General features: G+C 42.2%; 1 protein-coding gene and 2 long non-coding RNA genes across 7 annotated transcripts; 2 read left to right on the top strand and 1 right to left on the bottom strand.

Moving 5' to 3' along the window:
* The first annotated feature begins 26,244 nt into the window (after positions 1–26,244).
* PIK3CG (phosphatidylinositol-4,5-bisphosphate 3-kinase catalytic subunit gamma) lies at positions 26,245–59,590 on the top strand. 3 transcript variants are annotated; one of them, XM_060633769.3, is made up of 11 exons: positions 26,245–26,389; positions 28,544–30,550; positions 34,186–34,251; positions 34,357–34,582; positions 36,351–36,454; positions 40,414–40,560; positions 42,113–42,203; positions 43,453–43,583; positions 44,574–44,685; positions 46,404–46,561; positions 58,328–59,590. In XM_060633769.3, exons 2-11 carry the CDS (start codon positions 28,556–28,558, stop codon positions 58,604–58,606), a joined length of 3,309 nt encoding a protein of 1,102 aa, XP_060489752.1. In that variant the 5' UTR covers positions 26,245–26,389; positions 28,544–28,555; the 3' UTR covers positions 58,607–59,590. The 3 variants fall into 3 exon arrangements, with proteins under 3 accessions (XP_060489752.1, XP_060489751.1, XP_060489753.1); XM_060633768.3 differs by lacking the exon at positions 26,245–26,389 and adding an exon at positions 26,420–26,583; XM_060633770.3 differs by lacking the exon at positions 26,245–26,389 and adding an exon at positions 26,603–26,766.
* Positions 43,802–72,393, bottom strand: LOC132679853 (uncharacterized). Of its 2 annotated transcripts, XR_013554027.2 has the most exons (5): positions 72,203–72,393; positions 53,780–53,992; positions 49,324–49,447; positions 47,110–47,262; positions 43,802–44,394 (listed from the first exon to the last, which is right to left on the bottom strand). It is a non-coding gene; the product is annotated as an uncharacterized LOC132679853 (long non-coding RNA). The 2 variants fall into 2 exon arrangements; XR_013554028.2 differs by lacking the exon at positions 47,110–47,262 and having other exon boundaries at positions 72,203–72,380.
* A 631-nt stretch (positions 72,394–73,024) lies between these two features.
* Positions 73,025–97,021, top strand: LOC132679855 (uncharacterized). Of its 2 annotated transcripts, none has more exons than XR_009610355.3 (3): positions 73,025–73,111; positions 78,608–78,745; positions 96,711–97,021. It is a non-coding gene; the product is annotated as an uncharacterized LOC132679855 (long non-coding RNA). The 2 variants fall into 2 exon arrangements; XR_009610354.3 differs by lacking the exon at positions 96,711–97,021 and adding an exon at positions 83,644–83,845.
* The last annotated feature ends 29,541 nt before the right edge of the window (positions 97,022–126,562 follow it).

The raw sequence follows: 126,562 nt of genomic DNA, 5'->3' as shown, positions 1-126,562 counted from the left end.
CATTCTTATTTTTCTTGTATGTGTACCATCGAATGGCGCTCTCATTGTGTGCCTGTGACCTCTTCAGAGTTCCAAAACCCTTTGTGGAGACCCACAACATCAAATTTATTTTCATAATATATTAAAATATTGTCCTAATTACTATACTAATATTTGCACAGATGATGCAAGAGCAGTGATGGATATAACTGCTGGTGCTTTAGCACAAATCAACCAATGGCATGAAATCTAGTAGTAATCACTGTTCTTCACTACTGTCCACTCACATTAAAAAAAAAGAGAGAGAGAGAGAGGTGTCTGGCTGACTCAGTCGATGCAGCGTGTGATTCTTGATCTCAGGGTTATAAGTTCGAGTCCTACACTGGGTGTAAAGATTCCTTAAAAATAAAATCTTTAAAGAAAGGGCATACCTCAGACCACCACAATAAAGAAAATATCATAATAAAGTGAGTCAAATGAATTTTTTGGTTTGCTAGTGCATATAAAAGTTATGTTTATGCTATACGATAGCCTATTAAGTGTGCAATAGTATTACGTCTAAAAAAACAATGTATACACTATAATATAAAAATTCTTTATCACTAAGAAATGCTATACATCATCTGAGCTTTCAGCAAGTCATAATGTTTTTGCTGGTGGAGGGTCTTGCCTCAATGTCTTTGGCTGCTGACCGAGCAAGGTGGCAGTTGCTGAGGTGGGGTGGCTGTGGCAATTTCTTAAAATAAGACAACAATGAAGTTTGCCACATGGATCAACTCTTCCTTTCATGAACAATTTCTCTGTAGCACGCAATGCTGTTTGATAGGATTTTACCCACAATAGAACTGCTTTCAAAATTGGAGTCAGTCCTCTCAAACCCTGGTGCTGCCTTTTCCACTAAGTTTATGTAATATTCTAACTCCTTTGTGGTCATTTCAACAATCTTCACAGCATCTTCCTCAGGAGTAGATTCCATTTCAAGAAACCACTTTTCCCTGTTCATGCATCAGAAGCAACTCCTCATCCGCTAAAGTTCCATCATGAGATTGTGGCCATGCAGCCCCATCCTCAGGCTCCATCTTCTCATCCTAGTCCTCCTGCTGTTTCCACCCCATCTTCAGGTCCTTCCTCCACTAAAGTCTCCAACCCCTCAAAGTCATCCATGAGGTTTGGAATCAGCTTCTTCCAAACACCCGTGAATGTTGTGGATGGAGCTACAGTGTATTATGCTAAGAGAAACAAGTCAGTCAGAGAAAGACAAATACCACATGATTTCACTCATATGTGGAATAAGAAACAAAACAGATGAATATATGGGAGGGGGTGTAAAAAGAGAAGAGAGGGAAACAAAAGTCTCATTACGAAAGTCCTAGATGATATCTTCCAATAGAAGCCTGTTTCATCTACACTGAAAATCTGTTGTTTAGCCACCTTCATAATGATCTCAGCTAGATCTTCCGGAGAGTTACTCCAGCTTCTACATCAGCACCTTCTGTTTCACCCTGCACCTTTATGTTATGGAGGTTCCTTAAACCTCATGAACCAACCTCTGCTAGCTTCAAACGTTTCTTCTGCAGCTTCCTCACCTCTCTCAGCCTTCACAGAATTGAAGAGAATTAAGGTCTTGCCTTGGATTAGGCTTTGGCTCAAGGAAATGCTGTGGCTGGTGTGCTCTTCTACCCAGACCACTCAAACTTTCCCCAGGTCAGCAATAAGGCTCTTTCTCTTTTTTATTATCCATGTACTCACAGGAGTAGTACTGTTAATGCCCTTCAAGAACTTTTCCTTTGCGTTCACAACTTGGCTAACTCTTTGGAGCGAGACACCTAGCTTTTGGCCTATCTTGGCTTTCTAGCTTCCCGACTGGGCTTAATCATTTCTAGCTTTTGATTTAAAGCAAGAGATGTGCAACCCTTTCTTTCACTTGAGCACTCAGAGTCCATTGCAGGGTTATTAACTGACCTAAATTCAGTATTGTTGTGTCTCAGGGAATAGGGAGACCCAAGGAGAGGGAAAGAGATGAAGAACAGTCAGTGGAGAAGTCAGAACACATACATTTATCAGTTAAGATCTCCATCTCATGTGGGCGCAATCCGTGGCACCCCAAAACAATTCCAATGGGCGCAATTCGTGGCACCCCCAAACAATTACAGTAGTAACATCAAATATCGCGGATCATGGATCACCACAGCAAATATAATATTAATGAAGACGTTTGAAATATTATGAGAATTACCAAAATGTAATACAGAGACACAAAGTAAGCAAATGCTGTTGGAAAAATGGCGCCAATAGACTTGCTCCATGCAGGGTTGCCACACTTATCAGAACAAATTTTACCTCAGCTCTATTAAAGAATATCAAGAACTGTGTCTGTTCTGAAATGGTAGTGAAAATATTAAGCCCTGGCGCCATTAAAAATTTTTTTAATATCATATTATTCCTCAATTCTCTATTAGTAGTAAAGAAACAAACAGTAACAATTCCTAATTCTTTTTTCTAACACACTGCAGAGAAAAGAAGTCCCATGCTGTGGGACTGCACCAAACCTTACCTGCCCATGCTGACAGCAAAGATGGCCTAGCTTATAAACAGATAGAGTGGTCTTCAAAGACCCAGGAGGGCCATTTTAACCGTGTTTCCCTTGCCACACTGTCAGGCCCAAAATTCCAAGACTAGAGACTCATTGGCTTAACATTAAAATAAAAATCTCCCTGAGAGGGGTGAAACATTTGAGGTCTTCTGCCATTTATAACTAGTGGAATTGAGTTTATCAGCTGCTCCCCAAAGATGTGGACTCAGGAACCTTCAAGAGAGTGCTTTTGCTCCTTCTGTCTGGATATCCTGAGAAATTTCACTTGGGGGTCCTCTTGCCTCCCTGGGCACTTCCAGGAAGCTGAGTCTAGGCCCCGTACTCTGTGCACCCACCTCTCTCTTCCCATCAAGCACTGAGGCTGGGGAAGAAATGGGAGGCTGTATGTTTAGTATAGGGTAAAATATTTTCTGCAATTATTTCTGACCTGGACAAGTTGTCTTTTTCACAATGCACTTCATAATCTATTCATTAAGTTATAGGAACAAAATGAATTTTTGTTCTCTTGTCATCTATATCCCTTCCCTGAAGCAATGAGCACAAAACAAAAATTCATGATAACATTCTCTCCAATATCATAATTCACCCATAACATGACTACCATGAACTCCAGTCCTCCATCCAGCCTGCATTCTCAAATAAGGATAGGTTAATTATGGTAACTTCCTAGGAGGAGTGGAGGAATGACATGGAAGGAGGAGCAAGGCTGAACGGGAAGATGGCAGGCAACCCCAGATGAGAAAGCAGGAAGGAAGGTAGACTTCCACCAACAAATCTGGAAATTTCTGCAATCACCATTATAGTCCTGGAAGTCCTAGCCAGGCACAGGACTCATGACGGCCCCCACTGATATGTCAGCTGTAGTGAACCAATATTATCAGGATGGTACTCACAGACCCATGGAATTCTTGGTCAGCTAACCAGGCACTCTCACCCCAGGCATTTCACTGCTCATGAAATAACCCAACCCCATGGTTTGTTACTAATGTTTTTTAGATCATGCTCTTCCTATTCTTTGTGGTAGATATCCACTGTAGATATTACTCATCATGTTTAACTGGAGAAAAGAGAAAGGAAAGATATAGGAATAAAATACATATATGTCTTTAATCTCAAATAATTTCCTACTACAGAGGACATAGGAGGTCAGGTAGCATTAGGTCACCGAGATTTCACACTGGACACCTTGGACTATGGTTGTGGCAGTGTCCAGGAGACAGAACCTGAGGTTGGTTGGATACAGTTTATGAGAAGCAGGAAGGGTCAAAGAGAACCCCCAGGTTGCTGATTTGTGCATCTGGGCAGATGGTGGTGTCATTTAGTAAAACAGGGAGCACAGGAAAAGAGGGGGTTTCCTCTGGGAGAATGATGTATTCAGCTTTGGACCATTGGTTTTGAGATGCCTGTGGGACATCTTAGCAGATTTTGAGGACACAGCTGCGAATCAGAAGCAGCAGCAGCCACCAGCTGTGCCAGGAGTGGCAAAAACGGCCATTCTTTGTTCTCCGCAGCCAGGGGGAGGCCTGTTCAAGATGGGCCGGCTGATTGGTAATTAAGTACAGCAGAGTGGAGGCATACATCTCCATTTGAGCGGCTGCAGGCCATTAACACACTGTGCAATTCTCTTTACTTAACACTGCACTCAAACAAATAGTACATCTGGAAAGTTAATGCCCATTCCAGAGCCATTAGGGTCTGCAAATCAAAACTTGTCTTTCAGTAACATGCAGAGTGAAACAAAATGGTGTTCAAAGGGGCTAAGTGATTATTCCATGCTACGTGATGCTATTCATGAAACTCATAAGGTGTCTGCTTGTCATTGTTCATTAACCAACCCTCTTTGCTCAATCCATAATCCTAAACCCAGGGTGAGGTTATGCCAGCATCACCTTTCAGGGGAAATCACAGAGGCAATTTAGCATGATGCTGATTAATAAACTCATAGCAATATAGTGTCTATCACATCATCAACAGCAATTGCCCCCATGTGACACATTGCCTGACAAAAAGGATCTCCTTTTTCCAGAAACTGAAACCCAATGTCAGCTGGAAAATATTTTTGTCCCCTTGATAAGACAGGGATACCCGTACTTCTGTGTTGCAAACCAAACCTAAGCTAATTTGCTCAATCAACAAATTGTCAGATTAGAAGTAAGTCAGGCTATCACTCTACAAACTTGTATCATCATGCATGATGCAGTAGAAATCTCATACTAAATGTTGCCATATATACGAATTTATTAGTAATCAGGAATAAAACCTGGTTACCCTAAGAGTAGTCCCTGCTCTCTGTCCTAGGCAATATAGTCCAACAGAAACCTTGCAAAAAGAGTTCCCTCTGAGGCAGATGCATTGATGTTCTGACAGCAGAATCAGCAAGCCTTCTAGGTGGCATGGTTCTTCACTAAGCAGGGAATGCAGGACCACATGGATTTCTAGACCTTGGGTCCTAACACCAAATATGTATTGTTGTTGGGCCTGCTATTCGTGATGGTTTATTTATCCAAGGGCCCATCAAATCTAGCTCACCACATATTTTTTAAACTATTAATTTTACCAAGGAAATTATTCCTAACATCTCTTATGCTAATTAACAAGCCCTGTGGTGTAGACTTAGATGTATATATGTATGTATGTATGTATGTATGTATTTTTTTTAATATGAAATTTATTGTCAAATTGGTTTCCATACAACACCCAGTGCTCATCCCAGCAGGTGCTCTCCTCAATGCCCATCACCCACTTTCCCCCCTTCCCCACCCCCCATCAACCCTCAGTTTATTTTCAGTATTTAAGAGTCTCTTATGGTTTGCCTCCTTCCCTCTCTGTAACTAGATGCCTATATTTAAAACTCTAGTGCTAACCTCCTTAGAATGTGGATTCCCAGGTAGAGGGCTCCAAGTACTAATTAAGCAATCTTGCCTAAAAGGTATATTCTTGATTAAAGCCTCTCCAAATGTTAGCTTAAGGCCCTAGGATTTAATGTTAACTTATACCCATATATATCACACACTGAGATATTTTAGAGTAAAAATCACACAGAGACAGTATGACATTCGGGTTTTTATTTTTGTCCTTGCTCTGATGTTAAAAATAAAACCAAAATTCATAGCATGGGCTATGTTCCAATATCTTTTACCATGTAACAAACTATCTCAAAATGTAGTAGCATCTAATGTACAGTGTGGTGATTATGGTTAATAATACCATATTACATACTTGAAAGTTGCCAAGGGAGTAGATCTTAACTGTTCTCACCACAAGAAAAGGAATGGTAATTATGCGGTGTGATAGATGTGTTAGCTAACAGCTCTGGTGGTAATCATTTAGCAGGACATAAGTGTACCAAATCAACAGGCTGTACACCTTAGACCTACACCATATTATATGTCAATTATATCTCAGGAAATTATATCTCAAGGGGAAAAAAAAAACCTTAATGGAGTAAAACAACACTAATTACCATTTATTTTGTTCACAAATCTACAGTTTTGTCATGGCTAATTGGGAGTAACTTCACTCTGTGCCACAGTATCTGGGGCCTCAGCTGAAGGACTTGGGAGAACAGCATGAGGAGTCAGGGCTGGAATCATAGGAAGGCTTTCTGGCTCACCTATCTGGTACCTGGACTGGGAAGATTTGGATACAGGCTCAGCTGGCACTGTCGATGTGAGCATCTGTAAGTGGCCTCTCCACTTACAGATGTTTTGGGCTTCTCACAAAAAGGTGGCTGGGTTCCCAGAGGGTGCTCCCCAGAGCGAGTATCACAAGAGAACCAGAGCATGGCCTTTGCAGGCCTCAGTGCAGAAATCACACAGCCTCACTTCCACGATGTTCTATGGTGACAAACCACCCCAGATTCAAGGGAGTGGAATTAGACCCTGCCTCTAGAAGGGCAGTGGTTGATTGCTGCACAAGATTGTGGGGGATGGGAGGTGTTGGTGTGGTCAACCATTCGAAAAAACAATCTGCTAAAGGCTAGGACTAAAAATGAATAATACATGGTCACTGGTCCTTTATCCTAAAAAAACCCTCATATCTTAATTGTGGAAACAGAAAAATAAACTAATAATTCTAATATAAGACGGTGATAGATCAGAAATCAGCAAACTGTGACTTGCCTCCTGTTTTGTAAATAAATGTATTGGAACATAACCATGCTTATTCATTTACATATGGTCTCTGGCTGCTTTCATGCTACAATGGCAGAGCTGAGTAGTTACAACAGAGGACATATGGCCCACAAAGCCTAAAATACATACTTTCTGGTCCATTAGAGAAAAATCTTGCTAACCCCTGCAGTAGATTCTAGTAAAAAAAAGCTTTGGCAGTGTTGAGGAAGGAAAAATTAAATTTTTATAGGAACTTCAAAGATGTAAAAAAGGTAAAATTTGGGCTAAATTTTATTCAATGATTTATCCCTATTTGCCTTGTCTGAGAACAGATTTAGGGAAGTTTAGAAGGATGTGGAAAGAATAACTAAGGGTTCATCCACTAGTGGTGCTGGGGAAGGGACATTCCAGGCAAAAGGAGCGACATGTATATAACATGTCTAAGGAAATGAAAGGGTGGTATATGTTCAGAGAACTATAAAGAATTCAGTGCACTGGGCCACGTAGTGGACACTCCAGGGCCAGCAAGGAACGAGAAGTCATATGAGACCAAGAAGTATGAAATCTGAAGCATGGAGCCTGAAAACTCTCAGGAGAACAGTGATGAAGACTGGATCCAGGCAGAGCCAGTAAGAATGCAGAAACAGGGTTGTGTCATCATTCCCTCACTTACTCAGCCGTCTCTTCATTTGTGACCTCATCAGAGATGTCTTCTCTAATCAGTGCATCTAAAATGGCAAATCCCTTCTATTACTCTGTGTTCCCTTACCTTGCTTTATTTTTTTCCCTAGCAATTAATACCAGCTACCATTATGTATTTATTTCTCTATGGCCTATTTCCCCCGTTAGATATAAGTTCCAGGAGGATGGACTTTATCTGTTTTGTTTGTTGCCATCACCCCAGTGCCCAGCACTTGTACGATAGACTCATCTGTTGAATGAATGAGTGAATGAATGAACAGGGAAACGTCAAGGAGCAGAGTGTCCATAATTCAGGAACACCCTGGATGTGGGAGGTAGGAAGGGGAAAGCATGAGGGTCATTCCAAGATTCCTAGTTCAGGGGCTCCTGGGTGGCTCAGCTGGCTGAGCATCTGCCTCTTGATTTTGGCTCAGGTCATGATCTCGGTGTCATGGGATTGAGCCACATTTGGGGCTCTGTGCTAAGAGTGGAGCATGCTTAAGATTCTCTCTCTCTCCCTCTGCCCCTCTCCCCTTCCTCTCTCTCTCTCTCTCTCTCTCTCTCTCTCTCTCTCTCTCTCACACACACACACACACACACACACTCACACACACACACATGCGCACGCACACACACACACACAATTTTAAACAAGCTTTCTGGTTTAGTTAGATGGGTAGATGTTGATGTCATCAGGTAAGGAAGTAGAGCAGGTGTGGTGGAGACTGAGGCATTGGGTAAGGAGACTGCAAGTTTGGTGTTTAGACTGTTGAGTTCAAGGTGCCTCATAAAACCTTTCAGAGTAGCTATTCAGTAGGGATCTAGGAATATGGATATTAAAGGAACTGAGTTTGAAGATTTGAGATCACCTCAGTTTAAATGACAGGTGATACCATGGCAGGATATGAGATTTTGAATAGAAAAACAAAAGGCATAAAGGAAGAAGAGAGCTGGTGACTGTACCTAGGAAGAGAAAACATCCTTTAAGAGGCTGGCAGAGAAAAGGGAACTAAAGAGACTTAGGGGACAGTCAGAGAAGAAGAAAACCAGAGAAGAGCTAGTGCTAGGTGAGCCAAGAGAGCACATTTTCAAGAGAGACAATGGCCAACCAATTCAGATGCAGCAGAAGGTTTGTGATAGAAGGACTGGTGAGGCATTCCCAAGGAGATCTAGAATGTTCCCATGTGACTCTCACTGTTGAGCATTGTTTATCTCTTAGAGAATTTGCTGTAACTCTTATGACTTGCTTCTTTTTAAAAGATTTTTTCTGGGATCCCTGGGTGGCTCAGTTGGTTGAGCATCTGACTTCAACTCAGAGTCATGAGTTCGAGCACCGCATCAGGCTCTGTGCTGATAGCTCAGAGCCTGGATCCTGCTTCAGATTCTGTGTGTGTCTCTCTCTCTGCCCCTCCCCTGTTCACTCTCTGTCCCTCTCTCTCAAAAATAAATAAACATTTAAAAATTTTTTTAAAAAAAGATTTTTTTCTGCCAGCCTCAGAGAAATAAGATTCATAAATCTAAAGACCAAAATGCTACTTCTGCAGCTGACAGCCTATGTTGTCTCTGTGACTAGGCAAATCCATGGTAAAGAGAATGTTAATCCAAATGATGTTAATAATACGACAACTGCAAGTACGTGGGCTAATCATTAGGGTGTCCACTCAATGACTAATGAACTCCCTGTCTTGGGTAATTAATGAAAACAATATGGAGTCATCATTTTGAGTATGAATCACAGCCACGAATAGATTTGCTTCAGTCGTTAATTGAAGTAAACACAGCATTTCAAGGGAGCCAGCACTGAACTCTTGGCTAAAGGTGGTAAATTTTTCTCTGAATCTCAGCCTATGTTTTTATTCCCTCTCTTTTGTTCTCTCAATATCCACTCTCACCTCGATATGACATCTATTCTCTTCACCCACTGAAACTATTCTCTCCACGTCATGACCAAACACTACCTGATGGAATCCAATGATCTGTCCAGCATCTTTATCTGCTGTTTCTTACCTGGTTGGTTATTAGTCACCTTCACCCTCTCTGGGAAGGCTCTTTTCCTTTGGTTTCGCTGATATCAGGTTCTCCTATTTCTCTGTGTATTTCCTCTTATTTCTTTGAATGGCTGGATTTTCTTCTTCCGCCCCTAAACCATAGTTGTCTCCTAAAATCCAGTTGTCATTCTTCCAGCTTTCTACTACACTCATCCTTGTCTCTTCCACTTCTCTGCCCTCCTACTGTGTTCTAGCTGGTCTTATAGTTTATATTTCCTGTGAATGTCATCGTTATATGTTGATATATATATCAACAGGTGTAGTTATATACAGATTACCTACAATGTATTGGTAAGGATGCTGCCTATTTAAGTCAGTGGCCAGTTTAGATCATCTTTTTATATTAAAGTGAAAGTTGATATTCTGACTTATTATATACACAAAGCATTTTGAGATAGAATATCTGATAATATCCTCTCATCTAAGGATGAGATTGGGCAGAATTTAATTCAGACTGGGGACTAGACTAGTTCAATTAAGAAAACACTAAGTCAGAGGGAAAATTCTATTAAAATCAAATAACTTTAGGGCACAATCTAGGTGCTAATTTACATATATTAGAAAGGCAATTGTATGAAGCCAGTTAAAGCTGCTTCTACAATAGAATTCACTACAGAGGTTAAAAGTTCATTACTGCACACATTTTCTTTAAGAAGAATTTAATTCATTAAATACTACATAAGTTTATTTTGTTACGTATTTAAAGTTTATCTTTTGTCTGTACCCTTTAAGACTCTAAACTTTTTAAAATAAGTCTTTTCAAATCTCATGTGTAAATTATACATTTACATCATGTATAGCATCACCAAACCCTCAGTCATTCCTATCAGACACTAGGTTTATCCTGGCAAATCCTCGAGCCAAAGTAAAACATATAATTGTTTAAAGAAATAGAAGGAAGGGTGAAGTCAGTCAGTCCCAGTTTAAAATACAATAAGCCCCAAATACAATAAGTGATGTTCAAGATGTTAACCCTTCAAATGAGATCTTTTTCTAGCTTTCCCATTTCTGTCAAAAGTAACATTATTCCCCTCGTGCACAGGCTCCACATCTTAGGGATTCCTTTGCCTCTGCCCACTCCTTTCTTACTTATCTACAGCTTGTCTGCAACTATTACTCATTCTTCTTATCTCAGGGCTACTATGTGGTCTAGGCCATGAGTCTTTCAACAAAGGGAGTGAAATGCCTTCTCAATGGTTCTCCTGATCCCAACCCCTCACTAGTTTGGTTATTTCTTGTCAGGTAACTCTTTCATATGATTCCATGACAGCCCAAGTTTAAGAGAGCTCAAGGAATTGTTTTAAATAATTTTGAGATAGACTTTTTAAATCATCTGAGACACAACTTTTATGCCTTTATATATGTGCAAGTAAATATACATCAACGTTGTGTTCTTTTGATCAGTTATATATAATTGGAGATAAAATTTGTTTCCATTTTTGCCTGCATCTTTGTGACATCTGGATTTTTAATTTCTGAACACTTCTATTATTGTATTGAAAATTCAATCTTAAGTTGAAGATGGAAAGCAGGTGATATCAGCCACAGAATGGACTATTCGATATACTTCTAGTAATAGAGGCATGAAGATAACTGTCTGGAGAGGTGGAAAAGTAAAAAATATAAGTAGACTCAAGAAGGAGTTAGATACATTTGAGAATTAGGGATCAGTAATGAGTTATCAACACATATTCGGAATTTTATCCACTCTCACCTCATATTATTATGAGGATATTATAGGATATTATCATATGCAGCATAACAAAAGATGCCATAAAAGTTTGCTCTCATGAACTACTGATTGTTTCCTGGACAGTGTGTTTCAAAGTCTCTCTACTGCCTGTCATATAAAAACCAAACTAAGAATCTGGGCTTCAGTTTCTTCAATTATGAAATGGCCATGCTGGTCTTGAAGAGTGGTCTTCAAAATTTTAAGCAGCCCAAATCATAAACCAGATTAAAGTAGAGCCATCAGATGAAAGCATCCACAGGAACCAGATTCTACCACTTCTTCCATGCCCAGAACCCCTGCCCAGTAGCCTCCACAGATAAATAATTGACCTGGAAGATCTCTAAGTTTCTTCCTTGTTGCTAGGATTCACTCCTGAACTTAGATTTCAACATCTTCCATCAAATGGTCTTGCCTTCCTTTACCAGACTCAGATTTCCCCATTCCCCCTCAGGGTTCAGGATACAAGTCCAAATGGCCATGGACAAGATAGAAATTGAGGCAATCCAGAAACCCATCCCTCATCTAAAGGGCTTACATCCAGACTTGCCAGATATTTCCATTTGTCCAAAGAATCTAGAAATCTGGCTCTTCCTTTTAAAATCTAGAGATTTTGGGGGTGCCTGGGTAGCTCAGTCAGTTGGGCATCTGACTTTGGCTCAGGTCATGATCTCACAGTTTGTGATTTTAAGCCCCACATCGGGCTCTGTGCTGGCAGCTCGCCTGGAGCCTGCTTCAAATTCTGTGTCTCTGTCTCTCTCTGCGCCCCCCCTTCTCAAGAATAAATAGACATTAAGAAAATAAATAAGTAAAATCTAGAGTTTCTTTTTAATGTTGGTAACTATGATGGTTAGTTTATGTGTCAATTTGCTAGGCTGTGGTGCCCTGTTGTTTAGTCAAACACTAGTCTAGGTATTGCTGTGAAGGTATTTTGTAGTCAACAATCTATTGACTTTAAGCAAAAGAGAATACCCTTGATAATATGAAAGGGACTCATTCAATCAGTTGAAGACCTTACGAGCAAAAAACTGAAGTTTCCTGGAGAAGAAAGAGTAAGGAATTCTGTCTCAAAAATGTAACATGGCAATTTTACCTGAATTTCCAGTCAGCCAGCCTGCCACACAGATTTTGGGCTTGTCACACACACACACACACACACACACACACACACACACACACACACGCATGCACGCATGCACATACACGCACACACACGCACACACACACACACACACATTCTTGGTTCTGGTTTTGTGAAGAACCCTGACAGCCAACTCAAACTTTTGTGAAACTGAGGCAAAACAAAAGACATGCATGAACCCAGACTATATTTGCAATTTACCAGTATGTGACCCAGTGCCCTACAATCCAGCCCATCTTCTTGGGAGCCCTTGTTTTACCCACTCCTGGTCATGGTTACCACCATGTCCTTTCCCCACCAAGAAAGCCTTTCCCATTTTATATTCCCAGCCAAATCCAATGTTCCCCAAAGGCACTAGGCTCAAGGCTCTTCTCTTTCAGGAAGCTTCCATGATGATCTCCGTGAATTAGTTTTAATTCCATCTACATTTAATGTTCATAGATAGAATGTGCTATGCAATGCCATATTTATGATTTTTTAAATTGTTCTCAAAACATTATTCACCTTGTCTCTCAAATGCTAATAAAGATCTCATCTTTAAAGATTGTCTGCCATTATTCACCAACTTGTACCAAAACCAAATTGCTCTAGAAATTGGGAGACATGATGAGTTCCAGTCTCAGATCTGACCCAAGTTAAGGGCATTACCTTGGAAATGTCTCCAAGCATCTCTGTAAAACAGAATAAAGCTAATTAATGGCTAACATTTACCTACTGCTCACCATGATCCAAGTACTATGATCTTCACATACTTTCATTCATTTAATCTTTAAAATTTTATGAGGTAGGTACTATTGTGTAGGATAAACTAAGACAAAGAAATATAAAGTAAGTTGCCCAGGGCCAGCTTACAGGCAATGGAACCAGGATTTGGATCCAAGCAGCCTGATTTCTCAGCCTACATTCCCAACCACTACACTAAGGAGACTCAAAATACGTATTGCATAATTCCCAGCAGCTCTAAAATTCTATGATTTTACTTCTTTTTTTAAGTGTTTATTTATTTTTGAGAGAGAGAGAGTGTGTGTGTGAGCAGGGGAGGTACAGAGAGGAGGCAGGGGACAGAGGATCCAAAGCAGGCTCCGCATTGACAGAAGAGAGCCTGATGTGGGCCTCAAACCGATTAACTGTAAGATCATGACCCGAGCTGAAGTTGGATGCTCAACCGACTGAGCTATCCAGGCGCCCCTCTATGATTTTACTTCTAAAATCACCTTCACTCAGTATGTCTTTATTATAAGACACAGTTAGGACTCACTAAATGTTTGTTAAAATGAGTCAACTACTTTTCAGTTAATTTCAATTTCATTACCCTGATGATGGGTCAGTTGATGTGAGTGTGGTGGACTAGGTTTGACTGAGCTCACAAGTCACTAGTGATAGGTTCTGTTCACAAGGACTGACTTAGCCATCAAATGCCCTGTTTCTACTTCATCCTATTCTTAGACTTACAAGTCCCATTAGGTTCAATTATACTGACTATTATTTATTTCCTGCAAAGTAAGATGAACAAATATCTCCAGAATTAGTTTGTAAAGCTAGACTTTAACTGAAGAAAATGAAAACACTAATTCAAAAAGATACATGCACTTCTATGTTCATTGCAGCATTATTTACAATAGACAAGATATGGAAACAACCTAAGTGTCCACCAATAGATAAATGGACAAAGAAGATGTGGTATATTAGCACATTACTCAGCCATAAAAAAGGATGAGATCTTGCCATTTGCAATAATATGGATGGACCTATAGGGTATAATGCTAAGGGAAATAAGTCAGGCAAAGACAAATACAATATGATTTCACTCATATGTGCAATTTAAGAAACAAAGCAAACAAACAAAAAAGAGACCAAAAAACAGACTTTTAAATACAGAGAACAAACTGGTGGTTGCCAGAGGGGATGTGGGTGAGCAGTTGGGTGAAACAGATAAGGGAGATTAAGAGTATACTTATGCTGAGCATTGAGTAATATATATAATTACTGAATCATTATATTGTACACCCAAAACTAATATAACATTGCTTGTTAGTTATACTTCAATTTTTAAAAATAAATAAAAAATTTTAAATCCTTAATCAGCAAAAACAAACAAACAAACAAACAATATATCACATACTACGAATGACTGATCATATGGTTGAGGTCAAAATAGGCAGTTCCAGCTGGTGGTAAAACCACAGAACAAGAGGTGACTGTTTGCCAACAGGAGCAGAAACAATGACCTTGTAAGGTAGAAGTCAACCTAGTTATAGCAGATGCTGTCAATAACCCACTGGTATCCACTTGGCCCGCCCCCAAAGTCTTCAGGAAATGCTTCTCACAATACCAATATCTTTCAGCCTCAGGTACCTGTGTCTCTCTGCCAAAGGGCATGCTCAGCCCAAGCATAACACAGTCCAGAAGTGCCAAAGGATTTATGTGGCCAGGAGCAACCCCCAACCAATGAAGGATAATCAATTTCTTCCCCTATCAGTAGGATGTTTCCAGGGCATGTTTCCTATTTTTTGGTAGGGGGAGCATCCCAAGTGACTGAGCCCTTGTGCCCAGAGGGGTCATGAAAACATCCATTTTTTTCAAGTTTATTTATTTATTTTTGAGAGGGAGAAAGAGAGAGGGAGAGAGAGAGAGAGAGAGAGCGCGCGCAGAGGGAGGGGCAGAGAGAGAGGAGAGAGGGAATCCCAAGCAGGCTCTGCACCACCAGTGTGAGCCTGACACAGGGCTCAGTCTCACAAACCATGAGATCCATGAGATCATGACCTGAGCCAAAATCAAGAGTCAGCCACTTAACCGACTGCGCCACCAAGGTGCCCCGAAATAGCCTTTACTGACATTTCCCCATTCTCTGTCTCTCCATCTAATTCTATCACTATGCTTATGGGGATCATTTCCCAAACAAACTTCTGGCACCCAAATCCTGGTCTCAGTCTGGAGGCTTTTGTTCAAATCAACATGGTATCACACCCCCGATAGCAGCCATATAATAGTGCTTTGAGTTTGCCATTTGGGAAATCCACCAAAATGTGCAAGGCAATGCTTTGTAAGATTGTGTAAGTACACATGTATACACATGCACACAGAGAAGAAGCAAAATAATGTGGGTCAACATTTCCCAAAATATATTCCAGGGGATAGTATTTTAATAAATTTTGCTTAAAAAATCATGTAATGTCGAATAAATTTTGCACTGGGTTTCTCAAAGGGTAGAGGAGCATATTGTCCATACCATGATTCTGTTGTGCAAAGACAAAAGTGTATCTATTTGCTATAACTGACTTCTCTTGTTCTTGAGCCTCTGCTGTCAGTAACAGGGAAGAATTAAACTTGCCAATTAAAAGTCCTCCAGTCATGTCAATTTCAAAAAAAAAAAAAAGTCTCTTGGGTAAATATTTAGTTAACTCAAAGTTCAAACTTTCTATCAGAAGTTTCTTCCCTTCAAAGGATCTCACCAGCTCAATGTCCCAAGGTGGTTCAGGGGCATGGAGGCAAGTGCACATTTCCTCATGGCCAAGAAAGTATGGGGAGGGCATGCTGCCCTGTGTTCTACCCTCTGGAGGGTCCCCTATGGCCATGGCTGAGGTGGACACAGCTGTCCAGCAGACCCAACTGGAGAGATTGTGAAAATGCAGATTCCCAGTTCCTTTCTCTGGATGTTTTGATTCAGGGAGAATGGAATAAAACCAGGAGCCTATACATTTAACAAGTTTTCCAGAGGGTTCTGATGTAGCCAGAACAATGTCTGGCATTTGGGAAACACTAGGGTAGCCTGTTCTGTTGCTTACCAAGTTTTGAGCTTCCCGCCATACTGTAAGATAGGGGACTCACAACTTATTGTCTCATACTGAGGCATATGATTTAGCACTCTCATCATCTTTACTCATCACGAGGCATACTGGGGCAGAGGATATAAGGTTTCCAAGTAAATGTTGGCACTGGTGGTAAATATACTGATACTGTAGTTTACGTACGGTAATCAGAATTTTTAAAGCAGAACTGAGGAAATAAAAGGAGGAAAAGATCCTCTGATATTAATTCCTGTTATTTCAATACCAATAAGGAGAAAGTTCTAAGAAAAGCCACACAAAATCCCTGAGAGGAAAGAGGAACAGCTGTATAAAGAAAGACCAAAAAATTACATTATCATTTACTTAATAAAATCTACATCTAAAACTCTGAAAATTATATCTCATTTAAAGACTGCCAGGAAAAGAGATTAGATGTTATTTTTTCTTTAATTTTGTACTTTAAAAAGAGATAAAATTTTATTTCTGTGGTATTTTTATAAGAAGGACATTTATAGCATCACTTTTGAAGTATAGTTAAGTTGAATGTTGTAACTTAATGAATACATAGGATTGGTTTATACCACTTAAAGTTGATAACAACAAAATCTTCCACCCAAAGCAGCTTTACATTCAAACTCCCTAGAATGAAATTTAATCTTTTAAAATATGTTCCAGAATATTATGTCAGCTTGTTTTCTCAGGGGGGAACCTTCACCTGGTGTAGCAGTCAGAACATGTTTGGTTGGATTTTAGTTACAAGCAACTATGAGATTTCAGTAGCTTGACACACCCATGGTACATTTCTTCCTTCCTTCCTTCCTTCCTTCCTTCCTTCCTTCCTTCCTTCCTTCCTTCCTTAAGTTTATTTATTTATTTTGAGAGAGAAAGAGCACATAAGTGTATGCAGGAGGGGCAGAGAGAGAGGGACAGAGAGGGGATCTCAAGCAGGCTCCACACTGTCAGCACGGAGCCTGATGTGGGGTTTGAAACAAACCCTGAGATCATGACCTGAGCCAAGATCAATTGGCGGACGCATAGCCAACTGAGCCACCCAGGCACCACCCCCCAACAGTACGTTTCTTGCCCATATAAATGCTCAACATGAGTGAATTGGGGAGCATTGCTGACCCCAGCCTTTCAGGGGCCAGGTTGCCAACGCTGCATCTCAACATGTGTACATGTGCTTCCAAACTCTCCACAGCAGAGAGAAGGAAACACCACAATTTATGACGTACTTGTGCCCACATTTCATTGGTCAAGCAAACCAGTGATCATCGTAACTTCAAAGGGGATGGGAGAAAATTGTCTTACCACTTGTCTCCTAGGAGAACTAGAAAATTTGTCACCAGCTCTACTGACTATCATTTCTGCTTTGCTTCTTACCTCCCCTGGACGTTGGCACCAGATAACAACCCATACTGTCTATCCCTCTGTTTGCGACTCATACTATCAATCCAACAAACTTATATTATCAATCCAACAGCAACAGAATATTTCACTCTTTTACATCCCTAGTGTATCACATTAGGGTAAAGCCAGAGTATGTATGTAAGTTTTTTTTAAAAAATAGTTGGTAGCCCCACTGTGGCAGACATGACTAGCGATTCACCAAAGACAGATGACCTTCCCCATCATTACCCCTGGGTAGAGCCATTGCTGAGTTGCAACTAGGCAACAGAGGCTATAGTTCTCAGACCCTTGCAATAGGTGACTGTGTTCTGGCTGATGAAATGCAGATGGAAATGTCATTTTCCACTTTCAGGCCCAGCCCATAAGTCTCCTGTGCCTCTTACCTTTTGGCTGGATGTTGATGCCTGCGGCAATCTAGAAAACGACACGTTGAAGATGCCAGAGCCTCTGTCAACCTGGTCTCCAAATGACTACATGACCCAGACCTTCCATCAATCCCCTACCTTGCTGATGATACATATAAACGTTTTACTAAAAATCGTTTTATTTTTAAAGTTTATAAAAATAAATGTGGATTATGATAGAGAAACTTTAATTCTGATGGGGCGGGATAATACTTGACAGAATACTCTAGAAGTGTGAATTTCAAAAAAATGTTTTGGTTGGCCTTGATGACAAGATCAACTAATGTAATTCCCTGGCTATTTACCAATCTCTCCATTCTCTGACGCGTATTCTCTGGATCACTGCACCACCTGATTAGAAGTGAATTCCCCAGTAAGTGCAGAAAGAACTGCATTATTCTAGAGGGTCTGGAGAAGGCAACAGGGAAGACTGCCAGGTTCTGGTTTTGTAAAGGCCTTTACTTATCACTGACCACTCAACATAGGCGATATAATCACATCATCAATGGCTGCCTAACGCTTATGGGCCACATTCTAGGTGTCTCACTACAGAAATAATTCATAACATGTGAAGTTAGATATTTGATATTACTTAAATTTATCATGCTCATCAAAGCCCTGTCACCTCCACTATGTTGCAGCAAACCTAACCGCTATGCACTAAGATAGACTGCAGTCTCCCGCCAGCCACCCTTGGTGGCGACGTGGGTCACGTAACAGAGTTCTGACCAATGAAATGATGGCACAAGAAATGGGAGCAGTTCTCAGATCCAGTGGAGGCCTCATAGCCCAAAGGGAGGGCAGAACCACTAGCTGCAGGGGGCTGGTCCCTGAGTGAATGCTTAGACAGCGCCCTACCCACCCAACCAGTTTGGGACTCTGAGGAGAGAAAGCAATAAACCCGCCGAGATTTTGTTATGCAATTAGCACGGTTAGCGTACCCTAATGAATACATTAAGACTGTTGCATTTGCCTCAGAGAACCACGTGAAAGGTTAAAACTAAAGGGAATGGTATGTAAAGTATACATCGGTAAAGCTGTTAATTTAAAAAAGCAAGTCCAGGGGTCCCTAGAGATGCATTCCAATCTCGCTCCCTACTCCCAACCCCAAACTGTTCTGTTTCGTCCGTCCTGCTTGTTTCACAGCTTCTACAGAATGCTGCTTGCTGGGGTGGGGGCTGGGGGGTGCTGTCGGGAATGCCATGACTTGGCCCCGCAGACCACCCTCTCTTGGCCTCTTCGTACATTCCAGGCTACTTAAGGAAATGTCAGCCTTCTGAACTTTGACCGCCTATACCGTGCCCTCTGCCAGAATGCTCTTCCCCCTCACCTCTACCTGCCCAGTGCTACCTGTTCTCCCTGCCACTCTTACTGAGACCTTCCTTCTGGAAGGCTCAGGTGGGACAGACAGCATCCCGCTCTGGAACTCCTACAACCCTTCCTCTGGACAGTTCTGAGGGTTCATCTATGTCCCCCACTGTGTGATGACAATAGGTGGACATCTCTGCCTTGCTAGAATGCAAGCTGGCTGCAGACAGGGACTCCCGTCTGCCAGCACACAGATGATATTCAATAATAAATGTTGGATGAATGCATGCCCTGTGAGAGGCAGACATGATGGGCCAGCACTGGCCTCCACCTGGAACACCAAGATTCACATGGAGGCAAGGAGTCTGCCAAGAAAGTGGAGAAAAAAGAAGAGAAATCCAGTTAATTAAGAAAGCATGAGAAGTAGCTCGAATTTTAGACACTTTTTAAGTAAAAATAACTTTAGGTAAATACTACTTTTGAACTATATTGATATATAACACACAGAAAAGTGACCGTCGATAACATGATTTGATGAATATTCAACAAACTAGTCAGCACGTCATCAAGAAACAGAATGTTATCGGCCATCCAAAAGCCCTTCCCGTCAAGTCAGTAAATACTATTTTAAAAGAAAAGGAAGGAAGAGAGAGGGAGGCGTGCCCAGGCATCCACTTAAAAAGAAAAAGAGAAACCCTGAGACAGTCAGCAGATGGGAGGAGGGGCAGGGTAACTCACGCCCTCATTGAGCCACACCCATCGAGGCTTTTCCAGACCCATAGAAAATTCTCCTGGGATTAAACGGACGCACAAAACGGGTAACTGCAGAGCAAGAGGGCCGAGCTTTGGAGGCGAAGAACATTCCTCCTAGGCACCCACACGGCGCGATGCCGTCCGGTTCGCCCACCCTGGGCGCCTGGCAGAGATCGCAGCGCTGGGCCCCGGGTAGCCGGGCAGGTGGCGCCGCGCGGACAGGTCCCGTCCGCCTCCTGGGCGACGCAGGGCGGTGACCTCGCTGCGTCCCCAGCCAGAAAAGGGCCCGGCATGGGGGTCAGCGCCCTCGCCCCACTTCCCATTCGCAGTCCGCATTCCTGCGCCCTTTTTCTGAACCTGGAGAGGCAGGGAATCCGCCAGGCAGCCTGCCTTCCAACGGAATGTGCCTCCGCCAGACCCCAAGCCGAGAACTCAGAGCTTTAGAAGCAACAAAGTCCCATATCAAGGCCAGAGAAGCAGCTTCCAGTAAAATGTCACTCCAGTCCACAGGACCATTGCTCTGAGAGCTGGCTCCACTCAAGCCGGTCTACTAAGTCTCTGCTAGGCCCTTGAAAAGGAAAAATCTTATGAAGGAAGGAACCATCTTTAGTTTGGAAGCTTCACTCCTTATTGCAGTTTTGTCTCTGTCAGGATCGGTTTGTGTGTAAAGAGGTAGAAAGACAGAGGCATGTGATTAGGTAACAGGTGTGTAGGTAGTTAGATAAAAATTCTAGACAGTCTGCAAGTAATTCTGAAGGTAGGGTCCCAGGGATGGGTCTGGGCATCCATTATATGGGAGGATTTCTTGCTCACAAGGATGTGTGGTACAGGCAGTTTGGGGGGGGGGGCGGCGGTCCTTATATTTCAAGTTCTTTTTATTAAGAGAACAACAAAGAGAACTAATAAGCCGGATCAGGCAGAGGGACTATAAAGGGGATGTTTCTAAAGCATTATGGTTCTTTATAATGTTAAACTGGGCTTCATCTCCACTCCACATGCTGCACACCATCTTCCTCCCAAATTTCCTGTTCCGAGGTTTCCAGAAGAGGCCATTGTAGGGTGTTGGGTTAGGTGGTTAGAAGGGAGGGAGGGGATGCCTGGGTCTTGGTTGATCTGGGAGGCTTCAGGAGTATCACCCAATATTCCTGTTGCTAACTGTAAATGCAAGGGAATCCACTGATTTTGAAAAAAGAACTATTCCATACAAACCATCCATTCTATAAATATTTATCAAGGCCCTTGCTTATATGTGCCAAGCACTGTGTTGGGCCCTGGGGAATCTGGTGAAGAGCAGAGCAGTCACTGTCCCCAAAAACTCTCAGTCTGGTGGAGGAGGCAACCTAGTAAAACAACTATCCTCTCCTGGGAGAAGCACTATGACAGCTGCCACTGCCCAGCTGTGGGACCTGGGGCAAGGCACTTAACTTCTCTGTGCATTATTTTCATGATCTGTGAATGAGGATAATAGTAGTGCCCCTCCTTGGGATGTTGTGAGGATTAAGTGAATTATACACTATTCACTAATTAAAGTGCTTGCGGGGGGGGGGGGGGGGAGCACCTGGGTGGCTCAGTCTGTTGAGCATCCGACTTAGGCTCAGGTCATGATCTCACTGTGTGTTTGAGCCCCACATCAGGCTCTGTGCTGACAGCTCAGAGCCTGGAGCCTGCTTCAGATTCTGTGTCTCCCTCTCTCTCTGTCCCTGCCCTGCTTATGCTCTCTCTCTCTCTCTCTCTCTCTCTCTCTTTCGCTCTCTCTCTCTCGCTCTCTCTCAAAAATGAAGAAACATTAAAAAAAATTAAAGTGCTTGGGACAGTTTAAGTCACATAGAAAGTGCTATGGAAAGGTTTGTTCTTGTTGGTGGTGACAGTATTGTTATTCTTGGGGTGGTTACTGATAGAGAGAAAAGCTTCCCTCACCATGTGCTCTCCTAAAACCAGAAAGCCTTCCCTAAGGAGGTTAGGCAAATGGAGTATTAAAAAAGAGGAATTGGTCAAATGGCTCAGGGGACGAGGGAATGGGGGAAGGAGACGGGAGGAAAGCCTAAGCAGAGGAGACTGAGCAGAGGGAGGAGCATGGGGAGGCACAGAGGCGGGGAGACAGCACCACAAATGCGAGAGCAGAAAGCAGTTTAATTCAAATGGAGAGGTGATTGGGAAGATAAGGCATCCTGTTAAAGTTAGACCACAAGGGGTAGATCACAAAGGATCATGCTTAGCATTATGCTAAGGAGTTGGGATTGTTAAAAATTAATTTACAAAAAAAATCTTCTCTAGAAATTTGTGTAGTCCTTCCTAAGCTGTATCAGCAAAAAAGTGCCCTCGATGGCCAATTTCTGATAATAAGAATGGAAAATGTGTGGAATGTCCCACAGGCACATGGCTCTGCCTGTCGGGTAGATGTTGACTGTGATGATTTCCCATAGATTCTTTTCTCTAAACCTGGAGTGGCTCCCCTCTACCCACATGGCATGATAATACCCTACCTCCCTAATGGCAGTCAAGGTTCTGACAAACTCTCCTGGTGTCCTCCCCAGCGCCCCTTTGTCTTTACTGTCAGAGCCCTGACATTCTGTTTGGGTAGCCACAGTTATCTGCCATCCAGGAACTCAGCAGAGAAAATCCTGATTAGTTTAATCCACTCGTGTAATTCTATCCCCTTTCTTAGTGATTGGCTGAGGGACAGGTAAGCATTTGCCATAATTCCGACCAGAGATAAGAGAGAACCCGGGAGGCTTCTGGGAACGTTCTCTCTCTGAAATAGAAACACACAAGCGGCATGCCTCTTCTTCCTCTGTGTGTCGTGTTGGTTGAGTGATACCAAGAATTGTATGTCCTCTAGAACATCCAACACAATGTCTTGCATAGTATAGTTAGATAACTTTACGTTCCGTTGAAACATGAAGGTTTACAACAACTTCCTCTGAGATAATTAGGGTGGTTGCTTTCCCTTTGGTAGATTAGAGAGCTGAGAGAGATGAATTAGCATATATTAGGCCCAGAGAATAAGCAGAAATAAACCTAGGTCTCACGATTGCTAGTGTTTCTACAATACCGGGATATTTCTCTTTCAACTTACCAGATACGGAACAAAAGCTTCACGAAGGTTGGTATTTGTGCCCAGACAACAAATCAAGGTATGAAAGTAAATTGTTAGACTAAAATGATTTTTTGCATTTTTGTTCACATTGTATAAGCCCTCTGAGGCTGAACTAAAACATATGAAAAGATGGATTCTAGTGCTTTTTGAAGCCAAGAGATACCCACAGGTCTGCATCAGATAGCTGCCCCACCTAGGAGCAATAACCCAAACCGAGCTTCTCAAACAGTGTGCCCCAGAAGCGTTGGGGGAGGCAGACATTATCTCATCCTTTGAGGAGCCTTTTTGCTTGACCTCAGTGTCAGTCTGTTGGAGCTGCTGTAACAAAGAACTATAGACTGGGTGGCTTATAAACAACCAAAAAGTATTTCCCACTATTCTGAAGGCTAGAAGTCCAAGATCAGTGTACCCTCATGGTCAGGTTCTAGTGAAGGCCCCCTTCCAGGTTGCCATATTCTCACTGTATCCTCACATGGCAGAAAGAGGGCAAGAGAGCTCTCTGGGATTCCTTTTACAAAGGCATGAATCCCCAAAGGCCCCACCTAATACCACTACATTGGGGGGTAGGATTTCAGTATTTGAATTTGCAGGGGGACACAAACATTCAGCCCATTGCACCCAGTGTGCCATACAAATGTTGTTACTATTGACATGTGCCAAGACATGAAATGAATTTGGAAGGCACATGCCAGTCTTCCCACGTCTTTACCGTATCTCCGTATTTCCCACGACTGTTTTCAATAACCCTCTATTTCAGCAAAATGATCTGTTCACTGTCCCCCAAATACTTTAGGCTTGGGAAATTTCCCTTATGATTCCTCTTACCTTAAATCCTAGGCATCCCTCTGCATGTTGAACTGTTTTTTTTTTTTAAGTCCCACCCAAAGTGACCTCCTCCATCAAAATATTATATTTTATAATGAACATTACATAATCTGTTTATTGACTATTGACAGATATTACTGTCTTCTTCTTTTTTCATCTGTTCTATCTTATTCCTGTGATGGTCAGAGTGATATAGAAGGTCAACCTGTTTGATTTTTTTTTTTCCCAGTCAAAATGCAATGTATGTCTACCATATGTAAAACACGTGCTAGATGCATGGAGATTCACAGAAGGGGAGAAAAAAGAAGAAAAGAGAAACATATCAATAAAGCAGGTGAATGATGAAGCCTACAAGTCTTCTAACCTAAAAAAATCTGGGGACGAAAGAGGCCCCAACAAGAGGACTCCTCTGCAAGGAGGAAGTATCCACTGAAAGGGTGATATTGGCCATGACTTCTGTCTTGGAACGCTTATGACATATAGTCAAATTTTAGTGGCTATATTAGGATTTGGGGAAGGGCAGGGTATTTTTAATCTCAAACCACCAATAAAGCCTGAACCATTTACAAGTTTAGTCATAGAACAGAAAATATTTGCATAATTGGACTTAGCTGAGTAGTTCCTTCAGCAGCAAGGAGACCCAAGAGTCAGCTGGAATAACTAGTGTGTGTATATGGGAAGTGGTTGGGGAGGTGGGTAATCGGGCTGGGATTTGGCCCCCTGGGTGTGACTGAGTCAGGGTGAGGAAGGTATCTGTTGCATGGTCTGGGGAACAAGGCTGGCCAAGCTTGTGGTCAATCTGTGGTCAGCCCACCTACCCCCATAACAGCTTGGCAAACTCCTTTAGCATGACTCCTTGGTCCCTCATTCAGAATCAACAAAGAGGGCCAGCTCTTAGGCTTCTAAATCTGCCAGCCTCCCAAGGGAGTATTCCTAAGTAGGAATATACTTTGGAAAGCTGATAAGCTCCCTCCAAATATTTGGGAGGCAGTCTTTGAATTAAATGGTTTTCCTGCTTGATGTCAACTATTATAGGTACTCTTTGACTATGTGTAGAAACTGTTTGCAGAAAGCTAAGACCCCAAGGGGTCTGTGTGAAAGGAGACAGATTGGATCAACAATAATTTATTCTGATGTCAAAGGAACTCGGAGAACCTCTCAATTATATACCTCCAAGAAAGCACCATCCTACTGGCTGTTCCTGGGACTCAGCTGGAGTCCATGAGAACACAGACTAGAGGATGAACTCAAGTATAGAAAACCCTGGGAGAGAGGAGACGGAACACTGGTTCAGGATCTGAGTGGGCTTGGGGGTTCTAGAGGAAATTGAGGTCACCTGAAAATACAGAGCTGCTCTAAAAATGATTTAAGATGATTTTTTCTTTTCTTTTTCTTTTTTGAGTTTTTTTTTTTTTTTTTTTTTTAATGTTCGTTTATTTTGAGAGGCAGGGAGAGGGGACAGAGGATCTGATGCAGACTATGTGCTGACTGCAGGGAGCCCAACATGGGCTGAAACTCACGAACCATGAAATAATGATCTGAGCTGAAGTCAAACACTTAACCTACTAGACCACACAGGTGCCCCTAGTATGGCTTTTCTATGTATTCTGTACTCCCATGGGACTCAGGAGCCATCTCTTAGTGACTGTCTATCTGATGGGATTACAGTGCTCAACTCCCCAATTTTCCCATGACACCAAAAAACCTTTTATTTTGTCTGCAGCCAATCATGGCTCATAGTAAGTCTCCCTCTACAACACACATGGACACATGCATGCACACGCGCACACACACAACAGTGATATTTTGGACCCTGAATGCTCTGAAAATATACAGAAATGTCTCACCAAGGTAAGGAGGCAAGCTCCCAGACCTTGTCTTTGAAAATATTCAGCTTGTGTAACTCAGGCCCCTGGATCACTAGGTTTCTCTCCCCCATTCCTCAGTTACAGCATATCAACAAGAGTTCATTTGAGTTCCTGCAAAGAAAATTTAATTAAGTGAGCTTTGCAGGACTAATGAGTTTAATTTAACTCTTAAAAATCTGCCTACCAGGCTGTTTCTCTAATATTGTAGCTGTTAGGCCTTTTCTTCTAAGAACTATCTAGAAAGAGTATTTATGTCTCATGTGTTTATGTCTTGTGAATGTGTATTTTAATTTGTTTCAGTCTCTCCTATTTAAAAAAAATTAGTTCAAAGAATAGAATATGTGTGTGTGTGTGTGTGTGTGTGTGTGTGTGTGTGTGTGTGTGTATGGTAAACATTTTTCACTCCTGTGTTTCACTCTGTGCTATAACAGGAAATGCATTTCTGACACTTTTAAAATGAGCAATCACACGTATAATCAACTTGGTTAAAACTTCCTTCCTGGTAACTGCAACACTTCCTCTGCATCTGGATACGAAGGGAGACCCAGAAAAGCGGAAGAGTTTAGAGGCACACTGGGTAGATTCGAATTTGCTTTGTTTTCAAAAATTAAACAAATGATCCTTCAGCATCATCACCTCCGCTGCTTTATCAGGTATTACTTCCTTCTATTTTTTGCCCTTTGTTGGGTCTGACTCGGAATAGTGACACTTCCGTCTGGGGTAGAATATTTTTATCTGGAACGGTTGTCGGTTCTTGAGATGATACTACCACTGAATGCCTCCGTTTCATTGTCTGGCCAGACCTATACGTGTGGATATCCATAAGGTTCTGGCCATAGCTTTGCAGGTGCATCTGTCCTTTTTGTTTGTTTGTTTTTGTTTGGGAGGAAGAGGGAGGGCACAGGAGCTTGTGCCAGCCGGGTTTTACGTTCTCACAAGTGCATGCTTAGCGATTATTGTGCTTAACAGTGTTTCTGATGTCTTCTCATAAGAGGAGAAAGCTTCATAGCCTCAGCCATGAAGGAAAGCAGTGAGTATTTAGCCAGCCTTTTTTTCCTCTGTGTCTTGTATCTTGTAAGACTGTTTGGTAGCACTGAGGCAGAAGTTATTGCTGTGTATTTGTATTTTGCCTCAATATGGAACTATTTTGTTTCAGTTTGTTGTCAATATAAATATATCTTGTGGTTCTCTTCTTTGGTAGTTATTCTACAATGTAGCAACAGACCAAACAGTGAATTAAAAGCTACAAGAGATAGTCCTCTGGAACAGTTGCTTTCTGTATTTGCTGAAGATAACTTCATAATATTTTAAGAGAGGGACTATTGACTTTATAAGTCAGCTTAAAAGTCAAGATTTGAAACTTGTCTTTCTTATCTTTGAATCAAACTCTCCTTTTTGGTATATATCAAATGGTCCACTATGAAGGAAATAAGTAGTTATGAGTCTCACTAACATTAGTCATTTAAGAGAGTAAATGACAATTTTGGAAACAATTTTTGTTTCAGTATTTGATTCTTATGTGGAACATATCTTACAACCTGGGGATACTAGATATTAAAATCAAAACACCTTGTTTGTATTTCAATTTTAATATTTTTAATATTTCAATCATTATTTGAAGTGTTTCCTATTGCATTCTGTCACACTTATACTGAAATGCTTTGTGCGGAGTAGGTACTCACTAAAGACTTGAGGAAAGTGAATTGATGAGAATCAGTTTGTGAATTCTCATTATAGAGATGAAAATATGAGAGCAAAAAGGAAGTTAAGTGATCGATTGGGGTCCAAATAGCAGGTCACTGGAGTCCAGAAATCCACCCTCCCATCTGGTGGCTTCTCCACTATCTAATGCAGGGGCAGATGGAATGAATTGGTACAAAGTTAAAAATATCTGATTGTTCATGCTAGAAGAGTACAGCCTTGGGTGACTCCCCTAAGATACTGCTTTAATGTAGCAATGACAGCCAGAATGTCTACACATTTCGTGATTCAAAAATTCAAGTATCTGCAAAAGTTCTTGCTTGCGACTTCACCAATTCTGATGTTTTTGAATATTATCAATGAAATTACTAACTTTCCTAACTAGAAAGAAAAAAAAGAAAGAAAGAAAGAAAAGAAAAAGACAGACAGGAAGTTGACTAGGGAGGAGATACCTGATCCAGACAGTTTGAAAGTCGAGAATGTGAAGCGTGGTTGGGCGAGGTATCTTGGTCCCAGAGAGAAGTGTAAGAATGAACAAAGATGAAACAAGTTGAGGGTGTGTTGTCACAGTGTGGGGTTTCAGCATCTCACTCTGCACCTTGAAAATTAGAAGTTGATCATTTAACTGGATGATTTTATTCATCTATCCATTTCAGTATGCTTAAGAACAACGCTTACCACCTTGAGCCATTATAAAGTGTCAGGGACTGTGATGGATGAGTGCTTCACATCTCTCTCTCTCTCTCTCTCTCTCTCTCTCTCCTTAATTAAAGTTTCAAACATAAGGTACCTGATTGATGAACCCCCATGTACCTATCGCCCATGCCGAACAAGCATATTACCTTTTTTAATCCTCACCTCCACCTTCTGAGGTATCATTAAACCCATCTTACAGGTGGGAAACAGGCGCAGAGATTCTCTAACTAGCTCAAGTCACCCTGATACTAAGTGGTGGGACCAGCATTCCTGGGCCCCACTTCCAAAACCCCTGTATCTTCGGGCGCACATCACTGCCTTCCTCTACCTTCTCCTTCTGCCACCTCGTCGAAGAGTGTTAACAGAAAGTGCCTGTCCCGTGACCAAGCCCTCTGTGTCTCCACTCCCAGGTCGCGCAGGGCATGGAGCTGGACAACTATGAACAGCCCGTGGTTCTGAGAGAGGACAACCGCCGCCGGCGCCGGAGGATGAAGCCGCGCAGCACCACGGCCAGCCTGTCCTCCATGGAGCTCATCCCCATCGAGTTCGTGCTGCCCACCAGCCAGCGCAACAGCAAGACCCCCGAGACGGCGCTGCTGCACGTGGCCGGCCACGGCAACGTGGAGCAGATGAAGGCCCAGGTGTGGCTGCGCGCGCTGGAGACTAGCGTGGCGACTGACTTCTACCGCCGGCTCGGCCCGGACCACTTCCTCCTGCTCTACCAGAAGAAGGGCCAGTGGTACGAGATCTACGACAAGTACCAGGTGGTGCAGACCCTGGACTGCCTGCGATACTGGCAGGTGCTGCACAGGAGCCCGGGCCAGATCCACGTGGTGCAGCGGCACGCGCCCTCGGACGAGACGCTGGCCTTCCAGCGCCAGCTCACCGCCCTGATCGGCTACGACGTCACCGACGTCAGCAACGTGCACGATAATGAGCTCGAGTTCACGCGCCGCCGCCTGGTCACCCCGCGCATGGTCGAGGTGGCCGGCCGCGACCCTAAGCTCTACGCCATGCACCCGTGGGTGACATCGAAGCCCCTCCCGGAGTATCTGTTGAAGAAGATCACCAACAACTGCATCTTCATCGTCATTCACCGCAGCACCACCAGCCAGACCATCAAGGTCTCGGCCGATGACACCCCAGGCGCCATCCTCCAGAGCTTCTTCACCAAGATGGCCAAGAAGAAGTCTCTGATGGATATCCCCGAAAGCCAGAGCGAACAGGATTTTGTGCTGCGCGTCTGCGGCCGGGATGAGTACCTAGTGGGTGAAACGCCCATCAAAAACTTTCAGTGGGTGAGGCAATGCCTCAAGAATGGAGAAGAGATTCACCTGGTGCTTGACACACCTCCAGACCCAGCCCTGGACGAGGTGAGGAAAGAAGAGTGGCCACTGGTGGATGACTGCACGGGAGTCACTGGCTACCATGAGCAGCTGACCATCCACGGGAAGGACCACGAGAGTGTGTTCACCGTGTCCCTGTGGGACTGTGACCGGAAGTTCAGGGTCAAAATCAGAGGCATTGATATCCCTGTCCTGCCCCGGAATGCTGACCTCACAGTTTTTGTGGAGGCAAACATCCAGCATGGGCAGCAAGTCCTTTGCCAAAGGAGAACCAGCCCCAAACCCTTCACAGAGGAGGTGCTCTGGAATGTGTGGCTCGAGTTCAGTATCAAAATAAAAGACTTACCCAGAGGGGCTCTACTCAACCTCCAGATCTACTGCAGCAAAGCTCCAGTGCTGGCTGGCAAGACCTCTGCAGAGACTCCCAGTTCCGAGTCTAAAGGCAAAACTCAGCTCCTCTATTACGTGAACCTGCTGCTGATAGACCACCGATTCCTCCTGCGCCACGGGGAGTATGTGCTCCACATGTGGCAGATATCTGGAAAGGGAGAAGACCAAGGGAGCTTCAATGCTGACAAGCTCACGTCTGCGACAAACCCAGACAAGGAGAACTCAATGTCCATCTCCATTCTTCTGGACAATTACTGTCACCCAATAGCCTTGCCTAAGCATCGCCCCACCCCTGACCCCGAAGGGGACCGGGTTCGAGCAGAAATGCCCAACCAGCTTCGGAAGCAACTGGAAGCAATCATAGCCACTGATCCACTTAACCCTCTCACAGCAGAGGACAAAGAATTGCTCTGGCATTTTAGATATGAAAGCCTTAAGCATCCAAAGGCATATCCTAAGCTGTTTAGCTCCGTAAAATGGGGACAGCAAGAAATTGTAGCCAAAACGTACCAATTGTTAGCCAGACGGGAGGTCTGGGATCAAAGTGCTTTGGATGTGGGGTTAACAATGCAACTCCTGGACTGCAATTTTTCGGATGAAAATGTAAGAGCCATTGCAGTGCAGAAACTGGAGAGCTTGGAGGACGATGATGTTCTGCATTACCTCCTACAGCTGGTCCAGGTAGGGATTCTGGTGTTCTCAAGGGAGCACTCTTCTCAAAGAGTTTATTTGCATGTGCACAGGCACCCCATTCAGTTGTCACCAAATGCCCTTTGCCCATATAGTGTCATAGTCAGTCAATGGAGATCTGATGAAGCCACTTCAAACAGTAGTAAACTGTTCCATTTACTTTTTTTACTGTCTTTGAGGGGTTGCCAACAATCATTTTGAGGACATAGTATTTTGCTTTTTAGGAAAACTGGCTCTATAGGAGTAGCTTGTTCTCATTTACTATATTAGTGACAGATGCGATTAGTGGAATGCTCCCTTGTACCAAGGCTCTGAGGCTGCAAGTGATTTGCATGAGTTTCATTTATTATCACACTGAACTCTCCAAACAACTATGATGGAGGTCAAATTAACATTTGCATTATATATATATGGAAACCGAGGCTTAGAGAGTCTAAGTAATGTGCTCAAGGTCACATTTAAAAAATCAGACCAGAAATCAAACCCAGGCAGATTGCCTCCAGGCCCTGCTCTTTTCTCTGCCTCCAATTTCCTGCATCAATCCAGGGTGAGGGGGGTACCTGGGTGTATCAGTTGGTTAAGCGTCCGAATTTGGCTCAGGTCATGATCTCGGGGTTCGTGAGTTTAAGCCCTGTGTCTGTCTCTCTGCTGACAGCTCGGAGCCAGGAGCCTGCTTCGGATTCTGTGTCTCCCTCTCTCTCTGTTCCTCCTCTGCTCTCTCACACACACTCTCTGTCTCTCTCTCAAAAATAAATAAACATTAAAAATTAAAAAAAAAAAATCCGGGGTCAGGATAGTGTGTCCCAGAGAGAAAAGCTCACCCTCTTTGATCACGCTTATCATAATTCATAGAATAACATCTCCTATCTGGGTGGGACCTCAAAAGCCCCTCTCTTCAGACAGGTCTGGTATAGGATTTCCACTCCTGTTCTCACACCTTTCCAAGTAGTCCAGAAGGACTAAGTGATTTGCCTAAGGTTTACCTAGGAAGTTGAAGAAAAAAGGAGGCACAGTTCTGCACACCAGAGCACTTCTGAGACCGTATTGTGCTGTTTAACAAGGAAGAGGAAGTAAAGGAATTGGAACAGAATGCTATTTTAGAGTGCAGACATGTCCCTCTATTAATTCAACAACATGTACTGTGCACTTCTGGATGCTAGAGAGATCAGTGATCACAACAGAGCCTGTCTCTGTCCCCCTATAGCTTGTGATGCTGTGGGGAAGACTGACATTAAATGCATTAAATGCATACACATACAAACAGATATTTCATAACAAATTGTGCAAGTGCTCTGGGGGAGATCTGCAGGGTATTATGAGAAAATAGGCAGGGGTCCTGGAGATACTTAATTTAGATTGAGGAAACCAGGGACAGTTCTAAGTAAGTGATGTTTGACCTTCTCTTTATTTATTTATTTTTTAATTTTTTTAAATGCTTATTTATTTTTGAGCGGGAGAGAGACAGAGCATGAGCATGGGAGGGACAGAGACACACACACAGAATCAGAAGCAGGCTCCAGGCTCCAAGCTGTCAGCACAGAGCCTGATGCGGGGCTCAAACTCACGAACCATGAGGTCATGACCTGAGCCAAAGTCGGATGCTTAACTCACTGGGCCACCTAGGCACCCCTGACCTGAGCTCTTGAGGATTAGCCACTTTTAGTGTTAGACACTAAACTCTGTAATCATTATTTGTAGTTAGAGGAAGGCCCTGGAGTTTTCTGAGCATTTTGAATATTCTCAACTTTAACTCTGAATCTTTGCCTTCTCATTAAGCAGATACTTGAAACATTACACTTGACCTTTGCCTTCATCTGTTAAATGTATCTAATAGTTTTCTCTGCCCACTAGTTCAGATAGTGACATAAGACAAATGAAAATGACAATGAAAATTAATTCACTAATGAATTATTTTTCATTGTCATTTTCACAAGTAAATTTTGCAGAATCGGAAAATGAATCGTGTTCTTCTTGGAAATGTTTTAAATGAAAGAGGTCAATAAGTAATATTAACATTGAATTTGTGGTCATAAATTTGAAAAAGGGTAGTCATTTGTAAAACTATTTGAGACATTTTCAGATATGGCTGAATGACTCATTCCTGATTAAAATGGTCTCCTAGTTGAGATCTGCATTGTGTTTACAGAAGTGAAACACGAATAAGGTTGAAACGACTCACGTTTGAGCTGGAAACTTAGAAAAACAATTCTGAAGTCTGTACCAGTGGCCAAATAAACTACATTCTCAAAATTCAGACCTTAACGGCAGCTACAGACACCTACCAGCCCACAGCCATGAAAAGCATCTTTGAGGAGCGCCTGGGTGGCTCAGTCAGTTGAGCGTCCAACTTTGGCTCAGGTCATGATCTCATAATCATGGGTTCAAGCCCCACATCGGGCTCTGTGCTGACAGCTCAGAACCTGGAGCCTGCTTCAGATTCTGTGTCTTCCTCTCTCTCTCTGCCCCTCTCCTGCTCACACTCTGTCTCTCTCTCTCTCTCTCCCCCAAGAATGAATAAACATTAAAAAAAATGTTTTTTTAAAAGAAAAGAAAAGCATCTTTGGAAGCATGTCAATATTGATCATTTCCAAACTGGAAAACCAGAGTAAGAACTGGAAATTGTCCCAAGAACCACACAGGCCCTAAAAGATAAAGTGGAATGGGAATTTCTCTTGTTCCTTGGGGAAAAAAAAAAAGGTAGACCATTTCTATCTGTAAAGAAAATACTGAGATATTTCATTTTAAGCCTCTCTTTATGCACACACACGGTATCAGCCTATAAATCTATCTACACATCTGTTAACAATTTAAACTATATTTGTTAGTCTTGCCATAAAATTGTAAACTATTGCAGACTTACTGTAAATACTAAGAATGTTATAACAAATGTTCCTATACCACCATTCTAAATTATTTTTTTATATTTTATTGGTGCTTTTTCTTCAGTCATAGAGCTGTCTGCCACGCAGGTCAATACCTCTATAACAGCCAAGTGATACAAAAACTACAAACCCTAGGAAGCACATAAAATCAGAGACTTTTCAGAAAAAACTCTCTGTATACACTGCCGCATGGCAGAGGGTAGTGATCACTCTGTGTGGGTGGATCCAGGCCTGCTGTTTACTTGGAGTAAGAGCCCATGAGGTAGCGTGGTGACCTGCCAGTGAGATGTGAAACACACATCTTGAGCTGAAGGGAAGCTATAGAATTTTTACGATCTTCACCTCTAACATATTTTTCTTGTTATATGTTGTGTCTCCACTGTGCGTTTTCTTTCCAACAACCTCTTTTACGGATGTGTTACAGTCATCCCCATATTTCCCCTCTATCGTTCCAATAAGTCAAGTAAGCCCTTAATGGGAGCCAAAGCCTAACCTTTGAAGGTAGCAAAAGAACATAACTGGAGTCAAGAGTTCTGGTTTCTAATCCCAGTCCCTAAGCAAGTGGCTCACTCTGACCCAAAGTGTCCTCAAAAAGAAAGGGTTGAGTGAAGTGACTGGTAAGATTGTCATCGCCTAGCCAGAAAAGACCCAGTAAGGTAGAGCGCTTTTCCTCCATTTCCTTTCTCCCCTGATTAACCAACACAGAAATGCAGTCCTACAAATGCCCCTGTGTTCTTCCTTTAGGCTGTGAAATTTGAACCCTATCATGACAGCGCCCTCGCCAGATTTCTGCTGAAGCGTGGCTTACGAGTAAGTACTTCCACTTTGAGAATAGCGTGACCTTTTAAAAGTTAGCGAGAACTGACTGATAGAGCATTAGTCACAACTGTTCACCCTTCTTGTTCCCACCTTCAGAACAAAAGAATTGGTCACTTCTTGTTTTGGTTCTTGAGAAGCGAGATAGCGCAGTCCAGACACTACCAGCAGAGGTTTGCAGTGATCCTAGAAGCCTACCTGAGGGGCTGTGGCACAGCCATGCTGCATGACTTCACCGACCAAGTGCAAGTGATCGAGATGCTACAGAAGGTCACCCTTGATATTAAATCGCTCTCTGCTGAAAAGTATGATGTCAGTTCCCAAGGTATGGTGCCTCTATTTTCAATGCCATTATCCCTGCGATTCTCCTTCCTTTGGGGAGGCGGGCTGTACCTTCCTAAAGGAAGCCAAGAACACATTTTTCAATCTTCCATCTTTGTGGAGTAAGCAAATTTAAAGTCCTCCTTTTACAAGTTCGTATTTTTTAAAACTATGGATATATGCTAATGATGTATTTATAATAGATGTTGAACTCTTTGAAAAATTTAAAAAGCATGCAGATGTAAGGTGTATAGTTAAGAACAATTGAAGGCCTGAAACTAATATTACACTGTATGCTAACTCACTGGAATCTCAATTAAAAACTTGAAATTAAAAAAACAAAAACAAAAACAAACAGAAAAAACAGAACAGTTGCACGCACAGGAATATTAGTTATTTGCAAATATTTACTTTTTTCCTTCCTTTCAATATATGTGTATAATTTTCAAATTTTCAGTCTTTTAAAGAAATGAATTGGGGTGCCAGGGTGGCTCAGTTGGTTAAGTGTCCAACTTCAGCTCAGGTCATGATCTCACATCACAGTTCGTGAGTTTGAGGCCCATGTCGGGCTCTGTGCTGACAGCTCAGAGCTTGGAGCCTGCTTCAGATTCTGTGTCTCCCTCTCTCTCTGCCCCTCCCCCACTCACACTCTGTCTCACTCTCTCTCAGAAAATAAGTAAACATTAAAAAAATTTTAAAAAAAGAAATGAATTATTGAGAAGCTATTTAAATTTGTGTATATATATTTATATATGTCAGTATACTTCTATTTTTTATATATATTTATATAGAGATCAGCATAATTATACACAGACATATATACCTCCTCTCTGATGTCATTTCCAATATGATCTTATCCCTAATAAATCCTGTCCCTGCCCCTAGGAAAATTAATCACTCTTTCTCTGTATTCCCCTAGGCTTTGGTTGATACTATATTAAAATATAGTCATTGACACATCTTTCTGGTCTGGTAAACTGCATGAGCCTTGAACTAGGGGATATTTTTTATTCATTTTTATATACATAGACCCAGCACTATGGCTCATAATGGACACATATACTAACATAGTCAGCTAGTATTTTGAATATTCTGAATTTCCACTTTTCCCCTTGAATTCTTTTCCAATACACCAATAATGTTCTCTCCAAAAAAACAATCATGGTCATAATCATCTTACTTTTATTTTCATTGTAAGTAAGAAAGGGAAACACTTGTACTGGCCTCTAGTATGTTATCCAGGAAGAAATTTTTAACCTATATATTTTGTCTTAGAATTTAGAATTCTAAAGACCTCTTGAGTTTGAGGCTATCACACTGTCTCCACATAACCTGACTTCTTCTTTTGAAAAGAATTTATAGAACCTTAACTGAATTGCATTTAATATGGTCTTTGAATGTCTGTTCCCCAAACCAAATGGCAGTTCAAAGTTTCACATCTTGGGAAGAGAACAACAGTATATATTCCTTAGCATTGCCTTCAAAATATCCTTCCCTACCTGATTGTCTTGGCCTCCCATATCTTTACTCGCATGCTTCTATCCACTGCTGTAGTATTGTGTACATGGTTGTATTGCTCACAGTAAACCTGACTTATCTCGCCACGTCTTATGGTTAGTTCCTCAAAGACAGAAACCTACACCCTTTGCTCCCACTCCACACCAGACCAAATGTATAGAATGTTATGAATAGACGTGGCCTCAGGAAATGCTATAGATAATGTTGGTGATTATTTGAACTCATGTAACTTTGTGCACTTCTGACAATTACAGTTATTTCACAACTTAAGCAAAAACTTGAAAACCTGCAGAATTCGAATCTCCCAAAAAGCTTTAGAGTCCCATATGATCCTGGACTGAAGGCCGGAGCACTAGTGGTAGGTATCACCTCGATGTCCCCAAGTGGTCTTTATGTCTTGTAACTGTCTGTGCACACTTCACAGGGCGTTGTGGGTAAAAGCTAATGTTTCTGTAGAGACAGAGAAGCTGGAAAGTCCCTGGACGGGCTTCTGTCAAGCCTTTCTCTAACCACTAGCTCCTCAAAGCCTCAAAACCAGGCAGTCTCCCATCCATTTTGTTTTAAATCAGCTTTCTTAAGGAATCATTTACATACAATAAATTTTGTTCGTTTTAAGTGTGCAGTGCAATGAGTTTTGACAAACGTATGCAATCACATAACCACCGCCATTGTAACCAGGATACAGAACACTTCCATAGAGACATTATAGGAAAGGTTCTTTCATGTTCCCTTGCAGAGTTAGTCCTTTCCTCCTTCCATCCCCTATCCTGAACAACTGATCTGCTTCTGTCATGTCATTTTCTAGAATTTCATCAAGTGGAATCATACAGTATGTAGTTTTTGTTTCTGGATCCTTTTACTTAGCGTGGTACTTTTAAGATCCATCCACATTGCTGTGTGTGCCATCTGTTCCTTTTTATGACTGAGTAGTAGTCCCCTGTGTGGATATACTATGATTTATTTTCCATTCACCTTTTGAGTAAATATTTAACAGTGAGATAGTTGAGTCATGGTACATGTGTGTTTAATTTTATAAGATACTGCTGAACTATTTTTCCAAAGTGTGTAACATTGTATATTCCCACCATCAATGTACATGAGTTCCCACTGTTCCACATCCTTGCCAATACTAATTATCACCAATCTTTTTAATTTTAGCCATTCCAATGGTGAAGTGGCATCTCAATGTTGCATTTCTGTAATGATGTTGAGTATCTTCTCATGTGCTTATTTTCCATCTTCTATTGAGAAGTTTCTGTTCACATCTTTCATTCATGTTTAATATGGGTTGCCTTCTTATTTTTGAGTTGTTTATATATTCTAGATACAAATCCTTTATCAGGTATACATTTTACAAATTCCAGTCTGTGGCTTACCTTTTCATTTTCTTAGCAGTATATTTCAGAGAGCAGAAGGGTTTTTAACTTTTTATTAAGTCCAATTCATCACCTTTTGTATAGTTTGCTTTCGTGTATCCTAAGAAACATTTGTGGGGCGCCTAGCCTAGGTGGCTCAGTTGGTTGGGCGTCCAACTTTGCTCAGATGATCTCACAGCTCATGGGTTCAAGCCCCATGTCGGGCTCTGTGCTGACAGCTCAGAGCCTGGAGCCTGCCTCAGATTCTGTGTCTCCCTCTCTCTCTGCCTTTCCCCCACTCACACTCTGTCTCTCTCTTTCTCTGTCTCAAAAATAAATAAACATTAAAAAAAATTTTTTTAAAGAAACATTTGCCTAATCCAATAATACTCAACCTGGAGAGACACCCCCAACACACACACACACACACACACACACACACACACACACACACACACGGGAACATTTGGTAATGTCTAGAGGTATTTTTTACTGTTACAATTGGGAAAATTCTGCTGGCATCTAGTGAGTAGAGACCAGGGATGCTGCTAAACATCCTACATTGCACAGGACAGCCCCCCAACAACAATGAATAATCTAGCCCAAAATGTCAACAGTGCCAATGTTGAGAAAGACTGCCTAATTCAATGTGACAAATATTTTTTCCTGGAAGTTTCATAGTTTTCACTCTTACATTTCAGTCTTTGATCCAGCTTGGAGTTAATTTTTGTGTATGATGGAAAGTAAAGATCAGGTGTGGTTTTTTTGGTATTGAATATCCAACTTTCCTGGCACCATCTGTTGAAATACCTCGGTGCTTTTGTCAAATATCAACTGCCCGTATATGTGTGGGTCCATATCTAGATTCTCTAGTTCACTTCATTGATCTAAATATCTGTTACCTCATGCTCTTGGTTACACTCAGATAATACACCACTTCACGTGTGCATAAGAATCTTACAACAGTATACTTCTATTAACTTCTTCCTGACCTTTATGCTATTTTTGTCATGCTTTTACCTCCTACATATGTCATAAACCCAATAGTAATTATTATTATTGCCTTAAATAGTTAAAAATATTTAGCAGACTTAATAGATTAAACTTACATATATAAATGTATATATATAATATATATAAATATAAATATATATATTTATATAAATATGTCATATATATATATATTTACCCACACATTTGCCACATTTGGGGACTCTTTATTTCTTTGTAAAGGTTTGTGTTTCCATCTGGCATCATTTTCCTTCAGCCTTAAAAATTTCTTATAGTGCAAGTCTTCTGGCAAGAAATTCTTCCAGCTTTTGTTTGTCTGAAAACCTCTTTATTCCACCTTCATTTTTGAAAGATGTTTTCCCTGAATATAGAATTCTAGGTTGGCTTTTTTTCCTCCCTTTCAGCAGCTTTTTCTTCGGGCTTGCATATTTTCTGTAAGTTTCCTGTCATTCTTACCTCTGATTTCTGTATGTGTCTTTCTTCCCCAGGCTACTTTTAAGATTTTCTTTTTGGTACCATGGTCCTCAGCAATTTGATTAGGATCAGCCTTGGTATAGTTTTCTTTATGTTTCATCTCCTAGGGTATGTTGAGCTTAGGTAAACAGCATAGTTGCTCTGTAGTAATGGGCACATGGGAGTACCAGAGCCCTGTAGGAGTGAGGCATGCAGAGGACAGGACCTATCATTGCCTCTTGAACACCTCCACAGACTCATAGGGTTCCTCGGAACACAGTTTGAGAATCCTTGCTTTTAGGTGTTATAACTTGCTCTCCCATAACATTTGCAGATATGGTAAGAACGCTTGCTGTACTTTTGCCCAAATCATTGAACATCATCTTCCAACTAGGACTTTGTTTTTTGTTTTTTCAATTTAAATCCAAGTTAATTAACATATGTGTAATAATGGTTTCAGGAATAGAATTTAGTGATTCATCACTTACATATAACACCCCGTGCTCATCCCAACAAGTGCCCTCCTTAATGCCCATCATGCATTTAGCCCATCCCCCCACCCACCTCCCCTCCAGCAACCCTGTTTATTCTCCGTATTTAAGAGTCTCTTGCAGTTTCCCTCCCTCTCTGTTTTTATCTTATTTTTCCTTCCCTTCTCCTATGTTCATCCACTGTGTTTCTTAAATTCCACATATGAGTGAAATCATATGATATTTGTCTTTCTCTGACTTCTTTCCCTTAGCATAATGCATTCTAGTTCCATCCACATTGTGGCAAATGGCAAGATTTCATTCTTTTTGATTACCAAGTAATATTCCATTATATATAAATCCCACATCTTCTTTATCCATTCAAAAGTCAATGGCTCTTTGTATACTGTGGCTATTGTCAACAGTGCTGCTACAAACATTGGGGTGCATGTGCCCCTACAAATCAGCAATTTTTTATCCCTTGGATAAATACCTAATAGTGTAATTGCTGAGTCATAGGGTAGCTCTATTTTTAGTTTTTTGAGGAAACTTCATCCTATTTTCCAGAGTGGCTATACCAGTTTCCATTCCTATCAACAATGCAAAGTGTTTCCCTTTCTCCACATCCTTGCCAACATCTGTTGTTTCTTGAGTTGTTCATTTTAGCCATTCTGACAGGGGTGTGAGGTGGTATCTCATTGTGGTTTTGATTTGCATTTCCCTAATGATGAGTGATGTTGAGCATCTTTTCATGTGTCTGTTAGCCATCTGGATGTCTTCTTTGGTAAAGTGTCTGTTCATGTCTTCTGCCCATTTCTTCACTGGATTCCTTGTTTCTGGGATGTTGAGTTTGATAAATTCTTTATAGATTTTAGATACTAATCCTTTATCTGATAGGTATTTGCAAATATCTTCTCTTCCAACTAGGACTTTGTACTGGTTGTTTATAATAATATTTTGCAAGAGGATTTATGTGTCCACGATATGTGTTCATTATATGTAGGAAACATGTGACTATTTCCTTACAGATTGAAAAATGTAAAGTGATGGCCTCCAAGAAAAAGCCCCTATGGCTTGAGTTTAAATGTGCCGACCCTACAGCCCTATCAAATGAAACGATTGGCATTATCTTTAAACATGGTGATGATCTGCGCCAAGACATGCTGATTTTACAGGTATGCTACCATTAAGGAATTTTTTTGTTCAATTACCTGAAAAAAGAATTCTGTATTTGATCTAAAAAATGCCTGCTACTGATTTTATTCCCATTCTCCTATTTTGTCCATGTACAATGATCGAAGATTTTGTAACAGAGAGTTGGCACTGGGGGAACATGGCTGTGGGCCATTAGATATGTGATCTAGTGAGCATCCCAATGCTGTCTATTCCTGAGAAGAAGCATATCCAACTTTCCCATATAGCCAGATATGTCTCCCTCACCTAACCTCTCTTTTATACATCCCATTCCTAGTGTAGTAACATAAAATATAGACGTATGTACCCCCCTGGCATCCACTTTATTCATATTTGTAGACATATCTGTGCACCCACAAGTGCTCTCCTTATACACTTCACTTTGATCTACATCCACATCCACAAACTCAAGTGAATGATTTGATAGGAAGGAGACAGAAGAATGACACATAAGTGACTGAAGAAATCGTGCAGTTAAGTAACAAGCATGAATAAGTTACTAGACCAGAAGGTGGACAGTAATCAATGTTAATCATTTTGCATATTTTCTAACATTTCTGGATCAACTTTAGCTTTGCAAACCTGGAAAGTAATCTTCTCCATAGTCCACCGTTGTAGAAGTAACACAATTCCTAATATTTAATGTGGTTTATTTAAAATAGGCAAACCCCATTGATTTAAATGTAGCCTATTAAAAAATTGGTCATGTTTTCAATTCTCTCTGTGTGTTTCTGCTTGTACTTGTTTCTAATATGGAAACAATAATACCTCTTGCTCTCTTTTCAAGAATACTATGTGTATTGTCCCAGAAGTATTAAAAGAAAGAAAGAAAAAGAAATCCTTCAAACCTTTTGAAGGTTTGCTGCCTTTCAAATAAATCCATAGAATCTTCTGATTCTTGGCAGACAAACTCTTCAGAAACACAAAGCATCACTGTGTTCCTCTCCTTTTGAGGGGAACTTTGCACTTGCTCTTTATGTACTTGTTTCCCTGCTGAGGCACACTGCTTGGCAGGTGAGGGCAAGTTAGGTGAGGTCTTGAAGCCTTAGTCTCTTCATGTGCAGAATGGGAATATTAATCATATTCATGTTATAGGGTAAATGCAAAAGATTAACACAAAACAGCACTTGGTAAATTAGCAAGCATTCTCATCAGTGCTAGTGTTGCCTTGGTTTAGCCCCAGAGTGCCTTATGGATAAAAATTTCTAAGAATGTAGGGGAGAACACTTTGTTGTGATGGTAAAATATACATAAGTGGAGTGGAACATTTGAATGCTGAAACACCACTGCAACCTCTCCCCACACGAACTCCGCGTATCCTCTTCCCCAGGGTCCATCTCAGGGACCAAAATTAACAGGCTCCCAGGGAAGGGGAACTTTAGAGCACCAGGTTGATAAATATAGTTGCGACTTACAGACTTTATGCTGACATATATTTTGTGTTACCAGACACAAAATACATGTTGTTTTTTTAAGGGAGAAGAAAAATTATTAAACCAATGTAATGGAAACGTTTTTGTGTTTGATGTCTAGATTCTACGAATCATGGAATCCATTTGGGAGACTGAATCTCTGGATCTGTGCCTCCTGCCATATGGTTGCATTTCAACTGGTGACAAAATAGGTATGTGATTACCCCAGGAGATGAATATACCACTCAGCTTGTTCTAAAAGATCGTAAGTCCTTTTTTAAAAATGTCTAGTTATTTTTGAGAGAGACAGAGACAGAGAGAGACAGAGAATAAGCGGCGGGGGGGGGGGGGGGTAGAGAGAATGGGAGACACAGAATCCAAAGCAGACTCCAGGCTCTGAGCTGTCAGCACAGAGCCCAACGCAGGGCTCAAACCCACAAACCGCAAGATCATGACCTGAGCTGAAGTTGGATGCTCAACTGACTGAGCCACCCAGGCATCCCCCTAAGTTGAGCATCTGACTTTTGATTTCAGCCAGGTCATGATCCCAGGGTCATGGGATCGAGCCCCACATGGGGGCTCTGAGCTGAGTGTGGAGCCTGCTTAAGATTCTCTCCCTCTCTCTCTCTTTCTCTCTCTTCCCCCCACCCCGTCCCTACCCCACTTGTGCACACACACTCTCCCTCTCTCTCAAATAAAAAAATATTGAAAAGGGATCATAAGTCCTTTAGCATAGGCATTTAATAAGTGAAAAATTACAATCATAATCCAAATAGAAAAGGAAGAAAATGTTCCAAGGTTGGTGAATGTGACTCTTGATTTAATATGGATCTGTTGAAAATACATGAATGTGTGATTTAAATCCCTGTGACTATACATGGAAATGATTTTCATAAGAACTTGTTCCCTCCTCTTTACTTCTCCACCTCTAAACTGTAACTCGTTTCACTGCACATTAAACCTCTCTCTCACAAATAACGTTTAAAAATAGACGCAAAGATCTGTCACTTATTTTAATATCTTAGAATTCACATTATTGAAACTATTACATACTCTACTCTTAGGTGCTTTTACAGACATTTAACATTTTTGTTTCAATCAGACATATTTTTATTCAAGTTTCCAATCCGAGAACTGTACAAAATCACTTCCATTTGACCCTGTGATTAAAAAAGGAAAAGGCACCGTTTGCCAAGCACATATGCTCAGCACATAAGTGCTTTTACTTATTGCCTTTGAAAGCCAACCTTTCCTCTTTTCATTCAGGGATTGAAAGCATGTCCCACAAAACTTCTGCATCCTCCTCCTTTTCTTTCTCTCTCTCCTAAGAAAACCAAACCAGGGAAAGAGCCGCCTGGTTGAAAAGCCCTCTGCCCTCCTGTCAACAGAGACCCAGCCATTCCTCCTCTGGGTCAGGCCCCAAGCCCCAGTGTCTATCAGCCTTTGTGCATCTTCTCATAGGAATGATCGAGATCGTGAAAGAGGCCACGACAATTGCCAAAATTCAGCAAAGCACCGTGGGCAACACGGGTGCATTTAAAGATGAAGTCCTGAATCACTGGCTCAAAGAGAAATGCCCTATTGAAGAAAAGGTGAGCTCCAGCTTTTCCCGCACTCTGAAGGCTCCTTATGAGCCGTCATTCATGTAGCAATAATGGGTTTGCATTTTCAAAGGATATACCGATGTCGTGCCTCCTGAGGTTTGGCAAAATACTTTACCTGTGAGGCCGTGGGGGTTTTAAGTGCCTTCCCGTGTGACACAGCATATCTGTGTAAGACGGAAGCTCTCAGTTCAGAATGCCAGTGAGCATTTGTTTGTCCTTTGACTATCAGGCATGCTTTGCATAAAATTTGGTTCTATAAAGTAACTTGGTGGGCACTTTTTACGACCGCCTCCTTTTGATGTTCGGCAGAAAAATCTAGTTACCGTGGATAGGTCCTTTCCTACCTGGGAGATGCCACATATCCTCCAAAGTAATTTCTGATGTACCTCTGCACTCTAAATGGTAAATTAGAGATCCTGAAAACATCAGTTTCACCATCCTTGCGAAGCACACATGCTGAATCCTTCACAAGCTGCATGGTTAGGCTGGCTGTTTGGCTGCTGTTTCAAGTTCTGCGGTACAGGATTACCACTTCTCATTTGCATGGTTAGCAGCCCTTTGGGTAGGAAATATAATTAGCAGCATTTATTAGTCTGTTATATGTGTGGATTTGTGAACCCATGCATACGTGAAGTGGTCACAAGCAAAACATATGTTCTCCACTGAAGGAGAAATTATTATAGGTTCTGTAGCATTGGCAAACGATGACATGGAGAGGAAATGAACCCTTTGATTAAATTACCATTGCTCTTTGACTCTCGTTTCCTCCATGTGCTATTGTGAGTCACTGAATCTTCACCTAGAATGTAAGGAGAGCAAGGAGAAAGTTGGCATGTAGCAGATAGGTTGTTAATGAAATCAGGTGCCATGAACTTGAAACTGGTTCCCAGAATAGTACCTTTTTGGAAGTCGTTTATAACAGATCCACACTGCTCTTTGTAGCTAGAACACAACTAATGTTCAGATGTGTCTAATTAGTTTCAGGCAGCAGTGGAGAGATTTGTTTATTCCTGTGCTGGCTACTGTGTGGCTACCTTTGTTCTTGGAATAGGCGACAGGCACAACGACAATATTATGATCACAGAGACAGGTGAGTTTATTTATTATAATTTGTTTTTACAGTGGTAAAACATACAGGACATAAAATTTACCAACCATATCAACCAGTTTTAAGTGTGTAGTTAAGTGGCATTAAACACATTCACCCTGTGGGGCCCCTGGGTGGCTCAGTCTGTTAAGTGACAGGTGTCGGCTCATGATCTCACAGTTGTGTGGATTCAAGCCCCACATTGGGCTCTCAGCCTGGAGCCTGCTTTGAATCCTCAGTCTCCCTCTCTCTGCCCTTTCCCCACTCATGCATGTGTGTGTGTGTGTGTGTGTGTGTGTGTGTGTGTGTGTGTGTTCTCTCTCTCTTTCAAAAATAAACATTAAAAAATTTTTTTTTAATTTTTTTTTCAACGTTTATTTATTTTTGAGACAGAGAGGGACAGAGCATGAATGGGGGAGGGTCAGAGAGAGGGAGACACAGAATCCGAAACAGGCTCCAGGCTCTGAGCTGTAAGCACAGAGCCCGATGCAGGGCTCGAACTCACGGACCATGAGATCATGACCTGAGCTGAAGTCGGCTGCTTAACCGACTGAGCCACCCAGGCGCCCCCCAAAAAAATTTTTTAATACATTCACATTACTGTGCACCCATCACCACCATCCCCCAGAACTTTCTCATCTTCCCCAACTTAAACACTGGCCCCACTGAACTGGTACTAACTCCCCATTTCCCCTATCCTTCAGCAGAGAGTAATATTTAGAGTTTAAGATTGGAGTACACATCTAGAAGTCATTACCATGTAGGAACATAGATGTTGCGATCACCCCAGAGAGGAAGAAGATACCAGAAATGAGACCTAAGAAGGAAAAGCGATTAGCTAGAAAGATAAGTAGGGGCATATCCCAGAAGCTGGTGAAGGAGGGTGTGATCGATAGTGTCAGATGTTACAGGGAAGCAACAAAAAGAACTCCCAGACATCCTTAAATCTGAGATGCTCTGCCTTCCTAACCTACCTCGTGTCACGAGTTCACCGACCACTCTGACCATGGTCAGTATTGGCTGCCGTGCCATGAAAAGTATCTCTAAGAAATTTGGACCAGTTTAAAAGTGGGATCCAGAAAAAGCACCATATTGAGGTAAACTGCTTACTCTCCGTGAGAATCAAAAGACATCACGTATTTATGGACCATACGTATGATACAGGCTATCTAAACAAGAAGAGATGATGGTAATCATGGTAACAACAGCGACAGTGGTAGAAACTGACTCAAAGGAGATTCACAGTGATGTATTTCTATGGTGCTACTCAAAAGGAAAAGGTGAATGCCTTCCCCCACCCACCCATCCTCCACCCCCACCAAGCAGAGCAAACCATCAGTCTATCCTGAGTCATATAAAGGGCATAAGAGAGTCTCGGGCAAAATGATGACAGATTAGCCAGAGAGTTCTGACTTCTATTTCTAAGAATAATTCTCAGACGAGACGAGAATTTTTTTTAATGGCATTTGGCTGTCATCTGAAGAACACCAGAAGGATATCAAAAACACACTTGGTTCAAAGAGTGCTTTGTGGTTACTACCATACACACCTGCTAAGCTGAAAAATATCACAAGCTGATAAAACAGTATAAAAATAGCTCTCTCGCCCAAGATAGCTCATTTTCAGGCAACTTAAAAAATATCTCAGGAAATAAACAAACCAGAGTGTTGTTACAAGTGCTTATGCCCGCGTAATGATGTCAGACATTTTCTTCTCTTAAGGAAATCTATTTCATATTGACTTTGGACACATTCTCGGGAATTACAAAAGTTTTCTGGGCATCAATAAAGAGAGAGTGCCATTTGTGCTAACCCCAGACTTCCTGTTTGTGATGGGAACTTCTGGAAAGAAGACAAGCCTGCACTTCCAGAAATTTCAGGTAACTGGCCTCCCTCTTCATTGCCTCTGCCTCCTCCCAGAGTACCAATCAGATAGTGCCTTCAGGGCACAGCAGCCTTCCCCCTCACTCCATGTTAAGGCTTCTCTGCTTCTGACTACCCTCCCTCCCCTCTGTTCCCTCCATTCCATCCCTGAGTACAAAACGTGGTTTCCCATCTAAAACCAACCAGGAAGCGAGAGAGAGCATTCCGTAATCAAATAGAGAGCAAATAGAGAATGCCAGGACGGCACTGTGCCCAAAAGGGGCTTTCAGGAGGAGCGTCTGGTAAGCAGGTTTAGCCTTTGAATATTTATCAATTCAAGACTGTCTGGAAGATCCAAATTCCACATGTATTTTTTCAGGACTCTCAAACAATTGTGAGCTTCTGATTTTTGCTGCAGGTATGCGTTTATCAGGTTACTACAGAGGGAATTCTGGCCGCACCACTGTATGTAGTCCCCTTTCGGTGAAGGACAGTCTCTTCCCTCACTTGATCCTGTCAACTCCACTGCGGGTTGTACAGAAAAGCTCAGGCCTGTCCTGCTCACCTGTAAACAAGCTCCTGCATGGGTCACCCCATCTCCCTGGAAGTGTTCACATCCTGCTTTCTTTGTCACTCCTTCCTGGTCTCCATCCACTTTTGACTATCAAATATTTCAAAAACGCAAGGAGTAAAATTTTCACGCTTGCAAATTTAATAACTGTGAAGGAACAGACCTCGAAATTACTACGTAATGACTACATAAAATACCTATTTATAGCCCACACAGACACAAAACAGATCAGTAGAGGCAAAGAGGGATTCCATTATATGCACAAACGCCTTGGGTCCCCTTTAAAGAGTGCCACCGCCCCCCCCCCCCCCGCCCTCCCCACTTTAGGCCTGTCTTAAACCCGGTGTGGCTTGCAATTAGGTCAGGAACAAGCCTTTTTTCAGAGTCTCTTCTTGAGTTCCCTGTTATCCTTGGGACATGGCCTGGGCCTTGAAATTGCGTGGAACAGGAACTAGGATGTATGTATTGTTTTGAAACCTGCCTGTTCTTGTTTGTTCTCCCGGCTAATTTCGATTTGATTAGAGGACTTACCCGTCCCCCAGCCCCCACAGTTCTAGGAGCCTTGTCAGAGAAACTGAGATCTTTGGGGCCAGATGGTCTTAGGATTTTTTAGTGTGTGTTTCTGGGTAAACTCAACTGGGTTTCAGACTATTTCCAGGGATTTGACACATTTCAGTCCTGTTTTTCTTTAAAGTTAAAAATCACATATGTTGACAACTTCCTGGAACAGAAAAATGGTTCCAAAAATAATAATAATAACCTGGAAGAATTTTACCATTTAAAGAAGTGGGGGACACTCAATTCTCCTGCAGAGGAGGGGGTTCATCTACCTAGCTTCAAGCACAGCGGCAATCCTGCCACCAGGAGAGGCAGGCACAAAGGCATCCGCCCTCGCTGGCAGGCTCTCCTGCTTTCTGTGCCTTCTCTTCCTTTTTGTCAGCATCGCTCCCCAGAATGACCACCCAGAGTGCCCGTGCCACCCCTAAAATCCCAGCAGCACTTCTTCCTGTAATCTTCTTTGTTGTTAAGTTTCAAAATATTCTTTAATGAAAAGATTTGGGATGTGGGAGGCCAAGGAGACGTTGCTCCCGGCCCCAGGCAGCTTCCACTCCAAGCATGAAACCTTTGCAAGGCGCCTTTGTGCCAACCTGTTGGTCTGGGACCAGTTCTCCATCCCTGTGACCAAAGCTGCTTTCTTAAAATCACTAGAACCTCTTTTTTTTTTTAAGGGATTTTTTAAAGGGATTATTTGAATGAAATGTGTAGAATGCTTCCCCCAGTGCCTAGACCACAGCAAAAATTTAATACACAGTAGCTTCCGATGTCACATACATCACAAAGGGTCTTCCAACTTTGAAAACTTTTAAGTTGAGAAGCCCTCTTAGAAATGAGATCTCAAGTCCAACAGCAACATATGAAACACAAGAAAGTAGTAGCATTGTTCTGGTTAAAGAGCACGCGGGGGTCCAAGCTCTGCCTGCTTGCCCCCACCCCCCAACCTGCGCCCTTGTCTGCCCCCACCCCCCCACCGGACAACAGGAAAAACAGTGGACATATATACATCTATGTGTACAATTATACAGACACAGGCTTTCTAAAGTTTCCAGCTTGATAAAGATGAGCAGCAGGTTTTTCGTCATTTGACTCAGACCTTGTGACAATTTTTTTTTTTTAAACACACTACTAAGCCTTCCGGATGTTTTTCTGTTTTTTAGTTTTATGTTCCCTTTTTGAGATGACATCCTTCAGGCTCTGGGAGTACATCTCTAAACCCTCTAAATAGCAACGTAGGATCTTGTATACTAAAACTGCCACTTTTAGGCAGGCTGGGAAATGTTGTATATATTTACATTTTAAATCAAAGGTGTCCTCATTTCCAGTGAACCGCTAATTTTGAATGGGAAGGTTATTTAATGCATGCATCACATTTAAATAACCTGTTAGGGAGGGTGGATAAAAGCTGACCCACTTTTTGTTAAGGGTGAGGTGAGCCTTCCCCACAAAGATTTAAAAATATATCTAGCTCTTGGCTGGTGGACAGAAGGCCAGAAAATGAAAGAGGAAGGCACTGTTTTATCCCACTCCTTTCTTTTTTCCAAAATACTCAGTTTAGCCCCGGACCATATTAATAAATTATTTCTAGAATAGGGCAGACTTCAGGAGTAAGCTGTAATCAGACAAAAAGACATAAAACCAAGGCGTACTCACTACTTGAGTCCAGGAATATCTGTTAGCCTGCGGAGCACGGTCCTATACACCAGGTGCTAAACATGTACATTTCAGTGGTGACGATGTTGATAGATACATTCTCTTTTGAAAACTCTCTCCCTTACTGAAGAGTGAAAAGAGAAAACAATATTTTACCCCAATAATTTATTTTAGAACCACTTTGCTTTAAATGTCACTAAACGGTTTTAGAACATAGATTACATGCAAATACATTTATATCATTAGCAAATGAAATTTGCCTTCCCCTTTATTTTTATATAGGAATGTGGGGGCTTCGTTTCTAATTTTAAAAGTAGTATGTGTTTCTTTTTAAAAAGCCAACAAAATATTAAAAATATCAGAAGGATATTAAGAACCCATTATCCCGCCTTCCAGAAATAACTGTCAACATTTTAGTGTTTTTCCCTCATTCTATTATTTGGTATTATACAAGGTTATAAATTAACCAGAATTTGGTTAAAAATGGAACTTTACAGATACAGTGTGACTCCCTATAAACTGTTCAGTGGCTTCTCACCTCACTTTGACTAAAATCTAACTAAGCTTTCCCTACAAGGCTCTCCCCACAGTCTCGCATTTGGTCAAGGTCACAGTGGCTTTCCTCCACATCCTCCCCATTCCTGCCTTCTCCCTGGAACACCCTCAGATCTCAGCCTCAATGTCATTCCTCAGAGCAGACCCCCAATGAGGTCCCTCGAGTTATCCTTTGCCTCAGCCCCTGCATGTTGCCTTCACAGCACCTATGACAGCATATCATTATATGTATGAGTCTGTGCAGCAGGACCACACCTGACCTGACTCCCTCATCAGGGGCCTGAGACCTAGTGAGCGCTCAGTGGTTATTTGCTGAGTGGAGGAGAGAAGGTTGGGAGGGGGGGAGGGGGACAGTTCTGGAATTGGTTAGTGGCTGGATGAGGCCAGGCGACCTCCTTGGATTTCCTCCTTCTCCATAATACATTGTATTCTGTGAGTTTATGAAATATCAACTCAGGCATAGATTGACAAGCTCCTGCCACACATATGTTAATAAGCCTTCAAGATACAGGTTAAATATCTACACATCAGAAGAGGAAGTAATCCTAGTTATGAAATCTGATGTGTTTTTTTAAATGTTTATTTGTTTTGAGAGAGAGAATATGTGCAAGCTGGAGAGGGGCAGAGAGAAAGAGAGAGAGAAACTTAAGCAGGCTCCATGCAGTGCAGAGCCTGACATGGGGCTCAGTCTCACAATGATGAGATCACTACCTGAGCCAAAATCAAGGAGTCAGACTCTTAACCAACTGAGTCACCCAGGCACCCATGAAATCTAACATTTTATTAAATTATACAAAAATGTGGGGTGCCTGGGTGGGTGGCTCAGTTGGCTGGGCATCCAACTTTGGCTCAGGTCATGATCTCACAGCTTGTGGGTTTGAACCCTGCGTCAGGCTCTGTGCTGATGGCTCAGAGCCTGGAGCCTGCTTCAGATTCTGTGTCTCCCTCTCTCTCTGCCCTTCCCCCACTCACACTCTGTCTCTCTCTGTCTCAAAAATAAGTGTTAAAAAAATTTTTTTTAATTATATGAAAATGTAAGTGTCACATCACATGGTGCCTGTTTACATTTTTGTGGAGAGTTCCTTAACAATATAAATATACATATTTTTCCCCGATTGGATCAGTAGCTCATGCCAAGAGAACAGGACACACAGTATATACCTATAGTGTACTTTCAATATGGAACAGTTTCCAAGGAGTGTGAACAACTTGGCCTAGTATATAAACAAGTATTTTGAAGATGTTCTTTGGACACAGTAGGCACTAAGCAAATGTATGTTCAATACAGCTGAAGAAACCAGGGGAGCCCAATAACACCTTCACAGGTACATCGACATAAAGCAGGCAGCTTGATGAGCATACTTAAAAGGAAGGCATTTGCCCCTAGATGTCACTCTTAAGAAACATTTTATAGGAGAGTAGTCTGGGACCTATTCGTTGTGTTATTTTAGTCTCGGGTGCAGCTTTATCAGGCCCTGCCTGGTGCCCACCGCTGGCTGAGCTGTCCCCACCCCAGGGCGTACCCCGGAGCCTTCACCTGCAGGCTCAGCCCTGTGCCCAGTCTCCATGCAGTGTCCTGACCTGGGCTGTTAGGAAACCTTTATTCAAAGTCTATCTCTGCTGCCATCTTGCTCTCATCTTGGATCCCAGGGTCTTTTAACTACTTCTGCCTCAGTTAATCCACCTCTAGGACTGGGGTCCTGCTCCCTCCTGACACTTGCCTTGTTGGAAATGCAAGCAGTCTCCTTCACCCCAGCCACAGGGACCTCCCGGGCCACAGGGACCTGACCATCTGACCACTTCTGAGGACTGTGGCCCCCTCCCCATTATTTCCCATCCCTATTCTCTGACTGCCCTTGTGTGGTAACCCTGCACTGGTCTACACCAGTAGCTATCTATACTTGTAACCTTCCAGGCTGGGCTTTCTCAGCCTCCTGCTCCATCCTGTTATAGTCCCCAGGCCCTGTTCTTCCATATCCAAGATAGCATACCATTTCAACACACACTTCTTAACTACCTGCTACATTTCAGGCCTGTGCCAGGCCCAGAGAAGGCCCAAGTCCTGCTGGAGCAAGGCAAGATGTCTTTACAGTTGAATAGCCTTCCAATATGACTTGTTCACAGATTCATCCTGATTTTAAAGCATTGAATCTTAGCATTTCTTCATCGTGTGTTTGCAGATGCCCAACAGTGTTCCAGACTCTGTTCTGGGCACAGGTGGCCAGGAGCACAGCCCTGACACACTGCAGAAGACACACACACACACACACACACACACACACACACACACACAGAGCTTTGTTCTAAGGATTGCAAAAGTGGTTTGCAGGGGGAGCAATCCTGCCCTGGGGGATGGAAAGGGACTGCCAGTGAAGGGTTCTCATCAGCCCTTGATAAGATCAGTTCCATTTGTTAGGCAGATACAGGGAGGGGAGGAACACCCAAGTAGAAAGAATAACATTAGCAAGGGCATGAAGTGCGTATTTAGTATCAGTATTTAAGAACAAAAAGTACAGTTGTTTGATATGGTTGGAACACAGGTATTGATGTGAATGTGTCCTGGAGTTTGGGTCAAGAAAGGAGATCTGCATTCCATTTGAAGCAGTGCAAGGGCTGGATTAGGGGGGTTAGAGAGCAAAGCAAAGAAGTCATTTAGAGCTCAATTGGTTAACCACAAATGACTGTAATAGAGGCCTACTATAGGTCAACAGGGAGATGACAAGTTTATCTGTCAAACTGCCCACAATACACTGAATTGATAAAGGATTCACTCTCAGGACCTGCACCCAGGACCACTAACAAGGTCAAGCTCAGCCTTCTAGCCAGGCATGAAGATGCTCAGTACTGTACTATCTGTTGGAAGATACTGTCAGAGAAGGGTCCAGCATCAGCCATTTGTAGGCGTTTGAATCCCCTGGTGAGGTACCTGCCCCAGACGCAGACTTGAAAGATGGCCTTGAATTGGACTGATGTGTTAATCTACCAGCATGCAGGGTCACTCAGTGTCTAAGATACTAGACCCCTGTGACTTTTAAACATTTATGGAGAATAAGCTTCCAACTGTATCTTCTTTCAGTGTTTAGTTTCTTTTAGAGAAGTGTTTTGTCTACCTGAAGAATATTACCGAGGGTGTTACCATGTTACCAAAAGTGTACTCTTTATAGAGATCCTCTTGTGAAATCTCTGTCAGGTCATAATCTCTAGAAAAGCTGTGTTTCTCCTAACATTTTAAAAGAACTCTTCTGAGCATTGGTTAAATAATGGATTTGATTTTCCTTTTGGCTACAGATATATTTGAAGACCACCCATAGCAAGTAAATAGCATTTGTGATGTATGGCGTTAAACTGGTCTCTGTTCGAAATCCACTGTGATCTTTTCCTTTGTCATTCCTTTCCTTTTTCTACCCAATTCTAATTAATGTTATTTAGACTTTTGTGTATCCAGGTAATCCACCCTCAATCTTTTTCAGAACAGGCTAGTGCGTGCACGCGCATACACACACACACACACACACACACACACACACACACCCCTACATACAATCCATTTAGAATATGTGACTAAAGCAGAACGACCTAATTGTAACCTTTAGGTTTCTAATGAGCTTCCAAGTATCTGAGAAGAGGGCAATACCGCCCTTTCCCTGCTAGACAGAACTAGTCTGAGAATCATTCTTAAGAGGTCCTTAGGGATAAGAATCCTAATTCAAACTCAGCAAACACACAGCCAAGCGTCAGACACACTCTTCTTTCAGATTTCTCGGAAAGTGCTTCCTCCTGCCTTATGAGCTCAGCTAATCGGTGACTCTCTGTTTTGCCAAAATAACTTCTAAAGGCATTGCTTGGCCAATTCATTAATTTTTATACAAAACAAAAATAAAATCCTCTTTGACAGAAATACCATTTCTCTCCACCGTCTCCTTCCTCCAGCAGACAGCGGCAGCATTAATATTTAGGAAAAGTCAGTGGGTGAGGACGTTGCTTTTCATTGACGGCTATTTGTGAGTTTTCTTCTCTCTCTTCTCTGGGCCCCGGAGTTCCTGTTTTGTAGTCCTGGGGCTACTTCCTCATTTGTGTCAAGATGGACAGTAATATTTCACTTCCACTTTGTTCTCTAGATGAAAATAGAGGAGTTTGTTTTAAGAAAAAGTAGGCCCATTCCTTATGACCCTGAGCAGTCTGAGGCAGCCAGAACTCACTGGCAGTTAAGAAGAAATTAGGAGACTGTGTATAGAAAGTTTTCAGTTTAGTGAACTACGTTGGGCCGGTTAACAAATCAACTCCAAGTTTGGACCCCGAAATGATCATGAAGTCCTTTGTTCCCAAGACTTATGGGAGTGGTAGCTTTGTAAAAACAATCCTCTCTTGTGGTACTAGATGCTCTAATCAAGGCATTTGAATCAACTATGAAATTAAGAGCTGATATACTATCTAGGCTCAATCACTTGATCAGCTACTCACGTATACCATTCCAGCTAACAACATTTCAGTGTTCCCCACATTCACATCCATTAACAAGTACATTACACCAAATCCCTGAAATCAGGTTCTACCTTTGCCCCTTCTTCTCCACTCAATATTATAAAGCCTTCCCCAGGCAGCTGAGAAGGACAGAATGAGGATGTTTGAGGTCAGTGCCAGGCAGGCCTGGCAGAAGGGAAAAACTCTGCTTCCCCAGCCAGTCACTTCTGTGTTCTGTGCTTCCACACCCCCCCAGGTCCCCAGGCCACATCCTCAGTCCCCCAAACCACAGGCCTCCGGCCCCAAGGCAGCATGGTCAGGGTTTTTTCAGACACCCTGTGGCTGAGCACAAAGGGCAGAAATGAAACTTCTGGGGCTTGAGGGGGTGGAGCAAGCACCCAGCTGTGCCCCTGGGGCAAGAGAACCATCTGCACACACAGCCAGGGTGCTGGCTTCCTACTTCCCACCCACCTCCGCATTGAGAAGTGCGCGTTCAATAATGCAACTTCTCATACTATTAATAATAATTGCCGACCACATACATAGCACTGAAATCTCACCACAACCATATGAAACGGGTATTGTTATTATTCTTCTTATTCTACAGATGAGGAAACTGGGGTCCAGAGAGGTTAAGTGATTTTTCCAATGACAAACAGCTTGTCGGTAATAAAGCCAACATTTGAACCCAGGCAGCAAGGTGTGAACCTGCAGTTCTTACCATGGCTCTGTACTATCTCTAAGAAAAAGAGAATAAATCTCTAATTAAATCTCTAAGCCTGCACTGCCAGTCAGAATTTACACATTGTGTCTGACCAGCATAGGGCATGAAAATCTGGGGGGAGGAAAGTTCTTTCTCACAGAAGTGACCCTTGTGTGTAAATATCAGAACTGAATAAATTCGAACCAGCAGAAATGCTTTATATAGAGGAGATGGCCTTTGAGACTGACACAAGACATTTGTCTTCCTTTACCATGTCCCTGTGTGCTACAGTGATGAGTGAATCCGTGGGTTGCTGCTGAACAAATATGCACCGGAGCACCTACGGATTGGTGTTAGAATAGCTTGGCCGCAGGTCAATTTCCCTTCTCAAAAATTTTCTGTTAAGGAGTTTGACCACACAGTGAGCTCAGAAAGCAAGGCTTGTGCCTGAAGCCCCCAGTGTACAGAAGGATAGAAAATAATTAAAAATCAGAATGTACTCTAATTCAAAATCAAAAGGCATCCCCATCTCTGCCCTTGTGAAAATTGTGTGAGCTAACAAATTAATAAGCCAGTTGCCCGGGGTGAAGTCTGCCCTTTGCCTGTGTAATCACCAAGAAATGAGAGTGACTTTGGTCATTCCAATGGAGGAGCAAAAGATAATGATTTCCGGACATAAGTAAAGTCATTAAGGATGCAAGAACACTAATGCACTGGATCCACAGTAGGAAGAGCCCAGTCTTTTGAGTCTGGGAGTGTCCAGCTCCCTGACAAGTAAGCAGAAAGCAGGTAAAAGTGATCTACCCTCCAGGCAGGGAAAGGAGAGGACTAACACTTATTGAACACTTGCTATGTGCCAGTCTCTGTGCCAGGCATTTTTTATATATATGGTCTCATTTAATGCCAGATCAGTCCATGGGTTTTTCTACTTAGACAGGGTGATGCGTTCATGGTCCAGCCTTGACACACAGAATGATATAGGCATGACTACCATGACCATTGCCGTTATCCTGCCACGTGCAAATGACACACACAAGATAATGTAAAAGCAAAAAGGAGGAGTGCCTGGGTGGCTCAGTCGGTTAAGCATCTGACTCTTGGTTTCTGCTCAAGCCATGATCTCACAGTTCATGAGTTCGAGCCCTGCATTGGGCTCTGCACTGACAGTGAGGAGCCTGCTTGGGACTCTCTCTCTCTCTGCCCCTCCCTTACTCTCTCTCTCTTTCTCTCTCAACACGTAAATTTAAAAACTTAAAAAAAAAAAGAAAACTCACTATCTTAACATTTTGGCCTGTAGACTTCCAATCTTTTTTCCATGTAAATATTTTGTGTTCGTTTGCCAACATGGGCTGATGCCACCTATGCTGTTGTTTTATGCCTGCTTTTTAACTCAGACACTTTCACATGCTTGTTCAATATTCTTTCACGGTATCATTCTAGCAGTTACAGAGCAGGCAGTTGTAGGTACTTTCATCAGTACCCAACTGTAGGATATTTAGGTTACCTTCAAGTTCTTGCATTTTTAAACATTCTAACAAATATTCTTATGTATTGGTCACTGCAAAATTATCCAAGTTTTTAAAGGTAAATTTCTAGCATGAAAATTGCTGGGTACAAGGACATAGGCATTTTTTTAAAGTCCAGTTTATTGAGGCATTATTCACCTACAGCAGAACTGGGCCTTTTTGTGGGTACAGTTCTTTGAATTTTGACAAATGCATCAGTCACGTAACCATCACCGCAATGAACTTCTCTAACATTTATTAGCATTCTAAAGCTTTTGATGCATGTTATCAAATTGTCTGCTAGTAAAATTATACCTATTCCCACCTACCATCGGCCTATGAAATGTGAACATTGGGTATTATTCTTCAAAAAAAATTTTTTTTAAGATTTTCCAGCTGGATAGGTGAATGTTTCCATCTCATTCCCTTACATTTCTTTGATTACAAATGAGGTTGCATATTTTTTCATATTTATGCTCTGTTTTTATGCCTTATGGTGTGAAATCACATTTATATCCTTATATCCAGATTTTTTTGAAGTATTCATATCTGTAATCATTAACTTCAGTTTTCTTCAACACACCATCTTTGCCAAGTTACAACATTAAGGTTGGGCTGTCCTCGTGTTGTAAAATTGAGAACCTTGCACTTTCTTCTTTACTTTGGCACAATATGATTGAAATAAGCATGCCTTGCTTAATAAGTGGACTTAACTCACCTGTGGCACCTTGCTCAAAGGCTTTTGGAGAATGCGCCAGGCAAAGCATTTTTTTTTAATTTTTTTAACTTTTATTTATTTTTGAGATACAGAGCATGAATGGGGGAGGAGCAGAGAGAGAGGGAGACACAGAATCCAAAGCAGGCTCCAGGTTCTGCGTGGTCAGCACAGAGCCCAACGCGGGACTCGAACCCATGAACCACGAGATCATGACCTGAGACGAAGTAGGATGCTTAACCGACTGCGCCACCCAGGCGCCCCACGCCAAAGCATTTTTAAAGCCCTCTCGCTCAGTATTCAGAATGTGTGTAGGGGCTCCCGGGTGGCGTAGTCGGTTAAGCATCTGACTCTTGATCTCGGCTCAGGTCAAGATCTCACAGTTTGTAAGTTCAAGCCCTGCATCAGGCTGTGTGCTGATGGCACAGAGCCTGCTTAGAATTGTGTCTCTCCATCCCTCTGCCCCTACCCTGCTTTTATTTAAGTTTTTAAATAAACTTAAAAAAAAGAATTTGTATTACAATTCCCAAGTTTTTTCAACAGTTTGGAGCATCAGTGAAACGCTAATACATTGGTTTTCTTAGAATAGGCCAAATTGTAAAATAAAGATGAAAACAAAACCTCAAACGCCACATTTCCATCATTTCTCTGGATTCCATTAGCCCTTGGCAAACATGTATGCTTACATGAAGCTCAGTGATCCCAGTATGGTGTTCAAAAACTGACTCATTTCTTTAAAGAGAGTACAGAAATTTCTACCTTCAGTTTCCTAGGAGAGAAACTGATGTAAAAGGTAGAGTAAGAAAAAAGATGAAATGTACCGTATCAACCAGTTTTCCCCGAGCACACCCTGGACATGGGCGATTACACTAATGTGCTTCCTAGGGTATGGAAATAGCATATGTTCTCATCAAACCCTCCATCTGAGAAAGAGGATCTGCCCTGTTGGTGATAGCTTCCTCTCATGGACAGGATAATGCTATGTAAATTCCAGGATCCCTGGGCAGTCATCACCCTACTTAGTTACCTCATCAACATAACTGTACTTTCTTTCCCTCCATCCAGGACGTCTGCGTTAAGGCTTACCTCGCCCTTCGTCATCACACAAACCTGCTGATCATCCTGTTCTCCATGATGCTGATGACGGGAATGCCCCAGTTAACAAGCAAAGAAGATATTGAATATATTCGGGATGCCCTAACAGTGGGGAAAAGTGAGGAGGATGCTAAGAAGTATTTTCTTGATCAGATCGAAGTGTGTAGAGACAAAGGATGGACCGTGCAGTTTAACTGGTTCCTGCATCTTGTTCTGGGCATCAAACAAGGGGAGAAACATTCAGCCTAATTCTTTGGGCTAGAATTAAAAACAAGTTAGTGTTCTAAAGCTTTAAGTCAGCATGTCCATCATTGAACTTGGACTGATGGACAGGACATTATGAAAGCTGGCACTTCAGAAATGCAGCTCTGTTGCTGGCGGAACCCTTTACTGGAGAAAAATACTGGCATGTCGGTTTGTTTAAATAATGTTCAGTTTTAGGCTTGTATGCAGGTTTGTTTTTCGTCATTTGCTTCAGTGATGTTGGAGAACATTCTAAGTTTAAACAAACTATTTCTTCATTGTGCCTGCTGGTTTGACTGTCTTATTATCGAGTGTCTCTGGAAATTGGGAATAATTGGTGACATCTCTTTTCATCTGCGTATACTCTCAATTTGGGTCATTCTTGTGCTCCTCAACCTCTTTAGAGAAAAAGACGTAATCGTTGTAACCTCTGTCTCATTCCCTAAAGGACACTTCCAAACATCCCCCTCCATGTCTGTAGATGCTAGCGATTTGCTAAAAGCAAAGGAAGGCGAGTTGGTCTTTTCAGTGTCTTTTGTAATTAGGTTCTTGTACAGTGTACAGCTGAGATGCACAAACATACAATGGAAAATCTGAACCTTTGTGCCCTGGCACTTCTCTGCTGGTCTGCTTCAGGGTTACGAAGAGGAAGAACAGAGAGGAGACCATTCATCTCAACTCTGCGCAAGAGCAGATTGCCAATTCCAGCTACTACAGCCTTCTCCAGCATGGAAACAGGAAGAAACTAAAGGGACTCATTTTTCACCTTTACATCCTCCTCCCTGCCTCCCTTCTTCCTTAACTGTTACCCTCCCACAACTCTTTACCCAAGTTGTGAAGTCCTCAAGAATGCATCTACCCTAGAATTCAAAACTTAGTTGAAAAGCAATTTCTCCCCTAGGGTTACTGGAATTTTATGTACTTATTTGTAAAAATGTTTGGTGGAGTTTTTTTTTTAAAGTATATTATTAAAGAGGACATTCTAGGAAATATGGATTTGTTTTCACATGCCTTAATTTTACATTTTGGTCTAAGAATTTTTATTCTTTTTTTTTAATGGAAGAAGGTATTTGGTATCTGAACAGTATTTCATATTAGCAAGAACCTACTTGCCCTGTTCATCTCTCAGTTTAAAGGACTTTTAAACTCTGACACATTCTTCAGATTTCCTAAAAACTGAAATGGTTTCTTTAAAAATCATGTTCTCTCCTAAATAGCTTGCTATTTATTGGAAATGTTGTTTAACCTTAGAGAAAGATCGTTAAATTATTTATAAAATATTTCTAAATTACCTAGAGTTAATACTTTACCTAGAAATAACTGTTAACCATGTCTATGTTTAAACACAATCAGATATAAATAGGTATTTAAGTTAAAATTTTTCTAAATAGATACCTTTGGTGTAGTCTGAACTTTTTTTTTTTTTTTTGTATATGCAAAAGGCCTTTGAAGGTATGGGTAACACTGCTTCCTTGCCGGCTGAGCCTTTCCCCTGCTTCATAAGGTGTCTAGAAAGAACTCTTCCTTGACAGCTCGTTCTTTCAAAACTACTCCATCCCCTGGTACAGAAGACCATGCCCTGCAACGCATTAATGAATGCATTGATGGAAGGTAGATGTTGTATGACATTTTTACAACTATTCCCCACCATTCTTCTGAACAAGAACAGGAAGGATGATGCTTTCTAATTCAGAAGATGTAGTCATCATTCTTATAAAACATAGCTGAGCTGGGCCTTGCACAGATTCTGCTTTTTATTTGAATTGCTGAAATAATCGTCTTGATAGAAGAGTTAGAGGAATGTATTTATATTTAGCTTGCTGGCACATAGGCATACCTATTTTCAGATGGACAAGTTCTTTTGTTATGCTGACACACATCACATTGGGCCTGATTGTTCTGTATTTCAGTGAAGGTAGAACTTTAACTCTTTAGACTTACAGATAAAAATTACTTTTGTGTGCCTCTTCCATTCATTATTTACAGTGAATCACATGACCCACAGCTTTTAGACCTTTGAAAACGTTGTAGAGTTCGGGTCATCTCCTCCTGGGAGAAGATTTGGGGGAACTACCCACAACTCTGTCTTCACTGCCAGATGAAAACAGAGATTACAGGTCAGATGATTCGGGTAAAAGCAGCTTTTATGTATGTCCAGGACTGGATACATGATTTGCAGAGCCCAGTACAAAATGAAAATGTGGGGCCTGCCATTCAAAAATTATTAAGAAGTTCAAGATAGCAACAGCAGAGCATGAAACCAAGCACAGGAAGTTCTGACCATGAGTCACTGCACAGGTCACAAGCCTGTGAAGCTGGCGCTGTACAGATCTGAATAATGGCTTTGATGCTCAATTTTGCATTTGGACTCCATCTGTATGAGTTCAGATAAAGTGCCCAGATCAAAATGCTGTTTATGTTCTAATTAAAATACCTCATTTCTGTGGCTGTACATTTGGACGTAAAACACTGGCCCATTGATTGAGGACTGGAACAATGGCCACTAAAAGGAGAGCAAAGCAGATGTTCGACACCTAGCCCCATATGACCCCATTTAACTACCTTTAGTGAAAGTATGAGGGAGTGGAGACCTCGTAGATAAAATATAGAAATTCCTAGAGAAGACTCTTGACTTTTAAAAAGGTAACTTTATTAACTATATATATGTATAGGAGATGAATCATTTTTTAAAGAAAGACTAGAAGGGCGCCTGGGTGGCTCAGTCGGTTGGGCATCCAACTTCGGCCCAGTTCATGATCTTGCGGTTTGTGAGTTTGAGCCCCGCGTTGGGCTCTGTGCTGACAGCTCAGAGCTTGGAGCCTGCTTCACATTCTGTCTTTCTCTCTCTGCCCCTCCCCCACTTGTGCTCTGTCTCCCTCTGTCCCTCAAAAATAAATAAACATAAAAAAAAATTAAAGAAAGGTTAGATATGGGAATTCTGTGGGATAATTTGGAGGCTGGGAATCCTAGGTAAATGGAAATTATTTTTTTGATATGGGCCAAAAAATAATTTAGAAAGTATATTTCTGGAGCAAGTTCTGGCATTTGGCAAACCAGGCTCTATTTGCCATGGCTATGAAATAAATTGTCAGTTATATTTTACAACATGAAGAAAAAAGTTCTTGGATTTTTAAGGACTCTGCCATCTTATATCTGTTTTACCCAACCTAATAATTCTGGTCAATTAATCTGGTTCTTATCTGTGTGCTTGTCTGCATATTTGCAAGGACTCATATTTAGGACAGATGCCAGGGGAGCCTAAAGCACACACCTTGGCAAAGGTGCTCATTCAGAAAGTCAAGAGATATTTCCTCTTCTGGACAGTCCAGCTCTCCCCACTTGTATTTGCATTTCAATTACAATCGTTGAATGTAAATTCAAAATAAAGAATCGACGCCTTATATTCTCTGTATGCGTCTTTTAATGTCTGAAAGTCCAGATATTCCTGAAAGTCAGATTCCTTAACAAATCTTTATGGAGTATGGTGCCTGGCTGGCTCAGTCAGTCTCACTTCTGACACGGGCTCAGGTCATGGTCTCACAGTTCGAGTTCAAGCCCCGCATTGGGCTCTGTGCTGATAGCATGGAGCCTGCTTGGGATTTTCTCTCTGCCCTTCCCCCCCTTGCTGTCTCTCCCTCTCTCTCTCTCTCTCAGAATAAATAAATAAACATTAAAAAAAGAAGAAAGAAAAAAAAATCTTTATGGAGTGCCCACCGCCCTACTAGACTGTGTGCTGAGGACTGGGGATTAGAATGTATAACAAATTCGACCCAGCCTCAGTCCTTAAAGGGTTTATAGTTTGCTGGCAATAGCAGACACCTCATAATGGTTGTATCTTGTGGGTCAAATTGTGTCCTCCCAAAAAGATGAAGTCCTCACCCTTGGTCCCTGTAAATGTAATTTTATTTGAATTAGGTTCTATAGATGTAATAGAGTTAAGGTGAGGTCATGATGGTGAGCCCTGATTCAATATGTCTGGCATACTCAAAAGGAAAAAGAATGTGATAGAGGTAGAGATTATAGTGTCTACCAGCCAACGGACACCTGGGGTACCAGATGCCGGAAGAAGCAAGGAAGGGTCCCACCCTAGAAGCTTGTAAGGGAGCATGGCCCTGCCAACACTTTCAGATGTCTAGCCTCTAGAACTGTGAAAGAATAAATTTCTACTGTTTTGAGTCACTCAGTGTGTGATATTTTGTTATGACATCCCTAGGAAATTAATAGAGTGTCGACAATCATCAGTTTTGTGGGGGTTTCTTTTTGGAGGAGCAGACAGAGTTTATGTAAGTAAACCTGTTTGATGCTTTCTACTGTTACCAAAAAGACTTAATTGAATGCAAAATATGTGACGAAGTGCTAATATACTTAATATATAAAAAGCTGTAATAATTCAATAAGTAAAAAATGAATACCTTATCAGAAAATGTTGAATTCACCAAAAAAATACATGTGGCCAATAACCATATGACAAGAACCCCAAATCACTGCTGATGAAGCAAATGCAAATTAAGATAATTTAAGTGTCTTTTCACCATCAGATTAGGAAAGATTGGTAATACTGAGAGTTGGTGATAATTTGGAAGAAAGAATACTCTAGCACACTGTTGAAAACAGAGCAAGTTGATAAAATTTATGCATGGCATTTTGTCACATTTTATCAAAATTAAGAAGATATTGGGGTGGCTCAGTCTGTTGAGCATCTGACTTTTTTTTTTTTTTTTTTGGAGAAAGAGAGAGAGCGCACAAACGGGATAGGGTCAGAGAGAAGTAGAGACAGAATTCCAAGCAGGCTCTGCAACATCAGTGAGAGCCCGCTGCAGGGCTTGAACTCACAAACTGTGAGATCATGACCTGAGCCCAGATCAAGAGTTGGACGCTTAACCGACTGCACCACCCAGGCGCCCCAAGCATCTGACTCTTGATATCAGCTCAGGTCGTGATCTTTCAATCATGATCTAGATGCTCCATGCCGAGTGTGGAGCCTGCTTGGGATTCTCTCTCTCTCTCTCTCTCTCTCTCTCTCTCGCTCATCTCCTCCCTGACTCACACACAGGAGAGTGAGCTGGGTATGGGCAAAGACAGCGGGGAGCCCGATGTGGGGCTTGATCTCAGGAGCTATGAGATCACGACCTAAGCTGAAATCAAGAGTAAGAGGGTTAACTGACTGAGCCACCCAGGAGCCCCAATAAATCAAATTAAAAAAACAACAGACAAAGAGGATATCTATTCTCCTACCCAGCAAGTTCACATCCAAGAATTTATCCTTTAGAAACTATCGGACAAGTGTGCAAAGACTTACAGACAAAACCAGTTACCAATATTCTTTATAATACAACCCAAAATTGGAAATGGCCTAACAGTCCCTTAATAGGAGATTGGTTAATTAAATCACATTCATACAATGGAGTACAATGAAACCCCTGAAAAGATAAGGTAGATGAAAATGTATTAACATCCACGTAGATCTGACATAATTGAGTGAAACAAGGTGGTTACCAGGCCAGTGTTGCGGTACAGTCATATTCAAGTAAAAATGTAGGCTTATAGCAACATTAAAAGGCTGGGAGAATATATTCACACCAAACTGTCAATCGTGATTTTTTTTTACCCTACATTTATTTTTTTTTTCTCTTGGGTTTTGGGAAGCTTGATGCTATATTTTTGAATTTTTTAAAAAGGGAAAAATAGTATTTTAATTTTGGGAAAACAATACAGTCTACACGATAATCATATCCTTTAGCTTACATCAAGCCTCACTAAAAGCTCAGAAAATTTTGTTTCTCTAAGGGAAAAAAATCCCGTGAAGTCAGCAGTTGTCAAGGAGTGACGGCCAAGCTGTTGTCAGAACTTTCTGGCATACAAATGACCGTGTCAAAGTTTCCTGTCTTACTCAACCCTACCTGATTGTGATCTTTGGTACACTAATGCCAGCCTGATCCATCCCCTAAAATGATAATGCTTTTAGAGAAGAGAGGCCTCCAAGCATGCTGTCTGTTTAGTCAGTAAGGGATGCCTTGCCCGGGCCAGCTCTTGTCAGCTCTGCAAATCTTCTACACTGAGCTCTCTAGCTCACACATGAGGTCCCCCTTGGAGGTGCAAAGCACCTCATTTTCACTTCTCGGGGAGTGCCAGAATTTTTTCTATGCATTCACTCATTAGTACAAATTAAATCTCACTGCCTGTGGCTTTGGTATGACGTTTTCCTTCTGGGAGCTGGGCTCTGAGTCTGGGTTTATAATGCACCGGTCATTCAATTTGGAGGATGTGATGGAGACAGGGACGTAAAAAGGAACATAAATTTACCTGCAGCCCCTCTGTATCTCGTAGTGGGTGGCCAGCCCTCTGACAAGTTTTATATGCAGAGAATCAAACTCAGAATTCTTCTGATTACACTTAAGTGTTAAAATGGGTCCCTATTCTCTTCAGAGATGTGCCCACCATGACCCCCACCATTTCCAGCCACATGCGGGGTTGTGGCTGAACAGAACCTCCCATTACCGGATGCATATGGCAGCCAAAGCCATACTGGTCCCTAGCACCCCCACCCCATGCCTTTCTTTGTATCATCGCCAAACACCTGTTCTACAAAATTACCAGGGTCTCCACTGGGAAAATCCTGTGGCCACAAACCACTGCCAAATCCCTGAGTTCTCCCTGGCTCTCTTTCCCCAATCCATGGCTCTAGAAACCACAAAAGACAATTTCACAGTATTTTTAAATTTTTTTATGTTTATTTATTTATTTAGAGAGAGGGGAGGAGAGAGAGGCAGGGAAGGGCGGGGGCGGGGAGGGAGAGGGAGAAGAAGAGGGAGAGGGAGTGGGAGAGAGAATCCAAGCAGGCTCCACACTGTCAGCATGGAGCCTGATGCAGGGCTCAAACTCATGAACTGTGAGATCGTGACCTGAGCTGAAATCAAGAGTCAGCCGCTTAACTGACTGAGCCACCCCAGTGCCCCACTAATTTCTCAATTTTGAAGCAACTCCTTGCTTAGGCAGTAATTGTTTATCATGGCAAAGCACATTCTGTAGGTTTTCAACTGGTAGAGGAGTTTGACTCCTTTAATCTATACAGATTTAAAGGAGTCTGAGACTTGAGATACCCTAGTGGAAAGCCAGGGTGAGTGTGTGTGGCTGTGGATGCAGAGTGGACCATAAGCCAGTAACTGGGGGATAATCCACTTTAAAGTCAGCCAGATGCCACAGTAGCAGTTCAGAGTAGGTGAGGCAGGAAAGAGGGTAGATCAGTGGCTCTGGCATTTGATCATTCCAAATTCAGTACAAACTGTCCACCTGAAAGAGTTGTCTAATCTTGCTAATCTTCAGCTCTCTCCTCCATAAACTGGGTAGAGAGTGGTACCTCTTTCACAGAACTGCTCTGCAGATTAAATGAAATCGTGAAAGTGAGGGGTGTCTGGGCGGCTCAATCAGTTAAGTGACTGACTTTGGCTCAGGTCATGATCTCGCAGTTCATGAGTTAGAGCCCACATCAGGCTCTGTGCTGACAGCTCAGAGCCTGGAGCCTGCTTCAGATTCTGTGTCTCCCTCTCTCTTTGTCCCTCCCCTGTTCTTGCTCTGTTTGTCTCTCTCTCTCAAAAATAAACAAACATTAAAAAAATGTTTTTAAATAAATAATGAAAGTGAAGCATTAACTGGAATGTCTGGAGTCTTTGCTCAATAAACAAAAGCCATCGTTTCCATGCTCCTTTTCAAGGAAGGCTGAAGAATCTCAAGAAATCAAAAGTTCTAAGGAATCATCCTTGGAATGACTTCTAGAAGTAAATGATGGAAATCTTAATGACTTTATAAATATGACATCCTCCCAGTATGACTTCAAAGGAGAAATAATTTCCACTCTATGTCAACATCAGATACCAAGGAAATCTTTTAAACAACATCCTTCTCTGACCAGTTAATCTAATCAGTGTACATTATCCGTGGGTTCTGTCTGGGCCTAAGGAAAGTTAGAGGGCCTGGAACCAATTGACAAGGCCACTAACTCCTATTCACTTTCCCCCTCCCCGTGAACTTTATGGAAAGTTAATTTATATAAAATACAATTCAGCCACTTAAATGTATCGTGTGATAAGTTTGACACACGTACACACCCATATATCCATCTATCACCACAGGCAAGATCCAGCACGGCCCCATCACCAAAAAGCTCCCTCAGGCCTGCATGTAGTAAATTTCTTCCCATGTCTTCACTGAAATGCTTTCTGTCACTATAGTTTTGCCTTTTCTAGAACTGCATATAAATGGAATCATGCAATATGTGGTCTTTTGTTCACATAGTATGATATTTTGGAGATTCATCTAGATTGCCTAAATAAAATATAATTTAGGGAGGTTCATTTGCTGGACAGGTTTGCTATGGTTCACTCTAGAGTCAAATGCCAACTTTCACTTTTGTCTGCTGTCTGTGACAATGCATGCCCATGGCTCCCGTTCTGTCTTAGATTATTGAGAAAGACCCATTATTACTCTTACCTTGTTGTTTATATAAGATAATAGATGACAAGGAGCCTTCATTTCCTCTGGTTTTGAAATAGTGCAGAGGTAGATTGTAATATTCCCCACTGCTGCCGAAGGGCAAGCAACTAGCAGTGCCAACAGACAGACAAACACAGGAACCCCTGAAGTCATCAGAGAATCTAGAAAAGAGACCTTCTAGAGCAGCGTGTCTCCTAACGTGCACATAAATCACTAGGGATACATATTCTGATTCCATAGTGTAGGACAGGGCCTGGGGTTCTGTCTCTCCAACAAGCTTCCAGGGGAAGCCGATGCTTTTGGTCCCCAAACCACACTTTGCATAACAAGGTTCTATAGGACACAGAGGCAGATTCTGTGGGTTGGTAGGGAATGTCAAAGCAATAAGAAGGCTGAAAATATGTACCAATCTGCACCTGAGAAATACTACCCAAAGACATGAATTTTCATCAATCCATATATGTGTATGTATATATCATCTTTGTTTTTTCTAATGGCATCTCAATTTTCTCATCTGTAAAATGGGAATTAAACTATCTGTGGTAGGTAGACCTCCAGTATGGTCCCCTATGATCTCTGACTCCTGATGTTACACCCTTGTGGGATTCTTTCCCCATGAGTATGAACTGGGTCTAGTGAGTTGCTTCTAACAAATAAAACATAGCAAAGATGATGCAACATCACTTTCAAGATTGGGTTCTAAAAGCCTATGAGTTTCATCATACTGGCATTTCTAGCTTGCTCTTTCCCACCTTTTCAGTTTGATGAAGCCACCCACCATGTTGTGAGCCATTCTCTGGAGAGATCTACATGGCAAGGAATCCAGGGAGGCCTCTGGCCCACGGTAAGAAACGAAGTGAATTCTGCCACCAACCACATAAATGAGCTGGGAAAAGTGTCTTTTCAAGTCAAGTCTTATGAGAGATCCAGGGCCAGAGGACTCAGCTAAGCCATGCCTGGATTCCTGATACGGAGGCCATGAGATAATAAATGTTTCGGTTTTAAGCCACAAAGTTTTAGAGTAATTTATTGTGTAGCAATAGATAACTAATAGATTTCAGAGTTGTTTTAAGGATTAAAAAAGACAAAAGAATTAATATATGTGAATGAACTTAGCACAGTGCCTGGCACAGAGTAGCTGCTTGGCAATGCTAGTTGAATCTAAAAACAGCAGAGTCATAAACATCACCAGGATTTGTAAACAGCAGCTGCATCCACTAATCCAAGAACAATCTATGTCTATAAAGTCTGTTACTTTCAGCCTTGTTGGGGAACCTGTAGACCAAAAAGTTTGACATATACATATAAATACAAAGACATAACTAATACCCATGCATGTTTTACATACATATGTAGATACCTCACTTTTTAAATATAAGCTTGTTTTTTCATGGATCTTAGAGCTGTGCTCAAGTACCCTAGCAAGGAGGAAGAAGAGGAAGAGGAGGAGGAGGAAGAGGGGGAGAGGGAGAGGGAGGAGGAGGGCGGAGGAGGGAGCAGAGGGGGAGGGGAAGGAGGAGGGGAGAGGAGGAGGGAAGAGGAGGAGGAAAGAAGGGGAGCTCCCACTGAACTATGTTTTATAAAGTGGCATTCCCACATTTTTCTTCTCATTCTCTCCCTCCTACCTTCCAGTTTATTCAAAGATACAAGTTCAACAGCAATCATCAAACCAAATGGAAACTCTAAAGAGGGAAGTCAGTCCAGGCTGGGAGCTGCCACTCTCTTACCAGCCATTATGGCCCTTCACTGAAACTGGACTTTCAAATTGGTTCAGTATCACCAAAATCTACATGAAAATCACTGATAAACATGTAAGAGCATTTCAAAGTGAGACCAAGTCCATCATATCTATCAGACCTTTATTCAGCATCCGCTGTGTGCCTGGCATTCCGCCCTCCTGGGATCACCCAGGAAACAAAAATAAGTCAAGCACCATCTGGTGGACGGAGCAGGCACAGTCACACTTGACTGTCAGGAAAACCCGTGAGGGAGCATCATAACCAATGGCCACCTGCTCTGTTATAGGCTTGGGAGCAAAGACGAGGATGCAAAGATGACCTCTTAACTAGAGAGGCAAGGCAGGCTGTGACGTGTTGTAATAGGGGTATATGTAAAGAGTGGAGAAAATAGAAAGGCGCCAAAAATTAATTCTGACTAAGGGACCAGAAAAGGCTTTCTAATGAAGGGAACATTTGAGTGTGGTTTTGAGGAATAAATAGGATCTCACCATGTGGGTAAAAGCATTCCAGACGGGGTGAGGGTAGGAGCAGCAGAGACAAAAAGTGAGGTGTAAAAATGTAAGGTACGTCAACAAATGCTAGCTACAGCACCACAACGGAAGTGTCAGCTGGATGGCAAGAGAGTGGGAAGCAAAGGCTAAAATGGGGGAAGATCATAAAAAGCCTTGAAACTAAAAGGAGGTTGGATTTATGACATACATTCTGCATGTAATAGGAAAGCATGATTACCTTTTAAGGACAAGAGCAATCCGCCCATTCATTAGCCAGCACGCTTTAGGTTGCTAGTGACTGAAACCCAATTCAAATTGGCTTCAGTGAAACAGAATGTATTGGTTCACTCAACTGGAAAGAAAAGAGGTACATCTGGCTTCAGGCTCAGCTGGTGCCAAAGAATAAATGATATCATCTCTCAGCACTACCTTCCCCTTCTTGACTCCTTTCTCAAGGGGATTCTCTCCACGCTGTAGCAAAGTTAGTCATCAACAGCTTATGATTTACATCCCAGCGGCTTAGGGCCTTCTGTGAGACAAGAGGGTTTCTCTTCAAGAGTCTGGTGGCTGAAACTTACTGGATAATCTAGATCGCCCATTACCATCATAAATGCCAGGGCCAGGGCAATGTAGTGCCCATGCATCAGCCCAACCCAAACTCTATTCACTGAAGGGGGAGTGAGTCCTCAACAGAAAATCCAAGTGCTGTTTTCAAAAGAAACAGAAATGGGTGCAAATCTGGGGAAAAAAACTGTGCAAAATAAAAAAAGGAATTCTAGAGACAGTCTTTGGGGGCCAATGAAGTAGAGGTGTTCCCCCAGAAGCCAGAAAGGCCCTGCAGTAGGCTAGTCAAGAGATCAAATGGTGTGAACCAGGACAGACATCACAGGCATGACACGAACACAGCAGTTGTTCATAACCTCACAAGGAATATTTAAGGGTCAAGGGAGAAAAGTTTTAAGAAGTGTGGAAATCTTAGGTGTCATCAATGGGGTCCTGTGACACAAAGACAAAACTTAGATTTCATCATGTTTCTACCCATGTGAAATAAGTTCAGGTGACCCTGGCATGTTACATGGCTTATGTGCTGTGAGCACAAACACAGGCTAAGACAGCTTGGGTTGAAGTTAGACAAACAGCATACATACAAATCTACTGGGAAAAAAAAACTCATTCTCATTACCTAGGGACTCATATTTTTCTTCAATTTGCCTTAAAAATAAAATAAATATCTAATTTCATTACAAGGGCCATAAAAATCCTTAGCCATATATGTCATATTAGTACTTTCTTATGTATATTCCAAATACAATGCATAAGAGAAGAGCCCAGGGAAGGAGTTCAGAACATGCCACCCCAAAGATACCACTTTGGCATATTGTTTATTTGGAACTGAAAGCACTTAAGAAACAGCAGATGCATGAATGCTCTGGCCTCCCCTTTTCTACACAAGCTTCCATGAGAGAGGTGCCCTCTTTATATCAGGAAGAGAAGCACATCCTTATCACCAGAGACTTGGAATCATCACCGAAATGGACCTCTACAAATATACTAAAATAACTCATCTTCCACTAGCTTCCCTCACCGATATATCTCTTAGGAACTGCCCTACAATTTACTGCCCCCAACCCAAACCCCTTTGCCTTGTCATTTGTTCTCAAATGTATCATCATTTCCCTTAAAAAAATTTTTTTTAATGTTTTATTTATTTTAAGAGAGAGAGAGTAGAACATGAGGAAGGGAGGGGCAGAGATAGAGGGGGAGAGAGAGAATTGCAAGCAGGCTCTGCGCCATCAGAGAAGAGCCCAATGTGGGGCTCGAACTCACAAACCATGAGATCACGACCTGAGCCGAAATCAAGAGTCAGATGCTTAACTGACTGAGCCACCCCGGTGCCCCTCATCTCCTTATCTAAAAGGTATAAAAGCTTTCTGTTCTGGTCACTTCTTTGGGTCCTCATTCTCTTGTGAAGCCCTCCATGTACATGAAAAAATTTAATAAAATGTGTATGCATTTCACCTGTTAATCTGCTTATATCATTTTAATTCCAGGCCCAGCTGGAGACACTCAGAGGACAGAGAATTTTTTTCCTCCTTTACACAGGAATCTAAATACTCTTTTCATTAAGAAAGTGCTAGTGGCAGAATGGGGATGGGGAAAGAACACTGTGCTGGAGGTGGGGAGTCCAGGCTCCACTCCAGGGCAAATCAATCAGCCTCCCTGGGCAACAAGATTCTCATCTAGACAAAGAGATAGAGCTGGACTCTGCATAGGGTTCCTTCCATATCTACTATTTGGTGTTTTTGTACCAAAAAGTCCCTCTCTGCCCCGAGCTCTCCCTCCCAGGGACAATCCTGAATCTCCTCAATTCTAGTCCCTGTCTGGTCAGCCTGCTCGGTGTCAGTTCTATAAAAAGCCTCCCTGACACTCCCACCAGAACCCATCACATGAGTGTGAAGCAGCATTTCTGTGCAGATCACCCAACCACACCCAGTGTGAAGAGTGTGACTAAAGCCACACACCCACCTCTTAAATGGCCAGTGTGGGAGGTCAGTATCCTTGTGATACTGCCAAAAGCACATCTACCACAGCACCCAGGCAGTCAGAAATGACAAGACCAAAAACCCGCACCCCCAGACCATGGAAAGAAATGTGGTAAATGCTGATTCTAGCAAAGCTGGGTGTTCTATACAGGCCTTTTAATTGGAAGTAACAGAAAACCACTCTAACTTAGGAACGAGGTGGGGTTTATTTTAAGGATATAAATCTGTCTCAAAAAACCTTGGATCAAGAAGTACATCCAAGCTTCCCAAAGAAACAGGAACTGAAAAACATCAAAAGTCTTTCCAATCTCTCTCCTTCCCTCCCTCCCTCTGCCTTACCTTTCTCCTCTGTGTGCTTGACTGTCTCTCTCTCCCTGCGTACCCCCCTCTCCTCGCCGGGGTGGAGCAGGTCGCTAAATGGCCACTTCTCATCCCCCCTCTCGTAGGAACATCTAATTTAAACCTCCAGCATCTTCATGTTCCAATTAAACCACACTGAAGGTTATGATTGGCTCAGCTTGTCCACCTCTAGGCCAATCAGTTGTGATCAGGGAGGCGGGGCCACTTGGTGAAAACATGGCTGCCAGGACCCACCCCCCCCACCACGCTGGAAACAGGGGCAGGGTAACACACAAATGTCTGAAGGTCTTTGGCCATGAAAGGCAATATGTAGGTGTAGAAACACTTCGGCCAAGTTTTCTGTGATTTTTCTTACTTGAATATTTCTTTACATATTAAACAATATACAGAAAGACATTCTATGGTATTAACATTTTCTACATAGTCTAATGTACATAAGATCTAACTGGTAAGACACAGCTGCTGAATCTGAACATTACTATCATTTATTAGTAACCATCATAATAACAGGGAAGAAAAGCAATTCAAGCAACTGGAGTTAATCTTCCCTATCTTTCACCCCACAGATGAACCCAGGTCACTTAATTCTCCCCAGCTGAGTATGCAGCTGACATTTAGTGAAAGAAGCATAAAAATGATTTCTGGCTATGTAGGTGTGTTTCATGAAAACACTCTTCTTCAGCAGCTCCTGACTTCAAATGAGAACTCCAAGCATTCGCAGGCACGTTTAGTGCTTAATACATTTAAGAAAACAGAATAGAAGTTATATGGTTTCCCTGGAAACCTTTTTCTAAAGAACCTTGCACATGCACCTTCTCAAGAAGCAGGTGCTGCTGCCTGGGGATTCTTTCCTGCCGGCTGCCCCCTGCTATTCATTAAAAGGTCAAGGTGAGGGCTCTTCAGCTCTATGAGCAATGGTTGGGCTTATTTTGCTTACAGTTATTTAGTATCAAGTCTCTCTTTACTACCTGGTTCTATTAGAAAAATATGCCCAGGTGGCTTTTGGCATATTTTAAAAGCATTTGCAAGCATTAGCTTATCAAAGGGAAATGGAGAAAGTCCCATAGTGTGTATCAGAATGGGTGATGTATCAGTCCCAGGGCCTTTATCAATAGCTGTGACCTTTTAGAGTTTTGGGGTAAGGTTACCAAAAAAAGAACAATCAGGCTTGAAGAATTTTAGGAAATTACTAATACCTCGATTCCCAAAGAGCCATGGGAGCTAGGTTGAGCATGATTCCTGCCTAGCTTAAAGGGATATATTATAAGCCACCAGCTTATATAAGTAACCCTTTCTTCCACTGCAACATTTCACCATCCTCCTGTTTCCTCCCCCTCCCATCTCCATAACAACCAGGGCTGTTATCAGAAAGAAATCAGCCTGCCTCTTTGACTTTTGTCTCTAATTTAGGGATGCTTATCTTGGGAGGTCTACTTTATTTCTTCCTTGGGAACTCTTAACATTTTAAGGCATCAGTTCAATATCTGGGTTTCAAGATCCTCCCCCATGTCCAACATCAATAGAGCAGATGAAAATCAAACAAATCACACCAGGAAAGGGATATCATTCTAAGATACGGAAGAGACTGCATGATTCTATTTAATAGATCAGGACAGGCAGTGCAATTATAACACTGACCAGTCTTGTATAGGCAAGAGGAAAAAATATTAGCTAGAACAGCACCTACTCTGGACTCCCTGGCAAGGCCTCCAAAACAGCGCCCCCATTTCCACTTGAAGTCATCCTCAGCACTTAAGATGCCGTGAGGTCACGGCCAGAAGTACCCAATCTACTTTCAAGATAATGTACTTTCTCTTTCAATATGACTATCATTTATGTGCCAGACACCTTGTGAAATCTTTGGAATTCAGAATTAATAACACACTATTCCTTCAGAGAAAGGGCAATTAAGTCTCCCACCTGTATTTTCTTCTGGCTCACATTTAGGGCAATATCATGTTCCCTAATTAATCTGAATAAAATATTAGATGTGAGAAACTTTCTTGAATCGCCTGGCCTTCTAAATGTTTTATACCACAAGAGCTCAAGTTCTTCAAATGTTGATCACTGATGAATGATTCTTATCCTTCCTAGCCTTTGCTCTTCTTAGAAGGAAAAAGGAGCTAGAAATCCAAACTGACATAGGCTTTGTGTGAACAAGAACTACCATCAGCTCACCTGCAAAACTCAATAAAGGCTTATCATTTTGTTAGTGGGCCTGCCATTTAAATTCAACCCTCTATTTCTGCAAATAACAAGTGAAATACACTGTTGATTGGTAACTAACACAGCATTTCCTTTTCCTCAAGTTTCCTGGAACTCTCTAAAAATGTTATATTTATCTTATATTTATCAAATATGTAGGGCATATTCTGAATGCTTATAATACTTTGTCTTCACCAAGTACATCAATTGACTTGAGAATATTTTGAAGTTACGCAAATCTGGATATAGAAACTGCAGAATAGAATTAAAGATTTCAGGATGCCTAACTAATTGGACTAAATAATCACATGAATTATATTGGGACAACTAGAATTACTAGAATCTAAATGTACTCAGGTTAAAAGAAAATCCTCCCACGAACTTTTCTGAGACAGCCATAAAATATGCCATGGACACTTGCAGATCTAACATCCAAGAGCCCGACTATTGAAGGGCAACTCTGAAGGTCCATGGTAGGTACTAACTGATCATTTTTTGTAGAAAGGCCAACTTTGAACCCAGCTTTGAGGCTCATGTGAGGACTTGAGGCACTTAGCTAATGAGTCTTCTGACCCATCTTATTCAAATCTCTACAGTTCTTCTGGGTGTACATCAAAAGCATACAAAAGTGCAAAGTCAGTGCCACTTGTTTATTGCTTTGCATGTTTAGTGGTTATCTGTGCTATGCTTTTGTAGTTAGAAATATGTTTATTCCCATGTGCACCAAAAATTAGTGTGTGTTAGTCATTAGAAATTCTTTAGTGATGGGGCACCTGGGTGGCTCAGTTGATTAAGCATCCGACTTCAGCTCAGGTCATGATCTCACGGTTCATGGGTTTGAGCCCTGCATCAGGCTCTGTGCTGGCAGCTCAGAGCCTGGAGCCTGCTTCAGATTCTGGGTCTCCCTCTCTCTCTGCCCCTCCCTTGCTCTCTCTCTCTCTCTTTCTCCTTCCCTCTCTCTCTCTAAAATAAATAATTAAAAAAATTCTTTCATGAGGAAATACAGGGAAAATCCCTTTTCTCATGGACTTACACTGCATAGTGAGGGCAGACAATAAACAAATGAGATAATTACAGACTGTAATAAGTGTAATTAAGAAAATAAACTAGGTGATGTGTTAACAGTATTTGCAGGAGGACAACCACACATAGATGGGTCAGGAAAGACCTCCTAAGAAACTGACATCTGAGTCAAAACTAGAAGGAAGAGAATTAGGGTGCTGGTACTTAGTTAATTATTAGCTGTTGCCAGAGAAAATTAAGTACATATAGAAATAGACAATGCTATTGGTATAGACAATACCTGTTCCGGGAGGTATACTTAAGCACCAAAAGCCATCTATGGGATAGATAGGATATGCTTAAATGCCTTTGCATTATGCAACTGCTTTTTTTTTTTAATTTTTTTTTTAACGTTTATTTATTTTTGAGACAGAAAGAGACAGAGCATGAACGGGGGAGGGGCAGAGAGAGAGGGAGACACAGAACCCAAAGCAGGCTCCAGGCTCTGAGCCGTCAGCCCAGAGCCCGACACGGGGCTCGAACTCGCGGACCGCGAGATCGTGACCTGAGCTGAAGTCGGACGCTTAACCGACTGAGCCACCCAGGCGCCCCAATGCAACTGCTTTTTGATGAGATATTTCAGTCCTCAGGATGAAACAGAGACACTTCTTGGGCTATAATGTGTTATTTCATTAGGACAATCTATTTAGAACAAACAGTATTTTTTATAGCTGTTTTCTGTTGCCAGTATAAGTGTTACTTTAGATCAAAAGTGAATCAGGGGCGCCTGGGTGGCTCAGGCGGTTGGGCGGCCGACTTAGGCTCAGGTCATGATCTCGTGGTCCGTGAGTTCGAGCCCCACGGTCCGTGAGTTCGAGCCCCGCGTCGGGGTCTGTGCTGACAGCTCAGAGCCTGGAGCCTGTTTCAGATTCTGTGTCTCCCTCTCTCTGACCCTCCCCCATTCATGCTTTGTCTCTCTCTGTCTCAAAAATAAATAAACGTTAAAAAAAAAAATTAAAAAAAAAAGTGAATCAAATGTACAAAATCCAGTTGTATTTCTATACACTTGCAAGGAACAGTCTGAAAATGAAATAAAGAAAAAATTCCATTTACAATAACACACAAAAGAATAAAATACTTAGGAATAAATTTAACTAAGAAGGGCAAACTTATACTCTGAAAACTACAAAACATTGTTGAAAGAAATTAAAGGAGATCTAGATAAACATAGACGCATCCATATACATGGATCAGAAGACAGTATTGTTAAGATGGTGATACTCCCCAAACTGATCACAGAATCAACACAATCTTCATCAAAATCCCAGCTGGCTTTGTTGTAGAAATTGACAGGCTGATCCTAATATGGACATGCAAAGGACCCAGAATAACTGAAACAATTTCAAAAAGGAAGAACATGGTTGGAGGATTTCCTGATTTCTAAACTTACCACAAATGTACAGTTAATGAAGACCATGTGTTACTGGCATAAGGACAGACATATAGATCAACGGACTAGCATTGAGAATCCAGTCTGTGAATGGACAAAGGATCTGAATAGACATTTCTCCAGGGAAAATTTTAAACAGTCAATAAGCACACAAAAAGATGCTTAATAACATTAGCCATCAGGAAATGTAAATCAAACCCACAATGAAAGACCACTTCCCACCCAGTAGGATGGCAATAATCAAAAAGAGAATAATGAGGCTGGTGAGGATGTGGAGAAATTGTAACCCTCATACACTGCTGGTGGGAATGGAAAATGGCTCAGCTGCTTTGGAAAAGTCTGGCGGTTCCTCCAAAGACTGAACATCAAGTTACCATTTGACCCAGCAATTCCACTCAGGTATATACCAAGAGAAATGAAAACCTATATCCATATAAAAACTAGTGCCAAATGTTCATAGTAGCATTATTCAAATTAAGCAAAAATTAGCAACAACCCACGACTCACCAATTGATGAATGAATGAATTAAAATGTACAATGGAATATTATTCAGCAACAAAAAACAATGAAGTACTGATATATGCTACAACATGGATGAACATTGCAAACACTATGCTAAGTTTATGTCAAAGAAGCCAGTTACAAAAGACCATTTATATTAAATACCCAGATTTGGTAAATCTAAAGAGACAGAAAGAAGATTAATGGTTAGAAACCCTGGGGGTTGGGCTGGAGGCTAGTAGTGGGGGGGGGGGGGCAGGGGGGAGGGAACTAGGGGGGAGGTTAACTGTTAATGGTCATGGGGTTTCTTTCTGAGGTGATGAAAATGTCCTAAGATTGCTTGTGATAATGGTTACACAACTCTGTGAATATACTAAATTGTACACTTTAATGGGTGAATTGTATGGTATGTGAATTATATCTCAATAAAATGTTTATATTAAAAAAAAGTCAGAAAAAAAAAAGAAAAGTAAACCAGAGACAATACCAGGAAACCTTGGTGCTCCTATCAGAAGATCAGAAGAGTCAACAAGAATTTATTAAGGCAACTTACCTACCTTGCTTTTAGGTACAACCTCTGTGTAATAACACTTGATGAAAATCTGTTGTTTTTAAGCCCTCACGTAAAGGAGCATCCATCAGGCACTTCAATAAACCTTTCCAGTTGCAACATCAACTCTAGGAATCAACAGTCTTTTCTAAGACCAACCCCGTGTTAGATTGTAGGCCAAGATTAATATCCCTTGAGGAAAAAAGGTTAATATAATAATTACTGTGTTTCCTATTTTTCTGGGTGTTTCTTTCTATTCTAGAACCAAAACCCTGGTGCTAATATACTATGCCTCTGCTTTACTGGTCCCATATCAGGCTTGGTTCCTTACTGCAAAGGCTGAGTGGAAGTCTCACATCTTAGTTTAGGACAAGAGTGGTGCTGTATAAATGAGTTACTTTCTCCCTGCTTTCATTTCTCCCTGTTGTTATTTCTAAAATGAGATAATCTGATCCTATCAATTTCATAGGATAGTGTGTGATAAATGAGCTTAAATATAAAAGGAAAAGTATAACCCAATAACAATAGCATCATTTAAAAAACAGTGGTAAGATATTGATTACTCTTTTACAGTTTTGCCAAACCAAAGGTCCTTTTGTTTTTTCCGAGGGTGCTTTTAAACACCTTAATTTAAAGTTCTTAAATACTCTTTGCCTGATGCCTTATGTACTTCAGTATCAGCAGATTTTTAAACACACCACAACCTTATGAAAATCTGAAACACAGTGGCTGAAGACTGTGAGAAAAAGAGCTACAAAGACAATTACAAAGAGCTCTCCAAGAAGGCGGAAAGGAGGAAGCAAAGTGGGACAGGTAAGAAGTAATGAGGCTTTTAATTTGGAGCTCTGCCAGTTTTTCTCTCTTCTACCCAACATATTTAGACCAGGCTGGGACAAAGGTGGGGGTTGTGCCTCGGTGGCACAGTCGGTTGATCATCCAACTCTTGATTTCAGCTCAGGTCATAATCTCATGGTCGTGAGATCGAGTCTAGTGTCAGGTTCTGTGTTGAGCGTGGAGTCTGCTTAGAATTCTCTCTCTCCCTCTGCCCTGCTCATGTGCTCATGCTCTTCCTCTCAAAACAACACCACCACCACCACCAACAACAACAACAAAACCCCAACATATTACTATTAGATTGTCTTCAAAGCTGCCCTAGAGAGTTCTGGCTGGGCTATCTTTCATCTTGAAAGTTCAATAATGAGGGGTGCCTGGGTGGCTCAGTTGGTTGAGCATCCGACTTCAGCTCAGGTCATGACCTCACAGTTTGCGAGTTCCAGTTCCACGTAGGGCTCTGTGCTGACAGCTGGGACCCTGGAGCCTGCTTCAGATTCTGTGTCTCCCTCTCTCTCTCTGCCCCTCCCCTGCTTGTGCTCTTTCTCTGTCTTTCAAAAATAAATAAATGTTAAAAAAATTTTTTTAAAGAAAGTTCAATAATGAAATAATTATGTATTACTTTAATATATATTATTTTAATGCAATAAGAGATTGTCACACTAAGATAGCCTTTTTCCCAGATTATGTTGTGCTTACTATGTGCTTATTTCAGAGTTTTTTGATAAGATCCTAATTTTTCCAAGATAGGGAAATTTTTATCTATTGAAAATTTTGTCAAATGAAAGTTTGTTTTGGCACAATGATTATTAAATACTATATGAAGCACCATGGGGGTTAAGAATATAACTTAGACACAACTCTCAAGGACCTTAGAGTCTAATGAGGTGAAAAGGGGCACAAATAACTTTGACACAAGACAGAGCAAGACAAGTGTCATCCATCTGCATTGGTATTTAGCTGGTGATTTCCAAAGCTTTCCTTCTGTCTTTAATTCTCAAGGACTCCTAAGAATATGAATAAAATGCAAATAATAAACAATCATCTAAATATGAGGTCTTCTAGGGGCACTTGGCTGACTCAGTTGGTGAAGCGTGGACTCTTGATCTCAGGGTCATGAGTTCCAGCCCCATCATGTAGAGATGACTTAAAAATAAAATCTTTATAAAAATAAATAAATACATCAATACATAAACAAACAAATATGAGGTCTTCTGCTCACAGTTCTATATCATTTCATCCAGTGTGATTTCCTGTTAAAAACAACACTCAAGTCTTCTAATGCTCTAGCATTTAGATCTCTTTTCAGTGGGAGATTTATATCCTATAACAGAAAGAACAATGATAAGCTGGAAAAGCAAAGGAAGCTTTCAAAAGTAAGCCAGAGAACCTGATGGAAAACTATTTAATTCTTTATGATTTTAAAAGACCCAGGTGTTTCTAGATTCCCCCAACAGTTGAATTTCCCTGCAGACAGCTTTCATAAAAATACAAGTAACACTAACACCTTAAAATTCACTGACGTTATGCATAAATATTTGAGACATTCAGAGACAAATGCAAAACTCCAACTCCCTTTCTACACCACAGAATTAATGGAGTGTTCTCTTAAAACAAACAATGAGAGTTACAGAAAAACATTTCCTTTTAGGAGATGGTTAAGTGGGGGAGGGGAGAAAAGATCATTTTAAGAACTCAGTCCTCTGGGTGTGAATGCCATCTATTTTCAGCATATGTCATATCCATTATATTTTTCTCTTCTTCCTCTAATGCTTCAACTACTTAACCCTAGTATCATACCCACTATTAAACCGGAAAGTTTAGTCTTTGATTAGGCCAACCAGATAAGCTTGCTGGTGAGCCAAGCAAATCTAGTGAACCTCTTAAATATTTTTTAGGTGCCCTGGTATGGCAAAAATCCCTGATCCCATATGAATCCATGTGTCTTTTACGGCGGGTTGATTCTGCCCCCAAGAAGTTTTGTTCAAGTTCATTTGCTCATATTCAGAACCCCAAAGAAGACATGGGTTTATGGTCCAGGATCAAACATCAAAGGAAACAGAGAAAGCACTGTACACATGATATCATTTGGAGGATGTACCAAACCTAGCAGCCATGGTGCCTGCCCCACCACAGTCCAGCCTAGGGAGCTCTGTTTTGTTCTAAGAGACTGTGACCTCACCGGACTATAGCTGAATATGAGCCAGTCCATAGCTTGGCTGGTGACCCTTGACGGAGCCTGGTATGGAAAGTTGATGAGTCCTTCTCTTGAAAATGTAAACTAAGAAATGTTGAGAACATAAGAGAATAAGCACCTTACTTTCTCAGTTTCTCATATCCATAATGGGAATGGTAATAAAAGCATTTATAATATAGCAGAAATTAATCAGTAATAAAGCATTTAGGATAAGATCCAGCACTTAATAAGCATGCCATAAACACATCATCATCATCATCATCATCATCATCATCATCAACAGTTGTCTTCTACTCAAAAATCTTCCATGAGAATGTGTGTGCAATAATATATGTGTAATAAGCTGAAAAATAAAAGTAATGAGGGATGACTAGCATTACCAGATATGAAAATTAAAAATAAAGCCACTTTAAGGGCACCTGCATGGCCCAGTCAGTTAAGTGTCCAACTTCAGCTCAGGTCATGATCATGCGGATCATGGGTTCCAGCCCCCCATCAGGCTCTCTCACAGAGCCCACTTCGGAGCCTCTGTTCCTCTCCCTCTCTGCCCCTCCCCTGCTGATGCTCTCTCTCTCAAAAATAAACATTAAAAAAATATATTTAAAAAATAAAGCCACAATAATAAGGGATTCATGCAGAAAGAGGCAGATATAAATTGTTCCTGAAACTGACCCAAATACATATGGGGATTTAGTGTATGATAAATGTGGCATTTCAAGTTAGCAAAGAAAATGTATATTACTCAATTATTAATAAGTGTTTTTGGCACAAGAAGGCAGCTATTTGGAAAAATAAAATAAAATCTCTAACTCACATCTTATATCAAAATAAATTCAAGGTAGGTCAAAGATTTAAATCTAAAAATTGAAAGTAACAGTAGAAAAAATATGGGTATTTTTATAACATTAAGGGATGTCTTTCTAGGATAAAAAAAAAGATTCTGCAGGATTGCTAACTGTAATTAAAAGCAAACGTTTAGGGGGGAAGTTGAAAGCAAATGTTTAGGGCAAAAATATTATGAGGGTCAAAAGCCAAATAGCAAATAGAAATATCTACAACACAAATGAAAGTGTAAGGACTAATTTCCAGAAAATACAAAGAGTTCTTCAAAATCAGTAAGAAAAGAGCTACACTTCCAACAGAAAACTAGACAAAGAATCTACAAATGGTTAATAAATATAGGGAAATATTCAATTTATTTATAATTAAATAAATGTACATTTCAAACAATTAAATATCAATTTACAACTATCAGATTAGCTACTTCATTTATAAAAATCAGTGCTGTTGAGGATATGGGAAAACAATTCAATTTACTGCTAGTTGGAGCGTAGATTGTGCAGTGGTTTTAAAGGCAGTTTGATTATATATTTTCAATTAGAAATGTACATTCCTTTTTACTCAGAAATTCTATTTCTAGATACTTGGACAAAAATCCAAGAGTATGTATAAATATGTTATTGCAGTAATGTTCATAAGAACAAAATACTGGAAAAATCTAAACAGCTATTAATAAGGTACTGGTTAAATAAATCCTGTACACTAGAATACTATACAGCCATTAATAAAACCATGGGTAGATGTGTATATTACATGTACTATCATGAAAAATGTCCAAGATGTATTTTTAGTGGTAAAAAAAAAATGACAGAAAAGACTGTTTAATATGAATCCATTTATGTGTTTTAATATCAATATAAATATACATCATATGCCCCATTTATGTGTTCACATGTACATAATATACATACATATTAAAATACATAATGGGGCATACTATACACATATAAATAATAAATTAGTTATATTATGCATATATCTATAAGTAGTAGTGTGTGTGTAAAAGTGGTGGTGGTGGTGATGTTTGTATACACTTGAAGAGTGTGTGCCATACCCCAAACTGGTAATGTCTGGAGTATGGAATGGGAAGGGAGGCAATCAGGAAGGAAATAGAGACTCTTTTCTCTTTTCTAATGTTTATTTATTTATTTTGAGAAAGTGAGAGAGAGTGGGGGGGTGGGCAGAGAGAGGGAGAGAGAATCCCAAGCAGGCTCCATGCTGTCAGCACAGAGCTGGACTTGGGCTCGATCCCATCAACTGTGAGGTCATGTCCTGAGTCAAAATCAAGCCAACAGAACCACCCAGCTCTGTTGCCCAGCCAACAGAGCCACCCAGATGCCCCAGGAAAGAAATAGAGAATCTTTTCTTTTTATTCCTATATTACATGTTTCTGTGCTGTTAAAGTATTTTTATAATGTGTGCATTACTTTTATAATTTTTAAAACTCATAGAAATTAACTTCTTTTTTAAAAAGCCATGCTATGGCTCTCTGTAGCCAAAAACAAAGCACAAGTCCTTAGCACACCAAAGGCTGCCATGGTTTATTTCTAACATACCTTTCTTTTCAGCCTCATCTCCTATAATCAGAATTGCCTTGCTTCCCTCTTTTGCTCCCCCCCCCCACGCCCCCTTTGTTGGTAATTTGTCTGTCTGCTCTTAGATCCACTCTCTGCCCTTCTCCCTTCCCTCTACATCACAAGAAACTACATTTCCCAAGCAACTTGAGTGGAGTTGATCAGAGGGAGCCCTGGCAGGATGTGGAAGGCAGGAGTTGGGAAGAAGTCAGAGTATTTCTCCTTTCTCTGCTTCAGATCACCATATCTAACACTGACTGTGTCCCCAGGTGCCATGGGACATATTCTTCTTTCATGGACATATTGTGATTCCAGTTCCCACAAGATGGTCCCAGGTCCCAGGCTCTGGTAACAGCACTCTTTGTCCCACCAGCCCTAGGAGAGGGAGCAGTTCCTGCTGGTGCTAAACTCTGAGCTGCCTCATCACCTCTGCTAGAACGTCCTAACTCTACTATCATCTATGAAACCAGTTCTCTGCATTAAATTTCCTTTCGAAATACCTAAAGGGCTTTGCGTTTTTCTGGATATACAGAGAATGGTGCCCTATGCCCTCTTCCCACATAATAAAAAACCACACCATCTGCCCTACCTTTCTTGCACTAAACATACTAAGTACTGCTATGCCTCTGGGCTTTCATTCACATAGCTCCCTCAGTCTGGAATGTCATCCCTTCCCCTTTCAGCCAGACCTTGCTCATCCCCTAAGGCTCAGCCCAAAGTCTGTCTTCTCCAGGAGCTTTCCTCTAATTCTCACACATATTCACCCCCAGTCTGTATTCCAATCTCATCTAGACAGCAAATGGGTAGCCCAATGCCCTTTGTGTCAAGTATTGAATAAAACACCCTAGGGAAACGCTCATCTTAAGTCCATCAACCAACACCTTATTGGTCATTGGGTTATCTTTGTTTCCTACTTTGAAAGGCTGAGAGGTAGTCACGTAATCATAGAGCCTTTTCTGACCACCCTGTATCAATACTTTCCCTTCTTTTCCCAATTCCCATCCTACCTCTACCTCTTTCCAACCACTTAGTGAACTTTCACTTTACATTCTTACTAGAATGTAAAAGTCATGTGAGTAGGAATTTTGTCTGTTTTGTTACCTGCCACATTCTGATCACCTGGAATAGTACCTATATATTGAATGAACAAATAGATGAATGACCATGACCTTTGCTTTGGGTGATGGAAGGCAGGGGAAGGGATGAAAATCATTGGGAGGAAGACACCAATTTTGTCTCTAGACTCATATGACTTTTTCTCTCTAGCTTACAAAGCTCTGGCCTCACTGGCATTTCTCAGATTCTTGGACCCACTACAATTCACTAAACTGAAGCTCCTTTTCATCTTTAGATGTTAGTTTGAATGTTTCCCATTTTCTCTCCCCCTTGTATGTTTCCTTCCTAATGTTTGATTCTTGATTTCAGCTCAGGTCATGATCTCATGGTCATGGGATCTAGCCCTGCATTGGGCTCTGCTCTAGGTGTGGAGCCTGCTTAAGATTCTTTCTCCCTTCTTTTCTCCCTCTGCTCTCCCTGGCTCACACATGCACATGCACACACTCTCTCTCAAAAAAGATTTTTTTTTGTCATGTATTGATTCTCTCTTTAGACTATTAGATCCATTTGGGTTAGGGCCATGTATCCCTAAAATCTATGCCTGGCACATAATAGGTACTCAGTGGAAAAAAATGCAAAGAATGTTGTTGAGTGCACCAGGAACAAACCTTGCTTCAGTTTTAATCAAGGTCTACTAAGTTGAGCACCATTTAATTACTGGGGCCAAACCACAAAATAGAAAATTCCCTAGCAGTCATACTAGGAGGTTTCTACTTACCCCAGTTGTATTCACACTAGAAAGCCCCACCCCCACCCCCACTATTCTATTTGCACAAGTGAGACCCTATTCATCAAATGCCCCTATTTAGGAAGAGTTGTATACTACAGCTGGGATTGTTCTGTCAACCATTGGCTGAATATACACAAATAATGGGGAAAGTACTCTGAAGATACGTAGAAGATGCCCTTGGGCATCTCCCATGTGATCTGCATTTGCATTGATTGCCAAAGACAATTTCAAGCTAATTTTATTAATTTCAAATAAAGACTTGTAATTTTATGTGGGGAACATGGCATTAGCAGGAATTCAACTCCCATTCTTTCATGAAGCCAAAGATTTAGCTTCTATCACTTCTTGGCTTTTTGGCTAAGATTGAGTGTAAAGATGTAGCTTCTGAGACCATACATATATTCCATTATCAGGTTTTAAGAGAAATGAGAAACACACTGAATTTTTTGCAGCTTAGCCCCATATTCTGAATCTGTTTTTCATTCCCACTTAGCTTGCCTTGTTAAAAAAAAATTATAAGTTAAGATTTCTATGTTTACTAATTTCATCTATTACCAGTACAATCTCCAGAGCTAATAGTGCTGTTCTTCTTCCCCATATTACATGAGCTCAGTAACAATTTATTTGAATATACATGGCAGACATTCAATGCTTAATAAATCTTTAACAAAGTACTGTTATTTGCCAGTCATTTTGTTTTTATGAAGAAAATTGACAATGACATTTTCATGATTTTGTAAATAATGCATTCTTTGCTGGGTAATCAGAATGCCAATAAATTCCCTTTGGATTTTTTAAACTTTTTAATGAGTTCACTTTTGCATTCAGGTGCCTTTTAATACCTCCTTTTTCTTCAGTTTGGTAGCAAATGGCTGCACATTCTTGCTCCAGTTCAGCAACCATTCTTTTTAAAGGCAGGGCAAGTCAAAGTAGAGTCCTGTGTGTCCTGCCCCAGCGTGCAGGTGCATTTGCAGAAACCAACCCCCAGGGGTCAGAATTCACAAACTAGAAGTGGCCTCAGGCTTCATTATTAGCTCAAGAACCCTCAGCGCTTTTAATCTGGAGAGTAACCTCTTCTCTGTTGTGAGAGAATTGGGATTTTCCCCAAAGGATCTTTGGCTTCTCTTCACCTCCTGATAGAGGAGTCGGTCCAGATGACAAAGACAGAAGACATGTCAAAATCATCACGAGTAGGCTAATGAACCTTTTGTATATCGCACAAAAATGCTTCTGACTTGACAATTTTGGTAGCTACTTTAAGTCTTTCCTAATCCTTTAACAAGGAAGAACATTCTTTGCTGATGTACCAACTTGGAGCAAATAGACCCTATGTTCACACTGACAGAATTCTTCCTCCTTGTTATGAGACTACTGTATGTATCTTCTTAGAAAAAAACATGTTTTTAATATATTTTTTTAAATTATAATTGATAAACACTTCAGAAAACCATCACAGGAGTACTCACAGGAGTACATTTGTATGTGACATCAGTTACAGAGCGCAGCAAAGGCAAACAGTTGAGAAGGGCTTAATGCTTTAAATGTTCACGGTATCAAAATTTCTCATTATCACTTACTACCTCTTGGTGGGTATTCCTGTTAGAAGGTGAGTTTCTTCTTTATTTAATTTTATTTACTTATTTTGAGAGAGAGAGAGAGAACATGCCAGCAAGCAGGGGAGGGGAAGAGAGAGAGGGAGAAAGAGAATCCCAAGCAGGTTCTGCGCTGTCAGACGCAGGGCTGGATCCCACAAACCATGAGACCATGACCCGAGGGGAAATCAAGAGTTGGACGCTCAACCAACTGAGCCACCCAAGGACCCTGAGAGTTGCTTCTTTAGACTGGAGTAGAAAACCACTCCTTTGGGAGGAAACACAAGTCCCAGAGTGTCCCACATCCCAGGTGACTTCACTTTTGCTCATGGAAGGACAAAAAGTAGGCTGCCATGGGTGGATAACCACCGGGCCAAGGCACCAATGTGAACCCAGGTTTCCTTCCACTACCCTCTCTGGACATTACCAACACTGCAGACCCCTCTGATTGTCTATCCCCTTCCCCATTCTGCTCCTCAAGTCCTATTTCCCACCATTCTCCTTCTTACAGTTACCTATCATGCCTCAGTTGATGGTAAAACAAAACAAAAACAAAACAAAACAAAAACCACCTTTATTATTCTCAATCTAATCAAAGAGGTTCCCTGTCTTCTGTATCCTCTACCTTCCTTGCATGAAGGGAAACTCTGCTCTCCCAGAGACTACTACTTGTCTGCAGTCATCTGGAATAGAGGCTGCTGTGTATTTTCAAGCTCTGCGTATGTGCAGAATTCTCCCGTTTGCACTTCCGGGTCATGAATACTTCCCTCAGTCCCTCACTGTCATTCTCACCTCTGACCTCACTACACATTCGCCTCAAACTCAGGCATGTGTGGCATCACTTTCTTCCAGAGGACTTTCATCTCTGTGCAAAAGACCATCCATAAACCACCTTAGTTTCATAGTACCTTTACCTCTCAAGACATCACCTTAAGTTTAATTGCTCCCTAGAATTGCTCCACCTCTGAAATCTTAGACTCAAATACCCACCCCCTGACCTCATCCTGTTCTTCCAGAGCATCACAATACTGCCACACCATTCAAGCAAACTGGCACCTCTAGTCCTGAATCTCACCCACTCTCTCTATCCTGTCAAAACCCTCTTTTCTCTACCCCAGACCCCATGCTCAATCTCTTCACTCTTTTACCCCTTGACCTTCTACTACTATTTCTAATGCCTCACCGGTGTGGGCTGCTTACCTTCCCCCAGCTCTTCCTTCTTCTATTTTCAGGTTACCTACTCTTTTAACTGCTACTGATAAGCTGATGCTTCCCAAATATCTATCTCCAGCTGGATATTTTTCCTAAATTCAGGAGGAGGCACATAGCTGCCTGTCTCTCGGATGTTTCCATAAATACTTGCAAACTCAGTTTGTCAAAACTGAGCTAACCATCCCTCCCCAATGGTTAGGATGGAAAAAGTGATCCTCCTCTTATATCCCCATCTTCATGAATGATGCATCATGTACCTGGTCTCTCAAGTCTAAAGTTTTCTTTTTTTTTTAAATTTTTTTAATGTTTATTTTTGAAAGAGAGAGAGAGCAGGGAAGGGGCAGAGAGAGAGAGGGAGACACAGAATCCAAAACAGGCTCCAGGCTCTGAGCTGTCAGCACAGAGCCCGATGCAGGGCTCGAACTCATGAACTGTGAGATCATGACCTGAGCTGAAGTTGGATGCTTAACCAACTGAAATACGCAGATGCCCTCCTAGTCTCTCAAATCTAAAAACCAAGTCACTCTAGACTTCTCTCTCTTCCTTAGCCACATGCATCCTTTTAATCACAACATTCAATCAGTTGTACTTATTCCCGAGTGTCTGTGGAATCCTTCTATCCCAGATCATATGAACCCTATTCATTTCCTACTGGAGTCTGGCATCAGGATTCTTTACCACCTAAGGTGTACCATTAGCTGATGCAGCTCTATTCATCTTGTGTCTCCATGAACTTCTCACTAACCTCCTTGCCTTAACCCCTCCCATACTACCTTGACAATCCAGGTTACACACTGCAGCCAGTAAACTTTCTTTATAAAACAGAAATCTAATCAAGTCTCTCATTCTTAAAATCTTTCATTGGCTAATCCGAGCTTTCAGAATAAAATCCCTATATCCTAAGCATTCATGAATTGGATTCTCTTGGCCCCATCCCTACCATTCCTCTCCCTTCTTTCTACCTCACACCCTATTCTTAGGTCCTCCTGGGCTACATTCAGTTCCCTGCATGTGCCAAACACTCTCATGTTCTGGTGCCTGTATCAGTAATGATGATGCTGGCAGAAATAGAACTCACCTGGGATGGTTCAAATGAAGGCTCCTGAATGAAAGAACCAACTTCAAAGGTATGGGAAGGGTTAAGTGAATCAAGAAAGGAAATTGGATTGCCCATAGACTAGCAATGGTGGGAAGCCATTACCACCCTGGGGCTGAAAAGACAAAGGGAAGAAACAGAGACATCAGAGCTCAGGGAGAGCTGAAGCCAGTGGGGAGAGGATTATCCCTCTGGAAGTATAGTTGTTGGGAGATGCAGTGATCCTCTGGTACGATGTATAACACTTAGCACAGTACTGTTCACACACCATTGTGGCAGCTCTTTCCCCTGTCTGGCTTCTACATTTTCAGAGGACATAGACTTTCCTTGCCTCAGCATGTCCCAAACATACAGAGCACAGTATCTGGCATATACAGAGAGTTCAACAAATGTTTGCTGAATTAATGAGCAAATAAACTGATCCAACTAGTTTCACATTTTTCAAAGTGGAATCTGAAATCAGTGGGTTTACAGGCAATAGTAGAATGGAAGGAAAGTGAGAATTCAAGGCAGAGTCTGGGAAATATGTTTCTTAAGATAAGAAAAGCACCACTGTGTTAGGCTCCTTCTGTCTCCAGGATTAGGTTACCCTGGGGTGCACTTTTCTCTTAGTTCCCCAAAAAAGTGATACTAAATTAAAATAAAAATAACAATTTGCTGAGCCAGCTATTTAATGGCAATAATGAGCAAGAACCCTCTGGGGTGCCTGGCTGGCTCAGTCAATGGAGATTTTTACTCTTGATCTCGGGGTTGTTAGTTCAAGCCTCACATAGGGTGTAGAGATTATATAAAAATAAAATATTTTTTAAAACCTATAATGCAGAAAGTGAGATATGGCATCTTTCTTCTCTGATGCAAGAAATGAAGCATCCATGGGTATCAATGAGATTCTCAAATACAGTAAGACAACTGGAGCCAAGAGAGGGGAAATCAAGTTTAACAAAGAGTGAACAAACCTGTCTTTTCCATACAGGTGATGCATGGAAATGACAGTGGGTTGTCCCATAAGAAACAGAAATAAGTTGGCTCTCTGAGAGTAAATATAAACTAACACTCAATGGAAGAGACTGGAGATAAAGCTGCTACCTCTTAGGACTACAATATTTGACTGTAATGCAATTAGTTTATCTTAATAAATGTGTGACTTTGAAGCTTGGGAAAGGTGTGCCAGCAAGCAATGTCTAGAGCACAGACAAGCAGGGCTGAGCTTGGGAACCTTGAGAAACTCCCAGTTCTGAGAACCTGAGGACCCAAGGACTTTGGACCAAAGTGAATTCGCTAAGATGTGACGGCTATTAGAAGTCAGGCTGATCTCTTCTAGACACATCTGCTATGGGCTGAATCGTGTGCTCCCCAAATTCATATGTTGAAGCTCTAAACCACGTGTGTATCTGAAAATGGAATCTTTAGGGGGTAATTAAGGTTAAATGAGGTCATGGCAGGCCCTAATTCCAATAGAACTGTGGCCTTAAAAGAGGAAAAGAGAGAGAGAGAGAAAGAGTGCGATCTCATGTGAGACACCAGGACAGGACACAGAGAGAAGGCAGCTGTCTGCAAGACAGGAAGACAGCTTTGCCAGGAACCAAATCAGCTGGCAAATCTTGATCTTGGACTTCCCAGTCTCTAGAACCATGAGAAATAGATTTCTCTTACTTAAACCACCCAAGCTCTGATATTTTGTTGTGGAAGCCGGAACAAAAAGAGACAGCACCTGGTATCAACTTGAGCTCTATATATTGAGGTTTTTTTACTCTCAAACAAAGGGCTTTCTCATGCAAAATTCGGAGTTTAAGGCCAAAACTTAAAGTCAGGGGACCCTTGATGGACCACCCTCTGTGATCCTCTATTTTGTCCTCTGTAAAATGGGATTGACAATCCCTGCTCTGCCAGCCTCACATCACTACTGTGATAATCAGGGACATCAGAGCACTCTGCAAACCCAGACGTGCCTCGGGACACTCCAGGATCCCACGATCGACCCTGCCCACCTCCCTGCCCAGAAGGGAGCCACACATTATGAGTATTCGCTCCTGGTTTTCTTGTTTAACCAGAACAAAAGGTTGTTATAATTCCTGCTTGGAATAATTAAATGGGGAAGCATTGAGAAGCAGCAGGAAAATTTCAGGCAACTTATGCAGGGAAAGTCTCAGGTCAACCCAGGAGGGAACCTTGGAAAAACTGAGACAGGGAAAGGAAGAGTAAAACAAATGTGCAGCTTAAAGAAGAAAAAGAGCCAAAAAGCTAAGAGAACTCTGGCTTCTTATCCCAAGGCAACCGTCTGTCCCATGAGCAAATGTCTGTTCCAAGGGGAAGAGGGAGACTTTTTCAGAGGATGGCATCTTCTCTGACTGGGGGAGCGGGGGGAGGGGAGGGAACCTGCATTTTGAGGTGTAAGTAGGACAAATCACTTGTACTGAGTGTGAGTAAAAGCGAAAGCAACCATGAGAGGAGGAAGGCTCACAGCCTGAATTTGAGCTAAAGTAAATTCTGTCAAACATGATTAAATGCACATAACACTCAGAGCAAAAGCAGAGGTTCCCACGTGGGCCAAAACTCCAGTCTCTCACCAGAGGAGCCAAGACACAAGAGTGCTCCCATCACGCACCTGCCCAGGGGCCCTGGATGAAGCAAAGCCGGATGGAGGGTCTGGTGACACTGCAGACTGGGTAACGCCAGAGAAGGTGAAACCAGTGGGGGCATAGGTCAGGGCATTGGAGGCCCATGGGAGGCCAGGGACTGGGGAGGAACATGAGCAAACAGGAAAGTAAAAGTCATCACACATGTGTTCCACACCCCCCACCAGTTCCACTGCTTACAAGTCAGGCTCTCCAATAATGCACTTCACCTTTGGGGACCCCAGTTTGCTCCTCTATAAGATGGGGTCGATACAGCTGGCCCGGCTTGCCTTCCGGGGTTGTTGGAAGAATCAAAAGAGTTGTAAGAGAAAATATTTCATAAACAGAAGCAAAGCATCCACCTAAGCAGGGTTCAGTACAGGTACATCCCCAGAGCCCCTGTCCCCTCCAACAGAAGCATGCTTCCACATTAGGTCAGAGCCCCCCCTGGGACCTCAGCACTGTGCTTGATGGAGCACATGGCTTTCTTCCCGGCGAGCTTGAGCTGAGGCACAGCGTGGCACGTGGCAGCCTGTGGTGCACTTTTCTCTCCATCTTCTCTTTTCTCGGAGCCTTGCCCAGCAAGAGCAAAATATAAAACCTCTAGAGTCCTGCTCTCCCCACCCACTTCCTCCTGCTCAACTCTCTCATCTTCCTGCCTCCCCATCAATGGCGGCTCTCATGGAAAGTGGGCCTGCCAGAGGGTGTGCCGCACACCCCGCTGCCTCTACCTTTGAGTGCAACAATACATTGCTTCTGTCTCCTGCCAGTGTGGGGAATGTGCCTGCCTCAGCCAGGATGGGGCAGGGAGAGCACTGGGGATCGTCCTGTCATAGTCCAGTGAGGCACCCCAGACCCACAGGGAACTTTCAGGGGCCCTCTCTGAGCTCCCTTAGGGGCACATAGGCAGCTGGGTTGTTACACAGGGTTGCAGAGGAGGCTGTAGTGCTGCCTGGCATCTCCTCTGCACCCACCTACATTGTGGCCCCTTGGCACCCCACCCTGGGAAGGCTCTCCCCAGTCCCTGATCCCTATGGGTCCCAATGCCCTGACCTGTGCCTCTCTCAGCCTCACCTTCTCGTGGCCTCTTGCTCTCCCACCTTGAAAACCCAAATATGGGATGCCTGGGTAGTTCAGTCGGTTAAGTATCCGACTTTGGCTCAGGTCATGATCTCACAGTTTGTGAGTTCAAGCCCCATGTGGGGCTCTGTGCTAACAGCTCAGAGCCTGGAGCCTGCTTTGGATTCTCTGTCTCCCTCCCTCTGTCTCTGCTCTTCCCCTGCTCATGCTCTCTCTCTCTGTCTGTCTCAAAATAAACATTAAAAAAAAAACTAAAGAAAATAAAGGAAACCCAAATAGGAGCCCAGGCCTTAGATGAATTCAGTCACATAGGGCTCACTTGGTTTTCTTTCTTCCCCCCACCCCCACCCCCTTTCTTGGGAATAAAAACTTCCCTCTGTGTTCACCATCCAGTTTGGCAGCACTGTGTTCATAAGAGTTGACTCACCAACAAGTTTGCTCCTGATGTCCTGGTCTTAAGCCCCATCCCCAGGGCAGGAGATGAGTTCCCATCTACTGGTGAGACGGTTGTGTGCTGGAGAGGAAAAGGGGGCCTGAAGGCCACTCCACAGTAATAGAATGAATGTCCTATTTGAGCTTCACAATCAACAATGCCCTTTCATGCCTACATTATTTTATTGGAACCTGACAACAACCGTATTAGGGGGGTTGTTCAGACTGGAATTATGGAACTCACAAAGGTCAGATAACTTGCCCATCAAACATCCAAGCTGGTTAGAGATGGTCCTGGAGCCTAAGCCCACTTCCTCTGACTACGCCGCTCAGCAGAGTGCCTCTCTGTGGTGTCTGCTGCCTTCCGACCTCCCTCCTACACAAGTACTAGAACACAGGTTACTGCGGGGGTGCAGGCCCTGCTTGCTCCAGGAGTGGCTGCCTGCCCGCAGCCACAAAGCCAAGTGGGCAGGAGGAAAGACAAGAGAGCAAGAATGAAGCCTCAGGATGAATGCCCGTGGGGGCAGAGATCTCTCTACTTTAAGAGTTGGCTGTCCCCCAAATGCACCACAGACTGCATCTTGCTGGCTGTCACAGAGCAGCCTACAGGAAATTTCCTCCCAGGTGAGTGAGAGGAGACTCCAGCTAAGTGCTCGACTTTGTGCATATTGGCACCACCTGGAGAGCTTATTAGAAATACTGATTGCCTGGATGCCCCTAGAGCAATTGAATCAGATATGGCTGAGACAGGGGCCTCGGGATCCGTGTACTTTTACATGTCCCCACGTGGTTCTGCTGCTCAGGATGATTTAGAACTGTTGGTGTAAGTTCTCAAATGAGCGAGACACAGACCTGGGATGATAAGAAAGGTGCATCACGGAATGGGGGTACACCAAAATTGAACCAGTATCCTGTCACCACTCTTCCTTTCTCTCCTCAAAACATTTATCCCCTTTTTTAAAAAATGTCTGGATCCTGCTTGGGTGTCTCTAAACGTCATGAGAGAGTGCTGGTCTGTTCAAGGCTCTAACTTTCGGCAAACCCACTGCCCTGCCTGGAGTCCCAGTGCCCAAGAAGCACAACACCCGTCACTGTAGAGCCTACAGGTTGCCCAAAGCTACTTGCAATGCATTCCTCCTATTCCAAAGGGCCCCTCGGTGATGGAGAGGAGTGGCAAGAAGCGGTGGCTGGCCAGGCCAGAGAACCATGGCGACATGAGGCACTGTCTGTACTGAGGCTCCAGCTATAGCTCAGCACTTGGCTCAGCTCTGAGCCAAGCTTCTCTCAGACCCATACTGCTTACTGTCTCCCTGAGGCTAAAGCAAGTAGCCCCTGTATCCAATGCTATAGTCGGAAACAACCCCAGAACCTGGGATCCAGCTTAATCATGACTCTTACCACCCCAGGGAGCCCCATGCCCAGACCATATCCAGGAGCCAGGACTAGTAATGGTCTTCCTGCGTGGATGGGGAGTAAGGTATTTAATGCAGGAATATGCACAATTTTCTCATAGCATATATGATACAAAGGGAGAGGATAAATGCTCTTATACCTGTTTCAATAGTCTTCACAACATCCTGTGAGATAATAATTATTATCTGTTTTACAGCTCAGGTAGCCCAAGAAGGACACATACCCAGGACCTAGGAGGCAATAAATGCAAAAGCAATTTTTAAAGTTTATTTATTTATTTTGAGAGAGAGAGAGAGAAACTGGGAGAGGGAGGGAGAGAGAGAATCCCACACAGGCTCCATGCTATCCGTGCAGAGCCCGATGTGGGGCTCGATCTCACAAACCATGAGATCATGACCTGGGCTAAAATCAAGAGCTGGGTGATTAGCCAACTGAGTCAGTCAGGAGCCCCTAAATGCAAAAGCATCTGTATCATGGCCTCAAGCTTGGGGGATGAGGTTGTTGACTGCTCATCAATGGCAAATCCTTACAGAGAAGTAGGTGCTACAGAAATTCCCTGAGGCCTGGTGCTAATTAAGTCCAAGGGGGACCACTATTCAGCTGTAAAAAGAATAAAGTACTGATCAGTGCTAGAACACGGATGACCTTTGAGAACATTATGTTAAGTGAAGAAAGCCAGTCACGAAAGGTCACATATTGTATGATTCCATTTATACAAGATGTCTGGGATAGGCAAATCCATAGAGACAGAATGTATGCTTCTGGTTGCTGGGGCTGAGGCCAGGGGTGAATGCTGAGTAAGTGTGAATGGGTATGGGTCTCTTTCTGGGTGAGAAAAACGTTCTGGAATTAGACAGTGGTGATGATTGAACAGCTTTGGGAATATACGAAAAGCCACTGAATTGTACACTTTTTACAGTATGTGAATTGTATCTCAAAAAAAAAAAAAATCCAAGGGTGAAGATCTTCAAAATCTGGAAGCTTCCCAGGATTCTCTGAAGCTCCTAGAATAAGTTTCACAAGGTGCCTTAACTAGTAAGGGGCGAAGCCAAATGTACATTTGACAAAATGTAAGCCAAAACCTGTCTGGTTCTGCATAGCCTGGTTCTCATCAGTCCAAGGTCAGGTTCAGTCAGCCCCTTAACTCATCAGCATTGTTTGTTAGTGCAGGCCGCCAGCTACTTCCCTCCTGACATCTCCCTCAGGTCCCCTGCCCTGAGGAATCGGGGCTGGGGTCTGCACAAGATGGGACCAGAAGTGCGTACAGGCAACGTGGACCCACAAAGCCTTGTGGGTAGCTGTGAGCTGGGCCGGTGCCACCCTGGAGGGCTTAGGGAAACCTAGAGGCCCAGGGAGAGAGGCAGACAAGGCTTCTGCATGACCCCAGTACCCCGCACAGTGTCCCACCCACACTTCCTGAGCTTCAGCTCATAAACGCTATGAGACACCAGGTCTGGCGTCTGCAGTGGCACCTGCTGCTGAACACCAGAACAATCTGCCTTAGGAACGGCAGCTCCACTCTCCCCTCAGAAACCATCCAGCCTCACCTCCCTGCTTAGCTCAGTCACCTCCAGAGACGCCGGTGCCCAGACACCCATCATTACCCAGAGGCTCATGTTCCTACATTTGGGCCTTCATACTGCCTGTTCAGTCTGTGTGGGCCCCTCTTCCCCAATCATCCTTGAATCTGACCTCTGAATGAAGCCTATGGTGATCACTCTATTTTAAATCACACACACACACACACACACACACACACACACACACACACACACAGAGGCATGTGCTCCTCGACCTCCATACTTCTCACTCCCAGCTCATCCTTCTCTACCTACCTTGGACATCATTTACTTGGGTATGACTTTTGTCAATTATTTTCCATTTCTCCCAGCTAGAACATAAGCTCCACCAAGTGGAAATCTTTGTTTCATGGGCTGATGTAGCCCAACTGCCCAGAACAGTGCCTGACATGTTGTAATGCTCCATAGCACATGCGGAGTGACAGAATTAGTAAATCTGCATTTTGTTCTGTATGTCCCTGATCTATCAGGCACCCAGCGAACCACCACATGCACCTAATTCCCTGAGCACCCTGGGACGCCAGCTCTGAGCTCAGCACCGGTGCCATAATGTCAGACTTTTCCAAAGTCTCTTTTACCTCTTCCTCTCAACCCAAGCCTGCTCTCTACAGAGAACATCAGCATCACCTAAGAACATCGCTTCCCCTGCTGTCCTCTTACAAAGACGTGATTTTTTTCTCAGCTTAAATGCACCACCCCAGCGTCTCCTTCCCTTTCTAAAGGAGCACGCTGACTCTGTTCCACTGTTTTCCTGCAGCTCCTTCTTTCTTTTCTTTGAAGTGCTTGTTATAAAACAATGAAATTATTGTTTTGTCCTTTGCCTGTTTGTGGACTTTCTCCCTCTCAAATATGAGCTCCACCAGGACTGGAGCACGTGTGTCTTCTTCACTGCCTTGTCACTAGCACTTAGCACACACGATAGCAAAGTAGTGAACATCTGAGGAAGGGAGAGAGAGATGAAGAAGTAAGGGGACGGCGGACATCAATATTTCTCGATATTCAAAGGGCAAGGTACAAGATCTGCTAAAGAGGCTCTGATAATGGAACCTTGGTGTGGAGAAAAGGGGGGTCCTGGTCAGCAGGAAACAGGAATGGCTAGAGCCAAATCCAAGCCTGTAGGCATGCTCTCTCTCACTTGCTTGATTAAGGGAGTCACAGTGGCTAACCCCAGGATCCACCCTGTGAACACAAGGTGGCAGCCAGAGAGCCAACTCTTCCAATCCAAACGGTGATCACGTGGTTTCCCTGATCTTCCAAATAAACCCAAGCAAGTCCATGGAGTGATTTTAGATGCAGCAGCCTTTTCTCCACGTTTAGAATCGCGAATTTGTACTGGGCCCTTGCTAAGCACCAGCCCTCCACTAAAGGCTTAACATGCGTTCCTAGTCTCAGGCTCACCATAACACTGTGAGGTAGCTCTCAGTGGTCCCATTTTACAGACAGGGAGCCTGGCGCGTATGTAGGAAGTGTGCCTTAGTGCCCAGGCAGCCTGGTTCCGAAGCTTCCAGGCTTAACCACTACTTTTTACGGATTCCCTCCACTGCCACTTTCTTAGTAAAACTATTCCCTGTAGTTCAATGGACAAGGATAATACCCCAGCATCTCTGTGCTCAGACCTAAACTGTGACTTTATAAACATAAAGCTGGCCCTTGCACTTGTTGGTGCAAGGGAGGTTCTAACTCACAACAGTTAAAGTAGAGATTTAAAAAAATTTTTTTTAACGTTTATTTATTTGACAGAGAGAGAGAGAGTGAGAGACAGAAAGAGAGAGAGAACATGAGCGAGGGAGGGGCAGAGAAAGAGGGAAACACAGAATCCAAAGCAGGCTCCAGGCTCTGAGCTGTCAGCCCAGAGCCCGACCTGGGGATCGAGCTCATGAACTGTGAAATCATGACCTGAGCCAAAGTCAGACACTCAACTGACTGAGCCACCCAGGCACCCCAGTAGAGATTTTTAAAAAGGAAAACAAAGGTATTGTCAACAATTGCCTCTACATTATTTCATTTTTAATTTTCATCATTGGAAACCTGTCCTTTTGCTCCCATTTTGAGAAGAAGGGAAAAGCCACAAAGTGTCAGCAACACAGCGGTCACCAGCTCCTCTCGTGTTCTGGGCCTCTCCTCGGCCACCTGCTGAAGGTGATGAGGATGAGGCATCAGGAAGGAGTTTTCACGTTGCCCATATCTCCCAGTGCATCACTCACTTCTCCTTTCCAAAAATAGGACTTTTATTCGGATCTACTTTGTTCTCCTTCAAAGAGAAACTGCATTTGAATAAAAGCATAAGTACCACCTGCGGTGCTTTGGCACATGCACACTGAAGTTATTTCTGAACCAGAGGACTGTGGGTTGGGGCAGGGGGAACAGCCTCCTGCAAAGTTTTACCTAGGATGTTCTGAATTTCCACCTGAGCCACTGTGTGTGACTCCTGTCTACCTTCAATGCAGGCCCTGCGGGAAGGTTTCTGGGATGTGCCAAACTCTTTTCCACGGCTGTTGGAGGCAGGTGCTTATGGGGATTCTGCATCCATTTAACAAACAGAATATGGTTAAAAGAAGCATCTAGAGCAACCCAGAAATGGGGAAAAAAAGGAGCAGGGAGAGACTAACTTAGCACATCTAAGACTTAAGAGCCTGGACAAACTGGTTGATGGAAGAGGTTGCTACAAAACTTCTCCAAGGTATGGGAGCCTCGCATCAGCAAGAACAGGAAATTAAAGGGACATCTTCCCCCTTCCTAAAGCTGAAGCTCTCACTGACCCTTAGGACAAAGGCAGAAGGTGATTAGAACCTGATCTCTTTGCCTTGAACTTGGAAGTCACAGCATCCCCTGCCTGCTCTCTGAAACCTGCCAGGTGCTGCAGGAGAGGGAGTGGTTCCTTGTCTTCTCTCTAGATGACACAGCAGGAGCTCGATGCCACTCTGAGCGAGCCCAGCAACAGAATTATAATGAACCAAGAACCCCAAAGCAAGCAGTCTAAAGCCCAGGCCTATCCTCAAACCACTCTGCCACCTGACAAAAGTCATAGGGCCTGGATATATTCAAAGTAGATTCCTTGTGGAGGAAATCCTCTGACACTCAACCCTTCTCTTTAAAATCTTGATCTTCCATGAAGGAGTGAGCATCCTCAAATATCCAAAACAAGGCTTCTCAGTGTGGTCTCAGGACCATCTATATCTGAATCAGCTGGGGTACCTATTAAAAATTCAGAGTCTTGGGCCCAATCTCAGACCCAAAAACTCAGATTCCCTGAGGGTGGGATTTGCATTTTGCAGATTTTAGGGAGTCTGAGGCATGCTGGGGTTTGGGTATCACTAGATTTGAGAATTTAAGACTCAAACTCTTTCTCAGAAAAATTTGGCCCACGTGAGATCCCATTTTTAGACCGGTATTTTTTTCCAGCTCCCTCCGTTGTGCTAACAGCAAGGCACTTAGGAAGTTGCAGATTCATGACAAACAAAAGATCTGTACAGAGAACGCAGAATGGTGGCTTCCAGTTCACTTCAATGCCTCTGCCTTGCTAATATCGCCATTCGGAGCTTATTGGTAGTTTGCTCTGAACAAAAGGAGCAGAGAGATAGGGTATGCAGGTGAATTTGAGTTGTGCTTGCAATTGCCATGGAAACAGCAGCCATTATCACTAGATAGGATACCCTCCCAGGCAATCCTGCCAGTCCATTTTAAACGCCCCTACTTCTGCTTGCTTCATATTGGAAATCCTGCCTTCTTGGGACATCGTTCTAAGGGTTTATAAATGTGTATCCAAAACAGAAGCAAATAGGCAATTGTGCTTTCCTACCACTCCGTTTTCTCCTTAACAGTCTTCCAAAAGCATCTCTGCATAATCCAAACAGGATGGAAATTCTTCTCCTTTCTTGGCACAAATCTCATCTTGCCTCTTGCTTGGAGGGGAACAAGAGGGGCTGAGTTTGGGGCTGCAATAATCCATTTGCCTTCCTCCCTTCCCTTCCTGGTTGATGGGCCTAATAATAAATGCATCAACACCAGGATTTTAATTAAGTTGAAATTTTAAGATCTTGTTTATTTTGTACTGAATGGAGGAGAACTTTTAAAAGGATGAATATGAGGGAAACAATGCCACGTTTTTGTTCTAGAAGCTTAAATGTTAATGTTGAACAGACCACGCACAGTAAGCACTGTATCTTACATTATGAATCAAGCATTTTATCTTTGCCTAAAAATGGTAAAATAACAGCAGCTAGAAGCATATGTGCTTATCACATAGGAAACAAGGCTCAGTGGCTGTGTCCTTTAGCAAGGGGAACTTTCCACATTCCAGAGGCAGGCAGGCCTTCTCCTTTCCAGGCTCAGAAACCTAGTGCTCCCTGAGTATGTTAATCTCCTCAGGGACAGACTCACATCCACTAAATCCCCCAAAACTGAGGGCCAGCTTGTTCATTTGCAACGAGAAGTACATCTCACAGGAACAGGAGCACATATATTACATAACCGGGCCTTTCTTCCCCAGTTGCCAAACTACAGGGGAAGCCAAATAATATAATGGTCAAAATACCATTTGTTCATTTATAATCAGAAAAACAAATTTTTTTAAACCATTATATGGAACGAATACTAAAAGCCCTTGTAGCAGATCCATTTCCAAAGGCAGAACTATAGAGGAAGTCAGATAATAATCAGAGATTGCCTGAAGAGCAGGAAGTCAGAACAAAGAGAGTTGTTCAGATAAATCCAATGCTTAATGGCATCAGGCTAGATAGCCTGATGCTTCCACCTACATGACAGGATGGGTCCAGCCAATGGAAGGGATTAGCCTCTTTCCCCTGGACAATGCTTTGAAGAACCCTGCCAGCTGTCCGAGGTGACTCAATTTTCTAAGCTAATAACCATGCTCCTGATTTCCACATGACTTCTTTAGCTCTGATTAACATCAGTCAGGTTGCTGTCTTGCAGGCTGGGGGGGCAATTGTCTTTTAAATGTATATTCAATGTTCCGTATTCTGTGCCATGTTGTACTGCTGTCATTGTTTAACTCCGTGCCACCTACCTTATTTCAATTTCTTGAGGGCAACCTCTCTGAAGCTCCTGATAGGTTGGCAACGTTTCTGGCTACAACGTTGTATTTCTTCTGATTTGCAAGTGACTCCAACTTGCATTTAGAAGACAGTAATAAGTTGACAATCCATCTCTTCCTTAGCATGGATTTGGTTCAGACTGTGAGCTGAGCTGAGCCACCTCCAAATGCTATTGCAGGGGCATCAGTAGTTGCTTTAGAGATGCTCTCTTCCTTATTGTACTTGTTTGGCTTCTCCCCACCCCTCCCCCATCACCATTAGTCCAGCACCAGCTACTCATTAGGTGAATGCCTGTGTCTTAAACCGAAAGGGCAGAGTGGGGGTGCAGGGGGTGGGGGCAGGTGGGAGGGGTGGGTAGGATAAAGCAGAGGGAGTGCAGACAGGGACATAGGTCCCCTGGGGCCCATCTGAAGGCACAGTAAAGAATCTTTTAAATTCAATTTGTTCTATTAATTTTTGTGTAATTTGTTGGACTGAACATCAATTGCATGAATGTAATTTTGCACAGAATTTATTCATGTTCAGGTAAATTCTACTAAGCAAAAAGAAAGGGGGAAGAAGCAATTTATATAACCCCTCGGGGCCATTTGCTCTTTTTAGCTACTGGAGGAAAGGGGCCAGGGACTCAAGTTCTTCTAAAGCATTAGCCTGGAATGAAGCTACCACTTCAAAATGAAGGATTAGGTCAGGTCACATGGAATGTAAAAAACAAACAAACAAACAAACAACGCTCAGTTCATGGATTCCAAAGAGATGTGTTGAGCGGGGGCATTAAGGAATGGGAACCCATTTGAGGGGTCCAGGCTCTACCTTTCCCTGCCCTTTGACCCTTTACTTTAAGCACGTGGATCTCACATTGTACAGCAGAGACCACTGACCTTGGCTGCAAGGGGGACACCATTAGGGTTTCCATATGGAAAGTGTGCACACAGTGTTCAGCATTCACTTCATAGAGATGGCGGACTCCTGGAGTGGCCTTTGCCCTCTCTCTGGGGTACGCGTCGGTGCCTGCAGCAATAAAAAAGGCATGCAGAATTCCAGCCTAGGCTGCTGTCACCCCCAGAAAATTGGGGATCCAACCTGAATGAGGAGAAAAAAGTCTCAACATTTTGTCAAAGAGGAGTCTTAAGATTCTACTGAAAAGCTTGGGGATTGTTGGACATGATCCACTCTCTGTATTGTGAGTGGGTGATGAGCAAGGACGTGACCCCAGGGACCTCTACAGAGCAGGCAGGACAGCTTATCCAGCTCCAGAGTAAACTAGAGAAAGAGAAGATGTGATATGCCTCAGGATCCACCAAAGTTAAAGCCTCAGAATTAAGTAGAGGCAGCCCAGATAAGCAAAAGGGTAATTTACCAATTGTAGACACAAAACATAAAGATCCTAGAATCTTCAACTTTGCCATCCAGAAACACAGTGATGCCGGATTGGATTCAGAATTCCTGCAACGGATGTTAAAAAGAACTGAATTAAATAGATATTTTCTGAACCATTACTAAACTTCTATGGAGGGAGGAAGGAGAAAGTGAGTTCAAGTGCAGAGACTAGGAAATTTTTATCATTTGGATGTACCAGAGTTTTATTTCTTTTTAAAGCATACTGTTGGAACTACCCAAGATATATATAAATGAACACACACAGCAGAAGAAAGATACACTAGCTACTCAGTCTTTCCTTCTTACATATGAAAAGACAGTTTAGGATTGCCAGGCATAGGAAGAAAACCAGCAACAAGAAAGAGAGACCAAGATAAATAACTGGAAAAACAGAATTTAGGAAAGAAAGCAATAAAAATCCTCGGAGCGATTAGCTATTCATAAGCCAAGATTAAGGCACTATACACAAGGAGAAATCAGAAAACAGAAAGAATAATTAGAAATTATTAGTTGATGGGGTGCCTGGGTGGCTCAGTCGGTTAGGCGTCCGACTTCGGCTTAGGTCATGATCTCGCTGTTCCTGAGTTTGAGCCCCACGTCGGGCTCTGTGCTGACAGCTCAGAGCCTGGAGCCTGCTTCAGATTCTGTGTCTCCCTCTCTCTCTGTCCCTCCCCCACTCACACTCTGTCTCTCTCTCTTTCTCAAAAATAAATAAATATTAAAAAAATTTTTTTAAGAAATTATTAGTTGCTGATATAAAAAATGCAATGGAAGAATGGAAAAGTTCAGACAATCTCTCTTTAGACCATAGAACAACAACAACAACAACAACAACACAGAGATACAGAAAAAGTGAAGGTTGAGACAATTTTATGTTTCATGTATTTTACCACAATTAAAAACAAAAAAAAAAAAAAAAAAAAGATGAGACAAGACAAGACTAATTCAGCAAGCCAGCATGCAAACAAATCACATTCCAAGAGAAAACAGAGACCATGCAGAAGAGGAAACTTGCAAAAAAAATAATGAAAACTTTTTAAAGCCAAGAGGTCACAAGTCTACAAGTTGAAAGGAGCTATTAAATGCTCAGTTCAAGAATTTAAAAATATCTGTTCCTACACACATTACTATGAAATTTTAGAACACCAAACATAAAGAGAACATCTTAAAACCTTCCAGAAAGGAAAACCAAATCAGCCACAAAGGAACAAGCCAGACTAACTTCTGATTTCTCATTAGTAACAGCGGGTGCTGGAGAGCAATGGCACTATGCTTTCAAAGGCTGAAGGGAAAATAATTTTTGACCTGTTGTAGTAAGATGATATCTTGAGGTATTAATCTGTATGTTTCCTGTGTGTTTCCTTCCCTCTTTACTTACTTGAACCCCTGGGGCCTTTTTTTCTTCCACTCAGTCCTACTCAGATAGCCATGAGTCACCCACTTTGGAATAGGCAACAAAGAGTATAAAATTAAAAGGAAAAAGCCTTTACACAAAGGATCGGACAGAAAGATGTATCAGCATGCTTGCAGAGCTAGGTTTTCTACCTCCAAGATGAGGTAGAGTATTAACTGGAGAAGGAAGAAAAAGGCAGAGGGACCACCTTAGAAGGGAACGAAGATAACTCCAAATTTAGGAGGGGAATGGGGAAGGTGGGGAAAGCTTCTCATCACAGGTATCAGTTGGCTGCCTGGAAACTGATCTGGTGCTGAGCTGTCCACACCAGTTGCTGGCTCTGGTGAGGAGCTCCGTGCTTCTGGTTTAATGGCTGGTCATCACCCCCTGAGTGCCCAGTTTGATGGGACAATCATTAGTATGAGTGGACTATGCACTGTCTGACAGTGTATACCTAAGACGTTTTGTGGGGATTTGGTGGCATGAACAGAAAGCACTTTCCTCTGACCAAGACTGTGCAAAACCAATTGAAAATTGCCCTCTTCCAGTTATACTTGAACACTATACCCAACCAAACTATCAAATGCACTGACAGAACTGAGATATTTTGAGACATTTCTCTCAGTTTAACACCATTTTTAGGAAATTTCTTGATCTATTTTAGCACAACAGGGAGGGAACCAAGAAAGAAGAAGATATGGTATTCAGGAAACAGTAGATGCCATAGAAAACAGCAATGAAGGAAAGTTCCAGAATTCCAGAATGATAACTGCAGTGCAGGGCTAGAAAATAAGCCATTCTTTTTTATTTTTTTAAATGTTTATTTAGTTGTGTGTGTGTGTGTGTGTGTGTGTGTGTGAGAGAGAGAGAGAGAGAGAGAGAGAGAGAGAGAGAGAACAAGTGGGGGAGGGGCAGAGAGAGAGGGAGACACAGAATCAGAAGCAGGCTCCAGGCTCTGAGCTGTCGGCACAGAGCCTGACATGGGACTCAACCTCACAAACTGTGAGATCATGACCTGAGCCGAAGTCGGACACTCAACCAACTGAGCCACCCAGGTACCCCAAAGTAAGCCATTCTTAAAGGAGCAGAAAGATGGAGCTCTCTGGAACGGAGGCAGATCTTTGAGAGGATGGTCTCTGTTAAAAAGGTATTCTTGATGAAAAAGATGGTGGATGAACTAGTGGTTTATATCCCCCCCAAAATTCATATGTTGAAATCCCATCCCCCAATGTGATGGTATTAGGAGTTGGAACCTTTGGGAGGTAATCAGGGTTAGATAAGGTCATGAGGATGAAGCCCTCATGGATAGGGTTGGTGCCCTATGAGAGTCATGAGAGCTTGCTTCCTCTCTCTCTGTCCTCACCATCTGAGGACACAAGAAGTTGCATTCTGCAACCCAGGAGAGGGTCTTCACCAGAATCCATCCATACTGGCACCTTGATCCTGGATTTCTAGCCTCCAGCCCTGTGGGAACTAAATTTGTATTGTTTGAACACCTAGTGTATAGTGTGCTGTTACAGCAGCCTGGATTGCAGACAGATGGTATGATGGGGTAGATGGTATAATAGAAAGGATCAGCCAAAGCAAGTGCTTTAAGAGGAGAGAGTAATAGAGAGTCGGGGGGGGGGGGAGGCATTTAGAAACTTAAAAATAAAACTCTATAAGAAAAAGGTATCTAAATATATAGCAAACTCAAATGCATAATGGTTTTAAGAAATTTTTAAATTATAAGAAAAGAAATTCCATTTGACTTTGAGGAAAAGAAATCCTCCTACCGATCCTGAGTTTATATCATTTGGCCCAGTAAAAAACTGAAAGTATTTCAGGCACATAAGCTGGGCCAGCGTTTGCACGGGCCGACTAACACAAAAGCTGCTTTTTTGGCTTCTAAGGAAGACTTGACTGTGATGGCAGAACAGAATGCAAATTGGTAATCGTGATCATGGAAAAAGATAGCTGACAGAAGGGAGGCCGTGGCAAGAGGGGAAAGCCAGAGAAAAGAATGGGGCACCGATATATTCTATTAAGCAGGGAGGCAATAGATAAATGGTAAAGTTGATGACACAGGAAACACAGGTAGAGGTAAATTACCTTCAGTTACAAAGGAAACCAATGGGGGAAAAATACAGGTGAGTCATCCAGCACTGGAAGGACTGAAGGAGCATGTCATTGCAATATGAGAACTAAAACAAATATTTTTACAATGTTGACTGTCTTAGTCAGTGTGAATGGCTATAACAGACTATTGTACGTTGGGGTGGCTTCATAGTTCTGGAGGCTGGGAGATACGAGATTAAGGCATTGGGAGGTCCAGTATTTAGTGAGAGTATTATTCCTGGGTTATAGAGGGCCATGTTTGTGTTGTATCCTTCTGGTGTAGAGAGGGAGAGAAAGAGAGAGGAAGGGAAGAGGGAGGGGAGATGAGAGAGAGAAAGAGAGAAAAAGTTCTCTTGTGTCTCTTCTTATAAGAGCACTAATCTCATCACGAGAGCCCCACTCTTATGACCTAGTCATCTCCCTAAAGGCCCCACCTCCTAAAACTATCACACTTGGGATTAGGGTTTCAACATATAGATTTGGAGGGACATAAATACTTATTCCATAGCACTGACTCCTGAGGCTGGAGAGAAGTGGGGAGACCATTGTGTTTTACTCTAAACTACTCTATGCTCTTTGATTTGTTATTTCAAACACATATTTTTTAATTAAATGTTTTAGATGCATTTCAGGAATCACCTCCTCCATGAAGCCTTCTCTGACCTTCCCCTACCATAGAATCACTTTCAGTTATGCCCTAGTTGTACTTATACCAGGTGTTATGGCCTGAATTGCATCCCCCAAATGCACATGGGTGGCTGTAACCATTCATGTGACTGTATTTGGTGAAAGGGTCTTTAAGGGGGTGATTAAGATTAAAAAAGTCTTAAGGGTACAATACTGATCCAACAGAAATGGTGTCCTTATAAGAAGAGGAAGATATACCAGAGCTCTATCACATGAGCACACAGCAAAAAGAAAGCCAGTGCTCACCAGAACCCAACCACATTGGTACACTGGTCTCAACTTACAGCTTCCAAAACTGTAAGAAAACTAATTTGTGTTCTTTAAGCCACCCAGTTTACAGTCTTTTGTCATGGGTGCCCAAGGTGACTAGTACACCAGGTTCTACTGCAATTGATTCAATACGTGTCTATCTCCTCTTTTAGATTCTAGACTTCCTGAAAGCAAAGACCCATATTCACATAACTGCCATATATTGAGGGCTAAGTGCCAATCACTGTAAGAGATACAATCTCATTTAATCCTTACAATTTCTCAAGGTTGAAACTATTATCCTCATCTTATAGATTAAGAAACTAAGGTTTGGAGACATTATATGGTTTGTCTAACTTCATTAGAACCCATTTCCACCAGGCTCCACATCACCATACTGCTTTCCTTGTCATCTGTGTTTCCTTGCCTCCTAGCGGTTCCCCACACACAGCTGACTTTAAGAGCATGTTAGTTTCCGGAATAAATGCACTCCAATCACATTAAGAGAAAAGGACGCTTTCTCTTTACAACAATGAAATTCCTTTAAAAATTGTTCTTTAATGTTTACTTATTTTTGAGAGAGAGAGAGAAAGAGCAGGGGAGGGGCAGAGAGAAAGGGAGAGAATTCAAAGCAGGCTCCACAATACAAGCGCAAAGCCCAGCGTGGAGCTCGAATTCACAAACCATGAGATCATGACCTGAGCTGAAGTCAGATGTTCAACCAACTGAGCCACCTGAGGGCTCCTACAATAATGAAATTCCTAAACTTGATGTTCTTGAACATTCCCACATCCTGCAAAAATCAAATCAAATCAAATCAACTGAAAAACTCCTCCTCCATACAGATTTATCTACCTAATTTGCAGAGCTTGGTGCAAAATGAAATTGCAGGGCCTCTCGGTCAAAAGTCATTAAGAATATCAAGAGCTTCCAGGTTGGTGAACACATGGGGGTTCAGGGAGAGCAGCTCAGCCAGAGAGCATGGCTGGCAGCTGCGTGCTCCGCCCCTTCCCACATACCTGGCCCTACGCATCTCTTCCATCTGGTTATTCCTCAGTTAAACTCTTTTATAATAAACTGGTAAACATTTGCCTATCCTGGACACCCACTTTGCTTTATTCACAGAACAACCCACCCCAGGGATCTCTTTGCAGTACTGTGTTGAACTATTCTTTGTTCCTTTTGCAGCTTCAGTGTCCTCCATTGTGTGGCTTATTCAACCAGTTGCTGCTGATGGACATTTGCCCTGTTTCCAGTGTTTTTACTACTCTGAAAGAGTTATAATGGATTATATTTAAAAAAAACCTTTCAAGATGGCAAGAGTGGAGCATTAAAAGAAGGGCAGGGCCCTTCTACACACAAGGCCTTTGGTAACTGTGCAGTCGTACGCTCACGAATCCAGCCCCACCCCATGGCATTTCCTTCTACCTTTCTTTTGAGATCAGTCATAGAACCAGTTTCTAGCCACCCCATATGAAATTGTTATTCCCACAATGACATAGGTTCATATGGGGTAAGAGTAATTTGGGTGGGAGTTCATCACACACCCATTTCTCCTTTGTTTTTCTGTTTCCTGAAATGTTTCATTTGCCTCCCAAGAGCCACCACTTGAGAAAACAAGAATTCTTAACAGACAATGCAGAATTGCATCAGTCAACAACAACAAATATTGGTCGAATGTGATAAACTGGTGATGCATCTTGAGTACATAGGATCCACATTTTAGTCATTTTCTCCTTTTGAAAGGGCAAATACCTGAAATTCCATGTAAATCTATCACAAAATTAGAAGACATTAATCACAGGAGATTAAAACGTTTGGTCCATTGCCTTACAATCCATTTAATCTTTAAATATATTCAAGAGTTGGCATCAAAGTTGCCAACTCTAGCAGAAATATTCCATATGGAATATTCCATTTTTATCTAGTGGTTGTGGAGCATTAAATCAAGAATTGCAAATCCAATGTGTGTAGGAGCCAGACAAGATCTGTGGGTAAGTGAGATCGGCCAACTGCGGACTCAGGCGGCTAGAGAGCACATCTGGGTCTCTGTTGCAGCTGTCCCCCAATACAGCTGGTCCTAACTTCATATTAATAAGGGCTAATGGGGTCAAATCTTCTGAATTTTCAAGCACAGTTAGAAATGAGTATATCCCAAATTGCATGTGCTAGCAACTAATTTTAATAATTAAAAAAAAAATCTATCCTAGTGAAATGAAGATGTCTGGGAACTAGAAATGGTCATGGCTCCTTAGTTTGAGCCCTACATGACAAAAGACTTATTTTATCACACAGAATCCTAAGTTTGGGACTAGAAAACTAAGTTTGGGACTAGAGTTCCATAAACAAATCTGTCATTTATAAGAATGGGTAGCTAGGCTGTTTGAATTACGAATAATAAAATTCCAAAGGCAGTGGTTCACAAATTCACAACTCCAGGGGACATTTGGCAATGTCTGGAGACATTTTTGGTTGTCATAACCAAGAAGAGAGTGGGAATGCTACTGTCATCTCATGAGTAGAGGCTAGGGATGCTGCTAAACATCCCACAACACAAAGAACAGCACACAACAAATACTCATCCAGCCAAACAGCAATAGTGCTGAGGTTGAGAGACCTGCTCTAATGCAATGATTTACCCTCAGAGTGTGGGTCTCAGTCCACAGCTTTACAATGCAGATCCTTGAGGGGAAAGACCTATGCTCTGAAAACTAAAAAAACACTGATGAAAGAAATTGAAGGTGATACAAATGGAAAGGTATTCCATGCTCATGGATCAGAAGAACAAATGTTGTCAAAATGCCCATACTACCTAAAGCAATCTTCAGATTCAATACAATCCCTATCAAAATACCAATGCCTTGGGCCTCTGCATGGCTCAGGCAGGTAAGTATCCTCCTCTTGACCTCATCTTGGGTCATGATCTCACAACTGGTAAGATTGAGTCCCACATTGGGCTCTGTACTGGCAGCATGGATCCTGCTTGGGATTCTCTCCATCCCTCTCTCTCTCTCTGCTCCCCCATCTCAAAATACATAAATAAACTTTAAAAAAATGTTAAAACATGGGGCGCCTGGGTGGCTCAGTCGGTTAAGCGGCCGACTTCAGCTCAGGTCATGATCTCGCAGTCCGTGAGTTTGAGCCCCGCGTCGGGCTCTGGGCTGATGGCTCAGAGCTTGGAGCCTACTTCCGATTCGTGTCTCCCTCTCTCTCTGCCCCTCCCCCGTTCATGCTCTGTCTCTCTCTGTCTCAAAAATAAATAAAACATTAAAAAAATTTTTTTTAATGTTAAAACAAACCACCAAAACACCAATAGCATTTTTAACAGAATGAGAAAAAACAATATTAAATTTTATATAAAAACAAAAAAGATCCTGAATAGCCAAAGCAATCTTGAAAAAGAAGAACAAAGTTGGAGGTATCATAATCCCAGATTTCAAGGTATACTACAAAGCTGTAGTAATCAAAACTGTATGGTACTAGTACAAAAATAGACACAAAGAGCAATAGAACAGAATAGAGAGCCCAGAAATAAACCCACAATTCTAGGGTCAATTAATCTTTGACAAAAGAGGTGAGAATGTGCAATGGGAAAAAGACAGTCTCTTCAATAAATGGTTTTGGGAAAACTGAACAGCTACATGCAAAAGAATGAAACTGGACTGCTTACTTACACCATACACAAAAACAAAACAAAATGGATTAAGGACCTAAATGTGAGACATGAAACTGTGAAAATCCTAGAAGAGAGCACAGGCAGTAATTCCTCTGACATTGGCCATAGAAACATTTGTCTAGATATGTCTCCTGAGGTAAGGGAAACAAAAGCAAAAATAAACTATTGCAACTACATCAAAATAAAAAGTTTCTGCACAGCAAAGGAAACAATCAGCAAAATTAAAAGACAACCTACTGAATGGGAGAAGATATTTGCAAATGACATATCCAATAAAGGGTTAGTATCCAAAATACATAAAAATCTTATACAACTCAACACCTAAAAAACAAATAATCCACTTAAAAAATGGGCAGAAGACATGAACAGACATTTCTCCAAAGAAGACATACAGATGGCCAACAGATACATGAAAAGATACTCAACATCACTCATCATCAGGGCAATGGAAATCAAAACCACAATGAGATATCACCTCATCCCTGGCAGAATGGCTAAAAGCAAAAACATAAGAAACAATAAGTGTTAGTGAGGATGTAGAGAAAAAGGAACTGTTGTGTACTGTTGGTGGGGATGCAAACTGGGGCAGCCACAGTGGAAAACAGTATGGAGGTTCTTCAAAAATTTAAAAATAGAATTACCATACGATCCAGTAATTCCACTGCTGGGTATTTACCAAAAAATATGAAAACACTAATTCAAAGGGATACATGTACCCATTTATTGCAGCAGTATTTATAATAGCCAAGATATGGAAACAGCCAAAGTGTCTGTCCATTGATAGATGAATGGATCAAGAGGTGATTTACACACACACACACACACACACACACACACACACACACTGGAATATTACTCTGCCTTATGAATGAATGAAATCTTGCTATTTGCAACGACATGGATGGATCTAAAGGGTATAAGCGAAATAAGTCAGTTGGAGAAAGACAAATACCATATGATTTCACTTATATGTGGAATTTAAGAAACAAAACACCAAACAAAGAAAAAAAAGAGACAAGCCAAAAAACAGACTCTTAAATATAGAGAACAAACGTGGGGTGGGGAAAATGGGTGAAATAGGTGGTAGGGATTAAAAAATACATTTATCCTGGTGAGCACTAAGTAATGCATAGAATTTCTGAATCACTATATTGTACACCTGAAACTCATATAACACTGTATGTTAATTATACTGGAATTAAAATTTAAAAAAAACATAATATAGATGCAGATCCTTGGACCCCAACCCACACTACTCAATTATAAGCTTTGTGAGTAACACCCAAATATGTGCATTTCAGAAATCTTCCCAGGTGATGTTAATACATGCTAAAATTTGAGAGCCACTGAACTGAAATAACAGATTTTAAAGAACTCATTTGTATCTAGAGAGCTACCATTGTATGCTTAGCAAAGATGCATGTCCAATGATAACAGAAAACTTTCACTTTTAAGTTGCAAAATACTGCACAGCCAAAGCAATAGTATCAGAATAATCCTCCCACAATCACAACCTGTTCCAAAAAGATAGGAGTTTATAAAGAAGAACAACTGTCATCACATCCTTACCCTCCAAGCATAGAAGGTAATTTCTTAGATTGCCAAAAGTATTTTTAAAAGTTCATCAAGAAAAACAAAAATTATAAAAATTACAATTTTAAAAGCAGTCTATAGTCCTTAAGCGTTGCAAATTCAAGCATTTGAAATCAGAATACATGACATTAAAGAGAATACATTACAGATATCCCAACTACCACCTTCAACATGCATCATAGCAGCTGGAAACTAGTTTAAACTTTATAAAGCAAAATTTATATTGTAAGTTTGTTTGCCATTTTCCATTAACACTAGAATTATATATTTAAAAAATTTTAACATTTGTTTATTTTTGAGAGAGAGACAGAGAGAGACAGACTGCAAGTGGGGGAAGGGCAGAGAGAGGGAGACACAGAATCAAACAGGCTCCAGGGTCTAAGCTGTCAGCATAGAGCCCCAACGTGGGACTCAAACTCAGGAACAACGAGATCATGACCTGAGCTATAGTTGGACACTTAACCAAATGAGCCACCCAGGTGCCCCAAAAGTATATATTTTAAAGGAAACACTGCCTGGAGCGCTCTCTCTCTCTCTCTCTCTCTCTCTCTCTCTCGTAGGATATATTAGAAGCTTCCCTGCTCCAGAAAGGCCAATAGCTACTCTTCTCTTCTCTGACCAGCTAAGTTCCCACTGGTATGAGGTACTGTTATTCACAGAAGTGTGTCCCACCCCTGGAATATGGAGCATACGTAGTTGCCATCATCTCTAGTAGATATAAATGGAAAACTCAGCCCAGAAGCATAAGCACAGATAAGGGGAAATTTGTCCCAGGGATGATGCAACAAGAATTTCAAGGCTGTAAACTCAGACAGAAGGTCTGAGAGATGTAGCTTCCTGTGCAGTAAAATCATCGCCTCATGTGCTAGTGTAAATTTTTTTCTTATTTGGAGCATAAAAAGCATCTTTGCAGGCTGGCAAGATCATCAAACTCTAGAAAAGTCTCTATAAGATAAAGAGAGACAATGGGGAGCCATTCCACTCTCCAGCAAACTTAACCTTGTTTATATCCTTTGTGGTGGCTCTTTTTCATTGCTTTTGAAGAAAACCAAAGTAAAATCGGTCATACCTATAACAAATTGTCATTACTGCCTATCTGTAAACCCAGATGAGTTTCTGTGGTCTGGCCTAACTCAGAGTGGGGAAAAAGGCTGAGAGACACTGCTTACCCTGGGGAAGTGGGTCAATGGGGGCTTGTTTCCAGAAGCAGCACTATTACCAGAAGTCTACAGAGGAAGTAGAATCGTCAATTTCTTTTGACCAGTGAAGAACCCTCAGGAGCTTCTATCTCTTCTCCCAGCCTCACCCTTAGTGACATCCTGGTAATCACAAAGGGCCACCCAGCCCTTTATTGGTGTTGGGGACTCTCATGTCCCCTTTCAACGCCTGCCTTGCATATCTTTCAAGGCTTTCTGCCTCCCTCTCCAAAAGATATTCAAAGCTCACTCTACCCAGTTCTTTCAAGTAGAGGAGATTGATGTGATAAACTCCCTAATGTATAAAGAAAGTAATAGGTTACCTCTGTAAGGGCTCAGAATATGTTACCCCCAAATATGCCACTTTGGCTACTGATTATTTTGAATTAAAGGTATTTGAGAAATAGCGGGTATAAGGACACTCTGACCCTCTCTGTGTCCCTGAAAGCAGGAGATAAATCTCCCATGTGAAAATATCCTCCCTGTACCAGGAGGCTAATAGGCATCCTTATCACCAGAAATAGGGAATTTAGGGCCAAGAACACTGTGTAAATAACCTTGTTATATCTTTGCCATTTTACCACACGTAGTCCAAACCTCTTTCTCTTATCGATTCTTCACAAATTTGTTTGTCTAAAAGGCATAAAATCTTTCTGCTTTGGTTACTTCTTTAGTGGGCTCTCACCACATATGTACTTGATTAAATTTGTTTTTCACTCAAGAACCTAGAAAAGTAGAGGGACAATTATTTTTCCTCCCCTACTCCTCCTTCCAGAAATTATTTACATTGTAGATGTTAAGAAAGGTAACACTTAATCCAAAATATTTGATCTCTAAAGGTAAAATTTCAAGGAATAAATCTCCCAAATGGAGGTAATCTTATACCCCTCTCATCATCTTGGCAGTCAGAAAATGTGAGCCATGGAGAGAGGGAAGGAGAGGCTTGTAGGGAGATCTTGTAAAGATAGGTCAGCTGGTGAGTAAACAGTTCTCCCTCTTTCAAATCCATCAAGAAATGGAGATGTATTTTCCCAAACTTGTGCTTGAAAACAGAAAAGTTAGATAGTTTTCTATTGTTATAGAGAGCGAGATGGAGACACTCATGTCAAGCAGAGACTCATGTCAAGCATTGACATGAGCAGCCAGGGGTGTTGCAGCTGAGACTAGATATTGCCAAAACCAGCACAGGCTGATGATACCCAGAAATGATAACCCAAACCAGAGGAGGTCTGCAAAGGCCCGAGACTAACTAAACTTCTTTAAAAAGGCAGGATTTTTGCAGCAAACTCTCAGACTGTCCAGATGTTGACCCTTTCATGCCTCAACATATCAAAAACGTGACTGCCACCAGATTGATCTCTAACCACAGCAAAGATTCTCCATAACAAGCAGCATGTGCTGAGAGCTGGCTTGGACCAGAATGATGCCTCATCTCATCTGTGCGCTCACGGACTGACCTCATGTGCAGTTTGTTAACTTCTTACCCTTTATTGTATCTTGTTTGTGTTGTGAGTTCATATTGTGCTTTGCTTTGTATGACCTGCATGAAGCCAAGTTACATGTGTCATGAAATGTCACTGAATTTGGAATCCTGAATCTGCTTTACAATTATGTTAGCCTTGCTTTAGGATTGAATGAAGCCAACATCGTGGAAAGACACAACTTGCTTGTGTGCCTTCAGAGCGAGCTGGCAACAACAGCACAAATTCCTTTATCTTCAAAAACAACAATGGCAAATTCCCAAAGAGAGTGCGCCCCCAAACTGTAAAAGCACTCAGTCATACTCAGGTATCTGAGGGGAATGAGGGGAAATAAGAAAGTCTGCACATCACGTGGCCTCTTTCTGAATCAGCTTGTGCATCTACAATGCTGAACTGCTCCTGTGCAGACTCCACAGCGATTGGTGGTCCCATTCACTAACCTCAACTAATAATAAGGATGGTTTATTATGTAACAGCTGTTACATAAGGAAGAGTTTCTGTTGCTGCTGTTATAATAAACATTAAGTTACAGATCTGAGAATGGGGCACTCTTTTGCAAAACCACAAAGAGAATGATCAATGGAAAAGAGCTGTAGCTGAGAGTGAAAGTCTGGTGGAGAACCTGGCTTTCCTGCCCTCCAGGTGGTGGGATCCCAGCTAAGACACGGAAAGCGAGGTCCAAAATTCTTGAGTATTTACAACTGAAGACCTCTCAGGTAGCCAAGTGTTCCCTCAACAGAGAAGGAGAGGAGCCCCGGGTGGTGGCGCGGGGGGAGGGACAGTGAGTCAGAGATGGACTTTAATCTTAACCAAGAGACAAATAAGAAAGCTGCCCCATGAGGTGTAAGAATGAATGCTATATGCCCACCGTTCAGGAAACAGGTGGAGTGAAAAGAAGAATACAGTGATAAAAGAACTATTTTAGAAAGAAAGAGAGGTGCAGCATTTAGGTCACACTTCCTTTTTTTAATGTTTATTTAGTTTTGAGAGAGAGTGAGAGAGAGAGAGTATGAATGGGGGACAGGCAAAGAGAGAGAGGGACAGAAAGAATCCTAAGCAGGTTCTGCGCTGTGTGCACAGAGCCTGACACAGGGCTCGAACCCACTAACTGAGAGATCACGACCTGAGCTGAAATCAAGAGTCAGATGCTTAACCGACTAAGCTACCAGATGCCCCTTTAGATCACACTTCTATCACTAATTTGCCAGTTACTGGGATGTAAGCTGTATGTAGGCGGGGGCTTTTTTGCTGGTCTTATTCATGGCAATATACCCAACACCTAGAATGAAGTGTCTCGCATATTGGGCACTCAATAACTACCAAATGAATAAATAAGGGATTATAGTCTTCAAGAAGGCAAACAGCCCTTAGGGACTACTTCATCACTGATTCTTCCCCTACTTGCCTCACAGTGTTGTTGTCCAAGTCAAAGGACCCTGATGAGAGTGGGAAAGACCCCAACCAAGTGGCGGTGATGAGGCACAGGAAGAAAGGCAGGTGCCACCAATGTGCAGATGGGGAACTCAGGAGGCAAGTGGCCAGAAGGTGAAGCAGAACCTGAGCGAACATGCTGGAGGAGGAAAGAAGAGTTGGTTCCAAGGGCAACAGCAGCAGCAGCAGGCTGAAAAGGGGCGGATTTGTTTAAGCAGAGCAGAGCAGTGGTGTAAGTAGCTTAGTTTTCTTCTGGCTTCTGCCAAGGGGCTCGTGAGGGAGAGCTATGAGCCACAAATGGAAACATGAGGAGAGAGGTGGCTGAGGAAAGTTGTAGAGTTAGGAAGGACTAGTCAAAAAAGAAAGAAAGCTGATGCTGGACTAGCTGTCTGGGCTTCCATACAAAAAAAGAGGAGGAAAGAGGGTCATAGAGCACAGAACAGAAGAGAACCTCATCCCCAGACCAGACCTCCTGGATTTTTCCATGACAGTCTCAACTTTGAATCATTTTATTGTTTTCACCAAAGATTATCTTAGCCTCGGTTCTCTGCAAAATAGAGCCTTTGGAATTTGTAAGTTTATTTGAGAATGTGATTCCTGGAGCACTAGGGCAGGACAGGTGAAGGAAACAGGGAGGGGGGGAGAAACAATGTAAGGAAGTGAGACTGGGCCAGCCATTGCTAAGGGCAAAACTGGTGCTCCATAATGCCAGGACACCCTGAGGAGCCGATGAAAGACACCCCTAAACTGTCTCCTGAGGAGATAACATAAGGAACTGTCATTAACTCACCCACGCTTCTGGGCTGTGCATGGATAAGCACGGGGTGGTTTCCCACAGGTGTCTCTTACCTCGGCATCGGCAACACCCCAGGCCAAAAGTGAGAGGTTCACTGCATAGGCTCAAGTGCATCTGCACAAGGCCCATCAAAGCCCACAGGAAACCAGTCAGCGCAGCAGTGCCTGGAGTAGGACATGGGGCCAGGAGATGTGGATGTGGGGCACAGTCCCCACCTGGATCCTCTCTGATCTGCAGGTGTCCCACCTCTCGGAAGTCCAGTCCTTCAAGAGTCCCAGTCAAGGTCATGGCTGGTTGCAATCTTTGCAAGGACTTACTACACAAAGGAGAGTGGAATAGCTGCAGCTGGTCCCCAAGCCATTACTAATATTTAAGACTTCCCTCCTTTACCCTATAGTTAGATCAGTGGTTTTCAAATTTTGCACATTAGAAACACTGGAGCTGCTTTTTTAAAAAAATTTTTTGAGAGAGAGAGTGCATGTGCAGGAGGGGCAGAGAGAGGAGACAGAGAGAGACAGAGAATCCAAAGCGGGCTCTGAGCTGATAGCAGAGAGCCCAATGTGGGGCTTGAACCCACACAAAATGAGACCATGACTCAAGGTGAAGTCAGACACCTAGCAGAACAAGCCACCCAGGTGCCCCATTGGAGCTGCTTTTTTAAAAAAAAATTTTTAACGTTTATTTATTGTTGAGAGAGAGACAGAGACAGAGCATGAGCGGGGGAGGGGTAGAGGGAGACAAAGGATCTGAGGCAGGCTCCAGGCTCTGAGCTGTCAGCACAGAGCCCAACGTGGGCCTCAAACCCACAAACCATGAGATCATGACCTGAGCCAAAGTTGGATGCTAACCAACTGAGCCACCCAGGTGCCTCTGGAGCTGCTTTTTAAAAATCCTGATGCCTAGACTATAACCCAGACAGTGAATCAGTAATTGTCTAAATTAGAAAATTAACATAGTGACTATAGTTAACAATACTGCATTACATATTTGAAAGTTGCTAAGAGAATAGATCTTAAAAGTTCTTATCACAAGAAGAAACTTTTACAACTATGTGTTGTGATGGATGTTCACAAGATTTATTGTGGTGATCATTTGGGGACGTACACAGATATCAAATGATTATGTTATATGCCTGAAACTAATATAATATGTCAATTATATCTCAACTTTTTAAAAACCACAGTTAGAAAAAAGAAAACTAACATCAATAATAACATTACTTAATCTGCAGGTGTTACTCAAATTTCACCAGTTGCCTGCTACTGTCCTTTTTTTGTTCAGGATCCAATCCAGGGTCAAGCGCATTCAGTTGTCCAGTGTCCCTAGTCTCCTCCAATCTGTAACATTTCCTCAGTCTTTCCTTATCATGACCTTGACGCTTTTACCTTGTGAGTAAATCATTTATTTGGGAATGTGATTCCAGGAATACTGGTTAGTTATTCTACAGAATGTTCCTTGATTTGGATTTTTCTGATATCTCATGATTACACTGAGGTTATACATTTTTTGGCGAGAATGCCTTAGAAGGAATATTGCTTACATGTCTCGTGCATCACCTTGGTTAAGGTGATGTCTTCTAGGTTTCTCTAATGTAAATTTATTATTTTCACACAAATATCCTATTTCTCCTTATACTTTGCCCACTGATTTCAGCATCCATCAATTGTTCTTACCAACACTTATTTAACTGTGGTGTATGTCACATTCTTCATTCCTTCAACATTTATCAATTGGACTTATAATCTAAGCAAGTGCTATGTGATTTGCCTTTAAATAACTACAAAGGTTTAACAGCCCTGGAGAAAGGCGCTGGTTTGAGGCTTAATGAAAGGAATAAGTGAGAAACAGGGGTGCCTGGGTGGCTCAGTCGGCTGAACGTCCGACTCACCTCAGGTCATGATCTCACGGTTTGTGGGTTTGAGCCCCACGTCGGGCTCTGTGCTGACACCTCGGAGCCTGGAGCCTGCTTCAGATTTTGTGTCTCCCTCTCTCTCTGCCCCTCCCTCGTTCATGCTGTCTCTCTTTCTCTCTCTCTCTTTCTGTCAAAAATAAATAAACATAAAAAAAAATTTTTTTAAGGGATACGTAAGAAACAGAACTGCTGGCATGAGAATGAAATACTTGCCAGTGATGTTCATTTAGGACTAATCATTTCACTTGATATGAGGAGCAGCCAGAGATAAGGCATAAATAAACCATCAGAGTGGAGTGCCTGCTGGCTCAGTCAGTTAAGCGTCCAACTCTTGATTTTGGCTCAGGTAACGATCTCACAGTTTGTGAGTTCAAGCCCTGCATCAGGCTCCACACTGACAGCACAGAGCCTGCTTAGCATTTCCTATCTCCCTCTCTCTCTGCCCCTCCGCTGCTCATGCTCTCTTTCTCTCAAAATAAATAAATAAAACTTAAAAAAAAAAAACACATCAGAGTGAAATGTGCAGTCTGGAAGCGCTTTAGGTATGAAACATAACAGAGCAGAGTCTAATATAGTAACAAAACAAAAACAGGTTGGCAAGCGGCCAGTGTGTGATATCTGTGTCAAAAAGGAACATATTTATACAAATGTCCCAAGATGAAGATCAGAAGAGAAGAAAGACATAGGGTTACCAGCTGCAAAGACACAGAACGAAAGCAAAAGAGAGAAAACTGAGCCTGATACACCTCCTCAAACGAAAACAGAGAAGCCATCTGAGGTGATGAAAGAAAGAAAGAAAGAAAGAAAGAAAGAAAGAAAGAAAGAAAGAAAGAAAGAAAGAAAGGTGGGGCTAGGCAGTAAGGAGAGACTCAGGAAGAAATGAAGAAATAAGAATTCCAGCTTGCAGTTGGAGATCCCCGCAAAGGAAACTAGGAAAATTAGCGAGAGGTGGAAAACTCCTGAACCAGGAAAAGGAGAAAGGTAGGTCCTGCAATGCCAAGTCCCTCAGGGGGTCTAGAAAGAAAGGGGTCAATGTCAGGGAAGGAATCGAAGAAGGACAAACTCCCTGTAAAGAGCATCTTAGCCCAGAGTCTTTTAGCTACAATGACAACTCCATTCAAACTACCTGGAGCAACAACAGAGACTGTTTGGGCTCCCTTGCCTGGGAAGGTCAGGGGTGGCCAGCCCCCATGACTCCTCGTTCCAAGCCTTTATCTCTGTTTCTCCTCCCCAGCCTGGGATCTCTCAGTTCTTTCTTCTGTGGGTTGGCCGTACTGACTCCCGGCTCAGGTGGGCCCCTCAGTGCAGGCAGGAAAGATGGCTGCATGTATCTCAAAGCTTTCATTGAGCTTTTCAAAGCTTTTCAAAGGCAATGCCTATAAAAAGCTTTTGAGGCATTTACAGTAGTGGAGACGGGCCAAGCATTACTGCTCTCCTAGAAAAATCAGTTACTTAAAGACTGCTTCAGAAAGTGTGCTTCAGAAGAGACAGTGGAAGCCTTCCGCCTGGGTGGCAGGGGCCCTGGAAGGGCCAGAGCCAGCTGCCATTCCCTGGACGCTGCCCTTCATCCCTGCCACCAGTGGCTTAGAGCCCTGTTACTCTTGGCCCCGAGCAATGTGTTGCAAGAGAACACAGATGTACATGTGCCCTCTCTCTCTCCACGATATTTCCACAGCTTTGAACTTGCACCCAATTTGCCCTTGTATTTGTCATCTGTAAATTTCTCTTGGTATTTTCTCTGTCTCCTCCAGGGCGGACGCCTCTCTGACCTCCTTAGGGGCCACTGCATTTTCTACAATGGCCCAGAGGAGCGTTTGGACAGGCACGCTGCCTTCCGCCAAGCATCCAACTCTAGCTGTAGCAATCTGCCCTGAGAAAGACCTTTAAACTTTCATTCAGTGCTGTTTTGTACCCTTTGTCATTTCTGAATATAGACATTAGGCTGAGGCTGAGCATGAGCCGTCCCTTTCCTCAACCTATTTCATTACAAATCACAACCGTCCGACATCTGGAAGCATTTCTCACATTCTAAAGTAACTGTGCTCAGCAACCCTCGAAAATTCTTCTGTATTCTCATCTAATCCCATGTGTTAAAGTTTCAACCTGCGAATTCTCTGTCCTAGCAGAGATTGCTTCCACATTGGTTGTTCTCTAGTTATCTTTTCTCCTCTTTCTCTGTAGTGATAGAACCCTTGACTGGTAGAGGTTCAAATGAACGTTCAACATAAAGACTGCATTGTTCATCTTCCCTTACGGTCCAGTGTGGTCACAAGCAGACCAACTGCATGTGAAGGGAAATGATAGATTCAGCTCCGGAATGTGTTGTAATGGAAGGGGCACACCTGTCATTCCTCCTCCTTTTGCTTGCACTGTGGGCGTGGACGTGACGGTGTGCCCTATGGACCATGTCGGCAACGGCAATATCCTAAGTATCACGGAACAATAACATGGAAGAAACTCGGATCCCTGAATGACTTCATGGAGCAAAACCTCCACACCATCTACTTCTTGACTGTAACATGAGAAGCAAATTTCTACCTTGTTTACGTCACAGTTAGTTTGGGTCTCTGATGAAAGCCGCAGAACCTATATAACAATAAATACATGTGTTCTCTGTCCCTGAACCTTTAAAAATTTTTTTTCATTTATCTATTTTTGAGAGACAGAGACAGAGCACAAGTGGGGGAGGGGCAGAGAGAGAAGGAGACAGAATCCAAAGCAGGCTCCAGGCTCTGAGCTGTCAGCACAGAGCCCGACGCAGGGCTTGAACTCACAAACCATGGGATCATGACCCGAGCCAAAGCTAGACGCTCAACCAACTGAGCCACCCAGGCGCCCCTATCCCTGAACCTTTTTAAGGCCAAATCACACTCATTGTTTTGACCCTGTCAAAATAAATCTCTATTTTCCCCTGTCCTTGTGACCTCCCTGTATACTTTCTCCAGGTACCCTCTGTTCTTCATTTCGTGTGACCACCTCCCCCCAACCCGACCTCTGAAAGTTATAAACAATAAAAGGATTAGCTTCCAAACTATATACCCTATTCTTTTTTTTTTCTCCCTCCTTCCCTTCCTTTCCCTTTCTTTCCTTTCCTCCCTCCTTCCATCTTTCTTTCTCTCCTTCCTTTCCTCCTTCTTGTCAACCAACATAACAAATAGTTACAGTTCTTATACTGTATATCAGGCACTAGGTTGGGCACCATAAGAGGATATTAAAGTGCCAATATGTAACAGAGTTCTTAGCTGCCAGCAATGGAAATCTATACTACTTCATTTCAACTTTTTTTAAGTTTATTTAAGTTTTTTAAGTTTATTTATTTTGAGAGAGAGTGTGGGTGGGGGGAAGGACAGAGAGAGAGAAAGAGAGAGAATCCTAAGCAGGCTCCACATACTGTCAGCACAGAGCCTGACACAGGGCTCAGACTCACGAACCATGAGATCATGACCTGCGCCGAAATCAAGAGTCAGAGGCTTAACCTCCTTAACCTCTGAGTCAGAACCACCCAGGGGCTCCTATACTAGTTCATTACAGAGAAAAAGACTACTTACTAAAGAAAATATTGGGTATCACAAAGTCACCAAGATGACTGGACAGCCAGGATCGTGGTTATGAGGCCAGGAATACCACCCCGAATCACCCTGCGGAACTGGTCTGGAGAGGTACTTCTTGACCAGCACCCAACCCTGGACACCTGTAGGGCTAACGCCACTGGCCCTCAGCATCCACAGTGGTCACCAGCACCACTGCCTCTATTGCCTTACTACCAGAGAGACTTCCTCACCATCCCCTCCTCTGTGTCTTCAGTTTCCAGTTCAAGGTCTGGAGCAGGCCACCTGGGGGTGGTTGGTGCCTGCATCACATGCCCAAGACTTGGCAGCAGGGAAAGTAAAAGGGGAATCATCTCAAATTTTCAACTTGTCAAATGCTAGCAGGCTGTACATCACAGTAAAGCACAAAATGAAGAATGTCCCAACATAGGAAAAAGGTTCCAAAGCTTGGCCACCAAAACTAACAGAAATATGCATGATATCTATCATGGAGGAATTAAATCCAGTCTCCCTATACCTATGGACTGTTGATTTTGAATGAATCAAGAATCTTGTGTTTTTCAGTTCTGTACCTTTTTTGGAGGTAAAACACTAAAGAGAGAAATCCGCCTCACTTCTAGAAGAATATAAGGAGTACTAGAAAGAAATTACCCTTTTTTTTCCCTGCCTCTGGACTGACAGAGATGATCCTCAGTATGCTAGATGTAGTGAAAATTTGTAGGGACTCTGAAGGAGTCCTTGCCTGTGTTTGGGGGATTTTCCCCATTACATAGGTCTGAGTGGATGGGTCTGATCTTTAATTTTACCATGGCTGAAAGACAGGGCTCAGATATGTAAACCAGTCTTAGCCAATCAGATGCTCCTGCCTGAGACTTAAAATCTGGAAAGAGTGACACAAAGAAGCTGGAACGGTCGAGAATTCATCTGTGCCCTAGGGGGACTGTGGGACATCTAGCATTTAGTGACAACAGCAGACATGTCCTGATCATGTGTCCTCTGGCATGATTCAGGCTCTGAATCTCACCTGGGTTTTAAGCTTGGCCTTCTTGGAGATTCTGTGACTTAGCCCAAGACCCTCTCAATAAATTGCTTTTTGGCTTAAATCAGTCAGAATTTCTCTTGCTTGTGATCAAGAATGCTAACCCACACACCCACTACATTTTTATTAGTACATTTTTTCCTTTACAACGCTTTACTTTAATAAGATAGTCACATATAAAACACTAAAAACCCCTAGGTATTTTTCAGCTTTGACTATCATATTCTTAAAGTTTTTCTTCATCTTCATACTACCTAAAGACTAAAACTGGAAAAACCCTGGGGACTGTCTGATCCATTTCCTCCACTGAGGGAATCTGAGACTCCAAGAGGCTCTTTCTCATTTCAGTGGATGAGTCTTATTTCTATGGACAGTCTCTGATAACTTCTCCAACTAAATCAAAACCATTCCAAATTAAGGGCCTCTCTCTTCTCATGCTGAAAATTTATTTTGGAAATATAATGAGCTACTTCTCTATTATACAAACCACCAAAGGAAATAAGAATACTGGGCTCAGAACCAATCCTGAGGAAACATCCCCAGTCTTGTTTGCTAGTCACCCCAGGTTTGCCACCTGTTTATCAATTTACTTGGTCAAAACCACATTTTCTGAATTTGTTAATGAGCATATCGATGGGAAGGCTAAGGAGGCAGCTGGTAGGGGAGCAGGAGGTAGCTCACACTTCCTTAACAAGCTGGTGCTAAAAATGTGAAAAAGGATATTATAAACCAACGTTAAGAATCCCTGATGGAGAATGGCAGCACCACCAGATAAAGGAACCTGAGTCCCCTCTCTCCCCACCTTCAAAGACTTAGCTCGGGCTGTGATAGGAGCCTAACGTGAACTTTTATTGTGTTAAGTCACTGAGATTTTGGAGGTACATTATCTACCCTGCTCTTCTTAGTATAGTGCCTAATTATAGAAGAATACATTTATACCCATCAAAGAAAGCCTAACAGAAGGAAAGACTCTGACAAGGACAGAAAAGTGTAGCCAGGCTAATATAGAAAGACAAGAGAGCCTCAGAAAATGGTAACCTATCTCCTGGGTGATCCCAGCCTGTCGCCTTGCTGCTCTGGAGGCCCTCCCTGCCAGGCTCCACCATCTTCCCTGAGGAAGACTCTTGGGTTCCAGATCTCTTCCTTGAGGGCGACCCTTTACCTCCTCCAGGCTTTTTCCAGGTTCTTTTGAGGGCTGGCTATTGCTCAGTGTTGACCCCCCGCTGCCTTCAAGTACCAGCCCTTACTTCTCTTTGGCTCAGGTTCGTCTCCTTGGCTTCACCCCGTGCCTCATTCTTGGCAGTGGCCTTAGGGCTCCTGGCCTGGCTCCCACCCAACACCCAGAATGCTCCATGCCCCACCTGGCCTGATGCTACAGTTACCCCAGTCACCCTTGGTTAAGTGACCTTCGGTTAGTCCAACATATCTGAATTATTTTCTCTTTTCCATAATTTATTTGAACGGATTAAGTTAGAAGAACACCCATATTTATGCTCTTAGCTGTTCATGTTATCTATATTACATGAAAGAAAAAAAAAGCCCTATATCTCAAGCACCTTACTGTCAACGAACGTGCTAAACATTTGTGTGTTTCATTTTAATCGTTGCCAAAATACCCCTTTGAAGGGAGGTATTATAGCTGCATGTTTCCAGAAGAAAAAGAAAAAGAGGCTTTCTAAAATCAGGGTATTGCTGAAGGTCCCACAGCTAGTATGAAGTGGGGTTGGGAGTCTGAACTAGGTTTATTTCATCTCAAAGACCATTCATGCCCTTTCCACTCCACAGTGTGAACTCTGACCACCCCATGCTGGGCTATGATGACTCAAACAGGCATACAGAGTTCAAGGTGAGCCTGGGAAAACAAAGTACAAATGTACGAAATCTTTCCTGAACATCAGAATATTTCATATTTCTCTGTGCAACGAGAATAATAGAACAGACAAGTGCCCATCATTTGCCAGTGATATTAAGGTGATAAGCTGAGCAGCAGCCAAAAATAATCATGGTAAGATTTAACAAGGACAAAACATCTAAAGGTAAAATACAAATGCACACTTTAAAAATAAACTTACTGGGGCACCCGGGTGGCTCAGTCGGTTGAGCATCCGACTTCGGCTCAGGTCATGATCTCACAGTTTGTGAGTTCAAGCCCTGTGTCGGGCTCTGTGCTGACAGCTAACAGCCTGGGGCCCGCTTCGGATTCTATGTCTCCCTCTCTCTCTGCCCCTCCCCTGCTCACACTCTGTGTGTGTCTCTCTCTCTCGAAAATAAACATTAAAAAATAATAATAATAAAATAAAATAAGCTAACTTAAAAGTATTCTCAGGTTCATAGTGATCTAGCAGAACAACCCTAACATTACATCTTGATGTTGATGATAGTGTTGAATATTGTATTATTATTTTTTAAAGTACAACTCCAGGAGTTTTTATCAAACACCTGGCATGGAGAAACCATGATGGAATCTTTCCACTCTGTTCAGTCTTGGTCAGGCCTTTGTTGGATTAATGGCCAATTTTTGGAGCCTCTCATCACAAGTAATATGTGAAGATCTTGGGCATATTCCAGGGGGCAAAGCAATGAAAGTGATTAGCTTGGGGTAAACACCCATATTAACAAAGCCCAGGCAACTAAATTTATCAGGAAGCAGAAGAGATCAGTGATTAGGATGAAAAAATCAGGAATTTAGGCCACTTTAATAGTATTTTTCAAAGTGTACACCAGAGACATAATGCATTAGCATCAGTGAAATGTATGTAAAAAGTACAGATCCTGGGAAAATCCCAAACCTAT

This window comes from Panthera onca, chromosome A2 (genome assembly GCF_046562875.1).
Source record: "Panthera onca isolate mPanOnc1 chromosome A2, mPanOnc1 haplotype 2, whole genome shotgun sequence".
Lineage (NCBI taxonomy): Eukaryota > Metazoa > Chordata > Mammalia > Carnivora > Felidae > Panthera > Panthera onca.
This window is presented reverse-complemented; position numbering and strand designations above follow the sequence as displayed.

What these genes read in the sequence shown, in the direction of transcription:
- PIK3CG (XM_060633768.3), top strand. Translation starts at nt 26,512, where the DNA reads ATGCCTCCGTTTCATTGTCTGGCCAGACCTATACGTGTGGATATCCAT. An exon ending in AATGCCCTATTGAAGAAAAG is followed by an intron (nt 43,584 to 44,573) that starts GTGAGCTCCAGC and finishes GTGTCTAATTAG; the next exon opens with TTTCAGGCAGCAGTGGAGAG. An exon ending in TATTATGATCACAGAGACAG is followed by an intron (nt 44,686 to 46,403) that starts GTGAGTTTATTT and finishes TCTTCTCTTAAG; the next exon opens with GAAATCTATTTCATATTGAC.